This window comes from Cupressus sempervirens, chromosome 5 (genome assembly GCF_028749045.1).
Source record: "Cupressus sempervirens isolate cs-2001-9-10 chromosome 5, ASM2874904v1, whole genome shotgun sequence".
Classification (NCBI taxonomy): Eukaryota; Viridiplantae; Streptophyta; class Pinopsida; order Cupressales; family Cupressaceae; genus Cupressus; species Cupressus sempervirens.
The window spans coordinates 344,939,494-345,083,672 of NC_143122.1; positions in this window are offsets into that span (position 1 = coordinate 344,939,494).

The window sequence follows — 144,179 nt, forward strand, 5'->3', positions numbered from 1 at the left end:
AACACAATTTCTTCCTCTTTTGAAGGCAAAGTATTGTTCAACATTTGCACTATGGTTGATATAGACTTAAATTTTACTTCAAAGTTTCTTACCTCAAACAGATTTTTAGCATGTAAAGAAAACTTGTTGAGAGGCATTTTCTATTTGCAAGATTCATTCCCAAAATGAAAATCTTGATTTATCCATGGCTGATCATGAATCTTTATGCCTAGAGAAACCTCTTTATTTACACTTCCCTCATAGAAAAAAATTGCAACTTCTAACTAAACACTATTCTACGATTCTTCACCACTAAAATGCTCCAAAGTAAGACAATTGTCATCTTTTCCAAAACTTTCTATATCAAAAGACAATAAAGTTTTAGAAAAAATTTCCTCTTTATCCAAAGCTTCTTGGGGGTAGATTTGATCATCAAAGACTGAGTAGATGTGAGAGATGGTCATGACTAGAGGTTCTTCATCATCAACCATCAACTCTTCTTTCAACTTTACCACTCTTTTTACACATTCTTGCAAGTCCTTCAATTTGTGAAATCTCACATAGAGATTTTTCCACAATAGCCAAGATGTGGAGCCCACTTCTATGCTTATGTTGTTCCTAATAGCTCAAGAGACACTTTTTTTTATAGCTATCCATGAATTTAGGCAACACTTTATCATCCATTTGATAAAGTTCCATGAGAGAAGGATTTGGCCTGTCCCTTCTCATGACTTTTATAGTCGGCATGGTCTTTACACAGAGTTGCCAATCTCTTGCACACATAGATAATCATAAAACTGAAGAAATAATTATAGATACTGATCTTTTTTCCCGGCTCCCCAACAATGTCACCAAAAATATGTTGGTAAACATATTCATCTTCACAGAAAAATTCTAAAATAACCCTTATTTTCCCAATAATGAAGGCACAAAAAGATACCAATAGTTGGGTTGCTTTGTCATTGGATTGTCTAAGCGCCCTCTAAATTTTATGAGGTATAGCTCCCTGATTAGATATGCAAAGAATGAGATTAAGAAATGCTTTTAACTTTAAAGTGAAGGCTACCCTCACTATTCTTGGATGGGGGGAAAATAACCATTACTTACTTCACAAGAATACTAAACAACCAAAGTAAAGACATACAATTCCTCACCATGCCATGAATTTGAGAAACAAAACTATAAATGTAATGATAGTTTTTGAACTAATTTGATGAACAAGGAGATGAAATTCTGAAGATATAACACAATCAACACAATAATCATGCAATATTTGAATGAATACATAGTTTCAATCATTCCAAAACAACACTTCAAATTAGAATAACAATACTCCAAAACCATGTTCAACTTTATACATTCAAAAAGAAATTGCAAGTACATGAATAACAAAAGATGATATCAAACTATTCCCCTCTTTCCCAAGCCAACACTCTCTGGAAAAGTGGAACTTCATTCTCTCTTGTAGCACCAAATCTACAATGGAGAAAACCCCCCTCTCCTATAGCACAAAGTCTTTGGAAAAGGAGCCCAAAAACTGGAACCCCTTACCCCCTTTCTCTCACATATTTATCTTTGATTCTTGTCGGTTTCCATTTAGTTTGGATAACTGATAATTGGGAATGACTTTCTTTTTGCTCCTCTTTTTACACATAGCTTTAAAACATTATAAATATTGTTTATAATATTGTGAACACAGGACCCTAAAATATGCTGACACGCGGGATATGATTTAGCAATGGGAACTTGTGCATGGATCCTTCCAGCAAAATATTACAATTTTTGATTACTAATCGGGCTCTTTTATGGCTTCAAAGAAAACCCATTCCTTCATACACCATGTCGCAAGAAAACTTATTTGTCTCTGGGACTGAGAGATAAATAACATCGATAAAAGCTCATATTCTTTTCATTTGAACTTAGACCACAACTTCTTCCACAATTGTGGAGGTTGACATTATCATAGAATATGCAAAAGTATGTCTCGATACATCTCGATTTTTCACATATCAGGTAGGTGTCAATAGAATTAAAAGCATTAGTTTGCAAGCTCAGTATGAAGGGGAACATTGCATGTGTTTATTGACTCCATCACATTGGCATTTGGCTGTTCCATGTCATCTTTTGAAGACACCTTCATGGATGTGCAAGGTGATTACATGAGCAAAAATGCCGGGCCCAAATATGGACAATATGTGCAATAGTCCAGTCTGTGAAACTTCTCTATGGGTTTACTAGGTTTGAGCATTATATTAAATAGTTCACATGCATTATCCATGCTTTTGCATATTAGGTTCAACTTAATGATAATATTACTTCATTGAGCGATCACGTGTGGCACCAACTTGGTCAAACCATCATGCTGCCTTCATTTTGAGCTCCTTTATACTACATTTCTATGCTGGCACATTATCAAACATCTTATGTGTTGCCTTGGAGCGAGTCGAACTGGACTTGATATACTTGATTCTAAATTTTTAATCACATCAACATTCGGTCATATAGTTTGTTGCATTTCTTTATGCTTTAGATGTACTTGCACCAATGACACAACCAACACCATAAAATGTGGCTTCACTCTTGACCACCGCTAATTCAACTTTCCTGACACTCAGGTCTCTTGTGAAACAACTCTACAACATAAATTATGACCTGATATGGTATAAGCTTGGAGAAGTTAGGATTTAATGCAAATGGACACCACATGGATTTGCTTTGAGCTAAGGGTAAATTCTTTCTCTTGCCTATCATAGATATTCTAACGCCTCTGATGGAGAGATGAACAATAAGCCTACTCATAATAGAGTTCAATGATTGCTTCTTGCGTGTCATATTTAGGGGTCTCCTTTAGTTGCTTAGAATAATACAGAAAGAATAGTAGTCTTCAAAGGTGACTATAGGCCGAGTCCCTTGTGTGCTATGATGGCTCAAATACTTATTTCTATCACATGAAGACTTTCATAATGCTTTTATTGGCCAAGCCATTGTCATATAGATGCATCTATCATATATCAATGTTGTGTAACACTTTTGCACTTTGAAGTTCAAATTTTTCATTTTATTGAATAATTTTTCAAGGCACTAATGTCTTTACATGACCCTTTTTTTTCCAAGGTCCCAAACTATGGTTTAATGTTCCTTGATTGTAACCCATGGTTCATAAAAGTGTCACCAAACTAGAAATGGGGTTTCCATTCAAGAGAACCATTCTGATTACCAAACTATTTGGATGCAAAGATATAGTATTGAATCTATGAACCAGCTTACCCAACAACAATATCTAACTTTTAAATCATTAAAATTGAGTCTCTACAATGGATCTCACATAGTTTTGAAGCCTTTTGCAAGTTGGTTTGAAGGAGATCCACTGAACTTTTGAACTACTTATAATTAGTTCAATGGGTACAAAGTGTTTCAAAAACACTTTGTACCATTTGAAACTATTCACTTGATCTTGCACTTTGGCATATGTATCCTTTGGTTCATTGTTATGACAATTAATTTGAACATTGCCTTCATAAAACAAGACTTCACAAAGTACTTTTCAATATTGATTAGAGGAGAAACAAAGAAAACCAAGAAAAAGGCATTAGGAAGACTAGATTTTGAAGATCAAAATTGGGGTTCAAAATGCCAACTAACATATTATTCCCATCAAATTAATCATCTTCGATGGGCTCTAACATTTTTGTCTTAATTTATCATCAAAAATGGAGTTTTAGGAAAAAATGGGAAGCATTCAAAGAAGATGGAGAGTGTATCATCTTAAAATGGAAGAACTTCCATCTTGGTAGGTTTAGCACCCTCTTTTAGTACATTTATAATGATATATTTGCATTTAGGACACATTCTACACTTGATTCCTTTGTTCTAGGTGAAATTAGGGTTAGGTTCATGAAGATTCTCCTTAATTTACCTCTTCTATTTTCTAGGTAGGACTTAGGCATAGGTCCTCCTAGCCTTCATTATAAGATTTTGTACCTATCCTTGACATTTAGTTCTATTCGGATATCATTTCATGTTTTTAGGCATCCTTAGGACCTTCTATTCTTTTTCTCTAGTTGAAATTTGACCCCTTGGTCAACCCTAACCTAGGGCAAGGTCAACCAGGTCAACCCTGACCTAGGGTAGGGTGAAGCTCATCCCTGACCTAGGCCAAGGTTGAGGTCATGCTTGATCTTCTTTAGGATTTGAACCCCCTTTTCAAATTTTTGTCCTGAAATCAATGTTGGGCTTTCAGATTCTAATGCAGAAGGGTTTTAATTTGAGGTTAATTTATTTATTTTCCCTCCTTAGTTGTTTATTATGATTGGACCATATTTGAGGTGAAATTTAAATTATGGGTCCTCACATTATTCTATGAGTCTCACCTTGAAGTCTCTATATAAAGATTCTCATTTGCATCTATCTACAACTAGAAGTAGAAGGAGACAACAAGAATCAAGAGATAACAAGATGACGTTATGAAGATGCAAGATTGCAAGAGAATGATATAGAGGATCAAGATATTGTGGATATCAAGCATTTTATGAACACACTATTGTGAACATCTATTTGGAGCAAGAGAGATCCAATCTTCCTTGATCCAACATTATCAATATTCAATCATTCAGAGATATAATCATGGGCTAGCAATTATAGATTATGAGTTTTGTAGGAGTACTTTAGACTTAGGGGCTTGGTATGCTTTGTTAGCTTACTCAAGTCTATATATTGGTTTCTCATTCATATTCATGTTAGGGTTTCAATCTAGTAGATTAGATCTTGGCATTACACATTCAATACACACACATTCTATTACATCTAGCTATTTGTGGAGGTGGAAATCACCAAAATAGGGGTTTGAATAAAGAAAAACCTTATATCGCCACCCTAAAACCCCATTTTTAGATATATGTAGGTGCTATTTCAAAGATTAGAGTACAGAGTTGGATACCCTTTTTGAAAAACTTCTTAGATCCACGAACATAATTTTCATCAGAGTAGGGCAGGTCAAGGTCAACTTTTTGGGGCACAATTGTGCCTTCGGGTAATATTGTTCCCCGCCAACTAGATCAAAGTTGACCTATCCTCATAAGGATAATTTTTTTTTGGATTTTCTCTGTCTCGACATTTCTAGTCAGGAGTAGGTTGCACATTTTCTAGAAACTATACAAAGGCATAAGAAAATAGATATTTCCAGATTGGTGCTATTTTGAGGTATGTATCTTATCTTATTGAATTTCAAGCATTTCTATTACTTATTCCATATCAGCTCTAAAATAATAAATGAATAGTGGTGAATGTTATAAGCATTTCTAGAGATCTATTTTTACACTATTCAGAGAGTAATCGACTAAGCCCACATTTTGGTTTACAAAGTCTTTGGGATTTTTAAATAAAACTATGGCTAACATATTTGTATATGGAAGTAGACAATAAGAGTTATGATTACCAAATGGAAGGGTCATTGGGCTAGGCATGGTGACAAATATTGAGTACCTCTGGAGAGATCATTGCGCAGATAATGCTTTCTTCAAATATTATGTCTAATTTCTTGATTTATCATTGCATAACTTATAATATTGGTATGTATATGTATATATACATATATGTGTATATATATTATACATATCAAATGTACATATATATGCATATATATACATATATACATGCACATACGTATGTACACACACACACACAAACACACACACACATATATGTATGTATGTATGTATGTATGTATATTGTGGATATGTATACTTTTTAATTTTTAATGTACACATGTTAACTTGTAATATACTAATTTTAAACATACATACATACATACATACATACATTCATACATATTAGTTTTTAATTTCAATACATCAGATCTTATAGATTCTCCTCTCTAGACTTCAAATGAACATCCTAAACTAGGACCCATGTTTAAGACATTTATACTAGGACCCCTTAATTTATTATTAGTTATGTGTCCTTGTCAACCCATGTGCTCTAGACTCTATACTTAATCAACAATTATGAAGTTGTCGCACACACATGATATAAACTGACTTAATCAACAATTATGAAGTTGTTGTGCATGTACATGATAGTTATTTCAACTTAAAGTTTTAATCCTCTTAATATAGATCCTAGATTTCATGTGTTTGATTTATATTCTCCTTGGAAGTAAGTCATCATTTTATGTTATCCCTAATTAGACATCATATTAGCACCCCTTTATGCACATGCATGTACACATGATATCAATACATGTTCAATTTATGTTTGGGACTTAAGAGTGTTAGGATAAACCATGGACAAAAAACAAAAAACTACATGCAAATATAACCAATAATAGATCACACAAAAATGAACACAAGGCACCAAAATTTAATGTGGTTCACCCAATCCCTGGGCTACGTCCACCAAATTGCAAGTCCATTATTATTACAATCTAGTGATTACAACCTGATTACAATTCGTAATCCCTTACAGCTCAATACCACCGCAAGAAGAAATTTTGCATCACAACATAATGAAAATACCTAACCCTAAACCCTTTTATACAAGGATTTATGCCATTTTAGGGTTACAACATGTCGGCCATATGTCAGCTACAACGTCAACCAAAAAATTTATGAAGTATGCACAATACTTTCCTAATCAGTCACCACAATCTAACAATCTCCCACTTGGGGACTGATCAGGCTCCACACTAAACAAAAATCTCCCACTTGGAGACTAATCCTGTAGCAATACCGCTACAACATGGGGCTCCCACTAGATCAAACCACCCTGGACTCTGTTGTTCTTTTATTCATGTTTAGTCTAAAAGACCAACCGAAGCTAAAGAGGAGTTCAACTTCTCTCATGTTACAACCTTTGTCAACATATCTACTGGATTGTCATTTGTATGGATCTTCTCCAGCTTTAATTTTCCATCCTCCAAAACTGATCGAATGAAATGGTACCGCAACTATATGTGTTTGGTCTTAGAATGCAGAGCTGAATTCTTTGCAAGATGAATGGCACTCTGACTATCTATGAAAAAATAATTATCCTTCTAAGGATGTCCCAATTCTTCCAAGAAGAACTGAAGCCATATCATCTCCTTAGCTGCCTCTGTAGTAGCAACATACTCTGCCTCTGTAGTGGATAGAGCATTAATCTTCTGTAAACTAGAAACCCAGTTCACGACTGCCCCACCAACAGTAAAGACATAACCTGTAGTACTTTGCCTGGTATCAATATCCCCTGCCAAATCTAAGTCAACATAGCCCTGTAAATTAGTAGTAGAGCCCCCAAAGTGTAAACACTTATTGGATGTTCCTCTCAAATATCTGAGAATCCACTTGACAGCATTCCAATGCTCAAATCTTGGATGACTCATATACCTGCTAACGACTCCCACTGCATGTGCAATATCTAGCCTAATGCATACCATAGCATACATCAAGCTTCCTATAGCTGAAGCATAGGGTACCCTGGACATCTTATCCTCCTCTTCCTATGTCTTAGGACACATCTACTTAGTCAACTTCAAATAACCAGGTAAAGGTGTGCTGACAGCTTTAGCATTCTCCATAGAGAAACGTTGCAACACCTTCTCAACATAATCAGCCTGAGATAGCATTAATGTTTTGTTCTTCCTATCTCTGCAAATCTTCATATCTGCCCCCAAATCCTTCATAGCAAATGCATGTGCTAACTGGCATTTTAGCCCTTTAATATGATCCATGTTAGACCCAGCTACAAGCATATCATCAACATATAAACATAAAATAATGTAGCTATCATCATCCAACCTCTTAAAATAAACACAGTAATCTAAATGACACCTATGATATCCATGCTCATGCATAAAACTGTCAAATTTTAGATACCATTGCCGAGGTGCTTGCTTCAAGACATATAAACTTTTCTTCAATTTGCACACTAAGTTCTCCTCACCTTTGACCTCAAAACCCTATGGCTGAGCCATATATATATTTCTTCATCCAAATCACCATGAAGAAAGGCTATTTTAACATCCAACTTCTCTAAATGCAAATCTTCAGTAGCCACAAGACTTAAAATAGTATGAATAGAAGTCATTTTAACAACAGGAGAAAATATCTCATCAAAATCAATTCCCTTTTTCTGTGCAAATCCTTTTATAACTGACCTAGCCTTAAATCTTTTCTAACCTCCTTCCTCTTCTTTCAACCTATAAACCCACTTATTCTGTAAAGCCTTTTTACCTGCAAGAAACTTGCATAGATCCCATGTCTTATTCTTCAACAAAGATTCCATTTCATCTTTCATTGCAGACTCCCACTGAATCTTAGTATCCACCTGCACAGCTTCATCATAACTTTCAGGTTCACCAGAATTAGTAAGTAAAATAGAATACAAAAAAGGAGAAAATCTTTGTGGAGGTCTAATTTGCCTTGTTGACCATCTAACATTCATTGGTGTGTGTGGTATTTGTTGGTGCAGTTGTTGCACATCATGAGGAATGGATAGAACATCAGCTTTTGGAGTATCATCCAACACTACATAATCATCTTCTTTCTTCTCATGTTGCTGCAATAGATCTTTGTACAACACTTTCTCATTGAATATGACATCCCAACTTCTAACAATTTTACATGATTTTCAAAATCCTAAAGCCTATAACCAAATTCAATAATGCCATATCCAACACAGACACATTTCTTTGATTTAGCTGCTAGCTTGGTTCTATTTTCAGAGTCTATATGAGCAAAAGCTTCATAATCGATGGTCTTGAGAAAAGAATGACTCACCTTCTTACCAGTCCATGCCTCCTCTGGAATACCATAGCCCAAAGGAGTAGAGGGACCTCTATTAATCAAATATACTATAGTATTGATAGCCTCTTCCCACATGTGTAAGGGCAACCCAACATGCAACCTCATGCTCCTTGCGCGCTCCATTATAGTCATGTTCATGCGTTCAACCACTCCATTTTCTTGTGGAGTCCTTGGAATAGTTTTCTATCTATGAATACCATTAGTGGAGCAATAGTCTTCAAATTCATGACTGCAATACTCACCACCATTATCAGATCTGAGACATTTTAATTTCTTACTAGTCTCATTTTCAACCAAGCATTTCCATTTCTTAAAAGTTTGAAATACATCAAATTTCTGTCTAAGGAAATAAACCCATACTTTTCTAGTTGCATCATCAATAAATATAACATAATAATGAGATCCACCAAGGGAAGATACCTGAGCTGGTCCCCATACATCTGTATGCACAAGCTCTAATTTCTCCTTTTTGTTTTCCTTCCCAGTCTTTACAAAACTCACTCTCTTTTGTTTTCCATACACACAACTTTCACAAAAATCCATATTAACACATTTTAGACTTGGTAAAACTTTCTTTGAATGAATTACTTTCATACCTTTCTCACTCATGTGCCCAAGTCTGTTGTGCCACAGTGCTGTATCAAAATCTACAGTAGCTATTTGTTTTCCCTACTCAATTGCAACAATTGTTCCTAAACATTCATTTTTCGCTGGAACAATCAAAGTAGAAGGAACAATATGACCTGTAAAAAGATATAAGGTGCCTACTTTCACACCTTTTTCTACTACAAGAGAACCTTTGAAACCTTCCAATTTTTATCATTAAAAGTAACTACACAACCCTCATCACTGAGTTGCCCTGCTGAAATTAAATTCCTACTCAACCTTGGAACATGTCTTACCTCATGTAGTAGCCAATGATTCCCATTCTACAATTTAATCTTAATTTTTTCCTTTCCAACAATTTGACAAGGTTCATTATCCCCCAAATAAACAAGCCTAAACTCCCCTTGGACATAATCAATGAAATAACCTATATGAGGTGTAGCATGAAATGAAGCACCAGAATCTAAAACCCATGAATCATCAACACTTTCTAAAGATAGAAGCAAAGCATCCTCTTCGAATTTTTTACTTAACACATTTGCCTCCTTGTCTCCATTTGATTTATCTCCTTCATTTTTATTTCAATTCCAACAATCTTTCTTTTTGTGCCCTGGTTTTCCACAGTACCAACAGTCATTTGGTCCTCTTGATTGAGACCTCTTCCCTTTTGACTTTCCTCTTGATTTGCCACAATTTTTAGAGTTACTTCCTCTCTCAATCGTTCTGCCCCTGCTTTGTGCATTCAAGGTACTTCTTGATGTAGATCCACCTGAGGATTTCCTATGAGTTTCCTCACTTAAAACAACACCGATCACATCATCATATTTTAGGGTACTAGATCTAGGAACAAAATTACTCACCGCCATTACCAAGCCATTCCAACTTTTAGGAAAAGAACACAAAATCAAGAGAGCCATAATTTCTTCATCAAAATTGATACCCACAGAAGATAAATGACTAGTAATAGTATTCAACTCATTTAAATGATCTGCACTGGATCCACCTTCTGCCATTTTCATATTAAATAAACACTTCATGAGAAATACCTTGTTTGAAGTGGAGGGCTTTTCATACAGTGTCGCTAGGGTTTTCATCAATTCTTCTGTTGTCTTTTCTTTTGTTTAATTAAATGCAACTGATGGTGCTAGGCATAATCGAATGCTTCCAAGTGCCTTTCTATCCAAAAGATCCCATTCATCATTTGACATAGTTCCCTGATTCTTGGCTTTGCCTTCCAACAACTTCCATAAATCCTTCTAATACAGATAATCTTCCATTTGCATCTTCCATAACTAGAAGTTCTACCCATTAAACATATCAACCTTCAACTTACCCTCATCTACCATTACTCCCACTCAATTGTGAGACTCCCACTCAACTGTGAAACTTTCCTGCAGAGGATAACTGAAAAACAACTAGGCTCTTATACCACTTGTTAGGATAAACCACATATAGAAATAAAAAACTACATGCAAATATAACCAATAACAAAAAATAATAGATCACATAGAAATGAACACAAGGCACCAAGATTTAACATGGTTCACCCAATCCCTGGGCTACATCCACCAAACTTCAAGTCCAATATTATTACAATCCAGTGATTACAACCTGATTATAATCTGTAATCCCTTATAGCTCAATACCACCGCAAGAGGCAATTTCGCATCACAACATCATGAAAATACTTAACTCTAAACCCTTTTATACAAGTATTTTATACCATTTTAGGGTTATAACATGTTGGCCATATGTCAGCCATATGTCAGATACAACATCGGCCACAACCCAAGATTTTTTTCCAAGGCGGTGCCCCGTACCCCAAAGAATTTATGAAGTATGTACAGTACTTTCCTGATCAGTCACCACAATCTAACAAAGAGTACCTATGTACATATTTTATGACTTATATATGCATGCACAACATTCAAATTTGAAGTTAAGGAAGTAAAACACACATGTACAATATATCTTCATTTCATGTTTAGGACATACACACATACTCATTTTGAATGTTTAAAAAAAAAATTCATACATGTGTATGTTCATTTATGTTTTAGGACTTATATATATTAAAAGTAAATTTTAAACATGTGTATGCACTCACTTCAATATTTAAAAATAATTTTGACTCATGTGCACATATTATATGTTCATTTCATATTTACACTCATATATAATTTCATGTTACGATTTCTAGTTTCTTAAATGTCATTGTAATAAATTTCAAGTTTATTAAATGTCATATTTAAATTTAAATTTAAGGTTTACACATTATACACATACTACCTACATTGACACATGACAAATTAGTAGCCTCTTATCCCCCTGAGCAACATCCTATCCCCCTCAAGCAACAATCTATCTCCCCTGAGAAGCAACCTATCTATCCAGATCAACAACCTATCCCACCTCATGAGCTCTATGATCACATTGAGTAGGAGATTTAGAGACTTTAGGAATCCTTGGCTAGTGGCACATGCTCTAGTGTATATAGTAGTAGATGCTAGATCATCTTACGTAGCCTTACATATATTCGAGAAGAGATTCACGGTGCTGCTCCATATTTTGCACAAATTATATAGATTGTCATTGATAGTAAGAGATGATAGGTCTCTTCAAGTTTTTCACTACTATAGGTATAGGGCTTAGTGCCCAAAGATGTCTTGAAGAGGGAATGTTTCCCTCATTATGTTGTAAAAAAGGTTGTGAAGGGGTATTCTCCCCTTAAGTGTACAGATCCATAGATGGCTACAATAATATACCCACACTTCCTTTCTACTCATGGTCATTATCCAAATAAAAACCAAATTCTACTCTATTTTGCATTAAAACTTTATGCCAAGGTTCGCTTAGGAAGGGTGGTGAACTACACTGATTTACCAAGGAATTTAGGATAGGGACATGATAGACTGGCTAATAGGCTACTAGGTCATCCACTATAGACACATAGGCTGATTATTTGAGAGAGGGCACTTGATATTTCCCCTATATTAGGTATCTCAGATGATGAGGCCATGTGTAGCACCCAATTGTAGTGGGTGATTCAGGGATTTGGAGAGATTTTTGCAACTATTAGATCTATATTGAGTGATGAGGTTGGCCAATATTTTATGTCTCATCAGCATTTCAGATCATTGTCTAATGCTTCATCTTTAGGAGACTTGTATAGTGCAACATACATCCCTTCACTAGCTAGCTTGGAGGGTCCCACTATAGTGTTGGCACGAGATACTATGACTGGTCTGGTTGAGGATCTATTAGATTGATACGGGATTAATATTAGAGCATCTTGGCATAATCATATTATATGTTCAAGCTTATATCCATTGTAGTATTATGACACATCCTCAACCACATTACTCTCATTGATCAAGTAGTGGTCATGGTGGTAGTGCACATCATGATCCACCTACTAACCACTCTATTTCTATAGAGGGACATATACATAATAATACCCTTCAAGCAATGTAGGGCATGCTCAGAGTTCAGATGTGGGCCTTGATGATGTTGACTTCAACTAGTCGACCAAAGGATAGATGGACTTGTTGACACTTGATGACTCTACTTCTATGCCATCTCATCTAGTCAATCCACTTGGCTTATTATTATTAGGAAATGTGTTAGTCACTATTTATAGATGAAGAGATGGAGCTAGATGAGGCCCAAAAAAATGTGGATATATTGGTGGACACAATTGATGCTAGGTAGTCTAAGTATTATCAGATGCCAACATCTACATAGGTAAATCTTATTATTATTATTATTAAAATCTCAATTGTTTGAAACTAATAATTTATGTGTATACATATTGTGCTTGTGTAATTATATATTTTTTAATTTGATTTTTTGCACATACATTTATTGTAAGGGGACATGCCTCTTTTCACTCCATCTTTGATGCCATATTGGGAATAACATGTTTTAATTCTCTTAAGTATGGAACTAGGAATGAAGAAGAGATAAAGAAGATTGAGGATACTCTCATGGAAAATTTGGGCAAGTGGAAATATTCACCAGATGAGCTTTCACAAAAAATTCCTAATAAACTTTTAAATGTAGTAAAACCTAGATGGGAAAGTGCAATGAAGACAACTAAGGACATCTGTGAAAAAACTCTGAGATAGCTTATGTAGATTATCAGTGAGAAGGAGGTAAAGGAATCCTTGAAGCAAATTCAGAAGAATCTCCCTCTCAAATTCAATACATGTATGATATTTCCTAAGGACATTGAATCCTTGGTGATGACAACTACTACCACGTGGAAGAATATCTATGGGTTGCACAAACCCAGTAAATTTGTGGTACATTTGATGATAACTATGGTGAAGATGAGGATGTAGAAGAGGAAGTAGAAATAAGAGATGATGAGATAGATGATGTCGATCTTGATGATGAGGTGCAAGGTCAATAATCCATGAAGGAAAGTCTTCTAGAAATACAAAGCATTAAGTAAACTGATGTAGAGAAGATTGCAGCATTGGTCATGACTTCATTTCCTCACTCTTTGAGAAAAACCTTAGTGCAATTAGGCTTAGAGAAGGCTCCTACTAAGTTGGTTATGGTTACCACTACTATAACAAGCACCCTACCAATCTCTAGATATCTACTACCAAATATTTCATTGACTGAAGTGCCCAACACTTCATTTTCCAAGCAATAAGTTCCTCCATCATTAGGCCTAACTACGAAACAACAAGGTATTCCTATTGTTAGTGCTATTGATACATCTATTTATATTCCATCTATTTCCATAATTATTTCTATTCCAAGTGCATCCATAGCTAGTGCAATGATAGTTGAGAATCAGTCTCAAACGAGCACCGAAGTTCCAAGTAAGGGTAAAAAAATCTTTTCTACCATTACAAAGGTTAAGGGTAAAGAAGAAGAGGAAGAAATGGATCTAGATGAGGACATTGTTATTCCAAATTGGGATATCTCTACCATCACTGCTGATCAAATGGATACCATAGCAGAACCCTCAAAGAAAAGGGCCAAGCAACAAAAGCTTAGAGAAGAGAAGAAGAAGAAAAATCAAGTCCTTGAGGACATAAAGAGCATATTTATTGATGCTCTGATTATTAATGTTGATAGAAAAATTCCTATTCTAGATCAATTAGCTGAAATTTTCCACAAATATAATGAAGATTTGAATGGATAGGAAAAATTGCTACAAAGAGCTAAAAGAAAATTTGAGAACAAAGTGTTGGAGCAAGTTGCACTGAAGATTGAAATAGATCAAGTAGAACTATCTAACATTCTTACATCAATAAAAATATTTGTCAATAATGTTGTTTCATTTTTTGTCAAACTAAGTGATATATCTATCTTCACAAAGGAAATCAAGGATAAATTGTCCAAGATAAATGAGGATATGAAGGAAAATGCACACCAACTGTCACTTGATCTAAATTATAGTTCTGTACACTTCACAAAGATTAGATATTTGACAAATCTTTAGGTAGAATTATTAAGGGAAGAAGCAAAAATTAGGGCCACACTTGCAAAAATTTAGGCCATTCTTCTTCCAAACATGGATGCACTACATAAACACATTGCACATGCAAAGACTCTCATCCTTGATAACGACTTCTCCATAGTTAAACACATGATGGAATTATCAGCATAAGTTCAAATAGCCTTGCATGCATGTAAGGTATTACAAGAGAATAAGGACAAGAATATGGTACTAATTCTAAAGGTACATTTTGATTTCTTGTCACATTTTGGTATTAACTTATAGATATTATACACCTTTTGCATTTATGTCAAAAAGGGGGAGAATTAATATGTTTAAATGAGGAGAAGTAAATATGTTAAGATTATCTGTATGAATATTCTAATAAAGGGGAAGAGGAAGAATACTATACATATGGTATAGGAGAGATATATGTATGGGGGAGTAGTATTGTATTATGAAGATACATATATAGATAATTAGATAATATATGAACACAAGCAATTTTGAAAAATTAGGAAAATAAAGTATGTTACCAAGCTACAACAATAGGAAGTCAAAACCAAGTTGAAGACACAATATGGTGATAAAGAAAGTTTTGACTTGTAATTTTGAGAACTCAAATTTTTGGTTTGATAAGTGTTTTTGTTAGTAATTCCGGAAGGGGAGATTGTTGACATTAAGGTAAATTTTTCTATCATTGACTCAACACTTAGTCAAATGGTTACATTGCTACTGAGCTCTACAATTGCTACCAAGCTTATCATTCATCCAATAGTGTTAAAAATGTGTTTCAATTGCTACCAAGCTAAATAGATAGTTTGCAGTTCATGCCAAGCTACACAGTATGTACCGAGCATCAAAGATGGTTTGCAGTAAAGCCCAAGCATAGTAGTGTCTACCAAGCTATATGGACCAAGCTCTAGGGTTTCTACCAGGCTTGTAGTGTTAACTCAGTGAATCTAGTGTTGACTGAGTCATGCATTGTCACCTGAGTGATTCAATAGCTACTGAGTTTCTCAGTGTTCACCGAGTCACATAGTGCTAACCAAGTTTGAGCTACTTGAAAGTGATTAGTATGGATTAAGCTTCAAATTCAATCGAGTGCCAGAGTTTTTTGAGCATTGAGAATATTTTCCATGTATCAGAATATCATTGAGTTTGTCTTTAGAACCCATGCTACATTAGTTGGGCCAACTTTGCAAATTATGATGAAATTAGTATTGTAGCTAACTCTAGAATGTAATGACATGGATTGGTATATATGTAATGCATTGTATCATATCCAAGAGGGAATGTGGAGAAGAATATAAAGTACATGAGTGCAAATTGAAGAAGGCTACAAGTAGCATAAGGGACAACATAGATTTATCTATCATAGCTAGGTGATCATTGTAACACAAGGAATCTCATTCAAAAAATTAGACTTGTAGATCATGCATCAGCCACTCATTCATCCTAATAGGTGCATCAGTCAAATCTTTTAACAAGGTAGACTTAACATTCTTTTGCTAAATCTCCTAACAACATGCATACTTCATTGTATGTTTGAAAATCCTTTAAGAAGGTGGACCTCACATTCCTTATTGCTCCTAATAGGGTAGATCACTAGAAGTGGTCAACTGTAGGCCTTAACAGGTGAACTTTATACTACAGTACTAAAGCTTGTGGGTATCATCTCCACCCGAATTTTACTTTCTAATTGGAAGGTTTTTGGGTCACCATATCTTGTGTCAATGTGTTATGAATGTTTTATTTCTTTCATTCTTTCATGCACACAATTAGATCAAAATATTATATGAAGGATTAATTGGTAAAGTAAGATAAAGTTTTATTGGTTCCTGGTTCACCCCTCCCCTATTAGTAAGCTAGCCTACCCTATATTTCCAATACTTTGATGCTAGATCATGCATGTTGTTGAGACTCATTCAATGATGTTAGTAGTGGACATGTTAGTTTAAAATGTTTTGAATTAGACATGCACACCTACAGACATGTAGACACACACACAAATTGTGCAATTTGTAAATTTAAGAGATTTAATTTAATATGATTACATGTACATTGATATCACTTTCTCTTGAATATATGTAGGGGTCAATGAATCCTAGTGAGCATCTTGATACTCAATCTTCATACTACATTGTGAGGAGATGTCATGATGAGAATCCTGCACTTGACGATATATAGGGTTTTTAAAAAGATTATTTGATCTAGAATTCCATCCAGAGAGACATTCATAGATTAGATATAAACTTTATATGCAATATATTTATATTTGATCTAATATAGATAACTAGATATTTACATGCTCACTATTTATATTTGATATTATCTTCTGAGATCTAGATAGATACATGTTTTTGTTATTTGTTTGATGATTGATGTATATTGTATACTTCAGAATGACGTTTGACACATGTTTTTATGTTCAGGTTTATATGCATGTTTGATGATTGATATACATACATAGATACATACATACATACATACATACATACATATATTCTAGAAATTTATTTTACATTATAGATTATGTTGGATAATGTTCTAGTATATATTTGACGAGAATTTTTTCTATGTGGAAGTGATAAATTTAGATATGACTAAATTCAACATTTGATCTAGACTTTATAATTTATAAGTACATGTGTACGATGGCATTTTTCTTGAAACATGTGTTTGACTTAACTCAAGTTAAATATACATTTTTGATAATTTTATTTTTGTCCTAGAATTCAAAAAAGTACTTTAGATAAATTTAGCTATATAACATGTAATTTGTGTCCTAATATGAACAAGTACCATGTAATTAGTTGTGTGTATCGTAAAGAGTAAATATATAGTTCATCCCTTTAATCTACATGTCCTAATTTCATCCCCTTAAGCCCAATGTTCTAATTTGTTCCACTTAAAACACATGTTCAATAATTAGTTACAAATCACATTTTGAACTTGACAAGTTAAATGAAAGAGTAAAAGTTCAATATAATTAGTTACAAGTCCTAATTTTCATCCTCTTAAGACAAGCGTTTAAATTTCTTCCCCTCAAGGCACATGTCTTAATTAGTTGCATATAAGTTCCTAATTTCTATAGTTAGTTAAAAATCACAATTTTAACTTGACAAGTTAAATGAAAAAGTAAAAGTTCAATATAATTAGTTACAAGTCCTAATTTCATCCCCTTAAGATAAGTGTTCAAATTTATTCCCCTCAAGGAACATGTCCTAATTAGTTGTACATAGAAGTTCCTAATTTTAATAATCAGTTACAAATCAAAATTTGAACTTGACAAGTTCAATGAAAGAGTAAAATATCAATTGGAATGTATGCCATCCCCTTTAAAGACAAGTCCTAATTTCACCCCCTTAAGAAAAAGTCCTAATTTCATCCTCTTAATACAAGTCCTAATTAGTTCAACCAAATTTCAAATTAGTCAACCAAATTTCAAATAGTTCAACCAAATTTTAAAATGTTCAAGTTGTTTCAAATTACAAGTTGTTTCTATCTCATATCAAGTGGATCAGCTCGTTGTTAGATAACATTTAATATTTTCTCGCGAACATCAATATCGAGCCTCCACTTATGTATTCCACGTCCTTTGACTAGATGAAGAGTTAAACCAGTGCTAATAACATGGTTACTATACTTATATACCCTATTTTTAGGTTGATAATTAGTGAAATAAATCCCATTTTAAAGTACTCTTCTTTGCTTCTATTTTCCCTGCACAACAACATAACCTGCATACACATAAATAAAATAATATCATATAGATTAATTAATTACTGAATATATGTACACATATCCATAAATACATCAATTTATAAGTCAATAAATTTGAATTCATAAAAACATAGAACATGTGCATACATGATTCAAAATACTAACCCATGAGAAACTTAATTCCATCACTTATTCTAGTCTTTTTTATGGTGCAACACAATAAATAATAGCTAACATCTTCTACTTTTTTCAGATTCAATCATAACTACAAACACATTGCATGTACACAAAGTATATGTATAAATTCCATTTGGCATTTACATGAGTATATATTATAAATTAACCAAACTTATGAAACAAATACATGTGTATATATATACATACCAACTCTGATCAATCATGAAATATGAGTATAATTACTAGAAATCAATGGAATATCATCATAATTTTCATCCTCAAAATCATTCATATTAATAACACAGATAGTGGCACTAAAGCCCATTCACATACATATACACGTTCTTGATTAATGCACCCATCATAGTTTTCATCAATGCTATCAGGACAAAAACATGAGTATTCTCTTGTGTATAATGACCACACATTACTATGTGTACTCATAACTGAATGCAAAGATCCTGTCTTCTCTACCCTCTTGCATGCATGCATTGATATTCTATCGACATTTGAATGTAAGGTCCATACATACATATAAAAAATGAGTTTTAAACATGTGTACATAATTTAGTTATCACCTAACATATTAAATATAAACTTGATTCAATTTAAATATTCATATTAATTTATACCTGATACCTCCCAAAACACTTCAAATGGTATGACTCAATCCTCTTGTGATGAAATGTTATCTGTATTTGCTAGCATCATAAAATGTGTTTTGCACCACTCAACCACATTATGAGCATTATTAATGCGATATCCATTATGGTCCATTTGATACTTAAAGCATATTTGATACAAGGTCTTGCACGATCATGCTCACCCTTTCCATCTCCACTCTAAAAACACTCCAAATGTGTGGTATATTACTTGATATCGATGATATCTACATAATGCATAAAATGGTCTAGCTGATTTAAATTGTGCTACACATCCATCTGACCATACAAAATATTTTTCTATTTTTATGCCTTTGTTTTTTAAATATTCAAAAAATATCTTAAAACAATGTTCCAAAAAAAGTGTGTCATGCTCTTTTTCATCACTACTGTAAAAGTGATACTCTTTTTTAATAACTTACGTGCTTGGTTTGTACTTTCCACACCATCCAAATCAATTTGTGCATATCAATAAGAAACCTGAACCATAATAGTAACCTGCTCTGTAAAGTAGTATTCTGCTTGAAGTTATTTTTGAGATATGAAAGAGTAATTCTCTGCAAAGTCAACAATAAATAAAATTATTCCGAGTGGGAAAGTTTCTCTTAGTGTTTGAAACTGTTTTGCTTGCCACTTAGCAAAAAAAGCATGATGTATATATGGTTGAATCAATTTACAAAAAAATGACATGAATTCTCTAGCATGTATGTCATCCTCTACATATTTCAACCTTGTTGATTCTTTTCCAACTTTTTTTTTCAATTTTATATACTTATATCTCTTAAATTTTACCATCCTCATTCTATCAATATCTTCATCTCTCAAAGGAAATTTAACTTTAGGTTACCACATGTTTCTCAAGTTCCTCTTATGCAATCTATTACACCTATTACATGATCATTTGGTTTGTTACATAAGATTGATGTTATGAATTGGCTCAGTTGTTTATGAAAGGAATTTTGAGAACTGCCACCTTCTTCTATCATCTTTCGAAACTCTTGATTGTACAAATTGAATTTGACATGATATCAACAACAAAACATTTCAAAAGATATATTTATCGTCACAAAATACGACTTCAATCTTTCAAACATTGTTTATCCAATCTTTGTGTTAGGATTTAAATTACAAAATGAGAGATACAATTCATGTTGCATGACATCCAACCAATATTTTTCATGTTGAAGATATTACTTAGGCCCAATCCTTTTCTTGATGACATCTCTTCTATTTTGTGAAGGATGAGTATTATCAATCCAAAATTGAATAACTAAGTTCTTGACCGTTTCCCCAATCCTATTAGATCGAGGAGCTCTACATATTTGTGCCCAATTGCCTTCTAATGTATTGTCATCCAAATTATTTCTCCTTTTCAAATAATATAATATTGTCTTCCAATTATACATGATATGAGATGATAGTGAAGAGATCCATCTTTTTGGGATAATTTCTTATTGAAAATAGATGTTAGTATCACTCTTCGTGCAATGGATTTATCTGTAGATCTAGTTTTTTCCCCCAATGGAATATAACCCTTCCTTAACACTTTCAACAATATCTTTTTGTAGTTTAGAAGTCCTCCTCTTTTTTATACTTATATGTATACCCAATATTTGCAATGACTCTTTTAATTCATCTTGAAGAAGTGAAACTAACAATAGTTGAGTTTTCTCCATTGTATCAAGATTCTCAAATTATGCAATTATTTCCTTAGACTTTTTATTCAATTTCCTCTTAGTAGTATGTGTAGGTTGACTAGCATATTGTCTCAATTTTCCCACATCCATTTCAATTAAATGATCTATGTTCCTATGATTAATTTTTCTCATCAATCTTTGAGCTAGATTAACATTCTCATTTGTTATTTGATCTCAGGCTACAAGGAAAAAATTAAAAAAATCTTAAGATATAGTCTTTTAACTTGGGATATATGTGTACATACATAATAAGAAAAATATTATACAATCTTACCTAACCTTGTGATTATCCTTCTTCAATATCCATTGCTTCAACTTCAATTTTCCATGTCCAACATTTTCATCATCGACTACTACACGTGCACGATATGACAAATAAAATCAAGCAAGTTTGTACGGGGAAATGTATCTAAAATTAAAAATTAAAGATATCAAGTTTTCTTGGACCTAGAAATCTAGAGAGAGATTGTACTTGCAAGAGATGCACATGTACTTGTTTGAACTTGGGATGAACCTTCTCCAACCTTGGTAAGTTATCCTAGTTGACTATGTCCTAAATAAATCCATAATTTAAGAAACCATAATTTAATGAACCCTAATTCTAAATATTCATAATTAAAATAAACATAATTTAATAAACACTAATCTTAAATATTCATAATTGGATAAATCCTAATCCTAGCTATATATTTAAAGTCTAGAATATGATTGTACAATAAAAAAAAAAAAGCATTGGAAAAAAGATTGCACATGTGTACCTTGCCTCCTATAGTATCCTACTGAAGTCTTTTGATGATTTTCATCTTCCTGTTCGTTAGTTCTTTTTTGTTCATATTTACTTGCTCTTTTATCTTTATTGCCCATGTTGCAAATTCTTCTTTCAAAATTTGAAAACAAATGAGTTGAAAATATTTCCTCTCTCCCAATTCAAGTGCGAATTATTTGATTTATTTCGAATGTAAAATTTTTAAAAAATGAATAATTATTTATATGAGAATTTAAAAAAAAACTCTAAAAGGCCGACTAGTTTTGATAGAAACTATAGGAATTTGTTTCTATCGAAACTAAATTTAAAAGTTTTGATAGAAAGTTAGTTTCTATCGAAACTAGCTAATTACAAGTCTTTTCCAAATGCCAGAAGATTTTGTGATATATTAATGGCTTCTAGGCTCAATTACTAGGTTTAGATGGATCACTAAAGACATCTCATTTTGCATGATAGAAGTACTCAGAATGAGCTTTCTAATGACTATAATTTGATACATTTTGAATTTTTTAGGTATACATTTTTTACGTGAATTGAATATAGGTTCATTATAAAAAATGAACCTACATATTGGACTCTCATGGAAAAATAGTAACTAAAAGAATATTTTTTTTGAAAACTAGCTACAGTCTCCTTATTTGAGTCCTCTTTCATTCAAAAAATAAATAGTTTGAAATTTGGTAAATATATTTAATAAGTTACATGTGTCAAAAGTCATGTATGTCCAAATTAGTGTTATGTCAACTTTAGTGTCAATTTAGGCAAAAAAATGCAACCCACTATTGTGGGTACACCCAAGAACACTTACCATCAATTATTAGATTGTATTGTTGTTGTTGCACAAAATCTACAATATCAAGAGCCTACTAGAGATTTTATTCTCTAAAACCATTTACTCTTTGTTGTTCACTTCTTAAAGCTCCCAACATATAGGTGGATATCAAAGGCCCATGAAACACTTAGGATATTATTTTCATACATGTCACAATTCAAGATATTGTAAGCATTATAACAATTTCATTTTATTCCTACATAGTCAAATAAATATCACCACTAATAGCAATTATTTACCACAAATGACATATTTTTCATTGTTAATTAATGCTTATAGGCATTCTACAATGGTGAAATGGTGAATTATGATTGTGGGTTGTAGGCTCTTGCCTTTTTCATATTAACATAAAATATTTTAAAAAATAATTTAATAAATGCCACATAAAAAATTAAAATAAAGATATAAATAATATTTTTTTTGGAAATTAAAATGAAAACTTAAGTCAACCCCAAAAAAAAATATAGATACAATCAAATATAAATATTTTTAATTGATATTATATGATATCTATACTAATAGATATAAATATCATTATAGAAAGCTGAGATTTAATATATTTGTGTACTGAAATATTCACATAAAACAGAAGAGAAGTTGGATTCTTAGCCATAATCGCATTATTTCAAACAAGCATGGTGCTTGCAATTCAATAATAACTTACTTGATCAACAAATAAGAGATCTCGGGGAGCAGGAGTTAGCTAGCCCATAAAAACTTTAATATGTAATGGAAGCAAATGAAAGAAACCCGGGCTCATAAAATTTGCTGAAGTCAAGATTAATTATTATGTGTTGTAATTAATTATTATTATTATTTATTAAGCATGATCGCGAGTAAATTCAAACTCAAGACCTTTTTGATAAGAGATTCACAATTTACCATTGTATTGTAAGCTTTTGCCTTGCTTTGCAATATTGATATACTACTCCAATTTCAAAATATATATGAAATTTGATGTACATGTATATCCTTAATTCAGTTTCTGCTCCAAAACAAGGAGAAAATGGTGGTTTTGGTATATCCTTTCTAAACCTTGCAAGCCAGTGAAGCGCTGCGAAATGATCACTCTGATCCACCAAAAATGCAAACGCGGTTAAAAAATGCAAGCACCAAGTAATCTATGTCAAAAATTTCATTCAACTTTAGAGAAGGTTCTCAGGAATTAGAACTGTGTTTATTCAAAAGCATTATATCTCATCAAGAATCAAAGAAGAGAAGACAAGAAGTGCATAATAGGATCATAAGGGCCATCATGATCGATGGTCAACTCAGAGCCATCATAGTTTCAGTTGTGGAATTATTTGGGCAATTCATTCTCTTCTCCAGTATAGATCAAGCTGGGTAAAGTAGGCTTCCTTCTTTTTGGCTTCCATGGTTTATAAAGCAGCAAATTTTATGAGGCTCCAATACATAATAACTTTAATATGTATTGGGGACGAGTATTCCAACAGGGAGAACCGGTCGCATTGTGAGGCTCTGCAAATAATCGACGTGATGGGAATAACCTAAAATCGAAACAAAGATGGGGCAGTTGTAAATGGATCATTTAACACTTACGCAAAAAAAGATCTTACATTCGCCTTTCAGACGATCCATTGAAAGGCAAAAGAAGCCCAAACGCTTGTAACGTCAAATCTGTCACGAGAAAATCTTCACAAGGCAAACGTGTGATGCGAATGACATTTTCAACTTGCGCAGAAGAATCAATGGAATGAGCAGATGAAAAGGCAGCAACTTGTAACTTTCTGCAACAAGAAGAGTCGGGCTTATTTTTTCTCTTCTACTTTTACCATTTTTGGTCCCAAAAAAAACAATATTCAAAATTTAGTGTTAGGAGAAACGAGCCAGTTGTCTCCATGCTTGAATAAAATGTCTTCTATATAGTGCTTTTGATAACTATTTAGAGAAAAAGCTAATTGTTCCACCTTGGTATGGTGGAGGTTTTTAGTATTTCAATAGCAGTTGTCGAGGGCCATATTTAGAGTTATCTATCCTTCTAATTATTGTTCTTAAAAGGTTCTAAATACTAATAGTTGATCATTTTTTTAACTTTCTTGACTGCTGATAGCTTCATTGGGGACAAGCTAATCTCCATCCAAAATGTGCTAAAGATAAAGTTAAATTTTTTTTTTTCGTAGATTTTTTCCCAATTTTTTTGTTATTTAGACTACAAACTATGCAGATCATGAAGATCAAATACTTAAAATTTCAATTTTTTAAAAATTAAATACAAAATGTACTATTTCTTTTGGTAAATTGCTATTAGGAGAACCTTTTGAAACTAGACTTTTAGAACAATATAAATCACTTGACAAAGGCAACCATCATTACTACCGAAATGGTTTTCTTGCCACAATATAAATCACTCGAAAATTTGGTAAATGATTCGTCTACATCTGTAGTTGACGCAATCTGCTCGAGTGTTTCTGTTGTTCCCATTTTGGGAATAAAGACAACACCCTGCAATTTCATTTTCATACGCCAGCACTTTTGCCGACTCCGTTGCATTCACGCAATAACATTATGTCCTTGTTGGTTCGAGTGAAAATCATAACAGACACTTTTAAGCTCTCTGGTTAGAATGATTACTAAAGATTAACAATAAGAATCGTTAATCTCACAATCAAATTTTAGAGTTACGAGTGAAATTTATTGATGGTATTTGGGGAGTAGTTTTTTACATGAATTGTAGGTCATTTTTAAACATCACACACAAGGAAGAAATTAAGTTTGAAAAAATAAGTCAATTTTGACTATTTAAAAATTTTAGTCTAAGAATTTAGTCTTAGTGTGTGATGTTTAAACCCCCCGAAAATTGTCTCATCCAAGTGAAAATCCAAAACTCCAAAAAAAAAGATTTATCCACACCATAATAGCAAAATCAAATCCAATAGTTGGAGGATCTCCAATAATCTCCAATGTTCCAATAGTTGGAGGATCTCCAATAATCCCCAATGTTCCAATAGCGCAAGGATCTCCAATAGTCCCCAATGTTCCAATAGTGCAAGGATCTCCAATAATACCCAATGTCTCAATAGTGCAAGGATCTCCAATTCCCAATGTTCCAATAGCACAAGGATCTCCAATTATACCCAATGCCCAAATAGTGCAAGAATCTCTAGTTTCGAATGTTCCAATAGTACAAGGATCTCCAATAATCCCCAATGTCCCAATAGAACAAGAATCTCCAATAATTCCTAAAGCTCCCATGTCAATAGACTCTCCATCATCACCTAATGCAACTTCAATAGGTAGTCCTCCAGTAGGTTCTACTGGAGAGAAGCCATGTCCAGAAGGCTTCCCAAAGTCGGCGTCTTGTGTAATATTGCTTGGCACTAACTTTCGCTTAGGTGGAGGCAATGTTACTAAAGAGTGCTGTTCTGTTATAGAAGGGGTTTTGTCCACTGGCACAGCATTATGTTTCTGTAGAACACTTAAGGCGAATCTCTTGGGTATGGATTTGGTCATCCCAGTAGCTCTCCAAATCTTTGATACATGCGGAATGAATGCTCCTGAAGGATTCACATGTGCAGATACATAAGGTAAATATACTTATATTAATTTTCACCAAAGTTGGTCATCCCAATAGCTCTCCAGATCTTTGATACATGCGGAATGAATCCTCCTGAAGGATTCAAATGTGCAGATACATAAGGTAAATGTACTTATATTAATTTTCACCAAAGTTGGTATTTTCTAGGGCATTATTTTCACAGTTTTATTCGAATTCCATGTGCAGATTCAGAATTTGGCTTGAAGATTAAAGAAGAGAAGGTCGTAGTTATCACTGATGAATAATACGTATAACTTTCTATTAGGAAGTTGGTAATGTAGTCTAAATAAGCATCATCTATGGTGCAAATCTTTGTACTGTTTTTTTGAATACTTGTTTAAGAAGATGTCAGGACTGAAATAAAACCTTCTCTGGTGTTTACAAGACTGCTTCTGCTTCAAGTCTTACTTATTGTTCATTATTTAATCGACAGCAGTACAATTTGGATTGAAAGAAAATCTTTTATCCTCTCGAAAATTAAGAGATGGTATATAAAAAATTATCTAACATTTCATTGCCCGAGAAATCGACTACTACTGAGCTTTAATGTAGCTTTCTGTTACAAAAGAAAGTTTTCTCATATAATTAACCAGATATTTAGAGAAGAAAAATTTGTATTTGAGAGGATAATACTGTTCTGTAGCATCTCCTTGTGCTTATATAATGAGGGGTTGAGCGCTCACCTATATTTTCTCCCAATATCTATCTTACTAAACCTTGACCATGTTACTTTCACAATGTCTATCTTATTTTTAAACCCATCTATCCAAAGTGTGTCCTATCAAGTGGTTCAAAGTATTTATAAGAAGATATCATAACAAGAGACACAATGCGTCAAAGTTCCTGTCAATAATTGGAAAAAGAAGAAAAATAGATATTTATAGATAGAAATGAAAGATAGAAAGAGAGAGCTAAATTACAAAGACAACTAAAAGTAGAATGATAAAGAGAATTGAAGGAAATTTAAAAAATATTAATAATTATATTATTTTAATAAATATATAAATAACAATAGAAATTATATTATATGAATGAATTACTCATTTCTACCAATTCAATTATAAGTTAAATATTTAATTTTAAAAAATAAATTGTTGATTACTTAATTCAAACTACCAAAATATCTAGTAAGTTTCAGGGGTAGTATTAGTTTAACAATTTGTAAAATGGTATAAAAAAATTAGAGCAAGATTGTAAAATCGTAGCTAGTAAAACATACTAAATAACATTTTACAATTGAAAAAATAAACATCAATTTAAAACTAATAAATATATTTAAAATAAGAAATATAAAATATTGAAATCTATATTTAAACTTGGGCAGAAAACTAGATTGTGATAATTAATATTGATTAGACATTCATTTTGTTCACAAGATAAAAATATGACTTTTTGAAAATCTAATGAACTTGTCACAAATGTGGAAAAGATAAAATTGTAATTAATGCATGATAGATTTGTTAGAAAATATTTGTATTTTTATTAGAGAAAATTGATTTTTTTCCCTAACAAAAATAGAATGGTCCAATAGAGTGAATGAAAAATGTGCTTTATAAAATTAAAAAAATTAGAAAAAGATATGAACATTTGATTTTTTTCAACTCTTTTAAATCTATGAGTTGAATGGTCAATTGAATGAAAGCAATAGTATCTGCAACAACTAATAATTGCATAATTTAATAAGAAGATATGATAATAGTTGTATAATAAAATGAGAAGATATGATTATAATTGTATAACTTAATAGAAAAGTTGGGATGAGATGGTCTCGTGGTAGAGAATTTGGTGAAATTTTTAAAGTTCAAATCCAATATAAACAAGAGTTTTAATACAAGTGGAGTCCTGCCTAATGCAAAAATAACAAAAGGAAATGTGTTTGTAATTTGGGAAAATAAATCTACGGTATAACTTTGAGCAAATCTGTGTTGTATACAAGTTTTTGCATTAGTAATAAAATAATTTTGCCAGTTTAATAAATGATAATTTAATAGATATAAAATATTTATATAACTTGGTTTATCAATATTTTTTTGAGTGCAACTATATTAATGTAAAAAATTAAAATATATAAGAAAAATTTTCATAAAGAAATGTAGAAATATTTCATTTGCTTTTTTGTGGCATAAGAAACATTTTTATTTTTTAAAAAGAAAAATTTAAAAAATACTAGATCTTAAAAAAAAAAAAAATCAGATAACATCATACATTACAATGTAATTAATATTTATACGATGGAGGCAAATTAATTGTAGAAAAAGTACATAAATATTTTTAATTATTGAAAAGAAAAATTAAAAAACCACTTGCAAAAATAGGAGGAACCAATGAGAAAAAATAAATAATCTTTAAAATATAAAAATAAAAATAAGAGAAATGTGAAACATTACAAATGTAATATAATATTTCTACAATAGAAGCAAACTAATAGTACAAAATGAGGTGAAAACATAAGTCTCCGCCTATATAGAAGGGACTCATAATAAGTTATATATCTATTTCAAATAATTTATATAGTCATAGTTATATAAGATTATAAGGACAATATGTGCTTTTATTTAACATTAATATTCTTATTCTTTTATTGCATTTTCATTAATACTATAGTGAACATGCTTTCCATGAGCATAGTAAAAATATTGACTTTTGTTTTAATTATATTGACAATTATTTACAAAAATATAGATGTATAGAATTGATGTTAAATCAATTTTCACTTATACAATATGTCTTAGTGTTATAGTTATGTCAAACTAATGGGTATATTAAATTATTATATGATACATATAAGTAAAAATGTATTTCTATAAGAAAATCATATAGCAAAAATGATAGGACAAGATACATGAAAATTTACTAACCCATTTTATGATAGTATGAAATGGCATAAATTTCATAATTGTTTATTGTAATAAATTATCCTAAAAGCTTATCACAACAAGACATGTAAATATGCCATTTTAATAGGATATTTTACATGGTTAAATGTTTATATGTGCACATTAATAAAAGATTATATTTAGTTGAAGTCTCATAAAAACTATATCGATCGCATAAAATAATATCAATTAATCCCAAATCATCCCACACAAAATATAGCACAGTAAATTTTCATAATTAATCTTGAATTCAATATCAAATAATTTTAAATTATCCTATATTATCCCATTTACATAGAAAACTATCCTATTTTATTTTATTGCTATATAGAATGCCCTAGTTTATTAATTAAATAAAATAATATCAATTAATCCCAAATCATCCCATATGAACACAATGGTAGTTCATAATGTAAAAGATTTCTTCTTTCCCAAAGCTAATTATAAGTGGGCCTATTTTATTTTGTCTTTTGTCCTACTTTATGGATTTTTTTGTCTTGTTTCAAATTTGTGTCTTTATGATCAAGTGGGCTTTATGTTTTAGCTATTCTTCTTTGCTTCTATATTGTTGTTATTTTGGTAGCCCTCTTTATTTGTACTAGTTGTTGGGCTATGTATAAAACCTTCTTATTCTACTAAAAACCATAACTTCGAAGATGCCATAATGTACTTAAAATGATATGATTTGATTAAGTAAAGAAAGATATGGATTCAACCTTATAGAAAAATTAACATCAAGTATTTAAGACACAAAGATAAGGTCATAAGAAGTGACACCTATAGACTAGAAAAAGACAAAAAAAACTAAACCAACAAGACAAAAACTTAGGAAAAAGAAATAAACCAAGAGACCAAAAACAAGAATCCCAACAAATACCTAGAAGGCTAAGGAACTGACCAAGATGCAATAAAAAATACCAATTGAGATAATGAGCACCAACCAACAACAACTGTGCAAATCACACTGAACCAAAAAACATCACCACCAAAAAAACCTAAAACCATCAGAAAGAAACCACCAAGTACCCAACACACACCACCCCAATTCAAAATATCAGAGTACTAGGCAATTACTTTTGTAGCTCCTTGAGATGGACTAAGAAGGAGTTCTTGAGTGGGTAGAAATACATAGCATAACTCTTCCCTTGGGAATCCTATAGATTTTGCTCCTCCTTACTTTGGGTCACCTTCCTGCACTTTCTCTTTGTCAACCTTTCTTCTTGCTAGAGCCTCAAACCACCAATCTCAGCCTCCATCTTGGCTTGCACAAAATTATGGTGAGAAACCATATTATTTATTTGGTCACCCAGTTGATCTTTGATCTTTTTGCATAGCCATTAGGTGCTAAAGCATTTCATATTTTTCTTATTTCGAAGGCACTTTATTCCAGATATCCACCACATGCTCCTCAAGTTGCTCCAATTTTTTTCACCCCTAATCTTCCCACTAGGCTTCAATCTTGTGATCCATTGTCCAAGCTTCTTCCTTGCACTCTGCTTTAGCTATGTTCTGCAATCTATTAATTTTCTTATGGGAAATATGCATGCTTGAAATAGCAACCATCTCATAGCCACTTTTAATTTATTATATACACAACTCTATCAAATATAAGGTAAGAGTGTCCAAATCCATAGAGCCATCTTTATTTTTAGAAATTGGTCGTAGAGAGTATTGTCGAGACACTTTATGGTCACTAGGGTAACTTAAATCAATGATCCTAAACATAGTAGAAATAGAGCATAAGGGACTAAAAAACTAGAATGAATTCTTTGGGTTCCATTTAGTTTGAGTGGCCTAGGATTAGCCCTTTTTAGAGTCCTCTAAAACCTCAATAGTTTGTTTCTAATGCTTAGGGGGTCTCTTACTTATTCTTATCTTTATAGGGAGGAAGAATACACACAATAGACCTGGAAGAGTTTTTGGGAGTAATGGGGGTACGAGCCTATTTCATAATGGAAGAAATAACCAAAAAACTTGGTTGTTTAATTGAGCCACTAAATAAGGAGAAGTTTGAGCCACCATATTCCTATAAAAATCATAAAGTCCATGCAAAATTCCCTTGTTCTTGGGAAGAGAACCCTTCACTTTTTATTCTTCCATAGAAATAGAAAGAGAGGAATAAATCCATAATAGAAAATAAAACAAATCATTAACTCAAAAGTAGTTAAGAAAAAGAAATGAGTGAGGTTGGAACCACTTATACCTACCCTCACAAGTGATGAATTGAATGATATACTTCACCCATTTCTACCACACCCCCTTGATAGCTTCTACGCTGAAACCAAAATAAAATATAGGAATTTTCTCCCTTGGGTCTACAAAATGCTCAAGATCCTCTTTAATTGATATCTTTGTGGTTCGTGGAACCCTCACACCTTCCATACTCAGAACCATAACATTTAATATCGATTATGGAGTCACAATGAAGGTAACATCACCTATAATAACCTCCCCACATAAAAATATTTTATAATCTTCAAAGAGAGCTCTGGGTTGAAGCCATTGATTTTAGTAACGTGCTTAGTGATACCTCCCTGCTCCAAGGTTTCTCATAGTTCCAGATCATTTTGGTATTTCCCCCACTCATTAGGTTCAACTTGAAAATGATAACCCTACATCTTCTTATTCTTACTATAAATCTTCTTACAACACTTACAGACTTGAAGACTACACAAACCACTTAAAGAAAATGAATGAAATACCAATCTTCAAGCTTCACAACCAACATAAATAACCCATAAAGAAAAAGTACACTCAAACCAAAAAAAAAGGTTGAGAAATGGAACCTAAAATTGGTAATAATGGCATCAACATAGATGCATAATTTCACTACAATCTTGCATGATCACTTTTCCTACTTCACAGGGATATATAAGATATCTTCCCAAATTTTAAAACTTTTCATAAACCTACCCACATTAGCCAACCTACCCACAACATGATTACCTTCATGATAAGTGTGAGTAAATGACACCTCATCCACAAAAATGAAGAGTTGTCTTATCGTACCAATTACACCACTTTTGTTCCAGCCATTTTTTGCCACCTACTTTAGGATGTTAATTATGTTAAGGGTATCTCCTTTAATGACTGTCATTTTCAAATTTATCCTTGTCAAAAAACTTCCTCATGGTATAAGGAAACTAATTCTACCATGTAGGTAGTTTCAATGCCAAGGTTTAAGGAACAGGCAACAAACATTTCTAATTTTGAGCCTCTCAAAAGGCGACCCCCACCCACCCAATCTAGGCCACCCTTTGAAGACCCATCAATGTTTAACTTGACCCAATCAATGTTGGTGAGGGGGTAGGGGGTCATTAGTAATGATATGTTGAATCATAATTTTTTTTAATAAACTATTATAGATAGTTGAAAATTTGACTAATTTCCAATAATAGTTTGTATTAAAAAAGAATCAACTTATATCAACATGCTTATAGACGGGTAAGTGCACCAAGTTGTGGTGCCAAAAGGGGGGTATAAGTGGCCACTTTTTTTTTCTAAACTTCAACAAGAATTTTAAGATAGTTACACTCAAACTTTTAAGATATGAAAAAAAAGTAGTCGTCCTTTGAATCTAGTTTCTAAACTACTTTTCTTTTCTTTTCAAAATGGTTTAGTTTTAGGTCCTCAAAAAAGGGGGCTATAGAAAATGGTACTATTTTTTTAGAAAAAAAGATAACATAGTACAAAGTGTGCCCCCACAAAAATTTTAACTTCTTTTTGAAAAATTTTAATCACTCTAGTCAAAAGACACCTAACAGTATGTAGTTTATCATAGATTTTTTCAGTAATTTTATAATGTGTATTTTTTAATTATGAATTTTGTAATTGGAGACATCCCAAAAACATGAAATATCTATGTTCTCCCCCTAGAAATGATTGAGAAAGAGGATGGGGAGAGGGAGAGAGAGAGAGAGAGAGAGAGAGAGAGAGAGAGAGAGAGAGAGAGAGAGAGAGAGAGAGTAGGGGAGTAGAGAGGGTGGGATAGAGAGAGTATGAGATGGGAGAGGGTGAGATAGATAGATAGATAGAGAGAGAGAGAGAAAGAGAGAGAGATAGAGAGATATTGGGATGAGATGGGATGGGGGAGAGAGAGAATGAGATGGGAGAGGGTGGGAGATGTTGAGAATTGTGTCTCAACCTTGCAAGCTATTTCTAGTAAATTTTAAAAAATCCTAGAATTTGTTTGTGGTAGTTTTCCACATGTTTATGAGTTTGAAAAAGGTGTATGAGTTGTTAAAAATGTGTCTTGTCCCTAGTACAATATATGACTATTTTTAGAATATAAACAACTCATTATATGACTTTTATGGGGGTCTAAACTAGAGGATAAAATTATGGACAAAAATGCTATTCTTGGAGTTACAAATGACAAGTGGGTAACATGTGGCATGGTTGTTTTGCCCATGATTTTTTAAGAGAACAAATGGTTTCCAAGTTCTAAATCACTATAAAAAGAGGGATTGGGGAGGTGCTTGAATCATTGAGTTCATTTTGTAAGATTGGGTTCTAGAAGGAGTCTCTCTAAGTCAGAGTCAGAGTTTGAGTTATAGTGAAGTGCTCTTGTAAGAACTTGCATTGCAAGTGTATTGTAATATTCTTGATTTCAAAATACATTGTGCGGGTTTTGGAGGGTGGGATTTTTCTTCTAGAAGGGTTTCCCCACAGTAATCATTGTGTTATGTGTTCGTTGTTATTTTGATTATATTATTATACATTTCTTGAGATTTCTGTAATAGTTAGTTGAATTTGCACAATCATCCTCTCAGAGATTAGTGTAGGAAGTGATTATATGCACCTTTGCTTCCTTACAAGTAGTATTAGAGCCTAGCCAACTTTAGTTCTATTTGTTGGGTATAGGTTTTTTTGAGCTAATCAAGGTTTGAGTGGGAGATTGTGTAGAGGTTTTTATTTTTGTGTTGTAGGATTGCAAAGATGGCAAGCATATCGGGGAGGATTGATGTAGCGAAGTTTTCTAGCACAAACTTTAAGATATGGAAGCTAAAGATGGAAGATCTATTGATTGATCAAGATCTATGGGATGTGATTGATGAGAATAAGCTGAGGCCCACAGATATGAATTTAGCTACATAATATGATGTGATAGACATAAAAGCTAAAATTCTCATTAGATTGTGTCTTGCAAACTCAATTTTGATTAATGTCCATGAAGAACCTACCATGAAGAATCTTTGGAAGAAGCTAAGTGAGATCTATCAAGTGAAATCACTTGTGAACAAGATTTTCTTGAGGAAGAAGTTTTATTCCTTGAGAATGGAAGAAGGTAGATGGATTTTTGAGCATCTTGAAAGTTATAATATGTTGGTGACTCAATTGACTTCAGTTGGAATGTTGATGGCTGAAGAAGAAAGGTATCAAATCTTGCTATGTTCATTGCCAAACTCATAAGATAGTCTTTTCATGGCCATAGGGAGCACTTTAGTTGTCTTGAAGATGGAGGATGTTGTTGGTTCTCTACTTTCTGAGGAGATGAGAAGGAAGCTCTCTCTAAATGCCAAAGAGGCTTTGAGTGTTTGAGGAAGACCAAAAGAAAGAGACAAGAACAAAAAGTAGCATGGCCATTCTAAGTCCAAGAATAAGGGGAGATCAAAATCTCCTAGTATGTTCAAGGTGATTTGTTGGAATTGTGGCAAACCTGGACACTTTCAAAAGGATTGCAAAGAGGAGAAGAAGAAAAAGAAGAAGAAGCTTGAGATTCTGATTCTGAGTCCAAGAAGGAAGATGGAGATGTTTTCATCATAGCCTTGGCCACTCATGTAGGTGACAATGCATGGTTGATAGACTCAAGTGCATCTTTTCACATGACTCCTAATAGAAATTTGTTTAGTAAGTACAAAAAGTTTGATGGTGGTAAGGTGTATTTGGGTGATAACTCAATTCTTGATATTGTTGTTCCTGGAAGTATTCATGTGACATTTTCTAATGAAAGAATTAGAAGATTTAAATGGTGTCTTTCATATCTTGGGACTAGCAAGGAATTTTTTATCTATTAGAAAACTAATAGATGCGGGTGTACATGTACAATTTTGTAAAGCAAGTGTGAAAATGGTGAAAGGTGCTATGGTAATAGTAAGAGAAAGTAGATTGGGTACATTTTATTGGCTTGATGCATGCATGATTGAGTTCAATAGTACTTCTGATAAGATTGTGAAGAGGACTAATCTGTTGGAGAAGGAGAGGGTTTGTCTTTCAACAGATGGTCGTGGTTTCTGGATACCCAAGGGTGCTCTATCTACTGAATCAAAGTTACTTGCAGAGAAGACTATGTTATGGCACCAGAGACTTGACCACATACATGAGAAGGGTCTACAAACCTTTAAAAAAAAAAAATCTTGTTGATGGGTTGAATGACTACAATCTTGAGTTTGATTTTTGTGAGCATTGTATCTATGGTAAACAAAATTGCGTTCAATTTTACTCAAGTTCTCATAAGTCCTCATGTATTTATGACCTAATCCATTTAGATGTATTTGGTCTAGTTGATGCTCCTTCTATTGGTAGGTTAGTTTATTATGTTTCTTTCATTGATGATTTTAGTAGAAGAACACAGGTTTATTTTCTTAGGAGTAAAGCTGAAGTTTTTAGTCATTTTAAGGAATTTAAAGTAATGGTTGAGTTGTAGACTAGAAAGAAGATAAAGTGTTTGAGAATTCATGATGGTGGTGAATTTTTCTCCAATTATTTCAACACATTTTGTAAATATTGTGGTATTAAAAGAGAGAAGACAACTTTGTATTCTCCAATAGAATGGAGTTTCATAAAGAATGGACACAACCTTGATGGAGAAGGCTAGGAGTATATTGAGTGGAGCTAGACTGGAACAAATTTTTTCGGTTGAAGTTGTAGCCACTACTTGCTACTTGATAAATAGGTCTCCTACATCAGATCTTGTTGATAAGACACCAATGGAAGCATGGTTGAGCCACAAACCTTCACTTAGACATCTGAGAGTTTTTGGTTGTGAGGCATATGCTCATGTGCCAAAGGAGAAGTGGACAAAATTGGACAAAAAAGCTATCAAATGTATCTTCATCAGATATGGTTATGGTGTGAAAGGATACAATCTTTGAGATCCTATTACACAAAAGATATTTTATTCCATAAGTGTTATATTTAGAGAACCTAAGCCTTCTCCTGTTATAGTACAATTAGAGTAGATAGAAGAAAAGAAAGATGTGACTCAACTTCCTGCTACACCTGAGAAAATTGAATTGAGGCCCTTAGAAAGACAAAATGTTGAAGAGAGCTCTATGAGTTCTGAATCATCAGAGGAAGAGGGAGAACCTGAATATGAAATTGAACCAGATCTTGTTCAAAGGTCTAGTAGATAGAGGAAAGTACCAGAAAGGTATGGATATTCTCCTGATGATTGGAGGTGTATATTTTCTTTGAATGCTAATATTGATGAACCAAAATCTATAGAAGAGGCTCCTGGTATGAATGATTTAGAGTCCTAGAAAATTGCCATGCAAGAAGAGATGGCAACACTTAAGAGGAATGACACATGGGACCTTGTACCATTTCTTGAAGGACAAAAGTCTATTGGTTGTAAATGGGTGTTCAAAAGGAAGATGTGTTTAGATGGAAGTATTGAGAAGTATAAAGTATGATTGGTTGCACAAGGTTACTCCCAAGTTGCAGGAATTGATTATGGTGAAGTTTTTTCTCTTGTAGAAAAAATGACATCCATTCAATTTTTACATTCTATTTTAGCAACTTATGATCTAGATTTTGAGCAGATGGATGTGAAGACAACTTTCTTTCATAGAGATTTGGAGGAAGAAATGTATATGACACAGCTAGAGCACTTTGTGGTAAAAGTAAAAGTCATTTGGTTTGTAAATTGAAGAAATCCTTGTATGGTTTAAAACAATGTCTTAGGATATGGTACTAGAAGTTTGATACATATGTATTGAGTTTGGGATTTGTGTGATCCAAATCTAATCACTGTATATACTAAAAGTCCGATGGTGATTATTTCCTAGTTATTGCCTTATATGTTAATGACATGTTGTTTGTTGGAAAAGGAAAAGGTTTCATTGCTGAATTAAAATCACATTTTGGGAATGGACATTATAAGTAATAGACAAAACATAAAGATTTGGCTAGGCTAGAGTAACTATGTTGGTAATATTTTGAGAAGATTCAATATGCAGGATTCTAGAACATTAATTGTTCCTGTTACTATGGGAACAAAGCTTTCTAGCTCACAATGTCCTTCATCCCCATTGGATATGGAAGAGATAAGTCAATTACCATATCATAGTGTTGTTGGAAGTTTGATGTATGCTATGGTCTGTACAAGACCAGACATTGCCCAAGCAGTGGATGTAATTTCCCGTTACATGTCTAATCCAAGAAGAGCACATTGGGATGTAGTAAAAAGAGTTTTCAAATACATGCGGGGTGTTAGTGTTTGAAAATTTTGTACATTTCCAACTACCCCAATGAGAACAAGACACATCTAGGGGCAACTAACTCCCATTTTCAACATGTCATTTTAGACATCGGGCCAACTATAAGGCTTTGACCCTTCTTCTACTTTAGGCTTTGCAAAACCTAGGTTTCTTTAGATCTAACTATGTGACTAGTGCAATGAGCATAATCAAGATCTAGAATAATGGATGAAACCCCTAAATCTTCTATACTTAACCATGAAATCACAAGCATGAAATAGCTAAGAACATAACTCATGAAACTGGTAAGCTAAGTGTGGGTTAAAATTGAATAACTTTCAACATGAAGGGAAAATGTTTGATTAATGATGTTGATATCAGCAAGACCTAGGTACAAGCAACAAAACATAATGATCCTATCTTTGATTAGTACCTTATCTATTGGGCAATTACATGAAGTAAAACCATACATCTCATGGAAATATTTGACATAACTTCCCATATCAAGATCCCTGATCTATCTTTCACCTCATGAAAAGACATCTGTATCAAAATGAATCTCATACTTAGACTATCTCATCATGAAATCTGCAAACCCTATGATAAACACCAAGCAAGTACATGGCTCTTTGTTCCACAAGAAAGACATTTCAATCACATGCATCCTTAAATAGAATGCAACCTAATTCATGCTTTTGGTTCAAAAATTAGAAGAGATTACATATTCATGAACAGGAGACAAGATTCAGACTAAATTTAAAACCCTTTGCTGGATTTTATTCATTCTCCTTGAAAATGAATACATGAAAGATGTACAGAAAATAACTCAAAAATCACCTAAAAAATTCAAACTATTTGCATTAAAACTTAAATGCTACTTAATATAAGAAGAAATTGCTGAAGAATGGTGTCTTAGTAGTGAGAAGTTTTTCTTAGAAAATTGGGACTTGTACAATGAGAAAGAATGAGAATGATATAGAGGAAGGAATTCTCGGATTTGCTCTCCATCTGACATGTGTCCACTTGAAATTCCCTCTCCTAGTAATGAAAAGACTCTCTCTAATCTCTCTCTGCAATGGGTGAATCATATCCTTAACCATTTTGGCTCTCAAAGGCATAAAGTGATTCAAATATTTTGATTGGAAAGAATAACTAATTTCTGATGTCAAAATTGAACTCAAGGTAAAAGTGAAAAACAGTTGAATATGACCTTTAGGAGCCAAGAAAACCTCTTAGAATAGATTTTCTTCACTTTCACACTTCAACAAGCCTTTATATATGCCTCATGACCAATTTTGATGATCAATGATGAATTTTGCCCAATCTGCTAAGAATGCCCTAGGAATCACAAATTGGCTTATAATGCAAACTGGTGAATGCCTGTGCAAAAAATGAGTTCAAAAATGGAAGATTCAGTTCATCCCAATTTCGATAGTTTATTGAAGCCCCCATTTTGGATAACAAATGCCCCTATTATGCCTCTTTGTAGATCGGGCTCCCATTCATGACAGAGTCATTAGAATATCAAATTGAAAAATTTAACAAATCCTATAGTTAGAACTATAGGAAAATTATAATTTTAAATCAAATTTTCAAATTTGATTTTGGAGGTCTGCATGTAGGTTTATAAACAATTAATTTTGGGACTCTAATTTTTCCCTCATTTTTCCAACAGGGTCAAACTTGGTTTGACCATCCTTGCCATGTGTCAACATGTGATTGACTTAGGCCTACATAGTCATCCATTCTTGCCACTTGGATGCTATGTGGCATTGTCTCATTGGCTGAGCATTGCCACCTTTTCATCCATAATGTGCCACATGTCACATCTGCATTGGTTTTGACCTACACAGTTGGCGCAACATGGCATCACTTGATTCATCCTTGTCACCATCATGTTAACACACCACCTCATCATGCCACATCATAGTCATTATGTTAACTGGCATGCAACTTTGCCTTAGTGACATAGTGACATCTGCTAGATCTACCACGTGGCACGATCTGGTGCATATGCTAGATTTGCCTACCACATCATATCCTTCCTCAAAATTTGTGCCATGTGGCATCTTGTGGTTGGTTCAGAACTCCACATCATCACTGAGTAATCACCTTGTCATTGCAATACACTACCCTAGCTTCCACTTGCCATTATCTGGTTTGCTGACTGCATCTACAAGCGAGACCCATGTTCTTACTTTACCTTTTCCAGATTTCTAATTTTTCTGGTGGGCCACTAGCTAGAATCTCCACTTTTTGGGAGGTCGCGATGTCATTTTTAGTGAGACCCTCCCATTTTTTGGCGATGACATGGTGACCATCGAAAACTTCCACCTTTTTGGCACCATTTCCAACTTTTTTGCCATCCTTGCATTTCCCAGCGACATCTATTTGCATTTTAGTTACAAGTCACCAGCTGGCCAACCAAGTGGGCCCATCCAAAGAATTGTTTCCTTCAAAAGGCAATGTCTTTCAAGACACTAAGTCTTTCGCACGCTAGGGTATTAAAACTTTTAAAATGTACTGAACATGGTGCATGTGGGATATTGATGTTTTTATCATTTTCCCTCTACTTTGCATACAACACTATCTCCTTTGCTTGTGTTCCTTTCTTAATGTGTGGTCTTCCCCCAATGTGGATTTCTCCCTTCTCATTGGCCAGTGGCTTCTCTTATGTGCCTGTGTGGGCTCTCTTTTACTCACACCAAGCTCTGCTCATGGACCTGCATTCTTGGCATTCATTTTTTAACTGAAAACTTTTCCCCTGACTTCCAAAGTTGAAGTCAAGGTCATTGTGATCATAGTCACGTCCATATTTTTGAGGTGAAGGCATTGATAAAGTAGGAACATATGGATAAAATGGAGACCTAGGTATTGTTACTAATGCCCCAACTGGTTGCAAGTTCCTTTATTCATCATGGAGCTTTCCTTCTTTCCATAGTGGGAGCCCTACTATTCTTAAACAAGCATGGAGTCTCCTGTATTTGTGCAGGGTCAAATTTGGTTTATCGTGGCTTCCTTTTTAACATGCTGCCTTTGTTTCCTTTGACTTCCCATCTCCTCCTTATGCATGGGCTATTTTACCAACATTTTTGGCTTTGAACCTATTCCATTTATTCCTCCTTTTTTGGCATGTTCTGTTCTTGGACCATGTTGTTCATTCCTCCTTTTTGTGATGTAGGTTGCTCTGAGCTCCCTTGTGTGCTTTATGTGGTCTTCCTCAATGGCATGGGCTTTCATACTCCAAGACTGGGTGTCTGCGCCACTATCCTTGATAGCTTGGAATTTCAAAGTTGGCAAGTTTCATTTTACTACTATACAATGCTTATAATGTGGGAGAACGTTATCCATTTGAAAGTCTATGTGATACACTACCATGAGGCATTTTAAATGAGTGAAACAATCAATTTTTCAGGCACCAACATGACGATGGTCATACCATCATGAAATTCATGTTAAAGACTAATTTCTTAACTTTAAGGATCAAACCTGGAGCAATTCTTGTCAAGGTTCTAAATCTCCACAAAATATTTGCATCCCAATTTTGTTTGCTTCACTCCTCTATATTAAAATGAGTGCATGCAAGAGGATCCATGTATTCATTAAAAGTCTTGTAAAATTTGTTTTACTCTTCTGAAGATACACTCTTTTAATTGCACATCTAGATAGGTTTGGTTTCATTGGCCAACTTGAGGCAAGCAAACTCTTTCCTTACCAGTATCATGATATTTTAACCATGGAGCAAGGAAGATTCAAGCTTCTACAGAGGCAAGCTTGTCTCGAATGTTATATCAAATTACTTTGCATAAGGATCTTGATCATAATCATTATGGTAAATAGTCTGTAAGATGTCCATTTCCCTTTATGTATTTCTTGAGGAATTCAGAAATCCCCTGACTTAAAACTTGCAACATATCAATCTCAAACACAGTCTTGGCAATCTAATGAATTTAGTCGGGCCCCAAAGCAGCTCTAACTAAAAAAAATTTCATTTCTAAACAACTGAATTCTCAAAATTGATCTATTGAGATCTTCAAACTAACTAAAATCAAAATCAAGCATTGAATTATCCCTAAAAATCACTTTTTGCCCTTTATTGCCAACTGTCATTTTGTGCCAGGGGGTCCTTTGACTAGCCTTAAAAACTGACGCAAACACTTGACTGGGCTCTAAAAATTGACCAATTGATTCTCTATTTTGCACACTTTTACCACATCAAATCTCATCTCATGAAGAATTCAGGGTCAAAAGATATTAATCATCAAAGTTGACCTCTCAGAACTACCTGCAAGAAAACATGTTGGAAAACACCAAACTACGTTCAGATTTGGCTTTGAAAATTGGGTAAATAGACACTTGGGGGCACAAAAACTAGAATGTTGGTTTACTATCATGAGGAGAGTATAAATCTACAATTTGGGCTTATGATGAATAATTGGACATAAATGGTGACAGGTCAAAGTGGGCTACTCAAATTTTGTAGACTGGGAACAATGGCATAAAATGATTTTTACAAATGGAATTGACTTGGGAAAGTGTGCAAATGGATTCGTCAAGACTTAAAAATTGGCACACTTGAATCATTTTTAGAGTAAAACATAATGGTATAATCCATTCACAGATCTCAAGATATGACATCATGAATATCGGTTCTGAAAAATCTGCTTCTTTTGACTCCAGTAAAAAAGTTAGTAATCTCATTTGGAATCGTGTTTGAAAACTGATCAAATGGATTCATCATAAGCTCAAAATTGAAACATAGAAAGTATCTAAACTCTAAAATGCAATGCAAAAGGAAATTTAACATTTTAATTAACTAGGTCAAAGTTATGGCAAGTCAAATAGGGCCTTCCAGAATTCAAAACTAATTGCATCAGCATGATATCAATAAATGACCAACTTTGAGGGATTCAAAACCTACAAAAATGGATTCAAAATGACTCAAAATTTGAGACATATGCTCTATGGTATGGGAATTAAATACTCCCAAAGTAGAAATTCATGAAACATTACTAGGTGCAAGATATTCAATTGCAAACACAGGCTCTTATCGCTGTTTGACACTTAGGTGAAAATGCAGATTTGGAATTTGCTCAAAACAAGACTTCACGAAATGACTCAAAATGGTAATTTAACTTCATGGAATGCTTAGAAACATTAAAAAACTCTTGGGCTTCTCAAGTATAGCTGGGTAGATAGGCATCAAAAAGCATTTATAGGGCTCAGTTTTCACAATGGTACTCAAAATCGGAGCTACAATTTTGAGTGCCAATAGTGAGTTTGTCTAGGAATGCATGTCCCTTGTGAGCATGGCAAGGATTCAAATCTCTAGAGGAAGTAGACCACACACCTGATAGCAAAACTTTTCTCAAACAACTTTATTGAAAATAGGGAAACAACTACTCCTATTATGTACAAATGATGGCCCCAGGCCACCGAACTTCAAAAAAAACCTTTATCTCTATCATAAATCTGATTCTCATCTAAAATTTCATGAGGTAAATTAGAAAGACTTCTCCTATCAGTTTCACCACTTAGATCAGCATCTTGAAACTCGCCACTTAGCAAAATGAAATCTACACCTTCACTTTCATAATGCATACAAAAACTAACTTCACTTTCAATCACTTGCTCATTATGAAAGTACTAATCAACATGCTCACAAATATCAGACTCAAACTGAAAATTCTCTTCATCAAATGAATCATGCATGCTTTTAGTCTTGAATATGAAGGCATCATACTCAGCATGGGGAAAGGGATCACACATACCTTGAAAATGTGTATCCTTATGCATAGCTGGATTGCACTCAAATGAACACTCTGATTTGTACTCACATGTGTCATCAATGTTAGAATCTAAAACTAATCCATAATCTTCAAATGGTTCTTCACAATCAGCAAACAGATTAGTCTTCACATTAGAGTGTCCATCATAAAATTCATTACAAGGTGCACGCTGATTTTCAATAACCATCTCATCAAACAACTTGTCCTCATAATCACAATTGAAATGCTGATTAGTATATTCACTATCACATTTGGAAGAAGAATAAATTGATTTCTTATAGTAGTATGATAATTCATCATCATTTATACCTAGCTCAACTAAATCTAAAAGCTTGAAGTTCTCCTCAAATAGTGGATTGATAACTCCGTGCAATGGTCCTCTTTGGATATTATGACAAAAAAGGGGCTGACCATCATTAAGATCATCATTATATAAAATGTTATCAAACACCTTGAAGCCATTACCCAATGTATTGTCACAAAAACTTGCATCATATGATGAAAAATCAGAATTATATGTAGACTTGCTTTCTTCTTCATCTACCACACATATAGTATCAATGACTACATCACTTCATTACCATTTTAGGATGACTTCTATAGATAGAGCATGAATCATCACTAAAACCATTACCATATGCTGCAACCTCATTGTCTAACATAAATTTTTTTAATAATCTTTCACTCAAAACTCCATGTTCAAACTCATTAGCATCAAATCGATCAACCATTTCTTTATCTTCAAACTTTGAGGACAAATCCCTCTCAAGCTCTTCATATCCAAACTGATTTGTATAACATAAAAACTGAGATAAATTATCATGTTCATAATTAGAACAAGAAATCATACCATTACTTGCATAAGAGTAGTCACTTTTGTCATTGCTCACTTCTTCTCAATCAACATCAAACTCGTATGAAGATGAACATGTAATAACACTGTCCTCTTCTTGACTCGAGCAACCCCTCTCATCATTGTCTTCACATGATGTTTCTTCATAATACACTAGATCAACAACTTCACCATTATCACTTGACACATTAGTACTAGCCTCTTTATCCTCATATTGAGATGAACACCTTTCTTCTTCATCATTCATTATGTTTTAAACATAAAGAAAATCATCAATAGAAGAGTGAATATTTGAACTTAAATATTGCATATAAAATTCATCAAGTGAACTAACTCTATCTTCAGCTAATGTAATACTCAAAACATGTGCATTCAATTAAGCAAGAATGGAATCATCTTTCCTTTGCAACAAAGAAACCTCATCTACACATGTTTTTAATTCTAAAAATTCAACAAGATTTTTTACAATAGTAGGGGTACTTATTTTCTGATCTGAATTTGAACATTCTACATGACATTGATTTCTACTTTGAACCTCATCTTTTCGAGAAACATTCTGAGAGAAGTGACTCTTAGTTAAACCATATTTTATATTATTTTCAATCTCCATTGTCATCATGAATGCTTGATGCAAAGTCTTAGGTTCTTTATCTCTCAACAGATAGCTCATCTTCTTATCAAATGCATCAAGATAAACCACTAAACACACTTGATCATCCAACTTATAACTTTGAGGAATTTCATTTAAAACCTTTGTAAATCTGATAATAAATTCAAGAACTAACTCACTATTCCTGACTTGGATATTCAAAAACTTATCAAAATAATCAAAGGTGCTTACTCTTTCCCTGAACTGCATCATGAAGGTTGAAAGTTATTCATCCTAGGATGAAATTGAACATGCTAGTAAAAAGGAAAATCAATCCCTAGCACCATCTTCTAAAGTCTAAACAAACAACTTCATAAGAATGTCTTCATGAGCAATTTCAAAGTCACCAACCAAGTCACTAAACAACTGAACATGATGACTAGCTAAAATGTCATGGATCCCACTAAACTTAGGCAAATACTTTTTGAGATTATATTGCATAGGGTTTGGGAAACCATGAATTCCATTGAAATTTAATGGCATATATCTCTTGATAAAAATAGATCTATAATTCCCATTAACTGGTTGCATACTAGGTGAAGGGAAATTTGCCATTTCTAACAAACTTATAACTCAATCATCAAGATTACTTTTAGTATTCATTAATTGCAGTAGATCTAGAATCCTTTCTATCAATTTGGATATTCAAACATACTTCAAAATGCATAAACACTTTTGCTAAATCTATCTCTCACAAAGTATGTTGACCTGTATTAAACTGTTTTCCTATTTAATGCTGAAAACCATTTGATGGAGAATCTTTTGTAAAGCTTACTTTCATGGAAATGAAATCACATGAAAGTGGAAAATACCTTTTAATACAAATTCCTACAACTACTTCAATGCTACAAATAAAAAATCTCATCTGGATTTAGTAACTTTTGCACCACATCTCATACAAATCTTTCACTCATTTGTCAAGAACTTGAGATACATTCTTCAAATCTTCTTTCCAACTATTGCTTCCTTCAAAATACCTTCACATTCACAAAGCACTGGTGCAAAGATATGACTTTGAGTCACCACTCACTTAGTGAGAAAAGATTTACCAAAATTGTAAAACAAAACAAGTTTGTCCAGAATTTACAATAGGTATTTGAAAACTTTATTCAACAACGTGGGAATTTCACACTCTTGACAAAGTGAAAGAACATGACATTAACTTTGAATTCTGACAGCAACTCATCAAAATGCCACATGAATCTGACATTACAAATTGTTCAATTCAATCAAACTATTGCTGCCAATGAATATAAAAACACTGGGGAACATGAAACTTTAGCAAGGAAAATGGAAACACATCTTACTAAAGATTTTCTATATCCAATCCGTTTCATGCCAAAGATTTCAGTTCTTTCTATATGCAATTCCCCAGTAGAGTCACCATTTTATTGGTGTTTGAAAATGTTGTAGGTTTCCAATTACCTCAATGAGAACAAGACACATCTAGGGGCAACTAATTCCCATTTTCAACATGTCATTTCAAACATCGGGCCACCTATAAGGCTTTGACCCTTCTTCTACTTTAGGCTCTACAAAACATAGGCGGGTGAACCTCTTTAGATCTGACTATGTGACTAGTGCAATAAGCATAATCAGGATCTAGAATAACAGATGAAACCCCTAAATCTTCTATACTTAACCATGAAATCACAAGCATGAAATAGCTAAGAACATAACTAATGAAACTAGTAAGCTAAGTGTGGGTTAACATTGAATAACTTTCAACATGAAGGGAAAATGTTTGATTAATAATGTTGATATCAGCAAGACCTAGGTACAAGCAACAAAACCTAATGATCCTATCTCTGATTAGGGCCTTATCTATTGGGTGATTACATGAAGTACAACCATACATCTCATGGAATTCTTTGACATAACTTGCTACATCAAGATCCCTGATCTATCTTTCACCTCGTGAAAAGACATCTATATCAAAATGAATCTCATACTCAAACTATCCCATCATGAAATCTACAAACCTTGTGATAAAAACCAAGTAATTACATGGCTCTTTGTTCCACAAGAAATACATTTCAATCACATGCATCCTTAAATAGAATGTAACCTAATTCATGCTCTTGGTTCACAAATTAGAAGAGATTACATATTCATGAACAAGAGACAAGATTCAGATGGAATTAAAAACCCTTTTCTATGTTTTATTCATTCTCCTTGAAAATGAATACATGAAAGATGTACAGAAAATAACTCACAAATCACCTAAAAAATTCATACTATCTACATTAAAACTTAAATGTTGCTCAATACAAGAAGAAATTGCTGAAGAATGGTGTCTCAGTAGTGAGAAGTTTTTCTCAGAAAACTAGGACCTATATAATGAGAAAGAATGAGAATGATATAGAGGAAGGAATTCCTAGATTTTCTCTGCATTTAACATGTGTCCACTTGAAATTCTCTCTCTTAGCAATGAAAAGACTCTCTCTAATCTCTCTCTACAATGGGTGAATCATATCCTTAACCATTTTGGCTCTCAAAGGCATAAAGTGATTCAAATATTTTGATTGTAAAGAATAAGTGAAAAATCAGCTGAATATGACCTTTAGAAGCCAAGAAAACCTCTAGAATAGATTTTCTTTACTTTCACACTTCAACAAGCCTTTATATTTGCCTCATGATCAATTTTGATGATCAAGGACAAATTTTTCCCATTTTGCTGAGAATGCCTTGGGAATCATAAATTGGCTTATAGCATGAATCGGTGAACACCTATACAAAAACTAACTTCAAAAATGGAAAATTTAGATCATCCTGGTTTTGATAGTATATTGGAGTGCCCGGATAAAAAATGTTAGAGTAAAGCATTGATTTGATTTAATTTATTAAATTTTCTTTACTCCCTTAAGATTTTTCTTTATGCACCTTTTGCATCTCTATTTAATAATTAATTAGTAATTATTAAATAGCTTTTCCTTTTTAGGTTACCCTTTTTTGGGTTTTGATCTCCTTTTATAAGGATTGATCTTTTGTAATTTTGATTATCTTTTCCATTTCTGAAAATACATTAGCATATTTTTCAGAGCAAAACCCTTTGCCTCCTCTTGTCTTTTTCTTTTGTGATAGGTTTTTTCATGCAGGTATTCAAAGGCTTTGTGGATTTGTGTTGATCAAATCCTTCATGGTATCAACAATGCAGCTACAAACAATGCAGAGGAAAAAAAAACCAAAAAAATTCCTTCTCCATCATCTCCGTCTCGGAACCAACTTTTTGATGCTTCTTTCAGAATTGAAAAAGACCCCTATATGCGAGAGTTATTGCAAAAAAATGATAGGGCCCCCCATAAGCTGTAAAAAAAAAACCCTTTCTAAAACAATGGCCGAGACCACTTCTTCTCTAGAACTTCTGACCCCTCATAATTATCACACTTGGAAGACCTCAATGACTCAGTTTCTTTGGTCAAAAGGGTTGTGGTCATGTTTAGATGCTGTTCAGCCTATTCTTCAAAGGCCTTTTGAGATCATGCAGCATAGAAACAAAATGGATGTGGCAATCAGATTGATTGCATTATAGGTATTATATAGTTTACAGTTTCATTTGGATGGGTGTAATACTCCTTTGGCTATCTGGACCAAGCTTGAGGTCTTGTTTGGTATTGTGAATGAGTTCAAGGCACTTCAGATAGAGACAGAGCTTACAACACTTACACCGGATTCCTTTTTGACTATTGATGACTTCTTGATGAAATTTACTCAACAGAGATCCTTGTTGTAGAGTTGTGGAAAGATGAAGACTAATACTGAGTGCATCTATTTGATTCTCTCAAAGCTTCGAGGGGATTTTCAGATATTTGCTTCCACATTCTATTCCCCCAAAGATGCTTTGGGGAATTGATTTGTCATGCCTTCTTTTCAATTCTTTTGTGATCACTTGACTAGAAAGCAATCAAAACTCACATAGTTGGATACTATGACTAGTTCTAAGACAAAGGCATTGGTAGCTCAGACATCTACAAGAAAGCCAAAGCAGAAACTAAAGCATAAGATAGATTTAGCAGGTAGTGAGAGTTCCTCCAAGCCTCCTCCAAAATTAGATGCTTGAAAACCCTCTCAAAAGGGTAATACTTCTAAGTCTGGTGAGTCTTCCTCTAAGACTAAGAAGTATACAGGTGAACCTTGCAATTTTTGTGGCAAGGAAGGAAATCTAGTTTCCAGGTGTTGGAAACGTCTTGAGGAAATAGAGGAGGCAATGCAACAGTCCAGTATTGCTTCTCTGAAGCCTCCACCTCCACCTACAGGGAAAGGAAATGCTTTTTTTGCACGTGCATTGTCTTCTCTAGCTTCTTAGATTCTTGATTTTGGAGCTTCCCATCATATGACACACTCACTTGATTTGATTACCTCACTTTCTCAGAGTGTTACTACATAGATTGCAGTTGGTGATTCTTCTCAGCTTTCAGTCACAGGTTCAGGAACTATCTCTTTAGAGGGTGGTTCACTATAGGATGTTCTCTTGGTTCTAGCCATTTCTACAAACGTCCTGTCTATCTTTCAGATTTGTCATTCAGGCTTTAGAAAGACAATTGAGTTCTCACCACATGATGTGGTTATTCAAGACCTCTATGATCCTGATATGGTTATTGCTACAGGGAGTGTTGATCTTTAGTATCACTTATATTAGTTCGATGGCTTTGAGACCTCTGATTCTACAGGTGTTTCTCTCATTATTCATGCAAACACAGTGAGAAAACTTTGGCATGAGTGTTTTGGCTATGTCAATTATAGATATCTATAGTAGATGAGTACACAAGAGCTAGTAATTAGGTTACCTCTGATCTCTTGTACTGACAGTGTTTGTCAAGGTTGTGCGCTTGGCAAACATCATAGAAATCCTTTTTTGATAGGTAGATCCACACGTGCTAAGGCACCATTGGAGTTGATACATAGTGATCTAATGTCATTTCCCACTCCATCTTTTTTTCGTGCTTGATATGTGCTTACCTTTATTTATGACTTCTCTAGATGCACATGGGTGTATTTTTTGAAGTACAAGTCTGATGTCTTTGATTCATTTCAAATCTTTAAGACTTTTCTGGAGAAGCAGTCTAGTCTTTCAATCAAGTGTATCCGCACTAACAATGAGGGAGAATATGTGAATCAGTCTTTCATAGATTTTTGCACTGAGCATGGTTTACAGCATCAGTTCTCTATTCCCCATACACCTCAACAGAATGGGGTTGCTAAGAGGAAGAACATGACATTACAGGAGATGGCCAATTGTATGATATAGTCTCATGCTATGAGTTCTTCATTTTGGGCTGAGGCTACCAATTGTGCCAACTATATTTAGAATCGAATGCCTCATAAGGCATTGTGAAACATGACTCCTGTGGAGGCTTGGAATCATGTCATGCCTGATGTTTCTACTTTACACATTTTTGATAGTGAGGCTTGGATTTTATTCTAGATGCTCAGCAGAAAGCCATGGAGAAGAAGAGCCGACCACTCATTTTTTTTGGCTACTGTGAGGATGTAAAATCATATAGGTTGTTTGATCATGATTCCAAAGATGTCTTGTTTTGGCAAGATGTTTAGTTTGATGAGCGTTATCCTTCTATGGATCCTCCATCTTCAGCTTCTTCTTCATTACCCAGTACTTCATCTACTCCTCTATAGGATTATGCCTCCTCTGAGGAAGATCTTGAGATTGATCTCCCTTTTCCTCCTCCACTAGATGTTCTACGAGTGCCCAAGTGGGCTTGTGATACTGTTGATGTAGCTGGACCTCTGGCAAGTGATCCTACAGTTGGTCATCGTACTCATTCTTAGACTGCAGGTAGTGGCCTTTTGAGTCATGCAATTTTCAATGATCCTCAAAATTTTTTGCAGGTGACAAGACACTCACAGTGGGATAGGGCTATGGATGAGGAGTACTCTTCTTTGATGAAGAACCACACATGGGATCTTTGTCCTCTTCCGAAAGGAAGAAAGTTGGTTCGATATCATTGGGTGTACCATACCAAATACACTACAGATGGTTCTATAGATAGGTACAAGGCACATCTTGTTGCAAAGGGTTTTTCACAAGTTGAAGGTATTGATTACTCCAAGACCTTTTCCCCTATTGCCAAGATGAATTCTATTCACCTTGTACTCTCTCTAGCAACTTCATAGGGATGGACAATTTTTCAGATGGACATGAAGAGTGCTTTTTTGCATGGAGACCTTCATTAGGAGATTTACATGGAGCAACCTCATGGTTTTGTGCAGGACTCTTCATTGGTATGCTGGCTTAGGAGGTCTTTATATGGTCTCAAACATGCTCCTAGGGCTTGGTATGAGAAGATATATTCTTTCTTGCTTGATTCACAATTCACTCAGTGTCATTCTGATCCTATAGTTTACACTAAGTGTCATGGGGCTGACTTATTGATTCTTGTGCTTTATGTTGATGACCTCATCATCACAGGAAGCTCGGTCTCCATGATACAAAGTGTTCAACATGCATTGAGAGAGCAGTTTGAGATGACAGATCTTGGACTTCTACACTATTTTTTGGGCGTACAAGTTGTTCAGTCTTTAGATGGGATAGCCATACTCTAGTAGAAGTATGCTCTTGATATGCTTCAGAGATTCGGCATGCTTGATTGCAAGCCTACCCCTACACCTTTTTAGTTAGGTGTTGTTTTATCTACTACTTTCTGTACTCCTACAGTGGATTCCACTCTATATAGACAACTTGTGGGTAGTTTGTTGTACCTGACACACACACGTCCTGATATTTCCTTTGTGGTTGGACTTGTCTCTCAATTCTCCCATGATCCTCATGAGAGTCATTGGCAAGCATCCAAATGTATCTTAGGGTATATTAGAGGTACAACATGTTATGGCATTCACTACACATCAGGGGATCCTCACATTGTTGGTTTCACAGATTCAGACTGGGCTGGTGACATAGATGATTGCAAGTCTACTTCTGATTTTTTATTTTGTCTTGGTTCTAGTCCAATTAGATGGTCTTGCAAAAAGCAGCATGCTCACACATTATCATCTATAGAGGTAGAATATAGGGCAGCTGTATTAGCTAGTTAGGAGGTTTTGTGGCTTCAACAGTTGATGACAGAGTTTAGATTTCCTCCTGATAGTCCCACCTTTTTATGGTGTGATAATTAGAGTGCTATACACATTTCATGCAACCCTGTTGAGCATCAGCAGACCAAGCACATTGAGCTTCACATGCACTTCATTAGGCATCTCATTTAGGATAGTTCCTTGAGCTTGGAGTACATTCCTACTATTGAGTAGGTTGCATACATCTTCACTAAACCTTTTGCATCCTTGCGGTATCTTCAGCTGTGTTCTATGCTTGGGGTGAAGGAAGTTGTCCTTGGTGGGTCTCAGTGATGAGTCCTTCCTTCCTTCTTTTTATTGCTATCTCTTTTTGGAGTAGAGTTTTTCCCACTAGGTTTTCTCTATTTTTTCCATTTCATAGAGATTTAGTTTTTATTGGGTACCTCATCAGGCCTTGTTGTTGGGACCCAAGTTTTCTTTAAGCATTGCATTGTAGTTTCCTTGTTCTTTCTGCATTGTTTGTAGCTGCATTGTTGCTCATGTTAAGGGGGGGTGTTAGAGTAAAGCATTGATTTAATTTCATTTATTAAATTTTCTTTACTCCCTTAAGATTTTTCTTTATGCACCTTTTTCATCTCTATTTAATAATTAATTAGTAATTATTAAATAGCTTTTCCTTTTTAGGTTACCCTTTTTCGAGTTTTGATCTCCTTTTATAAGGATTGATCTTTTGTAATTTTGATTATCTTTTCCATTTTTGAAAATACATTAGCATATTTTTCAGAGAAAAACCCTTTGCCTCCTCTTGTCTTTTTCTTCTATGATAGGTTTTTGCATGCAGGTATTCAAAGGCTTTGTGGATTTGTGTTGATCAAATCCTTCAAAAAATATGCCTGTTATGCCTCTTTGAAGATCGGGCTCCCATTCATGACAGAGTCATTAGAATATCAAATTGAAAAATTTAACAAATCCTATAGTTAGAACTATAGGAAAATTATAATTTTAAATCAAATTTTCAAATTTAATTTTGGAGGTCTACACATAGGTTTATAAACAATTAATTTTGGGACTTTGATTTTTTCCTCATTTTTCCAGCTGGGTCAAACTTGGTTTGACCATCCCTGCCATGTGTCAACATGTGATTTTCTCAAGCCTACATAGTCATTCATTCCTACCACTTGAATGTCACATGGCATCATCTCATTGGCCCAACACTGCCACCTTTTCATCCACAATGTGCCACATGTCACATTTGTATTGAATCTGACCTGCACAGCTGACGCCACATGACATCACTTGATTCATTCTTGGCATTGCCATGTCGGCACACCACCTCATCATGCCACATCATAGTCACTATGTTGCTATGTTAACTGGCATGCAAATTCATTTTAGCAACATAGTGACATCTGCCAGATCTACCATGTGGCACGATCTAGTGCATCTACTAGATTTTCCCACCACATCATATCCTTCCTTGAAATCTATGCCACATGGCACCTTGTGGTTGGTCTATAACTCCACATCATCAATGAGTAATCACCTCATCACTGCAACATACTACCCTGGCTACCACTTGTCATTATTTGGTTCACTGACTGCATCTATAGGCAGGACCCACATTCTCACTTTACCTTTGTCGGATTTCTTAGTTTTTTGGCCGGTCGCTAGCTAGAATCTCCACTTTTTGGGTGGTCACCATGTTGCTATTGGTGAGACCCTCCCATTTTCTAGTGGTGACATGGAAACCACTGGAAACTTCCACCTTTCTAGCACCATTTCCAACTTTTCCAGCATCCTTGCATTTCTTGATGACATCTATTTTCGTTTCACTTCAAAATTTACTACGAGTTGCCAGTTGGCCAGCCAAGTGGGCCCTCCAAACAACTGCTACCTTCAAAAGGTAGTGCCTTTCAAGACACTAAGTCCATTGCATGCTGGCATGTGGGATATTGGCTTTTTTGTCATTTTCCCTCTGCTTTGCATACAATTCTATCTCCTTTGCTCATGTTCCTTTGTTAATGCATGGTCTTCCCCCAACATGGATTTCTCCCTTTTCACTGGCCAGCGGCTTCTCTTGTGTGCTTGCATGGGCTCTCTTTTACTCATGCCAAGCTCTACTCATGGACATGCATTCTTGGCATTAATTTTTTAACTGAAAATGTTTCCCCTAACTTCCATGATTGAAGTCAAGATCATTGTGATCATAGTCACATCCATATTGCTGAGGTGAAGGCATTGATAAAGAAAGAATAAATGGATAAAATGTAGACCCAGGTATTGCAAGTTCCTCTATTCATCATGGAGCTCTACTTTTTACTTTGCCGCTTCCTACTTTGAAAAGATGCCTCCATTGCTATGCTTTCTTCAAATGGCATGGGCATATGCTTCTTCCTTCTTTCCATAGTGGAAGCCCTAATGTTCTTGCACAAGAATGGAGTCTCCTTTGTTTGCATAGGGTCAAATTTGGTTTACCATGGCTTCCTTTTTAAAATTCTACCTTTGTTTCCTTTGATTTCCTAACTCCTCCTCATGTGTGGGTTCTTTGACCAATGTTTTTGGCTTTGAACTTGCAACATTCATTCCTCCTTTTTTGGCATGTTTTGTTCTTGGACTATGGAATTCATTCCTCCTTTTTGTGCTATGGGTTTCTCTAAGCTCCCTTGTGTGCTTTATGTGGTATTTATCAATCACATGGGCTTTCATACTCCAAGCCATGGGTGTCTGCTCCACTGTCCCTGACAACTTGGAATTTCAAAGTTGGCAAGTTTCATTTTACTAATATACAATGCTTATAATGTGGGAGAACATTAACCATTTGAAAATCTATGTGATACACTAACATGAGGAATTTTAAATGAGTGAAATAATTCATTTGATCTCACCTATCATAGATCTCGAGATATGACATCATGAACTGGGGTTCCAACAAATCTACTCCTTTTGACACTAGTAAAAAAGTTAGAAATCTCATTTGGAATCGCGTTTGAAAACTGATCAAATGGATTCATCATAAGCTCAAATTGAAACATAGAAAGTATTTGACCTCTAAAATGAAATGAAAAAGGAAATTTAACATTTTAGTTAACTAGGTCAAATCTATGGCAAGTCAAATAGGGCCTTCCAGAATTTAGAACTAATTGCATCAGCATGACATCAGTAAATGACCAACTTTAAGGGATTAAAACCTAGTGATATAGATTCAAAATGACTTGAAATATGAAACATAGGCTCTTTGGTATGGACACTAAATACTCCCAAAGCAGTGAGTCATGAAACATTACTCGGTACAAGATATTCAATTGCAAACCTAGGCTCCTATCGTTGTCTAACACTTAGGTGAAAATGTAGATTTGGAATTTGCTCAAAACAAGACTTCAAGAAATGACTCAAAATGGTAATTTAACTTCATGGAATGCTTAGACATGCTCAATGCATGGTGTTAGAAATATTAAACACCTGTTGGGCTTCTCAAGTATAGCCAGGTATATAGGCATCAAAAAGCATTTATAGGGCTTATTTTTCTCAATGGTACTCAAAATTGTGCTACAATTTTGAGCACCAACATGGGGTAGGTCAGAGTACTCTATATGTTTCCATGGAATAGGAAATGTGCATTCCTTGGATATTCAAGGCTATGCCAATTCACACTAGGCCAACTATGTTGATGAAAGAAGATCCACCAATGTATATATGTTTACATTATTTGGTGGTGCAATCTATTGGATGAGAAAGTGACAAGTTGTGGTTTCTTTGTCCACTATTGAGGCAGAGTATATGGTAGCTACTTATGTGTACAAGTAAGCTATTTGGCTAAAGAGATTGTGTTCAAATATAGAGTTCAAATAGGGTGCAATGACAATTTGTAGTGACAATCAGAGTGCAATTTACCTCGCAACGAACCTGACATTTCATGCTAGGACCAAGCACATTGATGTACAATATCATTTTGTGAGAGATATGGTCAAGAATGACAAGGTAAAGTTGGAAAAGGTGGAGAATTTGGTCCATGGTTTTGTAAGACCACAAATGGTTTCCAAGTTGTAAATCACTATAAAAGGAGGGTTTCGAGAGGTGTTTGAATCACCAAGTTCAATTCAAAAGATGAGGTGCTAGAAGGAATCTCTCTGAGTCTAATTCTAAGTTTGAGTTGTGGTGAAGTGTTCTTGTAAGAACTTGCATTGCAAGTGTATTTTAATCTTCTTGATTTGAGAATACATTGTGTGGGTTTTGGAGGGTGGGGTTTTTCTCTGAAAAGGATTTCCCTACGGTAATCATTGTGTTATGTGTTCATTGTTATTTTGATTATATTATTATGCATTTCTTGAGATCTCTGCAATAGTTAGTTGAATTTTCATAATTGTCCTCTCAAAGATAAGTGTAGGAAGCAATTCCATGCACCTTTTCTTCCTTACTAGAGAGAGAGAGAGAGTAGGGGATGGGAAAGGGTGGGATAGAGAGAGATGGAGGGAGAAATGGAGAGAAAGAGAGAGTAGGGATTGGAGAGGGTGGAATATGGGGAAGAGAGAGAGAGAGAGAGAGAGAGAGAGAGAGAGAGAGAGAGAGAGAGAGAGAAGGGGGGAGATAGAGTAGGGGATGAGAGAGGGTGGGATAGGGAGAGAGATATTTTTCACATAGTGTGTACACACTATAGTGCGTGCGTACATGCTTTATAGTGCATGTGCAATTTATAGTGCACACACTATATGAAAACACCAAAAAATGGTTGACAAAATTTTGGGTCCCTACTGACCCATGTTTTCTTTTTTGTCTATTGTTTGTTCTGTTGTTCCGATAGAAAACATGGGTTTCATGCTATTGGAAGCTAGCATATAGTGCGTACATGCTTTATAGTGCATGTGCACTTTATAGTCCATACACACTATATGAAAACACCAAAAAATGGTTATGACAAAATTTTGGGTCCCTACTGACCCATGTTCTCTTTTTTGTCTATTTATTGCTCTATTGTTTTGATAGAAAACATGGGTTTCATGCTATTAGAAGCTAGCAAACACCAAACTCAATCATTGGATACACTATTTGAAGGCTTTTTGAACATTCTTTCATGATATTGGAAGCTAGAAAACACCAAATTCAATTATTAGATACACTATTTGAAGGCTTTTTGAACATTCTTTCCATAGAAAAGGTTAGTCTAGTCATTTCTAAATATTCATTGTCACTATAGAGACAAATTTCATTATAATTAGACAAGTTGTTTAATATATAGTGAATTCATTAAAATTTGTTTGTTTGAATGAATTGTTATTTGGAAATGGTTAGAAATTTGACAAGTTGTTTAATACATATTGTGTATTGATTGAAATAATCATAATTTGTATATGCATTTGAATGATTTGTTATTTAATTAAAATGTTTGAATAATTTGACATTTAGAAATCATCATCATGCCAAAGAAGAAACCAAAAAATCAAACAATGGAAGATAGGGAGAGATATTTGGCAATTAAAAGAGATAAAATGAAACTACTACATGAACAAAAAAAATTGCAATGCAATAATGAGCAATAATGAAGAATTGTCTTTCAAAGAGGAACATGAACCACTAATACAAAGAAACAAAGAGGAAGAATTGGAAAGACAAAGAAAACAAATGAGATTGTTAAATGCTTAAGAAGACAATTGTATTGTGAAGCTACACCACCTTCCAATGATGGAGTCATATCATCATCTCATGTTGAAGATACACTAATTTCTACATTCAACAATGTACACACTCCATTATGTCATGTTGAAGGCACAAAATAAACATATCTAGTAGGTGATATTCCATCTTTTGCATCTTATTTCCAAGGAACCATCTTCAATTCAAGGTATGAAAAACACTCAACCTTATGTTGATGTTCAAAATGTTGAGAAAAATGAAGAGATTATAACACCGTATAGAATTTATTTTAGAAGACCAAAATATTTGATTTATATTGACACTAACATTTTGAAATGAATGCCTAATAAGATTAGCAAGCGGTCTTGTCAAAGAAAAGTGAATTGTATGTGGAGATTATTCTTTGAAAAATTAAATATTATAGGTCAATGCCAATTATTTTTTGAAATGATGAGGAATTTTAAATTTAGGTCCATCATGAAGAGTCTTGGGTTAAAAATGATGGATGATTCAAATGAAAATAACATTGCAAAGAATCTAATAAGTGCATATGACAAAGTGGGTTCTAAATCACACACCAAAGATACTAATATCATTAAACACTTACTTACATTGACAATAGTAAGTACCCAAATGAAGAAAAATTGACTCATGAGAAAGAGAAGAAAAAAATTGAAAATTGGTGGTTGTACTTTAAGGAGAGCCATGGTAAGGCATGAGAGATTGGAAGATCCAACAAAAAATGAGTTATGGATATTTAGTGGTAGAATACCATGAAAGGATAAATAAATTGGTGAAGCTTTGAAATCATTGATTGAATATTTTTGAAAATAACACACCTATTTCCCCTAATCAAAGAGATGTTGTAAGAAGAAGGATTAGTAGCTGAAATCACGATCCACATGTAAAACCTTTTTTGGACTCAACTCAGACACAATTTTTTGCAAAATTTATTGGTATGTATCCTCAAATTTGAATAAGTCAAATATTTTTTGAAGTCATAAACCTTTTTATGTGAAGATAAATCACACACACACAACATGTTGTTGTAGGACACATATTGAATTTTCTAACAATTTTGATGTTTTTAGGCATAGATGTGTGTTTTGCATTCTAAGTTTGTTTTTTAGGATTGTGACATGAATGAGCCATCTAGATCTTCAAGAGAATTCATATCTAACATTTTATGTGAAATAGGGTATGCAATCAACAATTTTACAAGATGTCATCCTTTTTTTGTGGTTCTTTTATGCTTTTATCAACTTGTGTACGTATGGATAGTACACATGCAATTGGAAATTAAATAGTAGATTATAGAAAATATAAGATAGTGACTTATGCTCTAAAAGATGGGAAATATGGTAAAAGATGTGATTTAGTCATTGAAAAGACTCCAGTGTATGAGTTCTTGAAGATTTTTTGTGAAAAGATTATTTATGAGTACGCAAGGTATACACATAGAGCTTGATGGTTGGATTTGCAATTCAAGTTGTGCAAGGATACATTTCCCCTGGATACCATTATTTTAGTTGTAGAATTCATAGATAATTACACACTACAAACACAAAATGAAGTGCAAAAAAAGTATTATACTTCTCAATAGGTTTCTATATTTTTTCAGATAACATTCATGCGTTCACCTACAAGTACAGAGGATGATAGGAAGATATTGAGGGAGTACCATTTTTACATCAACAATGATCAATCACATTCTACGAATTTTGTACATGGTTGCTTTCAACTATTTTATAGATATTCGGGTATCAGGGGCATACCATATCACCAAAACATTATTTGGTTAGACAATTGCATATTTCAATTCAAGAATGCATAGATGTTCTATTGGTTGAGTAGGATGTACAAGTTGCCTAGAATTCAATATATGTGAAATTTCATAGAGGTTGGCCATGGAAAGGGAGTGCATGATGGTGTAGGTGCATGCATCAAAAGAGACTTATCTCGTAAAGAACTAAAGTACAAAGATGGAGCAACATTGATAGATGAAAAATCCATTGTCCAGTGGTGTAATGCTACAATGGGTCTAGGTAAGGAAGGTGAGTCTACGGTTCATAGATTTTTTTGGTTGATAGATAATGCTAACATTGCACCATACGAGGATTGTTGTACACTAATAGTCCATCAAGTGAGTTGCAATCTTTTAGAAGCTCTAATGTAGGTTCATGGAGTACCCACACATGAAAAAAGGCATGCTATTGTCCATCATGTGTAGAGAAAAATTGGGATGAGTGTGAGTCAATTGAATGGGTGGAAAAATGAGATATATAGGTGTTGGACCCAATCATAACCAATTGTTCCACACAAGCACTTAAAATGTTTATGTTGACACTAAGATTAAAGAATAGGCATTTACAAAATGTAGCCAACTCAAGGGTCAAACTTTATTGTCAATTGTATAACAATAATAAGAATTCAAGTTTCACTATTCTCATCCCAACAAAAACTCCAAATAAGATACTTATAATCAAAAGTACTCATAACTTGTACTATTTAAATAAAAATTAATATCATAGCCATATTCACATGTCAAAAGATACTATCAAAGCTTATTGTAATGTTTCCTACCCTTATTTTGGATGCAAATTATATTAAAATGAAATACATGAAATACGAAAAATGTAAATAAGAAAAAAAAGAATTTCATAAGTCTAATAATGTCATGCATCAAATATATGTCATACATCAAATATAAAATTTCATATATACATCAAATGTATGTTGAATATATCCATTGACATAAAATCCAAGATATATGTCCATTAATGCCTATATATGTGTGTCCATCCCTATATCTTCTCCTTCCCATGAGGGGAAGGAAACAAATGCATAGAGGTCTTTGGTCATTGCATATAGGCAAATGATGGGGATGATGGGGTCTTCCTTACACACTCCCTTGTCCTCTTATTTAGGCTCCTCTCTAACTGGAGCTGATAAAAACAAATTATATGTGAATCAATAATTATTATACATTGAAATCAAATATATGTACAAACAAAATTAATTATTTTCTTAAAGCCATCAAATAATCACTCCATACATCCACCTCAAAGGCTCATGAAAGATTAGTAGTAACAAGGCCCTACAACAATTCAATCAATACAATCACTCAATCATACTTATAAATACCATTTGAAATTTCAATACTAACAATTATAAATAACAACTAAAACTATGAAAACTCTTTCATACCTCGGTCAATGGCTTTGAACTAGCCACCGTGACAACAACTCCATGATTGATGGACTATCAAAGATGAGGAGGAGACTCAGATGTCAAAAAATAAAAATTATATAATACCATTTACATGTAACATGAAATATGAAACAAATATAATCAAATGAATTCAACTAACATGAAACAAATGTACCTCTACGAGGCTTGTATCATGCCTAGGCTCAGAGTCCTTTGTGAATGTCAATGGTCCAATAGAGAACTAATGTACATGTATACATTTTTTTCCTCTATCCTTCACATGATTAATTAATAAATATATGTATTAACTTAAATGATTAAATTGATATATACCTCTCCACTTGTCAATGGGACACAAAATGAGGCTGGGGAATTTGTACTAGGGCCATCAAAACTTGAGGTTGGGGAATGTATACTAGGGCCATCAAATATCTTACCCTAAATTTTGAACAATGTCAAGACATGATAATTAATTAATCATTCACTATACACATGAAATTGTTGATCTTAGATTGGTTTTGACAAGTGGGTGTTAACACACTTAAGTTATTTACTGAGTTCATGCTGAACAAGTAGTACATTCTGAGTACAACATGTACATATTAGACCATGTCAAGTCATAGTAAGGGTCAAGCCACTCATTTCTTGAGTCACTCAAGTGCCAAGAAGATAGACTATGTCGAGTGATTCAGGTGCTCAGTAAAGTGAATGCTGAGTAATGCAGATGCTGAGTCACAACAAAAAGATTAGTATATGTTGAACATTAGAGACTTCAGATGCTGAGTGACACAGTTTTGACATATTTGTTTGTAATGGAACATAAAACTATGTAAACCAATTTTAAGTAGACTTAATAATAGATTTTGATATTTCAAAGATAAGCTTGAATCTCAAGTTGGATTCTCTATGCAATTACATGCAACCAATCAGAAAAAGGGAAAGTTTAAGCAAAAAAATGGATGAATGTTAGCTATAGATTCACACCTAACCCTAAGTCACGTAAGTCTTCTTAAGGAGGAAAAACCCTAAACTCTCTAGTGAGTGTGTAAGGTATTGAATGAGAGAAGAGAGAAGTTTGCATGCACAAATAGAGCATTTGTGGTGGCTTAGAAGTTATGAAGTTAGATTACATTACAAAATTAGTTAGAGCAGAATAGAGGATAGAGAAGAGTATACAAAAAAGAGACATCTGATCAAGAAGGATTAAGAAGACAATAGTTTAGAGGTGATCTGGCATCAAGCAAGCAAGTACTAATTGCAAGATCAAAGTTGAGATATTCTAATAGGTGATTTCAGTCAAAATCTCTTAATAGAGTGGTCCTAATAGGTTGTATGAAATCCTCTAACAAGGTGCTTACTTAATTTTGAGTTAAAGTCCTTTAGCAAGGTACATTTTTAACAAGGTGTTGAAATCCTTTAACAAAGTGAGACCTAACAGTCTTTGTAAGCCTTTCATAGGGCAGACCTTCCACAAGGTAGATCATGTTTCATGATCAAAATATTGTAATCTTTATTGGATACACTTTATTACTATAGTAGTGAAGATTTGTGAGTGTCATCTCCACCCCAATTTTACCTTCTTATTGGAGGGTTTTTGGGTAATCATATCTGGTGTTATATGTGTGTGAATGCTTATATGTTTACATGTTTTAGATGTATATGGTTTACAAGTTATTTCAGTTTAATCATTGAATGTATGAGATGGATGTGTGGTGAAAGTTTTATGGGTCCAAGTTTAAACTCCTAATTCAACCCCCCCAAAGTTTACCTTTCCTATTGTAATTCCAAAAATTGGTATCAGAGCCTTGTTCTTTGAAATAGAAGATTTGTAGATTTGAGGAAAGATTCTAAAATAAAAGTCTACAAGTTGGGAAAGATTATTGAGAACCAGGGAATTGAAATACAACTCATTCTACATGAATTGGATGAAGCAAGAGAAGAACTGGAGAAATCTTTGAAGAGAAGGAAAGAAATTGCTATTGTAGAGAATGGCACACAATACAAAGAGATAGACACTATTAAGCTATTTGTAGCTGGAGACTCTAATAAATTTGATATAGCAGTTGCAGATCTACTGGAAAAGAATAGAGCCCAATCTAAGGAAATCAAAAATCTTAAGTTAGATAAAGAATCACAAGCCATACTACTATTTGAGGTGTCTAAATAGAAGAAGAAAGCCATAGAAGACAAAGCCATGATTGAAGAGGAAAAAAGAATTTTGGCCAACAGACTAAAAGAGAAGTCAATAGAGCTAACCAAGATTTCCAACATGCAATTGGATACTCTAAGTCAAGTGATGAATGCCAACTATGAATTGAATGTCAAGGACATTGAGATAACTACATTGAAATTGCATAATGAGAAATTGAAGAGTGACCTAAAGAGGGAAAAGGAATTTGCTAAAAGTTTCAACAAGCCAAATGAAGCCATCAAATACATTAAGCAATTATTGAGATCCCCTAGATCCAATACTAATACATCTAGATAGGGATACACAAGAACTAAAGCAGGATAGTCATCCAAAAGTGCTAAAGAAAGGAACAAAAAAGGTAAGAACTCCAAACCTACTTGTAATAATTGTGGTAAGAAAGGACATACTACTAATGTGTGTAGGAGCAAGACTACAAATCAAAATGTCAAGCCTAAGAGCATGGTTCACTGCCATAAGTGCAACAAGAAAGGTCATCAAGAACATGAATACAGAACCAAGATCATGCATACATAAATATTTGAAGGATATTGCTACAACTATCAAAATTATGGACATAAAGCTTTTGAATATAGATACAAACCCATGTGGTCATCGAATATGCAAACAAAGCTAAGAAACAATGACAACTCTTATAACTAGGATTATAATACAAGATATAGCTATCATTATTGTTAAGAATATGGACATGTTCCTAAGACTTGTATTAGAACACACTTCAGAGGTAATTACCAAAGCCGGTTGAGTCAAACCACATATTTCAGCTGTTTGAAGACTAGTCACATCAATAAATATTGTCCAATTAGGTCAAAGGCACCAAGTTGTGAATTTGATAAAGTAAAAGGCAAGGTAGATGTTGAATACCTCAAAGATGAAATGAATAAGACATGGAAGAAAAAGGATGATTGCAACACATCAAATGGAGAAGGGATCACTTCACCCAATGGGTCAGGTGATCACACCTCATCAAACTAGGTAATCAAAAGGTATGTGGGACTAATATTTAAAGGCTATATAATATATTAGTTACAAAAGGTTCTAGTACTAAAAATATTACATTAGCATGAACAAAGATGCAAGATGTTGTTAGAAATCTAGGATAAATCTTTAAGTTTTTCATTTTGTTGTCGAGCATGAAAAGTTTCCTATGTGAGCCAAGTGAAATGTTAGAAGATGCCAAGCTAAAAAATTAGCTAGTTGATGCTAAGCTTGTAGTGGTTTCTAAGTGATTGAAATATCAATGGATGCCAAGTGAGCCCAAAATTGCCTTATGCTAAGCTTACAATTGTGTAAGCACTCAACATTAGTTATAGAATTTCAAAGGGTATTTTATCAATTTTATCTCATTTTTCATCATTTCAAATTTGAGAAAGAGTGAGCAAAGTAGAAGGTGATCTTGACATCCATCCAAAGTGATTATGGAAGGTTTGAGCAATGATTCATCACCAATTCATCAGATTTCATAAGGTAGTTATAAGAGTTGAGCTACATGGTTTAAATTTTGTAAACCCTAGTTTCACATTATGGAATCAAGTTCAAAGAATGTAAAGGGAAAGGAAGTTTTGAATGTTTGGTTAGTGAGTAATGAGGTAAAGCAACCCATTTTCAAAGCTATTCCTGATATTGCTTATAAGAAAGACCCTTTTGGTTCATTGTCGATGATTCCACCAAATGTGATAATGGTGCAAGATGTAAGAAAATGCTATAACTATAAAATTGGTAGCATTGGCGATATGGAGATTAGGAAGCATACAATAGACTCTATGATAATTTTGTTTTGAAAGAAGAGTTCAAAATTGTAGAGATGAAGGGATTAACACAAGCCCTAGATTTTTTGAATTTATTCAAGATAGAATGGATAATAATAATGCTTAGCCGAATAATTGATAGTTTATTGTGGCTAGAAGATGGACCTATAAAAATTACTAAGAGAATAATCCATAGGGTTACTGTTTACCCAACCCTAGATTGACTAAGACACTAAGAAGTGACTCAAAGGAGGTGATTGAGAAAAATAAAGGAGCTGTTTGGAACAAGAGAGGGATGCCAATTGATACAATTACTCATCCTCTAATAGACTTTGCTGTAAAGGTTATATCACACAAGTTTTACCAATCTAGTAGATTCAACTGTGTCTCCTGTATAGCTATGGATGTTGGATACAAAATTGTAAAGAAAGATCATACAAATGATCTAGTAGAGCTACAATTGCAACAATTGATGGAGAACCTTGGAGTAGTAAGGAAAACTAAGAGTGCACGATGTAAATTTGGTTCTATACTTATTTGTATATTCTTTTATGTTCAAAACACATTCCCTTCATTTGGCATTGTTGGATGGAAAGAAAATAGATCAGTAGCAGTGCAGATTGGTGAGTACATTGAGCAATTAGGTGATAATTTTGAATCTTAAATGACTAGCTACTTTGAAGACTTCAAGTAGTCAATGAAGAAGAGACTAAAAATACTAGTATCCTTAGTTAAGAAACATTGTAATGACATTTTTTTTTCCTAGTGGATGTTGACTACACTTTTGTACAAGCTGTTAGACCAAGGGTGAGATGGTTGAGGCCACTTGGTTATGAATCAATGTGGATGAGGCCTCTACAACTATTACAACTTTACTATCAAAAGAGGTAGATAAAAGTGCAAAGGTATTTGGAAACTATGAAATGGTAAAGTCCAAAATTACCATTGAATTGAAGACTAGCTTTGCCATGAAGAAAAATGAGAAGATAGTGAAGAAGTTGAAAGAAAAATTTGGATAGGGTGTTGAGTAGGAAGACAAAGAAGAAGAAGAAGAAGAAGAAGAAGAAGAAGAAGAAGAAGAAGAGGATGAGGAGGAAGAAGAAACTCAAGCACAAGCACCACTAGCTTTGACACAAGGCATGGGAGAAGATTAGGAAGATGATGAAATTGAAGGTTTCAAGGGAGAAAAAGCTGAGGAAGCACCTACTCCCACTGAACAAAAGAAGAGGAAGGCTAAGGCACAACCTGTGGCATGGGCTAAGAAAACTAAAAAACCAAGCCAAGCCAAGCTTACTGCACCTATTACAAGAGCCAGTACATATTCAACTACACAAAAGGCTAAGAAAAACACCAAACAAGTAGAATAAGAATGTCAATTATAGAAAAGGCCAAGAAGGAATTATGTAGCATAAGCCAAGTCTGATGAAGAGAAAATTGAGTTAGATGACAACAACCAATTTAAGGTGGTGAGTCACAATCCTCTTTCAAATTTAGAGAATTTATGTCAAAATGTAAAAGAATGATACAAACTTATCAGGATTTAGTCATGTTGATTTTGACAATCTTAGTAAAGTGGAGAAAAACCAAGTGGAGGAGGCCATATATGCCATGATGGAAAAGTTTAAGACTATTCCACTAGAACTTGAAAAATCTATGCTAGAGAATTTATATGATAGAGTTGATAAAAAATGACACTATTGTCTGGATTTGGAGAAACAAATTAGAGAAACTTCACTTGCACAAGTGATGCTTGAATTAACTAAGGCACAAATTGCTAAGGTTGTGAAGAAATATGCAGTTAGGTTCACATCTAAATACAAAGTCTTTAGCATTTTTTCAAAACAACATTGAAGATGTAGTGAAAAGGTCCACATAGATGTGGAAGCTCACTTATGGGTTGACTACAGTCAAGGAAGGAAAAAAAGCACCCATTGAAGTGAAGGGTGATGAAGAAGATGACCAAGATGACACTATTGAGGGTGGAATAGAAATAAATATAGATGACAAGGCAACAGTTGAGCCAGAATAACAATAAGAAGAACAGAGTGTACAAGACACACAATTGTTGAGTGTCAGTCCTCAACATGTCACAAGTACAGATACTAAAACAATAACTGTCAAGGATGTTTCTAATCTATTAGCTCAGAACATCAATCCCCTTACAAATGATGATTTGAGGAAGATATTAGATCATTCTACACTGTAGGCCAAACTTTGTGATAATCATGTTTTGGTCAGTGTGGATAAGCTACAAAAGTTAGTGACTAATACTATAAGGGAAAAGGTGAATTCACAAGAACCACCTTCTATCATCCCTCTAATGTACAACCTTCGGTCCAAATTCTAGAAGATACATCTAACAAGGTTGATACAATTGCCAAGGTTGATAAAATAGAGAAGAGCACAATAGAAACACAAGTTGTAACAATAGAACAACAAGAAATAGGTTAGATAGACTTATCTGCAACTATAGTACAAGATCAAGGTGCAAGTGAAGTCATTGTGGTAGAATAGGGAAAGCTTGAAGAGATAGAGTTGACATCTAAAGTGAAGAAGTAAGTTTCCATCCAAGCCTTGGTAACCTTATTAGTATCTGGCACTCCTTCCACTACAACTCTTCAAAAGCTGAGCATAGATGCAACCCCATTACAGATCTCAGTGCCGAGCTTGAGTTCATCAAAGGTAGAGGAAGTCATACAGTATGGAGATGTGAGCCTTGATGACGAAATCATTTTTCCAAAGTATGAATATGATACAATAACCATAGAATAGATGGGCATACTTTAACAAACCATAGCAAGTTAAAAGCATAAAGAAATGCTTAGAAGGGAGCACAGGTAGAGGCAGACACTACAACATATCAAAGACATCTTTTTAGATGCATTTAGTCTACCAACTCCTGATGAGACCAAGCCACTAATGGAACAACTGACATAGTGGAGAAGGTTATTAATGAATATCTATATACAAATTCTAAGTTATTAGAATGGTCAGAATAGAAGTTTCAAAGTAAAGTAAATGAAAAGCTATCAGGTGGTATGAAATTAACACAAGTTGAATTGGCAACTAAGGTTGAGGATGTGGATAAGGTACTTGAGAACATATTCTCATTGTACACTAAATTCACAATCCCTCACTCTTCACCCAGGAAACTAGAAGTCACATCTTGAGTTTGGAAAGCCAAATTAATTCATCAATTGCCAAACTACCTATGAATCCAGCTCAGAGTAAGAAGCATTTCAGGACATTGCTTCAAACCCAAATTTAGTTAGCTATATTGATAGTAGATGAGGCCAACATAAGGGCCAAACTGACTAGCATCTAGGCAACTCTCACCCCCCATATGGAAATTTTGCACAAGGAACTAGGCTATGTTGAAACCCTAATGAAGAAAGACCCAAATCTTTCTACACTAGATGGTCTAGTTCACCTTGCTACCAAGCTAGAAATCCAAATGAAGTCATTAGATGTAGCATGTGAGAACTAGAATGTAGCTCTGAAGATAATATTAGATGTCCATAAGTATTTTCTAGACAAATACATTATAAGTGTATAGCCCATTGACCTAAGTGTTAAAAAGGGGGAGAATAAGAATTTTTGGTAGATATGAGCAGATAAAGAAGAAAAGGGACATAGAAAGCACAAAATAGAGCATGAAGTCAAAGAGTATCAGATGAGACATATTTACTTAGCAGGAGTACATAATTTTGGTTACAAAATAGACATATCAACTCAGGGGGAGTTATCAAATGTTGAGGTATACAAGTTACAAAATTTTGAAAATTTGGAGTTTTTTATACAAGCCAAGTTAAGATATGTTATTCTCATGAGATTGAGGATATACATGCATACACAAGTGTTTTTGAAACTCATGTCAAAGGGGGAGATTGTTGATATTAGATTAGTTTTGATGAGTGTCAACACACTTAAGTTATTTACTTAGTTCATGCCAAACAAGTAGTACATGCTGAGCACAACATGTATATATTAGACCATGCTGAGTCATAGTGAGGGTCGAGCCACTCATGTGTCGGGTCACTCAAGTGCTGAGGAGATAGACTATGTCGAGTAAATAGTGGATGCTGAGAAATACATATGCCAAGTCATAGTAGAAAGATTAGTATATGCTAAGCATCAAAGACTTCAGATGCTGAGTGACATAGTTTTGACATACTTGTTTGTAATGACACAAACAACTATGTAAACCATTTTTGACTCAACTTAAGATTAGATTTTGATATAGCAAAAAAGTGGATGAACATCAAGTTGGATTCCCTATGCAATTACATGCAGTCAATCAGAAAAAGGGAAGGTTTAAGTAGAAAAATGTATGAATCTCAATTGTAGATTCATACCTAACCCTAAGTCACCTAAATCTTCTTAAGGAGGAAAAACCCTAAACTCTCTAGCAAGTGTGTAAGGTATTGAAGGAGTGAAGAGAGATGTTTGCATGCTTAAATAGAGCATTCATGGTGGCTTAGAAGTTATGAAGTGAGATTACATTGCAAAATCAGTTAGAGTAGAATAGAGGATAAAGTAGAGTATACAACAAATAGACATCTAATCAAGAAGGATCAAGGAGACAAAAATTTAGAGGTCATCTGACATCAAGAAAGAAAGTGCTAACCATAGGATTAAAGCTAAGACATTCTAATAGGTGATTTTAGTCAAAATCTCTTAATAGAGTAGTCCTAAAAAGCTATATGAAATCCTCTAATAAGGTGCTTACTTAATTGTGAGTTGAAGTCCTTTAGCAAGGCACACTTCTAATAGGGTGTTGAAATCCTCTAACAAGGTGAGACCTAATAGTCTTTGTAAGCCTTTAACAGGGTAGGCCTTTCACAAGGTAGATCATTTTTCATGGTCAAAATGTTGTAACCTTCATTGGATACACTTTATTACTATTGTAGTGAAGATTTGTGAGTGTCATCCGCACCCCAATTTTACCTTCTCATTGGAGGGTTTCTAGGTATTCATATCTAGTGTTATATGTGTGTGAATGTTTATATGTTTACATGTTTTAGGTGTACATGCTTTACATGTTATTTTAGCTTACTCATTGAATGTATGAGATGGATGTGTGGTGAAAGTTTTATGGGTCCATGTTTAAACTACCAATTCACCCCCACCCTGCAAAAGTTTACTTTTCCTATTGTAATTAAAAAAAAATGTGATCAAATTAGTTTATTATAATTGTAATTTACCTATGTGTCAATTCCAAATGTGTCACTGATGAACTTATCAATGACTAACCAATCATCTATAGTGTCTCCAACATGAATGCAAAATGTGCATAAGGATCCACATGAAGTGCACATGTGACCACGATGTAAAGAAGGATCCTCCTCAACTAATGGACTGGCACAATGAATGAGGGTTTGTATCAAAGCATTGATAGTCTCTAGAGTATTGGTATCTAAATGTTCCTTCATAACTAAAGGAATAATGACATGCTCACCTTGTGGCTTGACAATAGGCACCCTAACTGGATTAGGGTCATGACATACCCCCGACCTCTCAAATGATGACCCCCACCTCTATCCTGAGAATCTAACATATCAAAATAATTGGAGATTTCCCCAAGGAAAAGTTCACAATAAAATTTATTTAAGAAATACATTGGAACCTTGTGATTATTGCAAGGAGTGGTATCAAAGAATATCCACAATCTATCCCAAAAATTATTTCTAATATCATGTATGCACCAATGGATGGGGAACCTTTTAGTTGTATGTTTAACAATGTCTTGTTCTCCAAGCTTTTTAAACAATGCACATATGCTACCTTTTTCTATATCCATTTTTCTTAAATCTTTATAGGATATTTTTTTTCATAATATCTTCATTCTTGTTCTCTCTTAACATGCCAAATATCCAACTGACTACTAACAAAAACTACATGGCTCATGATGGACTCAAGGGAGGATGAAAATTGTGCTCTCATAGGATTAGTTTTCCCACAAGATTTCAACCTACCAATGGTTGCTTCTAATTCATTTTCCCCTCTTTCTATTTCATTCATTATATTATCTTGGGTGCCAGGAGGAGGTCTTTCAATCGGTGGAGGTTGTGGAATTTATTTCTCTTCTTGTGGAGGGCTTTAATTTTGATCTTGTGGAAGGTTTTCATTTTGAATTTGTTGATTTCATGGTTGATTATTCACATTTCCTCATAAGAAACCAATTGAATTTTTAAAAAAAGGCAAATTTGAAGAAAAACTAAAAAAAATACAAAACAATGTGTTAGGATGAACCACGGACAGAAATAAAAACTACATGCAAATATAACCAATAACAAAAAATAATAGATCACACAAAAATGAACACAAGGCACCAAGATTTAACATGGTTCACCCAATCCCTGGGCTACATTAACCAAACATCAAGTCCAATATTATTACAATCCAATGATTACAACTTGATTACAATTCGTAATCCCTTACAACTCAATACCACTGCAAGAAGCAATTTTGCATCACAACATAATGAAAATATCCAACCCTAAACCCTTTTATACAAGTATTAAACCACTTTAGGGTTATAACATGTCGGCCATAAACTAGCCATAACTTTAGTGGCAAATCTATGAATGGAAAATCTACGAATGGTGAATCTATGAATAGTACCAATTTTTTTTTTTGGGGCGATGCCTCGTACCCCATTAATTATGAAGTATGTACAGTACTTTCTTGATCAGTCACCACAATCTAACAATCTCCCACTTGGGGACTGATCAAGCTCCACACTAAACAAAAATCTCCCACTTAGAGACTGATCCTGTAGCAATACTACTACCACATGGGGCTCCCATGGGATCAAACCTACCTGCACTCTACTGTTCTTTTATTCATGTTCAGTCTAAAAGACCAACCAAAGCTAAAGAGGATTTCGGCTTCTCCCTTGTTACAACTTTTTTCAACATATCTGTTGGATTGTCATTGGTATGTATCTTCTCTAGCTTTAACAATCCATCCTCCAAAATTGACCGAATGAAATGGTACTACAACTGTATGTGTTTGGTCTTAAAATGCAAAGATGAATTCTTTGCAAGATGAATGGCAGTCTGACTATCTGTGAACAAATAATTATCCTTCTGAGGATGTCCCAATTCTTTCAAGAAGAGCTGAAGCCATATCATCTCCTTGGCTACCTCTATAGCAGCAACATACTCTGCCTTTGTAGTGGATAGATAATTAATCTTCTGGAACCTAGAAACCTAGCTCACGGTTGCCCCACCAACAGTAAAGACATAACCTATAATACTCTTCCTGGTATCAATATCCACTACCAAATCTGAATCAACATAGCCTTGTAAATCAGTAGCAGATCCCCCAAAGTGTAAACACTTATTGGATGTTCCTCTCAAATATCTAAGAATCCACTTGACAACATTCCAATGCTCAAATCCTAGATGACTCATATACCTGCTAACGACTCCCATGACATATGAAATATTTGGCCTAGTGCATACCATAGCATACATCAAGCTTCCTACAGCTGAAGCATAGGGTATTTTGGACATGTTATCCTCCTCTTCTTGTGTCTTAGGGCACATCTCCTTAGTCAACTTCAAATGACCAAGTAAAGGTGTGCTGACAGCTTTAGCATTCTCCATAGAGAAATGTTGCAACACCTTCTCAACATAATCAACCTAAGATAGCGCAATGTTTTGTTCTTCCTATCTCTTCAAATCTTCATACCAAGGATTTGTTTTTCTGGCCCCAAATCCTTCATAGCAAATGCATATGCTAACTGGTGTTTCAACCCCTTAATATGATCCATGTTAGACCTAGCTACAAGCATATCATCAACATATAAACATAAAATAATGTAGCTATCATCATCCAACCTCTTAAAATAAACACAATAATCTAAATGACACTTGTTATAGCCATGCTCATGCATAAACTTGTCAAATTTTAGATACCATTGCCGAGGTGCTTGCTTCAAGCCATATAAAATTTTCTTCAATTTGCACACTAAGTTCTCCTTACCTTTGAGCTTAAATCCTCGTGGCTGAGCCATATATATTTCTTCATCCAAATCACCATGAAGAAAGGCTATTTTAACATCCAATTGCTCTAAATTCAAATCTTCAGTAGCCACAAGACTTAAAACAGTATGGATAGAAGTCATTTTAACAATAGAAGAAAATATCTCATCAAAATCAATTCCCTTTTTTTGTGCAAATCCTTTTACAACTAACCTAGCCTTAAATCTTTTTTTACTCCTTCCTCTTCTTTCAACCTATAAACCCACTTATTTTGTAAAGCCTTTTAAACCTGTAGGCAACTTGCATAGATCCCATGTCTTATTCTTTAGCAAAGAGTCCATTTCATCTTTCATTGTAGACTCCCATTGAATCTTAGCATCCACCTGCACAACTTCATCATAACTTTTAGGTTCACCAACATCAGTAAGTAAAATAGAATACAAAGAGGGAGAAAATCTTTGTGGAGGTCTAATTTTCCTCGTTGACGATCTAACATTCACTGGTGTGTGTGGTATTTTTTGTTGCGATTGTTGCACATCATGAGGAATGGATGGAACATCAGCTTTTGGAGTATCATCCAACACTACATAATCATCTTCTTTCTTCTCATGTTATTGTAACAGATCTTTGTACAACACTTTCTTATTGAATATGACATCTCGACTTCTAACAATTTTATGATTTTCAAAATCCCAAAGCCTATAACGAAATTCATTAATGCCATATCCAACAAAGACACATTTCCTTGATTTACCTTCTAGCTTGGTTCTATTTTTAGAGTCTATCTGAGCAAAAGCTTCACAACCGAAGGTCTTGAGAAAAGAATAACTCACCTTCTTACTAGTCCATGCCTCCTCTGGAATACCATAGCCCAAAGGAGTAGAGGGGCCTCTATTAATCAAATATACAATAGTATTGATAGCCTCTACCCACATGTGTAAGGGAAACCCAACATGCAACCTCATGCTCCTTGTGCGCTCCATTATAGTCCTGTTCATGCGTTCAGCCACTACATTTTCTTTTAGAGTTCCTGGAATAGTTTTCTATCTACAAATGCCATTAGTGGAGCAATAATCTTCAAATTCATGACTGAAATACTCACCACCATTATCAGATCTGAGACATTTTAATTTCTTACCAGTCTCATTTTCAACCAAGCATTTCCATTTCTTAAAAGTTTGAAATACATCAGATTTATGTCTTAGGAAATAAACCCATACTTTTCTAGTTGTGTCATCAATAAATGTAACATAATAATGAGAACCACCAAGGGAAGATACTTGAGCTGGTCCCCATACATCTGTATGCACAAGCTCTAATTTCTCCCTTTTGTTTTCCTTCCTAGTCTTTACAAAACTCACTCTCTTTTGTTTTCCATACACACAACTTTCATAGAAATCCATATTAACACATTTTAGACCTGGTAAAACTTTCTTTGAATGAAGTACTTTCATACCTTTCTCATTCATGTGCCCAAGTCTATTGTGCCACAACGCTGTATCAGAATCTACAGCAACTATTTGTTCTCGCTGCTCAACTGTAGCAATTGTTCTTGAACATTCATTTTTCTCTTAAACAATCAAAGTAGAATGAACAATATGACCTATACAAAGATATAAGGTGCCCACTTTCACACCTTTTGCTACTACAAGGGAACCTTTTGAAACCTTCCAATTTTTATCATTAAAAGTAACTACACAACCCTCATCATCAAGTTGCCCTGTTGAAATTAAATTCCTACTCAAAATTGGAACATGTCTTACCTCATGTAGTAGCCGATGATTCCCATTCTGCAACTTAATCTTAAATTTTCCCTTTCCAACAATTTGACAGGGTTCATTATCCCCCAAATAAGCAAGCCCAAAATCCCCTTGGACATAATCAATGAAATAACCTCTATGAGGTGTAGCATAAAATGAAGCACCAGAATCTAAAACCCATGAATCATCAACACTTTCTAAAGACAAAAGAAAATCATCCTCTTCAGATTTGTTACTTACCACATTTTCCTCCTTGTCTCCATCTGATTTATCTCCTTCATTTTTCTTTTGATTCTAGCAATCTTTCTTTTTATGACCTAGTTTTCCATAGTACCAACAATCATTTGGTCCTCTCGATTGAGAGCTTTTCCCCTTTGACTTTCCTCTTGATTTCCCACAATTTTTAGAGTTACTTCCTCTCTCAGTCATTCTGCCCCTACTTTGTGCATTCAAAGAACTTCCTGATGTAAATCCACTTGAAGATTTCCTACGAGTTTCCTCACTCAAAACAACACCGATTACATCATCATATTTTAGGGTACTAGATCTAGGAACAAAATTACTCACTGCCATTACCAAGCCATTCCAGCTTTCAGGAAAAGAATACAAAATCAAGAGAGCCCTAATTTATTCATCAAAATTGATACCCATAGAAGATAACTGACTAGTAATAGTATTAAACTCATTTAAATGATCTACAATAGATCCACCTTCTGCCATTTTCATATTAAATAAATGCTTCATGAGAAATACCTTGTTTGAAGCGGAGGGCTTTTCATATAGTGTCGCTAGGGTTTTCATCAAATCTTTTGTCATTTTTGCTTTTGTAATATTAAATGCCACCGATGGTGCCAAGCATAACCGAATGCTTCTGAGTGCCTTTCTTTCCAAAAGATCCCATTCAGCATCTGACATAGTTCCCTGATTCTTGGCTTTGCCTTTCAACAGATTCCATAAATCCTTCTAATATAGATAGTCTTTCATTTTCATCTTCCATAATTGGAAGTTTTTCCCATTAAACCTATCAAACCTTAGCTTACCCTCATCTTCCATTGCTCCCACTCAACTGTGAGACTCCCACTTAACCATGAGACTTTCCTGTAGAGGATAACTGAAAGACAACCTCGCTCTGATACCACTTGTTAGGATAAACCACAAACATAAATAAAAACTACATGCAAATATAACCAATAATAGAAAATAATAGATCACACAGAAATGAACACAAGGCACCAAGATTTAACGTGGTTCACCCAATCCCTGGGCTACGCCCACCAAATAGCAAGTCCAATATTCTTACAATCCAGTGATTACATTCTGATTACAATCCGTAATCCCTTACAGCTCAATATCGCTGCAAGAAGCAATTTTGTATCACAACATAATGAAAATACCCAACCCTAAACCCTTTTATACAAGTATTAAACTGCTTTAGGGTTATAACACGTTGGCCATAAATTAGCCATAACTTTAGTGGCAAATCTATGAATGGCGAATCTACAAATAGTACCAGTAATTATGAAGTATGTACAATACTTTCCTGATCAGTCACCGCAATCTAACACAATGTAAAAATAATAGTAGAAAACATACTTGACAATCTTGATCTTGATCTCTAATGATGAAGAATTTTGAGGAGGAAAGTGAGAAAATCCTTCAACTTCCACAAACCATTTGTGTGCTATTGAGGGGAAACAAGGCACCAATAAAAACAAAAGAGGAAAAATAGAATGGGTCATGGGTTTGCAACCCATTTATAGAATTTTTAAAAAGCATGCATGTGCTTTGGCTTGGGCTCCCCAAGCCAAAGTGCATGCACACTTTTAGAAACTTAGAAATTTTAGTTATGTGTCATCTTTTTGGCACCACTATTGGATATAATCAAGACTAGCTAGGTTACTGAGAGGGGAGGGGTAAATTAGTAACCTCAAAAAATTTATCCTAATTCAGCACTTAATCATTCACCATTAATTCACCTAATCTACTGCATGCATGAGAAACACTTATAAGCCAAAACTTATGTACAGTGATAAATTGATTTTTGATTTTTCAAAATTTGTCTTTGTAATTTTGCTGAATATAAATTTGCACATATCTCCCCCATATAGTGTAAATATTAAATCATAATATGATGCACAGTGTATATACAAGTATTTCTTCTTCTTAATTCTGTACTAGAAATATGTTTCTCCACAAATATCTCTTTCTCCCTCCTTTTTGACAGTAATGCCAAACAATTATACACAACATAATTATACAGAGACACTAAAATGTGAGAGAAAACCAGAATGTACCTTGAGAATAAGAGCTAGTGTCTTATCCCAATTCTCTTGCAAAACTTTGTAGGTATGAAGAACCACTTGAACTTCTGTTGAAAGTTCAATCATATGATCTACACTTGAACTTCTACTGAAAGTTCAATCATATGATCTACAATTGAATTTTTTTATCATGGATCAATGTTTTTGAATAGGCTATATGTTTCTACATTGTGTCCATGATTGACAGGATCATGTTCTGGATGTCTATTAATTTAGACCTAATCCTTGCTTCCTTTCTCAATAATTTAGCCTGCATGTCTAATAGAAATCTGACCTACATGTGATGAGCTAAGCTTGAGCTAGGGTCAAGCTTCAACCTTTGAGCATTCACCTTAAGATCCTCATCAATTTTGATCTACCTCACAATAGGTGTATCATAGTCATGGTTTAGGCCATGCTTAGGAATAATATATTCAAACTAAGGACTATTTTTCCCCCACTATGAGGTGTATTTAATCTTGTCAACCCAGGGATATATACTTGAAATGGTTGGCACAGTATGTGCACTAGGTGTCTTAATGAGTCACTATGCTTATGTCGCAAGAAAGTAAAATGCAAAGAAAAGAACTTACACTATTGCTATAGGAAACTAACACACTTAACTCTATGAATGCTGGAAATACAATGAAAGGTTAACAAATATTCCAACTCGGTTCATCCACTATAACTATTCTCACATATGCTGTAGAAACATTCACAAAGTGCAATGCTATAAGAAGGAACTTACAACTTCTACTTATGAAACTAAGAAAGCTTGGAAATAAATCTATTCTATCCTAATCTAATCCACCTTCCAAATGGGCCCCCTTGGTTGGCTTCACTAAACTACTAACACAAAGAGAAGCCAAAAACTATTTCATTAGATTTCAAAAATTCATTACATAACACAAAAGTGTAAAAACACAACTATAAAAGTTAACAGTCTATTCTCATAAACTATTTCTTCTAACTAGCTAAAAAAAAACACACTTGGGTTAATTCCTATATATATAGGAAATCAACACTTATTCCATAACAGAAAAGTAGATGACCTAGCTTTAAATTTGCAAGAGAGAAAATATGAGGATAACAACTAAAGGCAAGAAGAAGGAATAATAGCTTAAGGCAAGAATAATAAAGTTTGAACATCTGCTTACCAAAGAATAAATTTAGAGAAGGTAATAAGTCTTCATAGCTCCACCTTACTCGCTGCTATGTCTTCTAGAACCTTTGCAACCTTCCTTTGCAATGGCTAATCCTTAGCATTCTCTTCTCCTTGAATGTTGTTGGTACTTAATTTTTGAATTCCTCCAATCATCTTTTAGTCTTCATTAATAGGTTAGTTTCAATACAAAGACATGTTTGTAAATAAACATTTATCAAATTAAATTCAAATATAAGAACACACATTTTGATAACTATATGAAATACTGCATACTATATATAATATTAGCAAAAGATGGCATAGTTTCTACCCATAGGTTTATCATAGGTTTGGTAAACATGGGTCCACAAATGTTTTGACAAAGATAAAATAGAGTATCAACAAAGTATCTTAAAACTATCATGGAATAAAGGAAAATTTTGGTCTCATCATCTACCCTTTGCTAAACTAATGCTTTTCTTCAAGCATTGCACTTCCTTGTTAGTGACCTGAACTCTCCAATCTTTGTCCTTCCTTTTCTATTTCTCTTGAAAGTGTGGTAAAATCCTCTAGTTCTCTCCTACACTTCTCTTTTGTGATCTTCCTGAAGCTTGTCGAGTCTATCGACATTGATGTCATACAAAGGCCATAGGAGCATTGGAGGTTGCATGGTTAAGGGACACCACAACTCTAGTCTAGCCTACTTCTCTAACTCTAAATATTTTGGAACCTTATGAAGTGCTACTTCTAGGTTGATGGGACTATGTGGTTTTGAGTTTTTAAGAGATTCAGGCAGTCTAGCCCATCTACTCCTAGCACCAGTCATAGCTCTCTAGAAAGAAAAGTAGGGAAAATTTTCATAATCAACATAAACCTTAGCTTTGGAAGCAAAGATCCTATCCCTTACTTCTGGATTCTTCTTTCCATAAGTTAATGTGAACCAATCCCTAAGAACTTCATCTGGCTTACTACTATCTACTCTTAAAGGCAAGGGTTCTATCCTTCTCATCCCTGTAATTATTCAGCTGCCTGTCATAATTTTCTTCATTGGAAATCTAGGACATGAGGGCTCTTAAGTGTATATCCCCTATGTAAAGCAAGGGATTCCATTGAGTCTCTGAAGGGATAACAAGATTATGAACATATAATTCACAAAGTAAATTCTATTGCCAAGGTGGCAGAGTCTGATATAGTCCATAAATTTTTTGTGCTGATTTGAACTTCTCGTTAATATTCTTAAGAGTTAACATTAATTGAAACAAAAGAAATTATTCTTTCAAATAGAGAGCATAAACTCTTGGTGGTGGTCTACAAGCAAGGGCCTAATTAGCTAACTTGAGGGCATGATCCATTTGTTGCTTTTGGCTTGCTAACTATTCCTTTAAATTTGCAATTTCTTCACCTTGAGATGCTATAATCTTATTCATCTTATTCTTCTCTTCTTTCCACAAGGCCTCAACAAAAAAATGTTGTCCATACAACTAAAAAAGGAGTTTCTGTAGTATGATAGAACCACTGTCTTCTTCATGATCTCTTTTCCTCTTTCTCTATTCCTACCATAAATGTTCTACAAGACTAGTAATCCATGTTGATCTATGGGGAACTATGGCAGTGTTTGGATCAATATACCCAAGAACTATTTCATCCCTATAGCTAGAAGTACCTAGTAGGTCTATTGGGGTATCACCTAGATTTTCTTTGCTTTCATCCCTACATTTCTCAGTAGGATTTTTAGAAATGCTTGCAATCTTAGGATGGGGAGGAGAGTGATCAGAAACAATTTGCACAGGGGATTCCTTGGTGGATGTTTTAGACAAAGTGGAATCTTTAGAAACTTGTCCTCTGATGAAGGGCCACACCACCCGTACCAACTCACAATAAAAAAAATGCAACAAGATGAAGACAAAGAGATGACAAAAATGCTTCATAAAGCATCATCCATTAATACTTGAAATTCATTAGAAGAGATTACATTTGAAGAGCTTACAACTCAAGAACTTCTATTTCTCGAACTTCCATTAGAAGATCTTCCATTTCTCGAACTTCCATTAGAAGAGCTTCCATTTTTCAAACTTGATTACAAATGATAATAAGCCTTGCTTCAATAGGCACTTCTAACCCAAGACATTACAAACACAACCAATGTGGGATAAAAGGTAAATACAACTACCTTTAAATAAATATTAAATTCCCACCCAAATACAACTAAACACCCAAAAAATATTAAATACATGATTCAAGGAACTTTTCACAAACTTCTAAATTGCCACCTATACACCTCGATTAATGGAATGACAACTATTTTTATTATTTTTCTTTTTATGCCACCTATGCACCTTGAAAATAGAAATTCCTCTTTTCTCCTTTTCTCCTATTTTATTTTTTTATTATTTTTCCTTCTATTTTCATCACTTTCTCTCTCCTCCACAATTTTTTTTTTTTTTTTTTGTTCTCTTTTTTCTTTCTCCTCTTTTTTTTAAAAAAAAAAATTTAATTTTCCCATGCAAGATGCTCCTACATCAGACTCCCTTGGTAGATAGAAAAGTGTGTCCCACACTTTGACGCCAAAAGAAAGATATACAACCATCTTCATCTTCACTAAAGGCTTCCACATTTTTTTTTTCCTGGTGCATGATGCTCCTGCATTCGACTCCCATGGTAGGAAAAATTTTGTGAATATGGATTCACAAAATGAAGTAGCCACTGTTGACTTTTTTTTTTTTTTTTCTCTTCCTCCAACACATAGCTGGAACAAGTATCTGGTGCCAATATATTTCCTTCTTTCTTCTTTTCCAACACCTAGCTGGAACAAGTGTCTGTTGCTGAAATCTCTCATCTACAATGAACTCTATCCAAGTATAAATCTCATCCTCATTCAATCTTGTTGAATTAATCACACCTGTAATAAACCCAACAACACCATACCAATCTTCCTTTGCATACCATACATGACTAACAAGATCCTCATGCAAACCATTATCAATATCTTTCAAACTCATCTGAAATTCAGCATCATATAATTCATAGAAATTTACCTCTTTGACATAGTCATCTTTGCTTGCCTCTTTTATGTTGTCAACAATGCATGTAACTACTTCACTTGCTTGATCTCCAATGAAGGCACTATACTTTTCTTCCATTGCTGCAATCTTCAAATCATCTTGAAATATTTCAGGTTCATAAATCTTGTCATCTTCATGATCTTCCTCTTCTCTTTCATCTTCTTTAGGTTTGCAAATGATTTCCTCTGCATCATCTTGCTCTTCCACTGGATCATCTTTCTTTTCCACATCCAAAGAATTATCAACATCTCTTTTCTGGTGACATGCTCTTCGTTTCTGCAACTCAGCTTCTAATTCATTCACTTGCTTCTGTAAATCAACTAGCAACGATTGTTGATTTCTTGCTCTAAATTTCTCAAATCGAGGAATCCTCAGAATCCATCCAATCACAAAAGTCATCTTCTTCTTTCTCTTCTCCATAATCAAGTCTTGAGAAGACAAATGTTGTCCAAAACAAGAACCTCATGCAAACTGCCTCACAGTCGGTGCTTTGTCTACACAATCAAGAACTTCTTCACAAACTTCTCCTGACTCAAGGTCCTGGTGCAAACTGCCTCACGTTCAGCGATCTGTCCGCACGCTTAGGAACTCTCGCTCTAATACCACTAATGATGGAAAGCTCTGCTACCACTAACAAAGGTATGCTCTAATACCACTAATGAAGGGCCAACACCACCCTTACCAACTCACAATCAAGATCACAACAATATGGAGATAGAGAGATGACAAAAATGCGTCGTAAAGCATCATCCATTAATACTTGAAATTCATTAGAAGAGATTACATTTGAAGAGCTTACAACTCAAGAACTTCTATTTCTCGAACTTCCATTAGAAGAGCTTCCATTTCTCGAACTTCCATTAGAAGAGCTTCCATTTTTCGAACTTGATTACAAATGATAATAAGCCTTGCTTAAATAGGCACTTCTAACCCAAGACATTACAAACACAACCAATGTGGGATAAAAGGTAAATACAACTACCTTTAAATAAATATTAAATTTCCACCCAAATACAACTAAGCACCCAACAAATATTAAATACATGATTCAAGGAACTTTTCACAAACTTCTAAATTGCCACCTATACACCTCGATTAATGGAATGACAACTATTTTTATTATTTTTCTTTTTATGCCACCTGTGCACCTTGAAAATAGAAATTCCTCTTTTCTCTTTTTTTCCTATTTTATTTTTTTATTATTTTTCCTTCTATTTTCATCAATCATGCTCTCATTCTAAGGCTTCTCCTTACGAGGGTTTCTTCTTGTATCACAACCTTTTGCCTACTTTTCCCTTTGGGTGTCTCTAGTGCAGGACTTTTCTTTGTTCTCTTTTGTCTTATAATTGTAGGATTTGGCTCTTCCTTTTCCTGAACAAAGATTTCTTCCTATAGTTTTTGTTTCCTCTTAGCTCTGCTAGAAGTAGGTTTTGGGGTCTCTTGTACAGGTGAAGGTACATTTTCTTGAATAGAGGCAGTTTCTTGCACATTTTCTTGGGTCTTTTTGGCTTCAACCTCTTGGGTATTTTGTTTAGTAGGCTCATTAGTAGGGACATTTTCCTCACTAGGCTATTCTCTAGAGGAAGCTTGGGGTTGTAGAGTTTTGGCTTCCACAAATTCATCCCATGTCATGGGAGATACATCCCTAAGAAACCTCTCTATCAATAACTTGATTAAGGTACGATGAGTAAGAAAGTTATCTTTTCCTTTCTGAGTCTCTTCTGCACTAATGCAGAGCATATTATACAAGAAATTTGGAATATTTACTACAAGATCATAGCTTACACAACTAAGTAATTTGAAATGATGTCCATGCATGTATGAGAATCTTCCTTCACATGTAAAATACCTAATTATGTGCATGGCTAATTCATTGTATGGTGGCGACAGTAACATTCTCTTGCAACCTTGCTTTGTAATGTCTATTTAAGGATTAGGTGGTCTCGTAAATTGAGCTCTTGCTGATCTTACATTATGTGTGCTAGTGTAATATTCTCCAACTGTAGGCAATCCAGTCACTTCAACAATGCATTCCTTTGTTGCAATCATTGTTAAACCTCAAATAGAAGCTTCACCCTCATCAAATGTCCTTGTAAATTTTGTGGCTTCCTCCTCATCAAATGTGGTCAATCTCAAAAAATAACCTAGCCATCCGCATGCATTAAACCTTCTTACAGCTTCTATATCTGAGAGTAACATAGTGTATTCCACTGGTTCTCTCCTATGCAATTGTCCACCCATTCTCTTAACACTTCCTCTATTTACTCTGTTTTCCCTCTTTTGAATTCAAGCTTCAAATTGCTTCATTATTTTACAGACTCAACTCACACTTCTTTGTTTTAACATGCAATTAATGTCATAACAAATTGTTATGTGCAATAATATGACTTTTAATGAAGTAAAATCATGAATATGTGTGAGACTCATCCAAAAATGAGGTTTAGATCACATAAAATTTAAACATAAATCACATCATAGCTTGACATAGAAAATCATTCAAAAAATAGTGAGTATGACACCTCACTTGTGTACTTATGGCAATTAATTTTCACTAATGAAGGGAATGCAAAGATTTGGAAAAATCTTTATGGACAAATAGAAATACCATTGGATATTAGTGACCTTCCTTGGCCCCTTCTAAATTTGGACAAGTTTCCACACTTGTTAGACCTAGTATGGGTAAGGGACTAACATAACACCACCATCATATAAATTATGTAGTTTTAAATATAATTAATGAAATCTACAAACTATAAGTGAATAATAATTTGAAAATGTTATACCTATCAATTTGATTATTGCATGTACCAAAAAAAGGGTGCGGAAGTGATATCATCATCAACAACATCTGTCAACATCTCACGGGGTTTATTGAAAATATAAAAATTGATGACATGGAAAGTGGATGAATGGAAGATAAAGAAATGGGGTGAGGTGGATGGGTGAAAGGTAGAGAGATGAGATGGAAGGAAAAGGTGAACTTTATGTGAACATAAAGTCTTTATTATGAGCATGCACAAAGAAACTAATGTTGAAGAGTGGCAATCAAAAGGTTGACACCTTCGGCTATAGAAAGAGTTGCTTGTTTTGTGTTTGAATCCATCTACTAAAATTTCTATAGGAAGTCCACTTTTTTTTGGGGTTGTTTGTATAATTTCAATTTGTGACCATTGACTAATAGTTTGAAGGGTACCAAATCAATGGTAGTTAGTTGAATAGCTCCATTATCAAAGACATGACTAATTTCATATGGTCTCAACCATATTGTCTGTAGCTTTCCTGGCATATCTTTAAATTTGGAATCATATAGTAGTGCCCAATCACCAACTTGAAATTATTTATTGATAAAATGAGAATCATGCCATTGTTTCCTTTGTTTCTGTATCAGTTCAATATGTTCAAAAGTAGCTTTGTGCATCTCATACAAAGAGTTAAGATGCAAAAGATGTTCTCTTTGTGCTATAGGAAGTTCAATATCCAATGCCAATACTGTCCTTAGAGTTTTATGTTCAAATTTAATTGGAAGCATTGCTACCTTACCATATAAGAGCACAAATGGTGTGAATCCTGTAATAGTCTTCCAGGTTGTTCTGTAAGCCCAAACAACTTCTGGTAATTTGCTGGTCCAATCCCTATGGTGCAAATGGACTATTTTTGTTAAGATGTTCTCCAACTCACAATTTGTGACCTCTACTTGTCCATTAGCTTGAGGGTGATAAGGACTAGATTTTCAGTTCCTAATGTTGTACTATTTCATTAACTCTAAGAACATATTAGAGGTGAATTGCACACCTTGGTCTATGACTAGGTCTTTGGGTACACTATAGCAAGTAAAAATATCTTCATACATAAATTTAGCAACTTTTTCATCATGAGCATGCTTCATAGCCTTAACTTAAACCTATTTTGTCAAGTAATTAGTGCACATAAGAATATAGGATTTCCCATTAGAGGAAGGATCAATTGGACCAATGAAATCCATTCCCCATTTGTCAAATGGTGCTAATGCCATCTAAGGATTAAGAGGCATTTCATTTGTTCTTGTTGGCCAGCCCATCCTTTGACACTTGTCACACTTCCTTGTATAGTTGACTGCATCCTTGTGAAGTATAGGCCAATAATAATCAGTTGTCAAGATTTTGAAAGCTATTCTTTTTTCTACAAAGTTTCCTCTACATGGTTTATTATGACATGGATGTAAAATGTCATATGTCTCATCTTCTCTCACACATCTTTTCATAACTGGATTAGGTCCAGTGTAAAACAAGAGATTATCTATCCAAGAAAAATGGAAACTTTCCTCTACAACCAACTTCTTTTTCTTGTAAGAAAAATGTGCAGGTATTTTATTGGCTGCAATGTAGTTAGCAATGTCTACATACCATGGATTTTGAACAACAATATGAAACAAATGCTCATCCAGAAATGCATCATCTACCAAAGTAGTGTCAGTATCATCATGATGGATTCTTGATAAATAATTAGCTACAACACTAGCTTTTCTAGGCTTATCAATAATAGTTATATCAATTTCTTGCAATAATAGTAACCATCTTGCTAACCTACCTGTTAGAGCAGATTTGTTCATGAGATATTTAATTGTTGCATGATTAGTATGAAAAAATATGGAATAGCTAGTTATGTAATGCCAAAATTTGTTGAGGGCATAAACTACTACGAACAATTCTTTTTGAGTCACAATGTAGTTTAGCTCTAGTCCATGAAGACTCTTGCTGATATAATAGATTACATTTTCAAGATTTTGGGATTGTGGTGCTAGGACTACACCTATGGCATACTCAGAGGCATCTATATATATATGAAAAGGTAAATTCCAATCAGGTCCTTCTAAGATTGGAGCTGTAGTCAAACGTTTCTTAAGTTGTAGGAAGGCTTCATCACATTTAGATGTCCAACTAAATTCAACTTCTTTTGTGAGTAACTTATACAAGGGACTAGCTATTTTGCTGAATTTTTTTATGAAACATCTATAATATCCAACATGATCTAGGAAAGATCTTAGATCTTTTGACTTTGTAGGTATGGGAAATGTTTGAATTACCTCTAGCTTAGCTGGATCCACTTGTATTCCTACATTGGATATGAAATGACCAAGTACTACACCTTCCTGCATGAGCATGAAACACTTTTCACTATCAAGTGTCAAATTATGTTCTTGACATCTAACCAAAACCTTTTCAAGATTAACCATTGCTTCTTCAAAAGTGACTCCAAATGTTGTGAAGTCATCCATGAAGATTTCCATACAATTATGTGTTATATCAGCAAAGATGCTAATAACAGCTCATTGGAATGTTGCAGGAGCATTACATAGACCAAATGGTAAAATAGAGTATACAAAAGTACTACATGGACATGTAAATGTTTTTTTTTCTTGAACTTCAGGAGCAATACTAATTTGATTATAACCACTATACCCATCTAGAAAAGAGAAATACTTCTTTCTAGCTAGTGTGTCCAGAACTTGGTCTATGAATGGTAAAAGAAAGTGATCATTTTTGGTAGCTTTGTTCAATTCTCTGTAATCTACACAAATTCTCTATTTTCCTCCCTTTTTAGGCACTATGACCAGGGGTGAAACCCATCTACTATTGGATATAGGATAAATAAAACTAGAATCAAGCAATTTTTGTGATTCAATTTTGACTCTCTCTAAGGCTTGGATTTATCCTTCTTTGGGGTTGATGGAGTGGTAGAAAACCTTCATTGATGTATATCCTATGAGTGCATAGTGTAGGACTCAACCCTTTCATATCACTATAGTCCCATGCAAAGGCTTTTTCATCCCTTTGAAGTAATTCTTTTAACTGTTCCATCTGTGTGGGTGTTAATTTGGGATAAACATGGAGATTATGACCTTTAGTTAGTTCAACAATAGTGGTGGACTCTATCATAGTAGCTTTAGAGATTGGACTTGCTTCTAATTCACAAGATAAAAGAGGATAAAGAATTTTAGGTTCCTTGAGCAAAGTACAATTCTTATCACATTCCTCATATGTGATTAATTCCAACACAAAACTTTTAGATACATCTTTTTCTACCACACAAGTGTTAGTGAGGATACTTTGAAGTACTGAATCTTCCTCTTTTAGTTTTAGAAAAGACTATCTATGCAACATCATGAGTTTTACTATAGAGTTTAACTCTTCTTCTTCATCCCCTAAATATGGCCAAACAGATGTGCTTAAATTTGGTAATGGTTGGGCTAGAGGATATAAATCAAATTTCTTTGTTACTTGGCCATTTGATATAGTCATATTTTCTGATCTAAAACTTATGTTTGCATCAGCTATGGCTAACCATGGTCTACCTAAGATGATGGGGTAACCAGATAGATTAACTTTGGGGGATAAAATCATGAAGTCTGTAGGATATTCTAGAGAATCTAAGGTTATAACTATGTTTTCTATCATCCCATTAGGAGTAACAGTAGAACTATCTGCAAGTTATAGAATTGTTGGTGTAGCCCTTAGTCCTTCTATCTTCAACTTTTTCATAGTATCCTTGGTCATAACATTTATATTAGCTCCAAGATCTATTAAAGAATTTTTAACAAACTAACTATTTTAACTGACATTCACCATTGGACTTCCTGGATCAGAATATTTTGGTGTAATCAATTTCCCTAGCATGATGTCAGCCAATTGTCCCACAACATGGACTATGGTGGGGTCCTTTTTCTTCCTTCCAAGTTTGTTCAAGTAGGCTTCCCTAATAGCTTTTCCATAAATTGGAACATATTTAATGGCTTGAAATAGAGGTATTTGGACATGCATGTTTTTCAACTAATCAACAATATTAAAAGGCTGTTCCTCTATTTGTTTAGGTTTCTTTTGTATCAGCTTTTCTAGAAAAGGAGGTTCTATTGTTGGTTGAGCTGGGGTTGACATAGTAACATTGGTTGAGTCAATAGTTTCAACAACTAAGGGTTCTGATGTTGTAGGAGAGTCTGGTATTTTAGTTATAAGAGGTGGTTTAGGCACTAGTAAAGTTGTACCAAATCTCAAATGTATATCAACAACATTTAGGGTGTAAGCAAGATATTGTTGAGCATCAACACTATACATGGGCTGCTATGGTTGTTGGCTATTTGGGTTTGACTGAGGTTGTGCAGGTAACTGTGTTTGTTTTTGAGGTCCAAGATTTGCAGGCGGTGGCATTAGAGTAGGTTGTTGAACTAGAGGTGGTAATTGTGGAGCACCAGTATTTTGGTTAGGCCATTGTTGAGATCCCCTCCATTGGTTTGTAGACTGCCAATTCCCTTGGGGTGGTTGCCATTGGTTCTACTAGTTTTGCTAGTAGTTTTGTTGGTTGCCATTGGTTACTCTATTGGTTAGGCCAAGGTGGTTGGGAATTTGAGGCCATTGGGATTGTTGTAGGTTCTTTTTCTTAGCATTCTTCCAATTGGGTTGATTTTGTGGATGACCTTAGGGATTACTATTTTTCCATTGATTACCATATGAATTTGAATTTTGCAAGGGGTCTTGAGGCATACCTTGACATTGGGCCCATGGTTAGCATTGAGCAACAAAGAATACTTGCTCATCATCTCCATCTATCTTGATGTACTTAGTTGGAAGATGCTGGTTCTCCATGCTTGTGACCAGTTTACATTAACAATCCTTCTTTTGCTTCCAACAATGAGGGTAGTATTCAGCTAGTTGTAACTTAGCTTTGGCTTACTTCTTTACAATCATTGTGTCAAGATGTGTAGCGACATAGTTGATGATGTCATAATAGGTTAGATATCTCAAGCTTTGAAATGTCTTGACTGATTCCTTTAGTGATTGTGGAACGAGGTCCTTGGCCTTTCTTTATGGTTGACCTTGAATAGTTTTGATAGATCTTCTTAAGTTCATCCTAGGAAGCTTGATATACATCACCACTAGCCATCAGGTCCAATACTTCTAAACAGTCATCATTCACACCTCTAAGAAAAACTAGCTTTTGTGAATCTTCAGACAACGTGTGTTGAGAGTTCTTCTAAAATGTCTATGAGAAATGTGAAACATAGTCTTCCAATTTTTCTTCCTCCTTTTGTGATATCCTAAAGATATCATCCCCTCTTGAACTTGATGCTTTACAATATTCTTTATACTTATCTAGAAATAGAGCTTGTATCTTATCCCAACTTCCTGCTGCAGTGGCTCCTAAGCCCATGAACCATTGTAGAGCTCATTCTTTCAATGTTGCTAGAAAAAATTTAAGCTTATTGGCATCAGTGTTGTAGTAAAAAATATGACAGAGTATATCAAATTCAAACAAGAAAGTATCAGGGTCTTTATTTGTGAGGCCATATAACTTTGGAAGAGCAGTGGGAGGTATGTTCTTAAGATTAGCTTGGGTTACAAGACTTGGAAGAGGAAATGGAAAAGTAGGTTGTGACATGACTGGAAGTACTAGATTATGAGGTTGCTTTTGAAAAGGGACATTGGGTACTGGATGATTAACAACTGGTGAATTCAGAGTAGTGTTATCAAGAAAATTGGCCAATACTTCAGTGAAAGGTTGAATATTGCTTATATCTATTGGTTCAGCTCTTGATGATGATGTTGTGGCAAAGATAGGGTTTTTGTCTTCAAAATGTAACTCAACTTCTTCTTCTTCAATTTCTTTGTTCAAATTAATAGACTCCCATGGAAGAAATCTACCATATTCATCTTGTCGTCTTCCTCTTCAATGCATGCAATTAAAATTTTCACACTAGTGAAAGAAAATTCAAATTGGAGATTTCTAAATTTTTTTTTATCTAAGAACTATGACTCAAAAATGCTCCTAGCTTGACACCATCCCCAAAAATGGTGCCAAAAATGATCCACCTCACAATAGGTGTATCATAGTCATGCTCTAGGCCATGCTTAGGAATAATATATTCAAACTAAGGACTATTTTTTTTTGACTATGAGGTGCATTTAATCTTGTCAACCTAGGGATGTATACTTGAAATGGTTGGCACAATATGTGCACTAGGTCTCCTCAGGAGTCAGTAAGCTTATGCTACAAGAAAGTAAAATGCAAGGAAAAGAACTTACATTATTGCTATAGGAAATTAACACACTTAACTCTATGAATTCTGGAAATATGATGAAAGGATAACAAATATTCCAACTCGGTTCATCTGCTATAATTGTTCTCACATATGCTACAAGAACATTCACAAAGTGTGATGCTACAGGAAGGAACTTACAACTTCTACTTAAGAAACTAAGAATGCTTGGAAATAAATATGTTCTATCCTAATCTAATCCACCTTCCAAGTGGGCCCCCTTGGTCAGCTTTACTAAACCACTAATACCAAAGAGAAGCCAAAAACTATTTCATTAGATTTTAGAAATTCATTGTATAACATAGAACTATAAAAAAAAAACTGTAAAAGTTAACAGTCTATTCTCATAAACTAACACACTTAACTCTATGAATGTTAGAAATATAATGAAAGGATAAAAAATATTCCAACTCAGTTTATCCACTATAACTATTCTCACATATACTATAGGAACATTCACAACGTGTGATGCTACAGGAAGGAACTTACAACTTCTACTTACGAAACTAAGAATGCTTGGAAATAAATCTATTCTATCTTAATCTAATCCACCTTCCAAGTGGTCCCCCTTAGTTGGCTTCACTAAACTACTAACACCAAAAAGAAGCCAAAAACTATTTCATTAGATTTAAGAAATTCATTACATAACATAGACCTGTAAAAACACAACTATAAAAGTTAATAGTCTATTCTCATAAACTATTTCTTCTAACTGGATAAAAAAAATACACTTGGGTCAATTCCTATATATATAGGAAATCAACACTTATTCCATAATAGAAAAGTAAATGACCTAGCTTTAAATTTGCAAGAGAAAAAATAGGAGGACAACAAATGAAGGTGGGAAGAAGGAATAATGGCTTAATGCAAGAATAATAAAGTCTAAACATCTGCTCACCAAAGAGTAAATGTAGAGAAGGTAATAAGTCTTCATGGCTCCTCCTTACTTGCTATTGTGTCTTCTGGAACTATTGCAACTTCCTCAACCATGGTTGCTCCTTAGCGTTCTCTTCTCCTTGAATGCTATTGGCGCTTAACTTTTGAATTCCTCCAATCATCTTTTAGTCTTCATTAATAGGTTAGTTTCAATACAAAGACATGTTTGTAAATAAATATTTATCAAATTAAATTCAAATTTAAGAACACACATTTTGATAACTATATGAAATACTGCATACTATATATAATATTAGCAAAAGATGGCATAGTTTCTACCCATAGGTTTATCATAGGTCCACAAATGTTTTGACAAAGATAAAATAGAGTATCAACAAAGTATCTTAAAACTATCATGGAATAAAGGTAGATTTTGGTCTCATCAAATTTTATTCAATTTTTTCCTTTATTTCTTTAGTTTACTTAGTAACATCATAAAGTTTGGCAAAAAGAGATGTTACATTTGTAAAAGCATTTTCAAGATTAGCCAAAATTGAGGAAATCTCTACCTGATGAATAGCAATGTGCTCAAGCACATTATTGTCAAACTTTTTCTCTGCCTTTTCTAACAACTTTTCTTGACCAGTAGAGTCATCATTGAATTTATTCACTACTTCCTCTAACTGTAGAAAAATATGTTGAGATGAATCAACATCTACGCCTATAGCCTCTATCAAAATGTTCTTTGCACTTTCTATAATTCGGTATTCTCTATCTCTTTCTTCTCTTAGCTACTTCTTTTTGGCTTTCTATTCCAGAAGTTGGCTTACCAATCTCATTTTTTCAACAGTTGCATTATCAAAATCCAACTTTGGAATTTCAATCTCCTCATCCAAGTCAATATCTTCATCAATTTCTTTACCAATAATTAGAAGTTTAATGGGTGTCCTTGGTTCTACTTCTGATATTACTGCATTGGAATTCAAAACAAAAACAATTGTAAAAATAGTAGGACTTGCAGTAAAAACTTGTATAGGGCCTACTGAAGCAATATTGACTGGAGTGGTAACATAATCCAAAATTGAAGTACTACCTAAAATTGAAGTGATTACAGGTGGAACACTGACTAAAGTACATACAATAGGAGCACTGAAAGAAGTATTTCCAAGTGAAGTACTTACAGGAGCATGTAAAATTAAAGTAGACAAAATATTAGAACTTGATGCTGTACATACTATTGATGTCCCTGGCTCGGGAGCTAAAGAAGAGGAGGGCTACAACTTAGTGGATGAAGTGGTAGACACTTCCATCAAAGATACTTGGAGCTAAGAGGTAGCAAAGAGTGATTGAGAAGATGATGCATTAATTATGGTTGCAATCACACTTGCTGAAGCTATCTCCATGCCAGATGATGTAGCTATTTTTGGTGGAGAGTAAGGAAGGGAGACTATAACTTGTGCAACTATCCTTATTGGATCATTCTCTTCTTCTTCTCCTTATCTTCCTCTTCAGCTTCTTCCTCTTTCTCTTCTTCACCATCCTTCAATGCCTGATAATCCTCAACATCAACAGTGACACAATGTGTATTATCCTCTTCATTGTCACTAATCATCATCATCATCTTTGATCTCCACTGGATCCTCACTTGGTTTGTGCAAATGATAAACATTTTTCCACATAGTAGTAGCATCTTTAACTACATGCTCAATGTCTTTCACCAAGATCAAATAGGTATGAAATCTCATCATCATCTTAGCTTCATTATCCTTCATTGCTACCTTAACCTCTACATTAGTAAGACTTGGTAGCAATTGTCTTAGAGATTTATCATATATGTCCTTTGTTGTCTGCACAGCTGATTCCCATATAGGTTTTAACCTTGCCAATAATTCATTGGAAATCTGAGGGGCAATTTGATCTGTGGAATATTTCCATTTTCCCATCTTAGTCACCACTAGCTCCTAAATCTACATTTTCTCTGCATTAGTTCTTGTTTTGTACTTTAAAGCTTTAAATTCGTGATACCTACACCTTCTTTTAATTGCTTCAATCTATCTTGGAAGGTGAGAGGGGGCTTAATAAGCACAACTTCACTACCTCTTTTCTTCTTAGATCTCCTTGTGAACATAGCTACAGAGGCCTTAAGAGGCTTGGTGATAATTACCCTACCTTTCTTTTTCATAGGCTCTTCTTCTTTTTTTGATTCTTGCTCTTCATCCTCAGATTCTCCTTCATCTTCTCCTTTTCCCTTGGTAAGCATGAGAGGAGCATTTGTAGTTTTCAGCTTTGCTATCTTCCTTTTACCTTTGGTTACTGCCTGAGGTAGCTTAATTTCTAGCTCTATTCTAGCTTTAGCTTCCTCATAAGTTCCAAAGATAGGTAACTTTGGATCTACTGGCTCATTCACTAAGGCTTTGATTGTTTCTTTTGTTTCATCAATATTAACCTCATAGGGAAGATGTTTCACCCATACAATTCTAGGCCTAACTGCTTCAATATATACTTTGTCATAGTCAACCATGAAACAAACATCATCATTATAGTCTTCAACTAGTTTTGGTGGAATTTTGAATCTATTATTCATCTTTTCCTTGAAAACTTCAAAATAGTTGTCCATTATACTATCAAAATTCTCACCCATTTCTACAATGAACTCATTAATCTGGTACAACACTAGAGTATCCTTTCTCCATACCACTGATCCTTTGGAAGGAAAAAACTTTTGTACATCAAAGAACAAATAGGTTAACAAAGAACCAAATTTATAGGGGTTATTCTTGGATGTCCTTATATTATCCATGTTCTTATTCAACTATTTCAACATTAGATCTGCCAAATTATATTCCAAATTCTTCTTTACTACCTTGTAAGCTAAGTCCATAGCCTCACACGACACACTATTCAGTCTACTGGAGCTATATATCTTATGTGCAATGATATGAATACCAAACCTAGGTTCCACATCAGATACATTGCTGATTTTTAGTCCTCTTCTGTCCCATTCGGCTAGGGTTTTCTTCTACAACTCATCCCAACCTAGAGTTTTGGTAACCTTAACCTTGTTAAGCATAGGGAGACCCATGATTCTATGAATCATCTTCTTTGTTATCAAGATGGGCTGTTTTAACCACAATTGACCATTGTGCACACAACTTAGAATATACCTAATCCATTTGATTTGGAAGTTCTTTGGCAAATGCAAAATGTGGGTCAAACCTTTCTCCTCTAAATGTTTATGCTTAGCTTTGAGGGTTCCATCCACACACAATTCTCCTAGGGTACTATCCATTTCTAGGGTTCCAATTTCTTGCATAGCACACTTAAAATGAGTATGAATATCATTATAAGAAGTAACTTTGGTAAAATTTGAGATTGAGCTCCATTAGGATCAAGTGATTCCATAATTGCTAGTACTAGTTTGAAATTTGGGGCCTTCCATTCGACATCTCACACCAACATCTCATAACCTTTATTTGTCTTGATGCTACTACTAGTGGATGCCATGGTTTCTTAGTAGACTGAGAGAAACCATTTTGAAAACTTCACTATAAACTTTGCTCAAAATCACTTGGATGCTCTGCAAATAGCTCTGCTTTGGATATACTAAATTTGTGCTGAAAATGAAGTCAAAATTTTTCCTTTTTGATGAAAACCTTCCACTAATGCGTGGTATGAAGAGAGCCATAATGACATAGTGCTTGACAGGATGTCATCCAATATATATCTAGATAACTAAATAGAACCCTATAACTTGGAGACCAAACAAAACCTTGTTACTCTTGACCTCGCTCGGTTAATACTGATGCTAAGATTCTGTGATCCCTCTATATCAAAAATATTGATTTGGATCTTTCCTTCCATTCATTGGAACTACTTGAGATATGACCCTGAGAATGTAGTTCTAGTTCTTCCTTAAGAACTTAATTGGAAATGGTGGAGTCACCCACTTCTTGAGTGACATGGCCATCATTTGAACTAGTTTTCTTGGTAGATTTGGGAATCCACTACTATCTTATTTGCTTCCTGATGTTATCAAATTTAGCTTTCTTTTCATCTTCAACTCTACCTATATTCATGTAATTCTTAGTTATATGACCAAGTTCAATACATGTATAACATCTTATTGTAGTATCCTTCTTTCTCAAGTGATGCCTTGTACAGTTTATGCCAATGTGTCCATATTCTCCATAGTAATGACATCTACACTAAGTATTGTAGTCCCAACCAAATATTGCCTTTACAAATTGTTTAGCTGGATTGAATGGTTTAGATCTGCATTTAGATGCCTTGTGATCTTGTTTCTTGCATTTGTGACATTTACCTTCAAACTTTAGTTTCTCCTTGCATTCATTAGCTTTATGACCATGTTGACTACAATTGTAGCATTTTCCATTAAAATTTGTCTTTCCTTTGCTCCAACATTTGTTTGTGTATGGCCTATCTTACTACAGTGATTGCAAGTAGGTCTTTGATTCCTTTGAGAACCTTGTTTGGAGGATTCATCTTCTTCTTTGCAACCAAGTCCTACTTTGCCCTTTTGCCTATAAAGATTCTACTCACTTTGTTGATTCAATTGATCCATGTCTACTTGGGATTTCATTATTCTTTCATTGAGTTGATTCTCATAATTTAGATACACCTTCAATCTTTCATTGATTTATCATTTAGTGCTTAAATCATTCCTTAGCCTTTCATTTTTAGATCTCAAATTTATGATTTCTTCATTTGCATTGGAGAGCTTATTGATAAGACTTTCTTGCTGAAGGGATTGATTTTGAGTTTCATTGTTCCTTGCCTCCAAGTCTTCATTTGCCTTACTTCTCTATTCCAAAATTTCACACAATCTTATTGACTGAATTTATTGTTCTCTTTTCAATTTCTTACCTCTTCTTGCAAGGAGCCATTCTTCTCTAGGAGTTCTTTGATTGCCTCATTTGCTTCATCTGAATTGTTTGAAGGAAAAAAGTCTTCATTCTTTTCTTCAACATATTGATGGTCATTCATTTCTTTTGCAAGTTCCTTCCTTCTTTCTAGGGATAGGAAAAGATGCTCTTTTTCATCCTTGAGTTGAGCTATGGCCATCTCCAAATCTAGCTTCTCATTGTCAATAGCTTTGTCAAGTTTGAATATCTGCATTGTCCTAGATCTTTGCTCAAGCTATCAAAATTTATCTTGAGAACCACAAAGCTTTGATACCAATTGTTGGAAATAATCAAGACTAGCTAGGTTACTAAGAGGGGAGGGGTGAATTAGTAACCTAATTTTTTTAATCTTAATTCAACACTTAATCAACATAATCCATTCACCATTAATTCATCTAACCTACTGCATGCATGAGAAACTGAAAGATAAACATTCATAGCACATGAACACCAATATTTGGTGACCTAGAAACATTCCAATAAGAAAGTAAAACTGGGGTGGGGATGATGCCCAGAAAGCTTCAGTATTGTAGTATAAAGTTGGCCTATTAAAGAATGATCACTTCTAATGATCCTCCCTGCTAGGAGCAAATAGGACTGCTAGGTTCACCTTGTTAGAGGTTTTACAAACATACAATGAAGTATGCACTCTATTTAGAGATTTAAAGAAAAGACTACTAAGTCTACCCTATTAAAGGATTTGAATCTAATTCACCTATTAGGATGAAACATTAGATCTGACTTACAACTAATTTTTTGATTAGATCCTTGAAATACTGATCACCTCTTGTGATAGATGTAACTTTACTACTCCTTATAGACCTTGTTGAATACTCTACTTTGCTACTGATTTGCATTTACTCTTCTTAAAACATCATTTTATCATACTTGGGAATGATAAAATACATTAGATATATACCATTCCAATTCTCATATTTGCAAGGTTAGCCAAACCACAAGTTAACACAAATATTACTGAGTCAGCCCAAATGTACAAACTCAGGTTCAGTAAGCTGACTTGGTGACCTTTAGATACTCGATGTCCACTACATTACTTGAAATTGTCATGAATTTGGTAGAAATAGAGTCTTGGTCCATACTAATCACTCAACATAGCTTGAACTAAGTGAACACTAGAGACTATGTAGATATAGTGTGACTCGATAAGAACTGAATACTATGTTTACCTTGCTTGCACTTGATAAACACTGCTCATCCCATCACTTCATTGACACTGGCTTCACATCACAAGAACTGATGAATTGGTAGAAACTCTGAATCTTCGCCACTAACTGCTGGACTTCACACTACCTATTTTCACTTGGTAGCTTTTGGAATGCTCGGTGTGAACTGCTAAATTTATGAACTCACTTGCCAACAACTGAATGCTCGGTAAACACTGGAGACTGAATGATGAACTCGGCAACCATATAGAATTATGAATAAGTTTTGTCACTAATGGCAAACATAACTTAATGCCAACAACCACATGTTGGTGCATTCACCCAGACATTCAAGATTCACTGTCTATTTTATTTATCAATCTCTAGTTTATTGGTTTTGTATTCCTTCATTCACAAAATCCTATAGCCATCAAATCTCACCCATTTCATTTTTTTTCTCCTAAAATTTCTAACTAATTATATTAGAATCTAATAGTCTTAAAAATTAGTCCATTACGTTATGTGACATCACTTGAATGGTATGTTGCTTTTGGCTCATCTTCCAAGATTGAGTATTATCCTTTGGTCATAGTTTGAATCTAAATATAATATCCTTAATTTTTAATTGAGTACTATAAAAAAAGGCCATTTTTGGTTATTACAAATCAATGTACATTTAGCTCCACAAGTTTTGATTAAGAATGTAAGTGTTGACATGACAAATAGTCTTGTTAATCAGGTGCCAAGGTTCAAATTAGGCATTGATGACCATAAATCATTAATATTCTCAATATGTTAATGTCCTACTATAATTATCCATAGTTCAAAATGGTCATGAACTCATGCCTTCTATCTTTGATTATACTATGATTTTAGTATTTATATGATACTAAATTCCTCCTACTCTTATTCTAACTTCTTTATTTGAGAAAATTTATGCTATGAGTTTAACTAGTTGGATCTTCAAATCTTATGTTTGTCAAGGTTTTTTTTATAAACCTCTAGTTTTTGGATTCTATATAAAATTATAAATAAATATCAAATCTTTGAATTTTTTTTAATTCAACCTATTAAGTCTATTGGCAAGGTCCATCAATTTGTTCAATTTGGTCTACTTTTCCTCTAATACTCACAAAAAGATCTCAAAAAATTCAATGTCATACAAGAAAAAAGAAGATATATTTTTGGGTAGATGGGAGTACTTATGAACTTAGTTTCTATTGAATTATGTTAAAAAATAATTGAACACCTGAATGAAAAATGAATATTCTACTTCATTTTCAGCATTTAGCTTAACTTCTATTTTAATTCTTCATATTGATTTTTTTTTTTTCTATTAGTCAATAGATATAATTTGAGATAAAAAATAAAATTATTAAATATATTCCCTTAATATCAATAAAATTTATTATGACCAAAATGGTGGCTAAAGTAAATCCTCAACCAATTGGTTATGGGAGAGTGTTGACAAATGAGTATGCCAATTTTCCTTCGATGGTGGCATATCCATTGGAATGTCAGGCTAACCACCTTGTTCTAGGTGTTTCTCTCAAACAATTTTTTTGATTTCCTTAAAAATAAACTATACTCATATTTTTATTGTGAGAGACTTTAAAAATATTATAAATTCACTTAATAGAGCCAAAAATCCATCTTGGTCCATTCAAAATTAAATTAAGAACTTAATGGAATGTAAGTTATCTCATGGGTATTGAGAAGGAAATTTTATAGATGATTATTTTGCCAACATTGGTGTTGTTGGTGATAAGTTAATTATGTGGAAAAAAGTGATTAACTCATAGGGAATTTTATGAAACAATGTCCTATGAAATGGTACATGTGTGAAACCTAGACTTTAAGGTTTTATGATACCAAGAAATATAGTAAGGGGATTCACATGATAACATCACATTCTTCTTTGGTGTTTTATGCCCTATTTATTTTTCATATTTTGCTAGGGTAATTCCACACTTGTGGTGATTAAACTCAAATTATCTACAAGGGAGGAGAGATGAGAGAAAATAAAAATTAGATGAAACCCATCAATTGTGAAGGGGTCAGAAGAAATGTTAAAATTCAGAGTACCCTAAGAAAGATATGAGTTATTCTATACATGGAAATAATTGATGGGTTAGATGAGAGGATAAATAAATTATTTGTAGATAATATGAAGGTTATGAAATATAGTCACTATGTTTGGATGATAGTGGGTCATTACTAAGAACCTAACATTTTAGGTTACATGGATTCAACTGAATTACATGAAGGTTTTATAATAAAAAATTTACTCTTTCTTAGAATTGGATAAATTCTTAATAAATAATGAAGGAAATAGATTCACTAAAAATCTAAAAGTGGCTATGCTATGAAGTCCATCAAGAAGATATATGTCCCAATCTTGAAAGTTTTGATCAATGTCATAATTTTCCTTGGATGTAATTTTTTTACAATGTTGTATGGCCATCATTATTTTCCACAACGTCTTAATTTCCTTAAATTTTTCTATCTCTTATCTTCTCTAAATTATATCCTTAAATATCATAGGAAGAGTGGTAGGAGACTTATCCTACATCAAGGTTTAATATTACCTAATTTAGAGTGTCATGAATCCATTTCTTACCTTCTAAAGGACTTATTTGGCAGTACACTATTTTGTACAAGGGGATGATGAGGACATTAATAAATGATGATTCTTAGAGTGATTAATCCAAAGGAAAAGATTAGTGTATTAATTTGGATTTAAAGTTAGTTAGTTTACTGTGTGTATAGAAAGGGGTCGATGAGAGGGAGTCACTAGAGTTACTAATAAGAACCAAAAACATAAAAAAACCTCTCTTATTTTTATTCCCTCAAAGAATACCCCTAAAAAATCTTCACATTATTTTTAGTTTGGGAAATCTTTGATAGCTACTGACTAAGATAAAATACATGCCTTCCAACATGAATTATCAAAAGAGTCACCCCTTATTAACATTCATAATGAAATTTCCTTTTAGATCTTTTGAGAATTACTATAAATGTGTTTATTGACTCTCTTACATGATAAATCTACATTCCATGAATTTAAGTACATAAATATTTGTTGAAGAATATTGTTGAAGTATAGAAATGAGGAGATTGATGAAACCTATCATGGAATAATCAAGATTTTGTCACTGATGTCAAACCTGCTACTTGCTAGTGAGACAATTACTAATTTGGTTTGAATCGGGGATAACTTTAAGAAACACCCCTTTGGAAAAAAATTACTAAATCTTGGTGAATCCAACATTATTTTAGAGGGAAAATTTTAATTTCTATTGGCAATTTTTTTTCAAGCTTGGAAAAAATTATTTTCAATGGCAAATTTTTTTCGTCATATGAAAATTCTATAAAACTTTGGTGAATCTTTAATTATTTAAGAAAATCATGACCAAAAGTATGAATACCTAGAAACCATATTTTATATCATCTAAAACATGGTAAATCATTTAAATAACCATTAGATGATCATAAATCGAAGGTATAAATCCTATTTTGGGCCTAAATGTTCAAGGACAAGTTTTAGAGAAAAACTCCATAGTAAAATGACACCTATCCACAGTCAAATCTATTTTGGGACAAAGCTTAAAAGGATTAAAAATTACTTGGAAAAATCTCTAGAATAGAGACACATGCCAAGTATATGTACTTATCATATAACCTACCTTAAAGGTTTACCATATATTGGCAAATGTGACCATCGATTAAGACAAGCCTTAGAAATTATGGGAGGAAATATTTAATTTACCATGTGGAAATATTGAGTCCATTGAAAAAGTCATCATCAAATTGGTTTGAGCATGGGACCTAGTTTTCATAAAGTGTAGGTGACGTTGCTAGCCCAAAAGTATAATTTAAAAAAAAAAATTTCAAGGTCCTCAATGAGTGAGATTCACCACAAAAGTAAACCATGGCCTGAATGTTATCATTTGATTGATTGATGAAGTGGATTTGAAAAGAAAGGATAACAAGAGTACCTAGAGAAAGGTTGAGTTATATGGTGTATAAAAGGAGCAACAAGAACAAGTAAGACTTTTATGATATAGGGTAATATTTATCTAGTTAAGGCTACAATGAAAGGATACTTGAGCAAAGACAAGAAGAAGACTAAGAAAATAAATGTGTCTTCCAAGCCTGATTGAGAAAACAATGGAAGCTGAGCAAGTCATTGTAGGCCAAGCATAAATTTAGTTGAAGTCAAGCGAAGGAATTTAAGTATGTGTTGAGCAAAGAAAAATTTAGTAGGTGCTGAGTGAAGGAAGCGTAATATGTATTGAGTACTAGTAAGACTTAGTGTATGTCAAGAAACCTAGTGTTGACCAAGCATTAGAAGATAGTTATTGTTGAGAAAACAACATGTTATTGCTGAGTGCCAGTAAAATGAGTTTGATCAAAGATTTGACAAATTGGAGCTAACAAAGTTGATTTCTTGAATTGTGTGAAGTGTGAGATGGTGTCACAGAATTAAAGATAAACCATTTTGAGATGGATTTTAAGATGATTGGAAGGGAAGTTTCTAGAAGGGAAAAATGTAAAAGAGGATAGATTTGAGGAATATGACCTAACCCTAAGATGGACAATTGTGGTAAAGCAAAAAAAGATCAAAATTATTTATATAAGGAGATAACATGCTAGAAGAAAAGTTTCATAGTGTGAACCAGAGATAGACAAGAAGTATTGAGGTGCTTCTTCATTTGGTGGCTAAAGGAATGAACCTTTAGTTGGCATACTAGGCAAGAAGGCTTAAGAAGGTGAAGGCTTGAAGGGTGAACAAACAGTCAGAGATGAAGGAGATTGAATGCCACACAATATGGAGGACTAAATAAGGGATTTTTAATCTATAAGTGAGTTGTTTTATTATTAGATCAAGTCCTACTCTTACTTTCTAACAACTATATTAGTCTAGATAAATCCTTTGGATTAAGGTTGACCTAATAGTCATCAGTAAATCCTTTAATAGGATAATGTTCTAATGGAATGTTCTAAAGTCCTCTAACAAGACTCACTCCTAATAGGGTGATTAAAATCCTTTAATAAAGGTCACATTTAACGGTGTGCAGTGTAACCTTTAACAAGGTTGGATCCTCACAGAGTTTACTTTAGAAGAGTGAAAATTGGTAGCATGTTACTAGTGAATTTTCCCAAATTGTGGTTCCACATAAAATCCTTGTGTCAAATTGTGTGAATAATTTTTTGGTATTCCATGTTTACATTTCTACAAATTTTATTTGACCTAGGACAATAATACATTATGGTTTGAATTATTGGATGACCAATGCATGCACATGTATTTGTTAAGTACTGAAAAGTTTTGTCTATACATTTAGACTTTGGATAATTGATTCACCTCTGATCTCATTTATTGTAAAGTATTTCAAAAATTGGTATTAGAGCACCAAGTGCTTATGATAGAAAAATTTTGAAGGCACTTGAAGCTAAAGATCAAGATGTACAGAAGGGAGGAACCCAAGTTAAACAAGGAAAACTTTCCTGCATGGAAAAGTTGGATGAAGCTACATCTAGGAGGACTTGGAGATTATGCATAGAAAACAATCACCACTAAACATGTTGAAGTAGTTGGAGCCCTAATTGTTGAACAAATGAAATAGAAGAAAGAGCCCAATTAGGAAATGTTGGAGATTGCATCTAACCTAATCTATTTAGAGTTTGAAGACATCAAAATATGTACCACTTCTAAAGGAATGTGAGATGTCCTAAAAAACATCTATAGAGGAGACAAGAATGTACTGAGAGCCAAAGCAAAAAGTCTAAGATGAAAATTCCATGAAATGAGAATGCAAGAAGGTGAGACTGTAGTCCAGTATTGTGCATGAATCAAAGATGTTGTAAATGAAATAAGAGGATAAAATATAATTATTGAAGATGAGACTATGATCAGCAAAGCATTAAGAACCTTTCTATCTATCAATGCTATTGGAGTCTCTACTATACAAGAACTAAGGTGTACTCTTGGTAGTGATCTAACCCTTGAAGGACTAGTTGGTAGACTCACTACTTTTGAACATTCAAATTTTGATAATTTCAAATCGAAGAATATTGATTTTGCTTTCAAAGCCAAGGAACCTAAAGGAAAGAAAAAGGTCAAGCATGTTGCTAGTGATACTAACATAGATGACTAAGATCTAGAGGAACTAGAAGCACTGTTGTCTATGAGATCCCATAGAGGCAAAATAAAATACAAAGGTAAGTTACCCATCATATGTTTTAATTGTAATGAAGTTGGTCATATTGTAGCAAGGTGTCCTGAGAAGAAAAATAACTGAAATGAAGACAAATTCATAGGTAGAAATGATGAGAGTAACAAAAGCTACAAAGACAAGGGAAAGAAAGCTTGTTACATTGATAAACAAGAATCTAATGATGAATCAAATGATCACAGTGATGAAGTTGTGTATGTTGCTATGAAAGATGATTCAGATGAGGACAGGGCAATTGCATTAGTATCTTATGTAACCAAAGGAGAAAGATGGATCATTGATAGTGGATGTTCTCATCAAATGACTAGTGATAAAAGTAATTTCATTACCCTTGAGAATTAAAATGGAAATAGTGTTATATTTGGTAATGATGCACCCTAACTAGTGAAATGTAAAGGATCAATAAGATTGACAAATAAGATCATGTGTGAGAATGTTTATTATGTGGAAGGACTTAACTATAAATCATTGAGTGTGTCACAATTTTATAGTTCAGGATTCAAAGTTTAATTTGAACATAAGAAAGCTAAGATCTATGATGCATATGGAGAACTCATCAGGAGTAGTGATTAGACTAGAGGTGATATGTTTTATCTTGATATGAATGAAGCTACTTGGTTTGTTGTACAATTTGATGATGCGTAGCTATATATTATGTCATATAAATTTTGACAACTTGGTTAGTATCAGTAAGATGAAAAGAGTCAAAGGTTTTCCAAAACTAAAGAAACTTGATAATGTGATTTGCAAATAATGTTAGTTAGGCAAGATGACAAAGTCTAGTTTTAAGAGTAAGACTTGTACTTCAAAAGAAATTTTAGAATTAGTTCATACTAATTTAGGTGGACCAATTAATGTGCAAAGCTAAAAAGGTGATGAAGTATTTTATTCTATTTTTGATAATTACTCAAGAATGATGATAGTTATGTTTTTGAGAGAAAAATATGATACTTTTCAAATGTTTAAGTAGTATCTAGAAAAAGTTGAAAAGGAAACTAGTGAAATCTTGAAATGTTTGATATCTAATAGAGGTGGAGAGTTTACATCAAATAAATTCAATAAATTCTACAATGATAGAGGAATCAAAGGATAAACTTCTACACCAAGGACCCCTCCAAAAAATGGGATGGGTGAAAGGAGGAACATATTTGTGATGGATTGTGCTAGAACATTGATGATGGAGAAGAATGTTACTTTAAAATACTGAAGAGAAGTTGTTAGTACTTCTATCTATACCTTGAACCGAGTATAAGTTAAGAAAGGTACAAATTTTACACCTTAAAAATGTCAGCATGAATTTTGATAATACTACTTTGGGGGAGTATCCTATGCATTGGAGAGTATTGACATGTTATATTCATGATTGTGTTTGTTATTGATGTCAACATAGCACCATTTTTGTAAAGACTAGCTGAGTAATAGATAGAGATCTTAATGGTATAGGAAATGGTTTGATTGTCTAGAGATGCAAAAATATAGACATATTTGACACAATTTCTTGATGATGTGGTTAAGTGCACAGAGTCTGAGTTGAAGATGTATAGAAGTTGAACATGATTTACAAATAGTAGTTCAAAGATAGAGTATTGGGAAAGTTGCTCTTGATATTTTTTAGCTATCTTAGATATGAGATTGTAATGAAGAGATGCACAGTTAGATAGTGATAGAGGATAGTCAGGTGGTGACATCAGGGAGTGTGCAAGCCCTAGTATTGCACATGTGAAGTTTTGTATAGACTATGAGCCAACACTGCTATTGTAAGTGTAATTAATTAATTATCTTATTATAACTAATTGGAAAAGCCTCAAGGCCAACTTAAAGAATTATTATAAAGATATGGTATAAAGGAAATATTTTTTCATTGTTTGTAAAGTAAGGTGACCATTGCAAGAAGTACAAAGTGTGAAAAGAAGTAGAGTGCTTACTGAATGTATGTAAGTGATCCAAGGGATTATTGGATGTAAGATTTGTGATCTAGTTACAAGATCAACATAAGCATAAGTATGATTGACAAGAAAAATAAAGAAGAAGGAACAATAAAATACAATTATATTATTCTCCAAGGATTATATAGAGATCATTTGGACAATGAGTTCATTGGTCTTGCCCTTGAATCAGTTTGGGTAGTGGGTCTCGATGTCTTCCGAAACTCCTAACAGGGTTGGCACAACTCCTAAAAAGGTTAGAATCTCCTAACAAGGATTCAAATTCTCATAATAGGGACTCATATGTACTGAATGTATTCATAGACTCCTAACAAGAACCATCCTATAACAAGGAACATTTATATTAGTACATCATCTTTTGGGTATCACCCCCACCAGGGTTTTCCTTCTGAACAAGAGATTCCCTAGTTAACATATCTAGTGTTATTGTGTATGAATATCTTATTGTGTTTTTAGTTTATATTATTCATATTCTTAAGTTTGTTTAAGGTTGATAATTGGGATAATATTTGGATAATTGATTCACCCCCCCTCCCCTCTCAGTTATATCAGTGGACTATTTATATTCTAACAATTGGTACTACAACATCAGGTCCTTGAAGGATAAGCTTAGCAACTTTGGGAGATTGATGATGAATATTTTAAGAAAGGATAGTCCTAGATTTGATGATGCCAACTATGATAGTTGTAAGGATAAGATGAAGTATCATCTATTGTGCATGGGTTTGGGATATTGGATCTTGAAAAAGGGTAAGAAGACAATTGTTGAAGAAGAAAAGCTTGAAGGATTTAGTGAAGAAGAGAGAGATCTATTCATGTGTACTATGAGAGAAAGAGAAGCTCTACTAACAACTCTTCCTAAGAATGAATACAGTTAGGTAAAGTCACTTGTAAGATCTTATGAAAATTGCATAGCATTAGAATGTACTTTTGAAGGTGATGATCATGTAAAGAGAATGAGATTACATAATTGGATATTTGCATTTCAAGATGCTAGAATGATGGAAGATGAATCTTTAAGAAGTTATATTGTCAGAATATCTAAAATTGTTGTAGGAATTTGGTCTCATGGTGGAACCAAGGAAGATGATGAGGTTATAGGGAAGAATTTGAAAAGTTTGACACCACCATTCAAGCCAGTAGCTCAAATGATTTAGGTAGTAATGCTATACATTAAGGATTTCACAAAGGAAATTTTTCTTGGAAGATCTTAGATAGTTTGGAGATCTACCAAGACAAAGAACTTTTAGTGCCTTGAACAACTGGCCTAATCTGACAAGAAGTGCAAGTACACATGTAGATTTTTCTAGTAGCAGTAGATCTAATGAAGACAAGAAGATTGAGGAAGGAATATCCTTTCTTGTGAGAAAAGAAAAAGATGGTAAGAAAATCTTTAAATGTTGGACTTGTGATGAATTTGGTCATTATGCATCTAAATGTACTAAAAGAGAGAAAAAGTATAAGGGGAAGGTTAATCTTGGAAGAGATAGAGATATAAACTATTTGTATGCAAATGAAGATGAAGAATCTAATGAAAAAGGTCAAAGAGAAGTGATAATGAATTCAAATTTGTGGCCATCAAGAAAGATGATCTTGATAGAGAAATTACAGAAAAGAGATCTAATTTCCCAAGTGGAAAAGATATATGATTGGATAATAAATAGTGGTTGTTCACATTATATGATTGGTGATATGAATAAGTTTGTCAAGTTAAAGAATCATGATGGAGATATTGTTAGAGTTGGTAACAATGCAACTAGTCATATAACAGGAATTGGATCCATTACTCTTGATGGTAAAACTAATACTAATGATGTTTATTATATTGATGGATTGAAATATAACTTATTGAGTGTTCAAAAATTGGTGGACAAGCATTATCAATTGCCATTCACTAAGAAGACCTACATTATAAAAGATAGAGATGGTAAGTTGATTAAAATTGGCACTAGATCCTAAGGTAATGTATTTTAGTTGAATCCTATAGAAATGACATGTTTGGTAGCTAAAGTGGATAGGAGTTGGTTGTGGGATAGAATATTTTTTCACATATGCTTTGATAATATTTTGAAGGTTAGTAGCACTTTTGCACTCAGAGACATGCCTACGATTACAAAGCCTACTAATTTTGTGTGTAAGGAATGTATTTTGACTAATAAAAAGAAAGTATCATTTCCTAGCAAGAAGTTCACTACCAAATCGAAGCTAGAGATCATTCACATAGATCTAAGTGGTCCCTATAGAGAAAGAGGATTCTATGATGAAAGGTATTTTATGATTTTTGTTGATGACTTCACTAGAATGATGTGGGTAGAATTTCTTAAAGAGAAATTTGAAGCTTTTGAAAAGTTTTGGATATTTAAGAATAGAATTGAGAATGAATTTAGTGTTAAGATAAAGTGTTTGAGATCTGATAGAGGAGGATAATTCACCTCTAGAGAGTTTAACATATTTTGTGAAGAGAATGGAATCAAAAGGTAGCTATCTTCAACTAGAACACCTAAGAAAAATAGGATTTCTAAAAGAACGAATAAGTCAATAGTAGAAGCAACAAGAGTGATGTTTGAGAATGATGTTTCTAAGAGATTTCAAAGAGAAGCAATCAATACAATAATATACACTCTGAACATAGTACAAATAAGAAAAGGTATGAATAAGACACCTTATGAACTATGGTTTGGTCATTCACCATTAATTAAGTATTTCAAAATATTTGGGAGCAAATGTTATATTAAGAGAGATGATGCCATTGGTAAGTTTGATCCAATAAGTGATGAAGGTATGTTTCTTGGTTATTCATTGAAAAGATAGGCATAAAAATGTTTTAACTATAGAACTAAGACAATAGTTGAATGAGCAAATGTAAGGATTGATGAAAAGTTTGGAACTAAGGAAAAGATGCTAGAATATAATTCAGATGAAGAAGAAGTTAATTATAGAATTGTTAGACAGAATGCTAAAGTATTCTTTGAGACTAAGAATGATTTGTAGAATGATGTGTTAACTATTGAGCAAAGAGGAGAGCAAAGATATGAACCTAGAGAAGATATAAGATTTGAGATGTTAACTCCTACCTCTAATAGGAATTTGACAAAGAAGTAGCCTCCTAAGGAGATAATTGGAAGCAAATACAAAGGTATGATGAAAAGAAGCATAGTAAATGAGGAGATACATTTGATATCTCAAGTTGACCCTAAGAGCATAAATGAAGCATGTAAAGATGATCATTGGACTCAAGTGATGAAGGAAGAATTAGATGAGATTGTGAAGAATGATACATGGGAGTTAGTTCCTAGACCCAAAGACAAGAATGTGATAGGAACCAAATCGATATTTAGAAACAAGATGAATAAGCAAGGTGAAGTTGTGAGGAATAAATTAAGACTTGTATGCAAGGGATATTCATAGCAAGAAGGCATAGACTACAAAGAGACATATGCATCTATAACTAAAATGGAAGTAGTATGGATGTTTCTAGATTATGGAGCGAATAAGAAGTTTAAGGTTTATCAGATGTGTTAGTGTTTTTTACACTACCAAGAAAAAAAAAATTGATACCAAGATGGTGAAGATAAAGATAACCTAAGGATTAACTATTTCCTTGATCAGCTAGATGGTCTTCATATCTGGACCCAACTAACAACAAAATCATAAATATTTTCTACTCTTTTGGCTTTGCAAACTAAGGTAGGTGCCCCTGAGGGATAAATGGATCTAAAGCTTGATACTATCTCCACATTTCATTCATTCAATAGAATTCTATTACAATATTGATCCCTTATAGAAAATTGGTCATAATTCTTCTTAGATTTATAAGTAATTCTAGGTAACATCAGCTAACTAATACACAAGGATTAAATACAAACAAGTATTGACCAACTATGATACTCTTCATACATTTAAAGTAAAATTGATTTGGATTTTAAAATTGTGCTTGATGTCTATCCATGATATCTTCATTTTCTAACTAAAATAATTGATTAGTACCTCATCCATTGGGATTCAAACTCTATCCAACTACTATGACCTAATTGATTGCATTACAATCAATATTATTAGCAATTCTCTCTAAAACTCATTCTTACACAAATCCTTCCTACTCCTTGGAGATCCTATCATATTACCTAAAGCATTTACTTAATCCTTTGAATTAAATGCAATAGTGAACTGATAGACAACCTATCCTTATTGCATTCAATTGAGAAAGGCTTTGCCCATACAACCTAAAAATAACTAGTCAATAAAAATGGAGAGAGGATTTAGAGAAAACATATATGGTGGGAATTCATCTTTGTATTAATTTTCTTTGAAAATTACATAACATTGAAATAGTACTTAGAACAACTCAAGACCAAAGAATATAATCCTTTAAAGCCAATGTATCTTCAAATTTGCAAAGAAAATACATCATAATATTTTCATCAAGGACTGGACCTAATAAAACTAGCAAAACTAAAAGTTATGCAATAAATCAGACCCTTTCTCTAGCCTTGGAATCTCACTTATATAGTTTGAGATGCAACAAGCTTTAGGCATAGAAAATACTAACAGTTGTCCTTAAGACAAAAAGATATTTACAAATTTATTGTCACAAAAGACAAAAATTAGTGCAACATAATGGTTTTGATCATGAATATTCTCTTGTGGGACCACTTCTGCTACACTTTTTGTTGCTAAGGAGTTTCATGATTGGCTTTAATGCTGTTGTTCTTCCTTAGAAGATGTAAGTAGTGGAATTTCTTATGATGGACCTAGTTCTGATGTTTGTAGACTTACTTCAACTCAAGGCTCTCCATCCACACAATCATGCACTAAAAAACAATAGTTACATCTGATTCTTCTACTGCCAAGTCATCTATTTGGGCCTTTGTGATGGTAACTACAATTGGTTTCTTACCTCTATCCTCCTCTACTTTTACTGATGTGTTAATTATTTGTACATTATCTTGTTCCATTTTATCATCAAGCTCCAACTACTTTGCTTGAAAAAAATCTTCCATCCACTTGTCAAAAAGTATGTCATTTGGCCAATTAAAATTCACAATCTTATGCTATTTCTTCATCACATATTCTCCTAATTTATCAATCTCAATAAAATATTCTCTTATAGAATCATAAAATATTTGTACTTTTACAACTTCTTCAATTGTATTTTCCCACCATTCGTTACCCTTCTCATTTATGACCCTATTCATCCTAAGACATAATAGGTCATCCAATTATTGGGTCCATTTCTCTTTATTCTTCAACTTATCCTTTTTATCTAGGGCATGTGGGAAGAGTTCAAAATTTCTTCTCTTATATTTATCAATATAATTTATGATTCTCCTTTGCAATGAAATTCTTTTATTTTCAAAATCAGAGAGATTATTCGTTAAATCAAAAGTCCTTTCTATCTATTCATAAGATAATTTGATAACTGAAAAGCACATTAGAGTAACATCTTTGTCCCTTTTGTTTCATTTATTAACAATTGGCTTTAGAGAATCATCGCTTCCTTTCAACTCATCCCATATGTTTATTGTTTTTGCTAATTTATCATAGAATGTTGGCCAATAAATTTTATCAACCAAATACATAATAGCTTTCCTTAATCTATCCTCATACTAGATATCTAATTCTATACATGTAATGCCCATTGTTTTCTCTTTTCTTCTTCAAAATCCTCTATAGTGTAGTACTAAGGTCTTTGTGGTGTGTTTGGAATTTCAATTAAAGGAGTTGATTTAAAAGGCTCCATTGGTGGACAAGGATAAGTGATTCTAGGCATGCTAGATTGTCCTTGGTGCCCTATAAACCTATTCTCAAGTTCTATCCTCTTCTGGATTTCTTTATTATAGGCTGCCAGAACCTTTTCATACTTTTCCTATAATTCCAATCCATCCCTTTTCTCCATTAGGGTTGTGGCTAGGGTGAGGTTGGCTCTTCCAACACTTTTCTCTATGGCCTCTTCACTTGTAGTATCCTCTACTCTTTTGACAATTAAATTTTCAATCAAGCCGATATCATCAGGCTGAGATGAGCTAGTTTTGGATCCTTTTCTCATTGACCAAATCACTAAGGCAGCATGATCTTCACTAAATTTAGCACCTTTCAACTCCTTTTTTAACCTTTTCAACCGCATTTAATTTCTTGGTAACATAATTAAAAACCATTGCATCAGCAATGTCCCAATTTGGAAGAAGCAAGATCCTAGATGATTTTATCATTTTCCTTCCCTCTTCAGGGGTCAAGCTCTTAAAATATTGCATCATGTCATTTTTGATTTGGTTCCTTATGGAAGCTTCTTCCATCTCAAGATGCTCTACCTTTGTCTTATTACATCTTTCCTCAAATAATTGAATATTTGTCCTCCATGCAAACTAGTAGAAAGCTCTAGATTTGACAAAGTTGTCATCAGAGAGAAACTCTTGACTAGATTGCTCTACCATAGGGTTTAATTCCTTTCCTTTTTAATCAACAATAGTTAATTCTAGTCTAGGCATGGGAGGCTCTTGAGAATTCCCCTCTTCTAACTCTAAAATAGTGATAAAAACTCCCCCTCGGGATCCCAATTGTTCCATCTTCTTATTAGTGAGTTGTTCATCTCTTAAATGCAATGGGGACTGGGTATGTGGGTACTTCTCTATTTGAGGCACCTATTTTTCTTACTATTTTTTGCCTCTTAGGCATTGGCTCATCAAGCCTCTCCTCCAAAATAGCACTGGTAGATCCAATTATTTGTTTTCCCTTGTCCACTGTAGCCCTTTTATTTTGAATAATATTGTAACCATGTCTCCTTTGAATAACCTACTATCTTGATCCTATTGCAAGGGTGACAGACAATTTTCTCATGACCTCTTAGGCCTTATTAGGATAAGAATTAATAAAGAATAATTTATTCTCATTCATAGCCTCCATGATCTCTGGAAAAGTGATCATCAATTTATTTAATTTATTTGCCTCTATCTTGGCATTCTTTAGGTGCTTATAATCCTTATCAAAACAATTGATAAATTCTAAAACCCTAAAATAAGCTCTCCACTTCTCCTTTTTAATCTCTTGCTCCCGAAGATAGAGGTCATCTCTAATTATGTCTTCATGGAAATAGGGCCGATGGTCCTTGGCACTAGTCTTATCCCTCCATCTAAAAATATCAAAAAATCCTTCACTTTCATTGAAACGATCATGGGAGACAACTATTTTGTAGGAGTTTAAGAACTTGAACCAAAAAAACCAACCACCATTGGTGATTATGAACTAGTGAGCAACTGTGCAAGATGGGAAAATTGAGCCCCTAGACCAACTAGTCAGTTGTGCTTCCTCCAATCCACCTATCTACTGTAGCATTTTAGCTATTCCCACCTTAAGAGGTACTTGGTAAGGAAGTACATGGGGAGTCCCTTGGAATCCATACACTCTAAAAACTATAGACATAGTGTATGGTATGATCTTTTCCCAATTGTGAGACACCTTCAAATCAGCAAGGTTGTCCATATGCCTAATAAAATCTAGTAGTGCCTTAGGAATTCTAGGATTGTCCCTTAATATGAGGCTTCTCAGCCTAGATGCAAAGTATCTATCAAATCTCACAAAGCTAGCCTCTTTTGCATCCTAGGTCAGATCTACACTCCATAACTAGACTAGTAGAGCTTCTCCCTCATATTCTCTATTTAAAACCATCTCTTTTTCAAAGCAAATAACCCCTTTAAACAAGAACATATGCATAAAAAATGAATAATGGCCAAATGTTTTCTCAACTTTCTCTTTGCAATGCCAATTAGACCTATGTGAATTTCCTCTGCATTTTAAGATGCAAAATCAAAAATTATATCCACACCAAAATAAGATATTTGTGTCATCATATAAATGAACTTTATTGGCACAAAATCTTGTTCATCCTCACCAAAAACCCTACATAAAGTTATATAGATATCAATGGCCCTAGTATTGAAAAACTACTTCTTAAAAGGCTATTTTGTTGATGTTGTAACAAAGGCCAAATTACCAATTGTAGCCAAGTGTCCTCTCAATGCACCTTATCTGAATTGATCATTTTGAGACAAGCATTCCTTTTCAAATCCCTAAAAGTCAATGATCTCATGGTAATCTATGATTGAATCCAACCCAAAAAACTCTCGAATCTCTTTTGCATTATTTTTTATCAAATACTCCCCATCAACTCTCCTCACTATCTTGGCTATTGAGTTGTAATTTAGGGATATAGTTGTGAGAAGGTCTGAATCCATGAAAACCCTAGTGACTACTAACTCACCCAAATAAAAATTCAAGATATTTCTATGCGGGGTAAACAATTTCCTTTCTGATAACCATTTCTTGAACAATTGGAGCCCTGTTTTAGAGGTTATGGCATCTCTAGTCCAATTCCCTTATTATACAAACCATTTGCAATTTAGAGTCTAGGGTTCATAGGATTTTTTTTTTTCATTTGGGCTCACTCATTTGTGGATTCACTCAATTGTTCAAGAAATCATCATGTATATTTCTATTGGTATATTCTATTTTCCCTGAGATACCCCTTTTTGGAGGCATGTTTGATAATAATGCAGAAAACAAAAATTCCTTGAATGATATATAGACTGAGATACTTACTTGGCTCTTTTGTTTGTTTCTCTAAATTCTAAGGTGAATCACTGATACATAAAGTTCTTCACAATTCAACTAGGTGGGAAATATCTCTTCAACAGATTCTAGCTCTTAGAAAATTAGAAATATGTTTGCACAAAGAAAATCTCTAAGTTCTACACTATATCCCTAATTTTAGTTCACATGGGGAGCTTTAATTCTCATAAATGGATAAAAGAGAAATAGAGTGGCATCACCTTTCAATTTTGAAAATAGGCTGTCAATTTTTGAAAAATCTGATGATTAAAGAATAAAACCTTTGATGAATTGACTTTAACCCTTTAAGTTGGTGGTCAATCCAATTGATAACCTTCCACATTAGCCTTTTCTTTCATTTCTAGTGACTTACATTAGATCCACTTGTGCCTCTAGACACGTGCCATGCTCTCGTTATGTTGCCAAGGGTAAAAGTTTAGAAACTCTCATTGGCGACAGAGAAACCATCATTAATTATCCTAGCATCAGATGAAATAATTTTTATGATTATTTTATTGTATATGATGTGGACCACAATATTTCCTCTTGGTTTCCATGTCTCCAGGGATAAAGTTCATGCAACTTCCCATGGAGACAAAGTGACCACCATCAATCTTGAGGAGATCTGATGGTGCAGATCAATAGTACATTTCCTTTAGTGCGAATCCTTTGTGGCATCTAACATTTTGATATCCTGAAATCCATTTAATGACATGGAAATTTATGACACTATCTTTAGGGGTTGGTCTCACCACAAAACCATGTGGGCAGGCAGTCACTATGTCTCCAAGGGTAAAAACCTTGTAGTTTCCCATGATGACAAAGTGACCACTATCAATCATAGGAAGATCTGATGGTGTGGGCCACTCACTTTAAAACCTTGTTCTTTATTAACTGGGTCTCATGAGTGAACATTTCTTGGTTTCTATGTCGCTAGGAATAAAAGGCAGTGATTCTTATAGCAACATAGTGACCACTATCAATCTTGAGAAGATCTAATGGTGTAGTATTTCCTTGATTTTTTCAAATAGAAACATAAACCCACAAAAAAATAAAGATAAAAGCTTGGGTTAAAATCATTTTAGGAACTTCAGGAAATATTTAAACAATTGATGTGAACAACTTTTTAAAAGATTCCTAGAAATAAAAAGGGGAAATTTAAAATGATTTCTCTCGTGCATTTTAATTTGAAAAGGCATACAAACCAAAGTTTTCTAGGGAAACATTTAGTGAAAAAAGAATTAGGGTTATTCTAGGGTTAAAAAAATTAAAGACACCAAATCCTAATTCTCACAAAATGACCCTGGAACATTCACTTAGAGATATATTTAGATAGAACTGAAGTGAAAACAAGACCAACAAGATGGATGATAAATCAGCCTTTCTGAATGGAGAATTTGAAGAAGGGGTATGTATTGAGTAGCCTAAAGGTTTTCCTTTATTATAAGACAAAGACATGGTATGTAGACTAAAGAAAGATTCATATGGTCTAAAAAAAAAGCACCCAGAACCTAGTATGTAAGGTTGGACAATTATTTGGCAAAGCTTGGATTTTCTAAAGGATGGTAGATAGTAACTTGTAATTGAAAGAAGTTGAAAATACTTTGCTGATTATTGTAATATTTTTTGATGACATCATTTTTTGAGGTAATGATGAAGCAAGGGATAAGTTTTCTGAAGAGATGAAGAATGAGTTTGAAATGAATGTGATAGGAGAAATGAAGTTTTTTCCTAGGATTGCAGATTATATAGAATAGTGATGGTATTTTAATTTCACAAGCTAAATAGTTGAATGATCTGTTGAAAAGGTTTGGTTTGGAAAGTTGTAAACCTATTGGTACACCTATGATAACTAGTTACAAGTTATCTAGAAAAGATGAGACACTGGTAGTAGAGCAGAAGAAGTATAGATTTATGATTGGAGGTTTGCAGTATCTAACTCACACCAAACTAGATATAGAAAATGTAGTTGGGAATGTAGCTAGATTTAAAGCTGATCCTAAGAAGTATCATTTTGCAGCAATAAAGAGAATATTTAGATATTTGAAAGGAAATCTAACTATAGAATTTGGTATGACAGATTGAGTGAATTCACTCTATGTGCATATACTAATGCAGATTGGGCAGGCAGTATGGATGCCAAAAAAAGCATCAATGGTGGAGCATTATTTCTTGGAGGAAGATTGGTTTCTTAGCTAAGAAAGAAGAAAGATTGTATTTTGTAGAGTAAGTATGTTGCAACAACAAATAACTATAATCAATTTATGTGGATGAAGCAAGTGCTAAAGGATATTAGAATTGAGTTTGAAGAACTTGTTATCATTTACTGTAATAAAAATAGTATAGTGAGTATGTCTAAGATCCTATATTGAATACTAAGACTAAGCATATATCTATTAAGCATCATATGATAAGAAAGAAAGCAACAAAAAATGAGATTAGATTGGAGTATGTGAGTACTAAAGATTAGATTGCAAATATATTTATGAAGCCTTTTCCTAAAGATACATTTGATTACTTGAGAGGTATGCTTCAAGTTATGCCCCTGCCTACTTCTGAGTAGATGATGTAGAGAGTGCATCAATCTAGTGGTACAGAGCACTATTGAATAGTGTCTTTGATGATTTAGAATAGAGGAAGAGAAAGGAACAATACACTACAATTCTATTATTTTGCAAGGAATAGTACAAAGATCATTCAGACAATGGGTTCAATGGTCTTTCCCTTGAAGCTGTTTGGGCAGTAGGTCCAGCTATCTTTCACAACTCCTAATAGGGTTTGCACAACTCCTAACAGGGTTGGAATCTCCTAATAGGGATTCAAAGTCTCCTAACAGGGACTCATATGTACTAACTGTATTCATAGACTCCTAATAAGGTCCATCCTCTAACAAGGAGCATTTATATTAGTACATCATCTTGTGGGTATCATCCCTACTAGGGTTTTCCCTCTGATCAATGGTTTCCCTAGTTAACATATCTAGTGTTATTGTGTATGAGTGTCTTATTGCGGTTTTAGTTTATATTACTCATATGGTTAAGTTTTTTTAAGGTTGATAATTGAGATAATAGTTGGATAATTGATTCACACCCCCCGCCCTAGTTATATCAGTGGACTATATATTCTAAAAATGAATTATGGTATGGATGCTCACCCAATGTCAAATATTTTAAGGTATTTTGGAGCAAGTTTTACATTCTTAAGGACAATAGAAATGGTAAAATGAAAGAAAAAAGTGAAGAATGCATATTCCTAGGTTATTCCACAAGAAGTAAAGCTTATAAGTGTTTAAATACAAACACTAACAAACTTGAGGTAAGTGCAAATGTAAAACTTAATGAATATACAAAAATACATGAAGATGAACAAAAGAAGGAACTTGAGAATTATAAATACTTTATGTACTACTATGAAGGCATGTCTTCTAATGCTGATGATACTATAGTTGCTAAACAACAAGAATTAATGATTGCCAAGTCACATACAATGGATTTCAAGTTGCATTTAGGACCAGAGTTACAATCAAAAGCTAAGGTTCATTTTGATGTTGAGAACAATTTGTTTCCCAAGTTTTAGTTCATATCTTTTTGCTCTAGGGTTTTGAGTCAAGTCAAGTGTCCATGTCTTGAGTCTGAGTCTAGATTTCCCATAGGATAACCTTTCTTCTCATCATTCCTTTGAACTAACTTGATGTAGGAAATCATATGATTAATACACTGGTCTAATGGATAAGTGACTAGGTTTTGGAGGGTTTGTTATGTGTTTCCCTGATAAGAAGATGGTCTGCATATTCTGCTGATTCATTTTTCTTTATTGCTAACCATGTTGAAGACAAGGATATTGAAATTTAGTCAAGTTTTTTATTAATGAAAACACTTATTCATATTTTGAATGGCTACCAAGCTCATTGAATAGTCTACAGTGTTTGCCAAGTATTTTAGTAGCCATCGAACACTATAGTTCCTATTGAGCATTTTAGTGGTTACCAAGGGAATTTAGGTAGTGTGAAGTCCAATAGTTTAACCCAAGAATTTTAGTGGTTACCAAGCTTTGTAGTTTCTATAGAGCTAGTAGCTCACGTGAAGCAAAGTTGGTGTTAAGCAAGCTATGTGATGGTTAGTATTTACCGAGTGCAATCATGGTGAACAAGTAATTTAGTTTATACCAAGTTACATAGTATCTACTAAGTCACTAGTGCAGACTGAGTTCAAGACTACATTGAAGTGATTAGTATGGACCAAGCTTCTACTTCTACTGGATGAATGATGATGCCAAGTAATGACAGTAGATGTCATGTATCAGAACTTCACCAAGTCAGTCTTCAGAACTTGAGTATCTACATATTGGCCAACTTTGTATTATTGGTGTTACCTTGTATATTGGCCCACTTTGTAATTATGTAAATTGAATTGATATATATGTAATGTACTATATCATATCCAAATTAGTATGGAAGTGTAAAAATAATGTGAAATAGAAGCATGTGAATGTGAATCAGTAGTAGACCGACTGTATTGTAAGGCTATATCAGTAAAGGAGCAGCAGAGACATATCCATCACAAAAGGTGATTAGCACTTCAAAGAATCTCTATCAACAATCCAATTGTAAGTTAGATATCTACTGTTTCATCCTAATAGGTGAACTAGTCCAAATCCTTTAACAAGGTAGACTTAATAGTCTTTTCTCAAATCTCTTAACAGAGTGCATACTTCATTGTGTGTTTGTAAAACCTCTAACAAGGTGGACCTAGCAGTCTTAATTGCTCCTAACAGGGTAGATCATTAGAAGTGATCATTGTAAGCCTTAATAGGCAACTTTATGCTATATTATTGAAGTTTTGTGGGTTTCATCCCCACCCCAATTTTACTTTATATTTGGAAGGTTTTTGGGTCACCAAATTATTGTGTTCAAGTGTTATGAATGTTTTATGTTTTTAGTTTCTCATGCATGCAGTTAGATCTAATTTGATGAAATAAATGGTAATTGGATTATTGCAATTAAGATCTAAGTTTGATAAAGTTTTTAAGGTTATTGATTCACCCCTCCCCTTTTAGTAACCTAGCATAATCTTGAATATTTCCAACAATTGGTATCAAAGATTTGTGGTTCTTAGGATAAAGTTTGATAGCTTGAGAAAAGATCAAAGACAATGGAGATATTCAAACTTGAAAAGGCAATTGAAAATGAAAAGTTGGATCTAGAAATGGCCATTTCATAACTCAATCAAGCTAAGGAGAAACTTTTCCAATCCTTGAAAAGAAGGAAGGAACTTGCAAATCAAATGAATGATCATCAGTATATTGAAGAAAATATTGAAGAATTTTTCCCTTCAAGTAGTTTAGATGAAGCAAATGATGCAATCAAAGAATTCTTAGAGAAGAATGGTTCCCTCTAAGAAGAAGTAAGAAATCTCAAAAGAGAACAAGAAATTTAGTCAGTAAGGCTATGTGAAATCTTGGAATAAAGGAACACGATGAAAGAAGAAATGGATGGAAGGAACAATAAGATCCAGAACCAATCCCTTTAGCATGTAGATCTTATGGATCAAATCTCCAATGCAAATGAGGAAATCATGAGCCAAAGATAGATCAATGGAAGATTAAGAAATGATCTAAATTTGGAAAGAAAAATCAATGAAAGAATAAGAAGTGAGTTGAGATTTGAAAAGGAAATTAGTGAAAAATTGAAAAATGACCTAAACATTGAAAAGAAAATTAGTGAAAGAATGATGAAATCCCAAGTAGACATGAATCAATTAAATCAACTAAATGAATATAATCTCTATAGAAAAAAGGGTAAAGCAAAAATTAGATACAAAGAAGAAGGTGAATCCTCAAAACAAGGTGCTCAAAGGAATTAAAGGCATACTTGCAATCACTATGGTAAGATAGGTCATACATAAAATAGATGTTGGAGTAATGGTAAAACAAAATTCAATGGTAGTGCTACATTTGCAATCAACATGGTCACAAGGCTAATAAATGAAAAGAGAAACCAAAATTTGAAGTCAAGTGTCACAAATAGAAGAAACAAGGTCACAAGGCATTAGACTGCAAAACCAAGTCATTTAATATAGCAGAGAAAATAGTGAAAACAATATTTGGTTGGGACTACAACACTTGGTTTAGATGTCATTACTATAGAGAATATGGAAACATTGGCATGAATTGTGTTAAACATCACACAAGGAAGAGGGATACCACCATAAGATTTCTCACTTGTATAGAAATTGGTCATCTAGCTAAGAATAACATGAATACAGGTAGAATTCAAGATGAAAAGAAACTAAAAGTAGATAAAATTCGAAAGAAAATGAGGTAACAATAGATTCCTAAATCTTTAGAGGAAGGTAGTTCAAGAAATGATGGTCATGTCACTCAAGAAGTGGGTGACTCAGCCATTTCCAACTAAGCTCTTAAGGAAGAATTGGAATTACGTTATCAAGATCACATCCAAATAGTTCCAATTGAAAGGTTACAAAGATCCAAATCAGTATTCAAGATACAAAAGAATCATCAAGTGAGATCAGTATTAGTTATTATAGAGTTACCCTCTCTACTGAGTAAGGTTGGGTCATGGACTCTACCGAGAAAAGTTGGGAGTAACAAGTCACACATGGTTTCCATGTTATGAAGCCTTTACTAAGAAATCCGAATAGATAGTGAATGATAGGCTATCACACAAACTATCACACAAACTGTCGTGCATAATGATTTCATCATAGCTACCTTTGTACCAAGCATTAATGGAAATTTTTTAACAAAAAATAGGAAATCAAATTCATTTTCATCAAGAATTCTAAGTGTTATTGTGATCAAGTGAATTACAGAGAGATCAAGGAACTTTGAGTAGAATTTGTAGATAAATTCTTCAAAGTTTTTCATAGCTTACCGAGTAGCCATGGTGGCATCAAGTAAGAATAGAAAAGCAAGGAAAGGGTTAGAATGTTGGTTCGATGAGTCAAATGGAAAGCACCTGATTTCAAACTTGTATTGGTAATTGCTGAAACCTTCAATCCAAATAGAGCACAATCGCAGATCCTTCCCAAGGTACTACTCATTAATGATATACAAACTCATTTTAAGTGTACAATTTAGGAAATTAGAATGCTAGAGATGGATGATGCCCTAGGAGAATTATGTGTAAATGGAGTTCTTCTAGAGGATGAGACTGTAGTGGTGACTGAGGTCATGAAGGTCCTAAATTTGACATTTCTTCATTGGGAATAGGCAAAAAGACCAAGTTTGGAGATGATTGAGATACTGTATTGGTAGCATAATTTGTATATTGCATGCATCTCAAGCTGGGGAAGCCTTTTAGAGTATTTTTAAAATTTTGGTAGGAAACTTTCCATGCTCTCTAAAGTAAAAACCATTAAAACCCTAGGTTGGGTGGAGCTAGAAAAGAAAACCCTAATCGAGTGGGATGATAGAGGTATGAAGATCAACAACATAACAGATGCAAAACTAAAATTTGGCATACATGTGATAGCTCATAAGATTTACAATTTCAGCCATCTAAATAGTGTGTCATGTGAAGTAGTAGACTTGGCATACAAAGTTGTGAAGAAAAATCTATCACATGATCTTGCAGATTTGTTGTTGAAGCAATTTAACAAAAACATGGAAAGTATTAGAACCTCCAAGAACAAACCTTGCAAATTTGGTTCATTATTCTATGTTCAAAAGTTTTTCCCTTCAAAAGGCATGGTAGTATGGAGAAAGGATGTGCTAGCGTTATACTAGATTAATGAGTATATTGCAAAAATGGGAGAGAATTTTGTTAGTATAATGGATAATTATTTTTATTTCTTCAAGGAGAAAGTGAATAACAGATTCAGGATACCCAAGAAATTGGTAGAAGACTACAAAGATGATGTTTGTTTCATCGTAGACTATGACAAAGTCTACATTCAGGCAGTAAAACCTAGAGTTGTATGGGTGAAACCTCTTCCCTATGAGGTAAACATAGATGAAGAAAAAGACATTATTGAAGCCTTGATAAATGAACTTGTTGATCCAAAGGCACCACACTTTGGAACATACGATGAGGCCAAGGCAAGAATAGAGCTTGAAATCAAGCTTTCATAGGTGGTTAACAAAGGAAAGAGGAGAATAGCAAAAATCAAAGCAAGTGCACCTCTTATGTTGACCAGAGGAAAAGGAGAAGATGTTGAGGAAGCAGAGGATGAAGAGGAGTTTGAAAAGGAAGAAGAGCCAGTGAAGAAGAAGGGCAAGGTAATCATCACCAAGCCATCCACTACAGTTTTTACCAGAAGATCAAGGAAGAAAGGCAATGAAGTTTTTTTAAGCAAACCTCCTCCCACCTTCTAAGAAAAATTGAAACAATTGGAAGAAGGTATAGGCATAAGCAACTTCAAATAATTAAAGTATGAAACCAGGTTAGAGTCTAAGAAGAAATAGGTTGAAGAATTGGTGTTAACCAAGATGAGAAAATGGAAGTATTCCCCTGATCAGATAGCCTCCCAAATCTCTAATGAATTATTGGAGAAAATAAGGCCAATATGGGACTTTGCTATGTGAATAGCTAAAGATATCTATGAAAATCCTGAGGCAATTTCTTCCAAGCATAAGAAATGCTAAGGTAAAAGACTCCTTAAAGAAAAATGAAGATAAGATGACTCTTAGATTCAATACTTGTTTAATTTTGATAAAGGATATAGAGCATATGGTTAAGAATGCCACAAGTATGTGGAAGAATATTTATCACTTGCATAAACAAAGGGACTTCACAGTCGAAGTCAAGGATGATGACAATGATGATGAAGAAGAAGAAACTTACTCTGAGCCAACACATTTTGATAATGAAGAAGTTGAAGAAGATAAAGAGGGAATAGCTAATGAGGAAGATAAAGAAGATGAGGAGACTGATCCTATGAAGATAGCAACTGTAATCATTGCCTCACTTCCTCACTCTCCAAGAAAACCATCAACTACATCAAACTTAGAGATAGCTTCAGCAATTTTGATTGTGACCATAGAAGATACATAAAATTTCCAATCACTCTTCTCTCCCTCATAGCTCAACACATCACTCATAAAAGTGTCTACCACTTCATCCACTAAACTGTAGCCTCCCTCTTCTTTAGCTCTCAAGTTAGCTTCATCAATAATCGATATAGTATGTTTTACAATTTTGAGCTCTTTAGTAAGTACTTTAGTTTTGAGTTCTAAAATTTTGGATTCTTTAGTTTTGGATACTTCTATAAATACTTTAGTCTTGGATTCAGTAAGAAGACTAGTCAGTATTCCATTTGTTGGCACTATATCAATTTTCATTGCTAGTCCTACGATCTCTACTATTGTTTCCATTCCGGATTCAAAGGCATTAAGTACAAGGATAGTTGAACCTAAGGCTCAATTGAGTACAAGATTTTTGAGTAGAGGAAAGGAGATAGATGAGAATATAGACCTAGATGAGAAGATTGAGATTCCCAAATGATACTTTGAGAATATCACTATAGATCAAATGCATATAACTAGTCAACTCCTCCAAAAGAAGGCAAACCAAAAGAAATTTGGAGAGGAGAGAGACAGAGAATATAAAATCATTGATGATGCCAAGAACATCTTGATTGAGGCAATAGGTGTTGAAGTTGATACTTCTCAACACATTTTGTTTCAATTAGAAGAGGCAATCTAGAAGTTTAATGAGGACTCTAGTGGTCAAGAAAAATTGATTGAGAAAGCAGAAAAGAAATTTCATAATAAAGTGATTGAGCACATTGCTCAACAAATTGCCATTCAACAAGTGGAGCTTGCCTCAATTTTGACAAATCTTGAAACCTCTCACACAAATGTAAAATCAATTTTTGGAAATTTGTGTAATGTTACCAAGTTTACAAAGGAGATAAATAGAAAAATGACAAAGATTGATGAAGATCTGAAGGCCAATGCACAATAGTTGTAACTTGACCCTAGTTCAAGCTCTGCATACCATATGAAAATTAGATTCTTGTTAGATATGTAGGTAGAGTTGTTGAGAGAAGAAGCAAGGATCTGGTCTACATTGATAGATATTTAGAATATGATCCTTCCCATCATGGATACAATGCAAAAGCATATTGTTTATTCAAAAAAATTGGTCCATGACAATGACTTCTCCATTGCAGATCACATGACAGAACTCTTTGCAAAAGTGCAAGTTTCTCTACATACATGCAAAGTTTTGCAAGAGAATTGTGATAGAACCCTAGCACTCATACTTAAGGTGCATTCTAATTTTCTTTCCTATATTGGTGTCTCCATGCAAATAAGTTTCAAATAAATCTTTGGCATTATTGTCAAAAAGGGGGAGAGACACTTAGTATGTATATATGGGGAGAGACACTTAGTATACATATATGGGGCGAGACACTTGTTGTACTATGTATATTGTATAGGGGAGAATCATGCAAAGGGAGAAAGTGTATATAGTAGAGAATTTGAAAATATAGTATACTGTATATACTTACAAAGAATTTTTTGAAAAATCTCAAAAATAGTATACCATACCGAGCTAGTACCACACTGTGATGTATATAAGTTTTGGCTAATTAGTGTTTTTGTCACTAATGCCAAAGGGGGAGATTTTTGACATTTAGTCAAGTTTTTTATAGTGACAATACTTATATAGATTTTGTATGGCTACCGAGCTCATTGAGTAGTCTATAGTGTTTGCCAAGTATTTTAGTAGCCATCGAGCACTATAATTCCTACTGAGCATTTTGGTGGTTACTAAGGGAATTCAGGTAGTGTGAAGTCCAACAATTCAACTTGAGCATTTCACTAGTTACCAAGCTTTGTAGTTTCTACCAAGCTAGCAGTTCATAAGAAGAAAAGTTAGTGTTAACCAAGCTATGTGGTGATTAGTGTTTACCGAGTGCAGTCATGGTAAATGAGTAATTTAGTTTATACCAAGTTACACAGTATCTAACAAGTCACTAGTGCAGACCGAGTTCAAGACTACATTGAAGTGATTAGTATGGACTGAGCTTCTACTTCTACCAAATACATGATGATGCTGAGTAATGACTATAGGTGCCATGCATCAGCACTTCACCAAGTCAGTCTTCAGAACTCAAGTATCTACATATGGGCTAGCTTTGTAATATTGGTGTTAACTTGTATATTGGCCAACTTTTTAATTATGTAAATTGGGTTGATATATATGTAATTTATTGTATCATATCCAAAGTAGTATGAAAGTGTGAAAATAATGTGAAATAGAAGCATGCAGATGTAAATCAACAATAGATGAAGTGTATTGTAAGGCCATAGTAGTAAAGGAGCAGTAGAGACATATCCATCACAAAAGTTGATCAACACTTCAAAGAATATCTATGAGCAATCTAGTTGTAAGTCAAAGATCTATTGTTTCATCCTAACAGATGAACCAGTCCAAATCCTTTAACAAGGTAGACTTAATAGTCTTTTCTCAAATCATTTAACAGAGTGCATACTTCGTTGTATGTTTGTAAAACCTTTAACAAGGTGGACCTAGCAGTCCTAATTGCTCCTAATAGGGTAGATCATCAGAAGTGATCATTGTAAGCCTTAACAAGCAAACTTTATGCTGTAGTACTAAAGTTTTGTGGGTATCATCCCCACCCCAATTTTACTTTCTATTTGGAAGGTTTTTGGGTCACCAAATTATTGTGTTCAAGTGTTATGAATGTTTTATGTTTTTAGTTTCTCATGCATGCAGTTAGATCTGATTTGATGAACTAAATGGCAATTGGATTATAGCAATTAAGATTTCAATTTGATAAAGTTTTTGAGGCTATTGATTCACCCCTCCCCTCTCAATAACCTAGCATAATCTTGAATATTTCCAACAAAGGATTCATGATGTGTAATAGTTTTTCATGGAAGATCTTGCAGATGGTCAAGATAGAATGTAAGAGAAGCAAATAAGTCATCAAAAATGGTGAAAGAAACCAATCAAAGGTGGTATGACTCTTCTTACAATGAAATTGATGGCTTATATTTAATCTACACATCTACATTTCAAATTTGACAAGTAAAATGGTACATAAACTAAATCTAGAATGTCAGTTGAAGACCAGATTGACAGATGATGTTTTAAAGATGGAATTATAAGTATTCAATGATGAATCTCCTCAACCATCAAATCTTAAAAAAATCCATGATTGTCATGATGTCACTATGGAGAGTTGCACAAAGAATAATCATGGTGACATAGTGATGAGTTGACATCTTTCTATGGGACTCGATTGAGGGTAAGATTGCCAAAAGAGTCATTACTATAGATCAAACTTGAGATCAAGGGTTGTTGTTATGTTGCCATGGAAATTTGATCGATTGTTAATCATAGTGACATAATGATAGAATGACACATGTCTTGATGGGACCATTATATTCCGCGAAGTGCTACAAAGCAAAGCAATCCAACATCAGATTCTCTAGGTAATGAAATAGTGCCACTTGTCTGCCACAATGTGCATAGTTGGAAAGTGGACCCACATTGTAAAGTAAACAAAGGGTTAAGATATTTTATCACCATCCTCAGATAAAAGATAGATCAACACTTGTCATTATGTCACTATAAAGAGTTGTGTGTAGAATAATCATAGTGACATAACAAAATTCAACACATGTAAATGAAGGGACCCATGAAGGAAATTAAAAAGGAAAAATAAAGAAGTCTATTATGTTTTAATTGTGATCATTGGTTTAAGATCGATGGTAAGAATTCAAAATTGCAGTGATTGTTGGAATATGAATTATATAGACTTGGCATAAATAGAAGAATATGAAGATTTCTATAGGATTTTCTGAAGTTGCACGAAGATGAATAGTAATTTTATGTTTTTTGAAGTGCCATGAATCTAGAATCATTGATAGAAAAGATGCCACATGTTCATATCATTGGATAATTTCATATTTTATTCTCTTTTCTATTTTGTGACTGTTGTTCTACTAAACTAAGGGATGACAAAAAACTATAAATGTTATCTCATTATAATACAAAGGTTGACAAACTTGATGGTGAATTTATCTATAATTCCTTTTACCCTATTTGTTTGTCATGTTTTGTGGCCCATGCATATAGTAGTTTTACATTAATAGTGGAAAGAAAATCATTAATGATTCTATGAATAATAAGATGAATTCCATTTCACTTTGATGTTTATAGTATAGTGTATCCATTTACTTTCTTCATATATGGTTCTATTTCTTCTGTTGTTAGTTTCATAACATGTTAGATAGTTTTGTTGGGAAATAAAAGAAAAAATTGTATGAATATATTAGTTGTTGGTTGGATTCCCTTTCATTCAAGGACGATAGTGAAACCAATTCCATTTTCCCTCATGTGCATATCTTCTTCGTTTCTCTTCTATATTTGGATGATTAATCTTCATTTAGAATAGAAGTAAGGGTTAGAATTATCATGATAGTCATTCCATTGAGTTTGATAGGTTATTAAAATCCATATTTCATGAATTTTTTATGCCTACAAACAATTTGGTTATCCTTTAGTGCTCTCAGGTTAAGAGCTTATAATGTCAAAACTTTTGATCTCATAAAAATAGATTCATTGCATATCATTACAAATCATAGGGAGCTATACCTAATAATTTAGAGGGTAGTGATAGAATACATACACTGACCCATTTTTTGGTAAACATCCTTTTGTCTCTCCAAACATTGGGTATCAAAGAGTCAAGTTATAAAATCTAATAGGAGGACAAACTGTTAACCAACAATTTTTGGCAACTCTGCTAGGAAGATTTACATGAAAGCTCTAAAGAATTTGATTTCATATTAATTTTCAATCTCATTCCATATATTTGAGTTGTAGGAAAGGACTTGTGGTAATGATTTGTTTTCCATAAGGACTTGATACTAGTTTTACAGCCTCAACCTATTGAAGAAAAAAAGCAAATTCAAAATTGAAGACTAGTAAGGTAAATTCAAAACACCATTTTTTCTGAATATTTGATATGCTTTGGATTCCAAATATACTAGGAGTGCCAAGGAGAAAATAAATATTGACCCAATCTATGAAGATCTCAAGAAGGCCAATTTTCCTATCCTAGTAGACTTTTACAGAAGATGAAGAGCACGTGCAAGGGAATCTGTGACCAAGAAACTCCAAGATACTCTATTGTTTATAGTTGTTCCTCATAATAGAACATAGAGAAGTCAATCTTCTTCTCTTCCTATTTCTAGGACTTCCATTCCTACTACTTTTGATGCTTTTTTGTTGATTAGTTCAACACTTCTAGTTTCTATTACTTTTCAGACAAACTAGAATATTTTACCAATAGCTATGTAACTTCCTTGGGGAAATGCCATTGGTCCTCTTTCCTTTTGAGCTAATAATAATTTTCCAAGAGCATCAAGGAAGAACTTTCAAAAATTTAATGGTGATGGTACCATCTCTATAGAACAAAACCTAAGTTCTTTCAATAACACTTGTGGTGTAGTAAATCATCAACATGAGGATGTGGCTATCAAAATGTTTGTAGATACACTTGTAGACAATGTTGCTGATTAGTTTCAAGACCTACCTACAAGATGCATTACAAATTGGGATATTATGAAACAAAGGTTTGAGGAATGTTACAAACATACAAAGGATACACAAGTATTGTTGTTGTAATTGGCACGGATAAAGAAAAAACCATTAGTTTCTATAAGAGATTTTAATGTAAGATTCAATAAGCTCATCAAAAGAATACCTACTAAAAGTGCACCTAAAAATGATAATAAGAACACTTTCTACATTAGCTGTATGCCTCCTAATCTAGAATATTAAATCAGATGAGAAAATGTAGTAAACTTACAAGCTTCTCAAACACTAGCTGTGGAGATGGAGGATGATATGATAACATCTAGTAAGTGGAAAAGAGAATTTTAATCTAGAACCATGAGTAATACATCTAGTACTTCAAACAATATAGAAGCCATGCTTCAAATTTTTTCTAATGAGCTCATTTCTTTAAAGAAACAAATTAATAGGCCTGCTCATTATTTTCATCAACCTCATCAAGAAGGTTATAGAAACCCAAATAGAGGTAAAACATTGAAAGTACTGCTCCAAAAAGACAAAATATGAGTGCTTTTCATCTAATAGTAGATCATGATGTAGATACATGTGTTGATATGATCAAATATTGAAAGATGGTGGATAACAAAGAACAAACAATTGAATATCCTAAAAGTGAGGATGATCATGCTCCTTGTGGTGACTCTGAAAACTATTTCTTAGAGTATAAATCAGATTTACAGGTAGGAGATGATTGTTTTGCAACTATAGAAGGGCCTTAGTTAATAGTAATGACAAAAGGTCAAAAGAACAGAAATCAAACTAACAATTCAATTCCTATAAAAAAATAATCCACCATCAAAACAAAGTTGACAAAGATAGTGGCATTGTAACTTCAACTACACAAAAGGAGCACAAGGGTAAGTCAACTAATTCCTTTGACTTCATATAATACTATGAAGAGGTAAGAATCTAGATATCTCCATTAGAGTACTTGAAATATAATCCTAATCAATTGAAAAGATTAGTTGATCATTGTAATAATAAGGATGGGGGTCCTCTTAATATTAATGCTAATGTTTATCATCACAACAAAGCTAGTACTAGTGGAACTTAGTTGACTGATGAAGATGTTGTACTCCCTAAGTTGTTTAAAGAAGAAAAACCTATTGTCTTAGCCACATGCCCACATCAAAAACCAAATCCCTTCTACATTTCCTTGTTTATCAATGTAAATAGATTGAGTAACTACATCATAGATTCAAGAGCCTTTGATAATGCAATGCCTTCTTCTATAGAAAAATATTTAGGAGTTCCATTGACTAAAAATTTTGGTAGATGTTATTTAATGGATGCAAAACAAATTCCCTTCCTTGGATAGATAAAAGATGCTCACGTTGTCCTTGCTACCTACCCTTCCAATAGGTTAAAGCTCACTATTCCAATGGTAGATATACCTACAAGCTATGGCATGCTCCTAAGTAGAAGTTTTTACAAAGACATGGGGGAAGAGATAAAACTAGACCACTCTTGTGCCACTATCCAAGTTGGAGATAAAAAGGTGAAGCTAGAACTAGAAGAAAAGGAAAAATTCACTGTCCTAAAATTAGATGATCTTACATCTCAGGTCTTGTATCATGAAATTTAGTTTGGTAATTACATTCTTTTCAAAAGAATCAAGGCAAAATAAAGATGATCAGTTGTGGACTGTAGAATTTGATGGCAGTTGTTATAATGTTGGTTCATGTGGAGGGATAGTGTTGACATCACCTAGTGGGGAAATGACTTGATTGGCTTATAAGTTAGATTTTAAAAATACTAAAAAAAAAACATAATATGAAGCTCTTCTCCTTAGAATAATGGCAACAAAAGAAAGACGAGTCAAGGTACTTAAAGCTCAAGGAGATGCAGAGTTGGTGATGAGACAAGTCAAAAAAAAAATGCGGTAAAGAATTGAAGATTGAAAGGCTACCATAATAAGGGGTGGGATGAAATTGAGAGTGTAGATACTTTCTCAATTATATTAGTACCTAGATAATTCAATTCAAGAGCTAATTCTTTGGTAGTTTTTGCATCTTTGCTCCTACCATGTCTTGATTTAAAAGATCAGATCTATAAAGTAGAAGTTCTATTCAGGCCCAATGTCCCTGATAATGAAGATTCATGGTAGGTGTTTGAAAATGGAAAATAAATACTAAAATTCATTAAAGGGGAAGATCCTTTTGAATGGTTGTATTTTGAAGGAAGCATTAATACAAATTGTGATGATTTAGTGACAGGTGATCAAAAGAAAACAAATCCTAATATGATTTAATTGAAAGGTAATAAGATTTCACCCCATCTAATCTCTTTAGATTTTTTTTTTTGATAGAAATGATATATACATAAAGAGGGAAAGAGATAAGAAAAGAAAAACTTGTGGTGAATATGATGGAATCAATATAGGGACAAAAGTCATCCTAAAGATGATAAACATAGGAAATTATTGCACACCAAAGGAGAGGGTAGAAATCAAGAAATTACTTATTGAATTTCAAGATGTATTTTCTTGGAGTTATGAAGACCTAAATAATTTCATGGGTGGAAAGTTCAAACATGAAATCCATCTTAAACCAGAAGCAACACCATTCAAGCAGAAACAAAGAAATTATAACCCTATAGTTGAAGGAGAAATCTTCAAGGAGATTGACAAAATGTTGTAGGCTAGAATTATATATCCTATTCATCATTCTACATAGGTTGCTAATATTGTGCTAGTGAGGAAGAAGAATAGAGAGATAAGAATTTTTGTAGATTTTAGAAATCTAAATCAAGTCTCACTCAAAGATAATTTTCCTCTCCCTACTATGGATCATCTCTTACAAATTGTTGTAGGATTAGAAATGATGTCCATGTTAGATGGATTTTTAGGATATAATAAAATTTAGGTAAATGAAGCAGATCAGTTAAAAATTACATTTACTACACCATGGGGTACTTTTTCCTATAATAGAATGTCTATTGGCTTAATTGATTCTAGTGCAACCTTTTAGCGTAGTATGAATTTGGCCTTTGGTGGTTTGAAAGATAGAATAATTTTAATATACCTTGATGATTTGATAGTATTTTCTAAGAAAAGAAAAGATCATATCAAAGATCTAGGAAAAGTGTTACAAAGATGTAGAGAACAAGGTGTCTCACTGAATCCAAAGAAGTCAGTGTTTTGTGTGAGAGAAGGAAAGATTCTTGGTAATATTGTATCCCAAGAAGGAGTGTAGATTGATCCAAATAGAGTTAAAGCTATCCAAAAATTACATCTACCATTGAGTAAAGTTGGAGTGAAGTCCTTCTTTGGCTAGGTAAATTTCTTGAGGAGATTTGTGCCTAATTTCTCTAAAATTGTTAGATGTATAGTTGATATGATGAAAGGTAATACAAATTTTAAATGGAGTGATGTTGAAAAAAATGCTTTTGAAGATATAAAGGGTGCTATTTCCAAAGCCCTTGTGCTTGTATGCCCTAACTACACTAAATAATTCATCATTTACTATTATGCCTCAAAACATACTATGTTAGCTATATTGATGCAATAAAATAAAGAGAGAATACAAGCTCTGATTTCTTTCATGAGGATACAATTGAAGAATCAAGAAATAAGATAATTACAAATGGAAAAACATGCATATGCACTGGTGAGAGCCTTTAAATTTTTTAGATTTTATGTACTACACTCTCATTCAATGATATAAGTTCTAGATCCTACAGTAAAAAGTATTTTGATACAACAAGAGGTTGGTTGTAATAATAGGGGAGTTTGGATAGCAAAAGTCCAAGAATATGATATAAAAATTAAGCCAACCAAACTTGTAAGAGGTAATGCACTCTATAAAGCCTTAGAAGAAGATCAACAATTCAAAGAAGAAGATACTCCAAAAATTATTATGGTAAGTCTTCAAGATCCTTAGTTCTCAAACATTGCTTATTTTCTAACATATGGTGAATGCCTTGATGGATTTACTACTAAGAAAAGAAGGGATATAAAAACAAAAGCCTTGAAGTATGTGATTCATGATGATGTCTTGTAGAAGAGAGCAATTAATGGAACATTTTTGAGATGTGTGGATAAAGAGCAGAAAGTAAAATTGTTGACATCTCTTCATAATGAGGCATGTGGAGGACACTTTTCTTCTACTATCATTGAATTTAAAATTTTGAGGCAATGATATTATTGGCCTGGCATGTTCAAAGATGCATATAAGTGGGTTGATAATTGTGAAAAATGCAAGATGTTTACTAGTAAACCCTAGCTTGTTGCCTTACCTCTTAGCCCTGTGGTAACTAAAGGTCTCTTCCATCAATAGGGTTTAGATTTTATAGGTCCAATTAATACTCCTTCCAATCAAGGAAACTCTTACATACTGACTGCCACATGCTATTTTAGTAAATGGGTTCAAGAAAAGCTAATGAAGAAGACTTCATCAGAAGTAGGACGTGAATTTCTCAAAGAGAATATATTGATCAGGTTTGGAGTTCTTGTAAAGTTGATAAGGGATAATGCATCTTAATTTTCCTCTTTAGAGATTATTGACTTTTGCTATGATAATGGTATTAAAGTTGGGCATTCCTCTGACTATTTCCCTCAAGGAAATGGGTAGGCTAAGTCTAGTAATAAGAATCTAATTAATATTTTGAAGAAATTAGCCTCAGACAATCAAAAAAGTTGGCAAAAGAAGATTCATGATGCTTTATGGGTTGCATAACCACACCTTAAAGGGCTATTAGTATCTCATCTTTTGAATTAGTCTATGGAGTAGAAGCTAATTTGCCACAACCTCCAGAGCTTGCTACTAGTAAATTAAAGACTATGACTAAAGAGGATGTTTCAAGGATGGATTCAAGAAGATGATCTTATATCTTACCAAATTGCAAGAATAAAGGGAATTTATGGTTGATAAGATCATTGAACATCAAGGAAGGATAAAGAAGTTGTTTGATATAAGAGCAAGGCCTAGAAAATTTATGGAAGGTGATTTGATGTTGCTATGGGATAAGAGACATGAGCCAAGAGGTATGCATTCTAAGTTTCAATCTTTTTGGAAAATGCCTTTTTAGATCATTCAAGTGAATCATAATAATTCCTTCAAATTGGCATATCCCACTGAAGAAACCCTGCCATGTCTTAATAATGGGCAAGATTTGAAGTTGAATCAAATGCAAAATTGAAAGAAGGTAACCCCTACATAGTAGTAGATAGGTTGGTTTTCCTTTCATGTAGTTTTCTTTAGCTTAGTTGCTTGCTTTCCTAGGTAGTTTGTTGTTGTTTTCCTAGTTTGGTCTAGTTTAGTCTAGTCTATTTTGATATCGCTAGACAAAGCTAGTTATTGCCCAAGTTTAAATTCATATATTTTTTCTCTAGGGTTTTGAGTCAAGTTAAGTGTCAATGTATTGATTTTGAGTCTAGATTTCCCATAGAATGGCCTTTCTTCTCATCATTTCTTTGAGCTAACCTAATGTGATCAATTAAATGAGCAACATATTAGTCCAATGACTAAGTGATTAGGTTTTGGAGGGTTTGTTATGTGTTTCCCTGATGAGAAGAAGGTCTAGATATTCTGTTGATTTATCTTTCTTTGTTCCTAATCATATTGAAGACAAGAATTTGTGTTGTGTAGTAGTTTCTCATGGAAGATCATGTAGATGATCAAGATTGAATGAAAGAGAAGAAAAAAATATTAGAAATGGTGAAAGAAACTAATCAAAGGTGGTATGACTCTTGTTACAATGAAATCAATGGCTTATATTTTAATCTACACATCTACACATTCTAAAGTTGACAAGTCAAATGGATCAGAGACTAAATCCAGATCATCGAATGAAGACCAGATCGATGAATGATGTTTTAAATATGGAATTATAAATATTCAATGACAATGATGAATCTCCTTAGCCATCAGATCATAAAAAATCCATGATTGTCATTATTTCACTATGGAGAGATGCACAAATAATAATCATGGTGACATAGCAATGAGTTGACATCTATTCATGGGACCCAATTGAGGGAAGATCGCCATAAGAGTCATCATTGTAGATGAAACTTGAGATCAAGTGTTGTCATTATGTCACTATGGAAAGTTTCTTGATTGTTAATCATAGTGACATAATGACATAATGACAAGTATCCTAATGAGCCCATTATATTCCACAAAGTGCCACAAAGAAAAGTAGTCCAATGATAGATTCTACAAGCAATGGAATAGTGCTACCTATTTTCCATGATGTGCATAGTTGGAAAGTGGACCTACATCACAAAGTAAACAAAGGATTAGGATCATTTATTGCCACTGTTACATCAAAAATAAATCAACACTTTTCATTATATCACTATAAAGAGTTGTGCATAGAATAATCATAGCAACACAATGAAAATTCAATGCATGTACATGAAGGGACCCACAGAGGAAATTACAAAGGAAAAACAAAGAAGTCTATTATGTTTTAATCATGATTGTTGGTTTAAGATCAATAATTATAATTATAGATAGTAGTGACCATTGGAATATGAATCATACAGACTTGGTGCCAAACAATAGAATATGAAGAATTGAAGATTTCTATAGGATTTTCTAAAGTTGTAGGAAGATAAATAGTTATCGTATATTTTCAGAAGTACCATAGATCTAGAATCATCGATAGAAAATATGCCATGTGTTCATATCATTGTATAATTTCATATTTCATTCTCTTTTTTGTTTCTCTACTGAACTAGGGGAGATATGTAATCTCATCTGATAATACAAAGGTCAGAGAAATTGATGGTGAATTGGTCTATAATTCTATTTACCTTATTTTCTTGTCATGTTTTGTGGTCCATGCATAGGGTAGTTTTGGATTAAGAGTTGAAAGACAATCATGTATGATTCTATGAATAATAAGATGAATTCCATTTCACTTTGATGTTTGTAGTATAGTGATTCCATTTACTTTCTTCATATATGGTTATGTTTCTTCTCTTGTTTGTTGCATAACATGTTAGATAGTTTCTTTGGGAAATGAAAGATAAATGTGTATGAATCTATTAGTTGCTAGTTGGATTCTATTTCATTCAAGGCTTATTGTGAAAGCAATTCCATTTTCCCTCATGTGCATATCTTCTCCATTTCTCTTCTACATTTAGATGATTAATCTACATTTAAAATAGAAGTAAGGGTTAGAAATATCAAGATAATCTACTACAATCACTCCATTGAGTGTGATAGTTTATGAAAATCCATCTTGCTTGAATTTTTTGTGCCTAAAAACAATTTGGTTATCCTTTACTGCTCTCAAGTTAAGAGCTTATAATGTCAAAATTTCTAATCTCATAAAAATAGATTCATTGCATATCATTACAAATCATAGGGAGCTATACCTAATAATCTAGAGGGCAGCGATAGAATACATACACCAACCCATTTATTGGTAAACATCATTTTATCTCTCCAAACATTGGTATCAAAGGGTCAGGTTATAAAATCTAATAGTAGGACAAATTGTTACCAAAAAAAATTTAAAAGAGAGGGATTTCAAGTTACCTAACAAAGAAGTACATAGTGTACCTGAGATTGAACTTCATGAATGACCTATTGTTGAAAGAAAAACATAGCCAATTTTATCTAAATATGTCAAAATACATCATCCTGGTGAAATAATCATTTGAGAAAAGAGGTTGGACCAAAGACAAGGACTATATTAAGGAATGAGACATGTTTGTAAAGCATACATGAACCTAAATTAGTAAAGGATGCATTAGAGAATGAAGACTAGAGTCAAGACATGAAAGAAGAAATTTATCAGATTGAGAAGTAAAAAACATAGACACTAGTACCAAGACCAAAGGACAAGAATGTTATTGGAATCAAGTGGGTGAATGGTGAATTAATAAGGAATAAGAAAAGATTAGTCTTCAAAGGTTATGTACAAGAAGAGGGAATTGACTATGTAGAGACATATTCCCTAGTTATAAGATTGGAAGGAATAAGAACTCTACTTTCTTATCCTTCTTATAAAGGATTCAAAGTTTATCAAATGAATTTTAAGTCAAGATTTTTGAATGGTATACTAGAAGAGGAGGTTTACATTGAACAACCTAAAGGATTTGTTGATCCAAAAAATAAGAACATGGTGTGTAGATTGCCAAAAGATTTATATGGTTTAAAGAAAGCTCCTAGAGCATGGTATGAAATATTACATAACTATCTTGTGAAGATTGGTTTTGAGAAGACCGATGACAACAACAATCTATACTTGAAGATAGAAGGAGGAAAAGGGATTTTAATAGATGAAATATTTGTTGATGATATCATATTTGGAGGATAAAATGAATTGTGTAAGTCATTTGCAAATGAAATGATGAAAGAATTTGAGATGCCTATGTTTGGAGAAATAAAGTTTTTTGTTGGACTACAAGTTTATCATATGAAATATGGTATTTACATTACTCAGTCCAAGTATGTAAAGGAAATATTGAATTTTTTTGGTATGGAAGATTCAAGACCAATTAGTACTCCTATGGTGACAAGACATCCAAAACTGATGATTCTACTAAAGTAAATCAAACATTGTACATTGAGAGCCTCTACAGATGTCGATTGAGCTAGAAACATTTATGACATAAAAGTACAAGTGGAGGAGCATTTTTCTTAGGGAAAAGATTGGTTACCTAGACTAGCAAGAAACATAATTGTATTTCACAATCTACTACTGAAGCTAAATATGTGGTTGCTACTACAAATTGCATATATGTGGTGTGAATCAAACAATTACTCAAAGGAATGAAGGAAGAAATTACTAAACTTGTGGTAATTTACTATGACAATACAAGTGCTATAAAAATATCTAAGAACATTGTAATGCATAAAAAGAAAAAGCACATTGTAATCAAGTATCATTATTTGAAAGAGTTGGTTCAAGACAAAGAAGTGAGAATGGAATATGTGAATATAAAGGAGCAAATAGGTAATATATTCACAAGGGGTTTACCTAAGGATGCACATGAATATCTTAGAGGTAGGCTAGGGGTGATACCACTATCCAAAGATACTTAAGAAGAAAGAGTAGTTCCCTGCATCAACTAAGTTGAATAACATATTTTACAAATTGATGTAGTGGATATTACTTTAGGAACTACCTAAAGTAAGGAAGGAGCTGAACTAGAAGATTTATAGTCACATGCAAGGTGATAGAGGAAGAACCTAAATTTCTAATAACTACATGAGAAGATGTCAAGTCTTTGGCTTTTTTGTCAAAGAGGGAGAATATACAAAGATTTTACTACAAGTTACTACAAGTACAAGGGAGAGTTAGTACCAAAAAAAGACAGATTAGAAAGAGGATGAGTTATATTGAATATCTAAAGAAGAAGAAGAAGAGAGATTGCAGCCTATATAGAAGAAAGATACATACTGATAGAGGGAGATATTTCAATACAAGGTATTAAGTTTTTTTTGGTATTGTTGTTGGTATTGCTTTGTCATCAATGTCAAAGGGGGAGATTGTTGAAGTATAGATATGAGGATATTGATAAAACCTATCATGGAAAAATCATTCTTTTGTCACTGAAGTCAAACCTACTACTTGTTGGTGGGACAGTTTCTAATTTGGTCTGAATGCTATCATTTGATTGATTGATGAAGATGATTGAAAAGAAAGGATAACATGAGTACCTAGAGAAAGGTTGAGTTATATGGTGTACAAAATGAGTACTAAGACCAAGTAAGACTTTGATGATATATTGTATTATTTATGTACTTAAGGCTAAAATGAAAGTATACTTGAGTAAAGACAAGAAGAAGACTAAGAAAATAAATGTGTCTGCCAAGCTTGACCAAAAAAACATTGGAAGCCAACTGAAGGAAATTCTGTATGTACTGAGCAAAGAGAAATTAAGTAGGTACCAAGTAAAGGAAGTTTAATATGTGTTGAGCACAAGTAAGACGTAGTGTATACGACATAACCTAGTTCTGACCAAGCATCAAAAGACAAGTATTGCCAAGAAAACTACATGTTATTATTGAGTGAATGTAAAATGATTTTGATTGAAGATTTGATGAATTTGAGCTAATAAAGTTGATTCCTTGAATTGTGTGAAGTGTGTAGAAGATAAGTATGATGAGATGGTGGCACAAAATTCATCATAAATCATTTTGAGATGAATTTTAAGGGGATTCTAAGGGAAGTTTACAGAAGGAAATAAAATGGAAAAGAGTGTAGATTCAATGAATTTGACCTAATCCTAAGATGGATGGTTGCGGTGAAGTGACAAAAGATATAAATTCTCTATATAAGGAGATAAAATGTTAGAAGAAAAGTGTCATAGTGTGAACTAGAGAGAAATAAGGTGTCTTGTGGTGTTCCTTCACTTGGTGGCCAAAGGGATGAACCTGTAGCTAGTATACTAAGCATGGAGGCTTGATGACACATGCCTTTGTTAAGTACTAAATTTTTTTATCTATAAATATTGACCTTGGATAACTAATTCAACCCCTTCTTAGTTATTCTAAAGCATTCCAACAATATTATTTTTTAACTATTTAGTGAAAGATGAGAATTTAGAATAATAAAGATATTCTTGAGGATGGAAAATAGGGGAAATTTTAGCTACATCACTTTATAAAGATATAAAATATGAGAAAAAAATTATGGGACTAGAAATGAAGATAAAAATAATTAATGAAAATCTATTTTCTTTTGTTTTGTTTGGCTAGAAAACATTAAGGGCGTTGTATAGAATTTGATGCATGGACAAATATTAGAAGATATATCAATATAAGGTTTAGGTTGTTTATGCTCAAGATGTGGGAAGTGGAAAATAGGTGTTTGATGAGGCCAATTATGTATTGTGCACAAAGATGCCTAACAATTTGAAGATGATAGCTGTTCACTTTTCACTAGACTTATAAAACCTTAAGCAACTATCTATATTACTTCCCAACAAGAAATTAGAAGCATCCAATAGTATAACAAGTTTAAATTGGGTACGTTCTTTAGATAATTTTTCTCTTTTCATGGTTAGATAAGTTTTTCGCTATTTTCTAATTGATAGCTACTAGTTTCCCAACTAATTTTTTAGGGATTGTTTTGTAAAATAACTTTTGGGTCCCTTTAATATGTATTTCATCTATAATTAAAAATAAATTTGTCACCATATCTAAAGCTATTCCTTGAAATATGCATATACTAAATCTTATATAATTTTTAAGGAATAATTATATGCTAAAATTATTGAAAAAACATAGTAAAACCTATACAATTAAATAAAATAAAATTTATTTTTAGTGATGAACTTGTTGTGATTTCACAATGCACACCCCATAGGCAAAATGGGGACCTCCTACTTATTTTTTCAGCTTTTTGGAACCCTAGTCTAGGGTCTGAATCTTTTTAGGATTTTTTCCTAGTATTTTTGGTCATATTTGGGTCTTGATTCAAAAACTAGATCTCAAAAATCCAAATTCTAAGGGAGATAACTATTTTTGCAAATAAAAAAGGTGCACCAATGCACCTGCCTAGGTGCACTAGTGCACCAAAACACATTAGAAAGCACTTACAAAAGGTAAGTGCACAGTAGCACACCTATGTAGTTACATAGCTAAGCACCCCCATACCATTGTTCTAGGGCCCAAGTCTATAAATCCTAGGTACCCATCTCCTCCTTCCATCTTCACATTTTCTTTGAGCTTCCTTCACCATAGTTGCACACTAGTTGAGATGCACCTCATTTTTGTTGTTCCCCTGCACACTAAGCATAAACAAATACAAACACCCAAAAGGTGCGCATGAGTATACCTACCCGGGTGTGCTAATGCACACCTATTTTTCTTTGAAAAAATGAAAAAACTTACAAAAAAAATAGCTAAGTTTCTACTAAGGTACACAACAACACACCTAATTAAGTGTGCTAATGCACACCTTAAGTATACCCCATTTTGTGCCTAAGTTACTATTTGGGTGAAAATCAGTGCACCCCATGAGGTGCACTATTGCACACCCATATATTATAAGCTTAAAAAATTTAAAAGGTGCACTAGATGAAACTTTTAGGTGCACATAATTTTTGCACAAAAGAGTTATAAATTAGGTTTTTTTGTGTTTTCAAGTAGTTAGGTTTCTAGGTTTTGTTTGAGTTAGTTTTAGACTTTGATGTAATCATACTTACTTTGACTTCAAGCTAATGGATGTTCTTTTTGCATAGATCAAATGAAATCTTCATCATATTCTCTTGCAATAAAGATGGCTCCAAAGCCCATAGTATTCAAGTTTCAAGGTGTTTCAACCAAGTCATGATTTCAAGATGATCATTTAGAGATCTAGGACATGAAACTAGGTCACATTGATTTAGGCACATACCTAACATTATGTAACAAACCAACATAAAGGTCTCCAATGATTTTTGCATTGATCCAATCAGGGCTTGTCAATGTAGCATCACATTTAGTGTCAGTGCAGTCATAAGAGCTAATAATGACACTCACAGAGAATTGTGTTCATAAAGAAAGAATTGTCAAGAGCATTACTGGAGAGATCATCTTGGATCTTCAACCCAAAAACATTGAGAAGGTGTTCCATCTCTCAAGGCTAGATCAATTCATTAGATTAACCTATCAACAAGTAGAGAGATGGTATAGGGAACATATTGATGAAGCTTTCGAGATCATCCAGTCTTTATACCTCATTGAGAAGCCTCCTCTAGGGTAGAAAGTAGGCAAAGTGGATATTAAAAGAGGCTATATGAAGGAAGATATTGGATATTCAATCATACTCTTGAGTATACTTATGGGTTTGCCAGTAGTTGGACACCTAAACATTTTTATGGTGCATTTTATTGAGACAATCAAAGCAATAGAGATGCCAATTGATTGGTCTTCTATTCTCAGTGAGAACTTGGGTGAGCAGTTGGTGGTGGCGAAGAATAACAAATTTTTTTACATGACATCATACTTGGTGTACTTATTAGCCACAAGGGTGACAGATTATCCAAGGCTCTATAAGAAGGGTAGAATCCAGTATGCAAATGCATGGCCCTACATTGTATATCCTCAACTAGTAAAGAAGAGGCTTTCAAAGCAAAGCATGGAATATAGGATTGTAAATGATGCTTTCATATTCACAATAATCTAGTTCATTGAAGGAGATTATGCAAAGAGGATGTCAGAAGAGGTAGTTGCAAAGATTTTAGAGGTTGGAGCCTATTCCATCCAATACTAAACATTCACATATTTGAGGGTAGTGGGCACAACTATCAATCCTAAGAAGCTCCCAAGATATCCAAGTGATAGGCTTATACTCTTGGGGATTGCTCAATAACTCTTGTATGCATATGATAGAGTAAGGAGACAACACAAAGTAACATGGTCATGGCCTATTGCAATAGGACCATTTAGTGTGGATAAGAGACAAGACATTTTGTCTTTTGAGTGTAAATGGGATCAATATCCCTTAGAAGAATATAATTCTCCACAACCCTATTTTGATAACATTGGATGGGTGCAACATCTAGCTAGTAAGACATTTCAACATGAGGATGCAATTGAGGATCATTGGCTGAATGTAGTGGATGACTACAATATCTGCATAAAGAACTATTATAGGATGACTCTATATCTGGCAGAAAAGGGCTTTAAAGATAAAGATCCCATTGAAGATTGTGCAACAAGATACAAAGGATCTACTCAATCTATTGTTCAATAGGGACAAGATTGGTGATCGACCTATTATGAATGTCGAGATTGACAAAGAAATGAACTTAGACATTAATCACAGGGTAAGACACATCATCAAATTAAAAAAGGATTGGATCAAGAGACCTTTCAAACTTGATCCAATTCCTCAAATAGTATTCTTTCATGCTCAAGCCCACTTAGCTAAAGGTCAAGGAGCTAAGGTCACAGTGCCTATATTTATAGCCTAGTTGCCAGTGAGACCTGAGATAGTAAACCAACTTCATAGACCATATGGGTATTATAGGGATTAGAAAGGTAAAGGTAAAGGAAAGAGGAAGATGACTTCTCCTCAAAAAACCAAGCCAAAAGAAGAAGCAACTTAGGAAAATCCATATAGGAAGAAGAAAATATATAAGGGTCAAAGAATGTGCAAGTCATGCAAGCTCAAGATGATCCTTAGGTACCACTAGCTGAATAAGGCCAAGGAGAAGCTAATATTGAAATACAAGAAGTGCCTTCACAAGAAGTACAAGCTTCCCCCTTTGCACCTAAGAAGAGAAAAATCAAGACTCCAGTAAAGAGGAGACAAAGGGTCATTAGGAAAGTGATTCCTTTCCCATCAGTCCCTAAGCCTATTCTAGAAGAAGTAGAAGAAGAAGAAGATGAGGATGAAGAGGACAATACACCTTTAAACTAGAGGATTTTTCTCACAAGAGCTACAAAGTTAGAAAGGAGAAGAAGCTCCATAAATACACCACCATCTATCCATAAGCAACCCATTCAGACAACAACATTGGAAGATGAAATGCAATAGTGGATAGATGAGTAGGATGTGGAGGGCCTAAGGACCTAAGGTAGCTCCATAATGCCACCTAAACCATAAGGACCTAAGGTAGCTCCATCATCCCTAATGCAAGTAACATGTTTTGTAGATAAGGAATCAACTACCCATCTGCCTCCAAGTACCAAAGAAGAATAGGTTTAGATAGGGCAAGGGGAAGAGCCACAACAAGCATCTATAAAGGAAGTGTTAGAAGAAGGGTAGATAAGTAAATACCCTCAACTTTTAAAGACATTGAGGTAAAGACAATGGACTCTATGGACATAGTGACTCTTAGTATAGATCTCATACAAAAGGAGAGGACCCCAAAAAGGGTAGGTAAGGGAAAGGGCATAACAAAGCACACTCCTTCATCATCAAAATGAAAATCTCCATTGGATCATATCCCAAGGTGGTTGAGGAAAGACGTAATAAGAAATAAGAAGAAACAATTCACCACAGAGGAGGAGGATAGGATGGAATTGATCAAAGTCCTAAGGAAGCCTGAATCACCTCCAAAGGATGCATGAGCATTAGTCTGTGTCATGAGTGATTAGAACCAAGACCTATTTACTCATGTAGCTATCACTCCTCTACATTCAAACATTGAAGAATTGACTCTATGCAATTATCAAATCATGGAGGTTATGCTTGGGAAACCTACCTTGGATACTACTAAGCTAATGGTTACAACAGGAATAAAAGAGGTATTCGGTAGCTTAGAATAGGATGGGGTGGAGTTAATTACACTTTGGTTACAAAATGAAATCCTAAAAGGATATCTAAGAGAAGTTTTTGGTCCCCTAGATCCTACAAACCTTGAGGAAACCTTGAATGCAATACTCAAGAGAAGAGATAGGGGTACGAGCCAAGTGGATCCATTTTTGAGTGCTTGTTAGCAGTAGATAGAAAGTTTTGAGGAAAAAGGTGTATAGATCATTTAGGGAAATATGAAGCTGTTACATGCCATGCAGGAGAATGTGGATAGACTAGTAGCCATTTTGAATCAAGATTTTGGTCTGATAGATGAGATACATACCTAGGAGAAGGATTTGTAGGCATTATAGGCAATTAAAGGCCAAAGGTATCAGATGCTAATGGAGGTATATACAACTAAGGAGTTAAACAAGATCGATGATTGGATTGAAAAGATTGCGGATGGTAGTAAAGTAATGGAGACATTACATGCAGAGATTCATAGGCTCAAGGATCAAGCTAAAGAGAAAATTTTGGAAGCTGAGAAGCATTATAGTGATGTGTGTTTAGACATTTTTTTTTTGATCTTAGATTGGTTTTGACAATTGAGTGTCAACACAATTAAGCTTTTTACTAAGTTTATGCTGAGCTAGTAATATATGCCGAGTATAAAGTGTATAGATGCCGAGTTGCAATGAGTGCCAAATCACTCATGTGTTGAGAAAATAGATAGAGCTGTGCAAGTTTC